The 134,799-nt window shown below is 45.0% G+C and overlaps 5 protein-coding genes across 8 annotated transcripts; 4 read left to right on the forward strand and 1 right to left on the reverse strand.

Moving 5' to 3' along the window:
- The first annotated feature begins 1,871 nt into the window (after positions 1 to 1,871).
- Positions 1,872 to 28,982, forward strand: MPP3 (MAGUK p55 scaffold protein 3). The gene is made up of 19 exons (XM_062017161.1): positions 1,872 to 1,959; positions 5,269 to 5,379; positions 6,538 to 6,656; positions 7,139 to 7,216; positions 8,500 to 8,580; positions 9,093 to 9,230; positions 10,526 to 10,607; positions 11,955 to 12,040; positions 13,393 to 13,467; positions 15,830 to 16,026; positions 17,646 to 17,710; positions 19,205 to 19,225; positions 20,541 to 20,582; positions 20,935 to 21,099; positions 22,874 to 22,954; positions 24,921 to 25,014; positions 25,586 to 25,694; positions 26,448 to 26,570; positions 27,502 to 28,982. Exons 2-19 carry the CDS (start codon positions 5,355 to 5,357, stop codon positions 27,679 to 27,681), a joined length of 1,761 nt encoding a protein of 586 aa, XP_061873145.1. The 5' UTR covers positions 1,872 to 1,959; positions 5,269 to 5,354; the 3' UTR covers positions 27,682 to 28,982.
- LOC104556008 (ras-related protein Rab-18-B) lies at positions 24,257 to 36,080 on the reverse strand. 4 transcript variants are annotated; one of them, XM_062017158.1, is made up of 7 exons: positions 35,927 to 36,080; positions 35,788 to 35,843; positions 35,612 to 35,673; positions 34,009 to 34,081; positions 32,963 to 33,081; positions 31,889 to 31,955; positions 24,257 to 31,153 (listed from the first exon to the last, which is right to left on the reverse strand). In XM_062017158.1, the coding sequence occupies exons 1-7, from the start codon at positions 35,989 to 35,991 to the stop codon at positions 30,978 to 30,980; spliced, it is 618 nt and encodes a 205-aa protein (XP_061873142.1). In that variant the 5' UTR covers positions 35,992 to 36,080; the 3' UTR covers positions 24,257 to 30,977. The 4 variants fall into 4 exon arrangements, with proteins under 4 accessions (XP_061873142.1, XP_061873141.1, XP_061873143.1 ...); XM_062017157.1 differs by having other exon boundaries at positions 35,612 to 35,843; XM_062017159.1 differs by lacking the exons at positions 32,963 to 33,081; positions 34,009 to 34,081 and having other exon boundaries at positions 35,612 to 35,843.
- A 78-nt stretch (positions 36,081 to 36,158) lies between these two features.
- Positions 36,159 to 46,780, forward strand: DUSP3 (dual specificity phosphatase 3). Its single transcript, XM_062018029.1, has 3 exons — positions 36,159 to 36,354; positions 43,183 to 43,409; positions 45,511 to 46,780. Exons 1-3 carry the CDS (start codon positions 36,233 to 36,235, stop codon positions 45,714 to 45,716), a joined length of 555 nt encoding a protein of 184 aa, XP_061874013.1. The 5' UTR covers positions 36,159 to 36,232; the 3' UTR covers positions 45,717 to 46,780.
- Positions 46,781 to 52,230: 5,450 nt separating this feature from the next.
- Positions 52,231 to 55,740, forward strand: SOST (sclerostin). The gene is made up of 2 exons (XM_062019178.1): positions 52,231 to 52,450; positions 55,319 to 55,740. Exons 1-2 carry the CDS (start codon positions 52,231 to 52,233, stop codon positions 55,738 to 55,740), a joined length of 642 nt encoding a protein of 213 aa, XP_061875162.1.
- Positions 55,741 to 90,584: 34,844 nt separating this feature from the next.
- MEOX1 (mesenchyme homeobox 1) lies at positions 90,585 to 98,667 on the forward strand. Its single transcript, XM_062018994.1, has 3 exons — positions 90,585 to 91,038; positions 97,344 to 97,516; positions 98,446 to 98,667. Exons 1-3 carry the CDS (start codon positions 90,585 to 90,587, stop codon positions 98,566 to 98,568), a joined length of 750 nt encoding a protein of 249 aa, XP_061874978.1. The 3' UTR covers positions 98,569 to 98,667.
- Positions 98,668 to 134,799: the final 36,132 nt, after the last annotated feature.

The following is a 134,799-nucleotide window of genomic DNA, read 5'->3' on the forward strand; positions in this document are numbered from 1 at the left end:
AACTGCAGCAGACTGCTGAAGTATTATTAGATGTTCTTGTAATGATTAACTTCTATTTGAAGAGGCCATCTGATTCTGTATGCATTTAGTAATATTGCTGCCATCATATCTGCAAAACCACACTGAGTAAACCCTTAAGCCATCTGCAGTGAAGAACTAACTGTAATGATGTAGAACAGATTTGCCAATGACTCGTGTGCCTGTGACTTGACTGAGGAAACTGTATTCATGGATACATTTTTCACAAATTTAGGAGTTTTCCTATGCTTTTACAGCCACAGCAGTGACTGCTGCAAATGGAAGCACTGCTATTTGTACCCTAACTCAGAAGAAGGAAAATGATCTTTTCTTTCACATTATTCTCTGTTTAGGAGAATACAGGGAAGCATTTCTCCTTTGCCTTCTATTAATGCCATTCATCACCATAATACTGCATCACTAATGAACAGCTTTGGAGAAATTATTACTTAATTGTACATTAAATTCTATAAAGCATAAAATTATCAGCAATGTTTAGTAAATACTTTGATAAATAGCCTGGTTACTCTTTCCAGAGTAATGTTCTGAGCTGCAGATTGTTTTAATCCTATGAGTTTGCTGACCAAAGTAGCAGTAGTCCTAAATTATTACTTAGTCTTGCATCTGGCTAATAGATTGTCCTGTCCTTACTGCTGAGGACTTTCAAAGGTTGAAGAGCTAGAGCAATACTCTGTGAAGTTAAAACTCATCCATTCCTAGCCCCTCTCTCTCCCAAATAATACTGTTTTCTTTTCTAGGAGCCCAGTGAATCTTCTGCCATATCACTGTGATTTTTTTGATCCTCTCTTTTTGTCTCTTCCTTGGCTATCCCATTTCACTTCACTGAATACTGCATTTTGTCTTTAACTGTAAGGCCTGGATCGCTTCTTGTGCATGCCCTGACAGCTAGCCCTATGCCATCATAGCATGGTGGGGTTGGAAGGGCCCTCCAGAGCCCATCCAGCTCAATCCCCTGCTAAAGCAGGTTCCCCTCACTCAGGGGGCACAGGAAGGTGTCCAGGTGGGTTTGGAAACCTCCTGAGAAAGAGCCTCCACACCCTCCCTGGGCAGCCTGGGCCAGGGCTCCCTCACCCTCACAGTAAAGCAGCTTTTACTTGTGTTCCAGTGGAACTGTTTGTGTTCCAGCTTATGTCCACTACCTCTTGTCCTGTTTCTGACCACTACAGAAAGAAGAAGTGCTGCTCTATCCTCCAGACATCCACCCTTTAGGTAAGGTCCCCCATTAATCTTCTCTTTTCTAGGCCTCTGAGCTTCTGCTGGCCTGGCTGCCAAACACCCCCCAGCAACATTTGTCCCCATGTATTTTTCTGCATGCTCCAATGCCATGTACCCCCTCTTGGCATGAGTCTCCCTGGTAAAAACATCCAGAGTCACTGCAGCATCCTCCAATGCCACAGCGCTGATGAGAGCTGCTAGCTAAGAGACTAGACGGCTACTCTCACTACCATCAACACTTTCAAAACAGGACTCCCCTCAGAAAACGGGGCTGTGGACTGGCTGGTGCAGAAGTCACGGACACGGCCCAGGTCCCTCAGCCCGCTCCAGAGACACCCGGGGGCCCCTTCAAGGGAAAACAGCGTCCGGCGTCGCGCCTCTGAGGTGAAACTCCGGACCGGAGCTCGCACCCCGTGGCCTGCGGTGAGCTGCAGCCCTGACTATACGCTACGGCTTCACAACGAATCCCCAGCGCTGCACGACGAGCCAGGCTGCTGCAGCCTCCTTCAAGTGGCGCGGCCGCCCGTCCGGCCACGGGCAGCTTGGGGGAGGGAGGGAAGGAGGCGGCGCATAGAGCAGCGCTAAGGGCGCATGAGCGAGACGCGCAGCGGGTTACAGGGACGGGAGCGGCGGGGAGCTGCTCTGTGGCTTGCCGGGACAGGCAGCCGGCACCGCGGGGCTCCGGGCCTGGGTCCTCATCCGCAGGTAACGGCCGCCCGGCGGTTGCGTTGCTTCCGAAACACGAGTCCGTACCTGTCAGGGCGGGGACAGGGCGACGCCATTTTGTAGCCGGGCGGGGCGGGGCCGGGCTCGGCTCGGCTCTGACGCCGACTTCGAGGCGCGGGTCCCCCGGGGTTTCCCAGGTGGGCACTGGCTGAGGCCGTGGGGCTCGGAGCCGTGACAGGCGCGAGGGGAGACCTCCGTGTGGCGGAGAGGTGCTGGCAGGACCCTGCCTCGGGTCTGGAAGGAGACGTCTCGTTGTCGGCGTGCGAGAAATCTGCCCCGGGGCATAACCTCATTTCGTACCCCGTGGCCGTGAGGAGGGTCGGCCGTGTTAGCCTTGCTGCCGGCAGAGCCGTCGCTGCCCAGGCTCGGGGGAGAGCCGTCTCTGGGGCTGGAGAGCCGTGCCCGGGGGAGCCGGTGCGCCTCGCCGTGCTCCGCCCCTCGGGTTCCCGCCAAGCCCCTGAGGGGATGCCCGGCTGAGGGGATCTGGGGTCGCCTGAGGGGATCTGGGGTCGCCTGAGGGGATGCCCGGCTGAGGGGATCTGGGGTCGCCTGAGGGGATTTGGGGTCGGCTGAAGAGATGCCTGGCTGAGGGGATCTGAGGTCGCCTGAGGGGATCTGGGGTCACCTGAGGGGATGCCTGGTTCAGGGGATCTGGGGTCACCTGAGGGGATGCCCTGGTGAGGGGATCTGGGGTGGCCTGAGGGGATGCCCGGCTGAGGGGATCTGGGGTCGCCTGAGGGGATCTGGGGTCACCTGAGGGGATGCCTGGTTCAGGGGATCTGGGGTCGCCTGAGGGGACACCCTGGTGAGGGGATCTGGGGTGGCCTGAGGGGATGCCCACCTGAGGCTGAGATTGGGGGGTTGCAGGTGTGTTGTGGGGCCTCCCATGAAGGGCCTGTCCCGGTGGTGTCGAATGGGGAACAGTGTGTGGTTTGCTTCATGTTCCCTTCAGCCATCAGAGCAATGGCTGGTTTAGTACAGAAGTACATGTACCCAGCAAAAGGCTATTTCATCCAGATTCGGACTCTTCTTGTACACAAAAGCAAAGCGAGGAGAAATCCTGTGTCATAGCTATAAGCAATGATCTTACTAACATGGAGATGCATTTTTCTGAGCTAATCACTGGGGTGATCTGGAAAGACGTTAAAGTGCAACAGCTTTCCAAAATGAGATCTACTACTTTGGCTAAAATATCTGGATTACAGGAGCTTTATGTTGTATTAGGCTATGTACCACACTGGGATTATTTTATGCCAAAGCACATTATGCTTCTGTTTAATCTCCTTTGATGCCACGTAGAGCATCAGTTTATTCGGTCCTTTCCAAATATCAACAATCCTTTTCCTCAGCAAGAAAGGTGGCTCAGGCATTATGCCTTGGGAACAGCTGGGCAAAAGATGCATGTGAAAAGTGAATTCTGGTTTAGGGTAGATGATTTTGAAGAGGGAAAGTGTGTCTGAGCCGATTCATACTGCAGTAATGGAAAGACAGATTCATAGTTTTGAGCCCCTCGTGTGAAATGTCACATGGTGGGCTTGAATTTAATACCTTGAAGCCAGCTCTGAGTGTTGACATGGAGAGTCCTGCTGACAAATTACTGGATGCAGAATGCTTTTCATTCCAATCAGTGCTGGCTAACAGGATTTTTTGCAGAGCATGGGAAATGCCTCTAGGGGAAGCTTAAGCTTCCATTTTGATTGCTGTGCCCAACTCATCAAATTCTGGTGCTCCTGAGTTTGCTGTCAGGTTTTTGAGATCTTAAGACATATATTTTTCCAGGTTCCTGTGTGGGATGATTCTTCACTAAGAGTCTGAAGAACAACTCTGGTATTCTTGGGTTCTGGTGCTAAATAAATTTGACAGTGGGAGGCACACATTGTTACAAAGACAGAGCAGGCCATTAAAGTTCCCTTTCTTGATAGGCACACATTGTTACAAAGACAAAGCAGGCCATTAAAGTTCCGTTTCTTGATAATTAGACAAGATCTAAAACTCCACCTCAAGTGAAATGAAATGGTCAAGGAATCAGTGATTGAATGAGTTGCCTATACGTTTCTTTTTGGCTTGAAGTCTTGGGGAGGAATGTGTGTGAAACCTTTCTTCCTGCAAAGCAATAGGTAATAAAAATGCTTTTGGAAGTTAAAGAAATGTGTATGTAATACAATGGAGTGTCATCCATGGATTAGAGTGAAATTTCAACCCTCAGATCACTTGCTTAAAGAACTCAGCTATGTTTTAATACCCCAGGTGGATTAATTGAGTGTAGCAGTAGAAAATACAAGGTGCAGAACACAGGTTGAGCTTAATATTTCAGTACATTGTAGAGAAACTCAGGCATCTAGAAAATGGTGGATACTAAACCAGGGGATGCTAATTTGCAACGCAGTACTGTGGTATTTTCAGGCAGCTAATCAAAGCTGAATCAGAAAACAATCCAACTTAATACCAAAGAATTACCTACAAATAGAAACACAGGGAGCATCTTTTATTGTATTCAGCAAAGAGCTGGAGTATCTCACATTTCTTTCTAATCCTTTTTGCATGCTGTTAGGGGATGTTTCTTTTTCTGCAGACGTCTGATTAATCTTATGAGCATGAACAAGATTTTGAAGGCCTTGGAACGCACAAAGTGTTTCATCTTGGACTGGTGATTAGAACCGTAGATTCAGTTTTGCAGGTTGAAATTAAATTCCTCTGGAGTCATTTGCTCCCAGTAACAAGAAAAAAAAAATCACCAATAAAAGCATCTAATGGAATTTCTGAGCTTTGGAAGTAGCCTTATTACAGCATCCTTAGTACCCATGACCGAGGTTGATGGAGTGACACGTCTACTAGCTTTTATGAGTTGCATGTAGTTGTAGCATGGTCTGCATCAGAATGCCAGGGAGTTGCAAATTCTTTTGAGGTGTGCTTTTAGGAAGCCTCAGAACATCTTGTTCTGATGACATCTTCCTGCATGCTCTATTTCTGTGCAGATGGTGTTTATTGGTGCTTTTAGACATTCATTCTGCTGACTGCTTTTAAAACTGAAATGTTTTCAGGCCTTCTGAAACTATTATGAGAACAGGATAGGGAAGAATCTGCTCTCTTCAGCATCAGCTTTGTCCAAGTTACCATAGGGTTATCATATATCTTTTGGGTTGTATCTTTTAGCAGAATAACTGCAGGACTTTGCCTGATTCAGGTTAAACACTTGATTTACTATTTTTACATGGATTTACTGTTTTTACATGATTGCCATTTTTGCTTGCATGCTTGAGCTTCAGGTATTATCTTTGCTCATTTCAGGACTGCATCTGAATCGCAGTCCAGAAAGAAGAAACAGTCCTGTTGATTTAAGTTGACCATTTCTCTCTAAGATTAAGAACAAAGCCATGCCAGTGCTTTCAGAAGACTCAGGTAACTAATCTGCATGCTTTTAATGAGACCAGTGCTTGAAATCTTGGTGTATGTGTTTTCATAACAGGAAATTAATTCAGATTGGAGTTAAAGTAGAGTTAAGATAGTTCAAGTAGTTTTTGTAGCAGTTACCTGGAAGAACACAAGAAAAGTGGAGTATAAATGGTGAAAATGAATACAGTTAGTCAGATTTCAGGAAACACTGAGTTTCCTTAGAACTCTAGAGCCCTTGAATATGTAGAATCATTTAATTTGGAACAGATTCCTGTGGACAAACTTGGGCTTCTTAGGACAACTGGCTTCTGTGCATGCTTATTAAAGATCAACCTGCTGCTGAGCTCTGCTGCTTGCTGTACCACTTCTTTTTTTTTACTGAATAAGTGTTGGTAAACTTTCTTAATATTCTTCCTTTTGACCTTAAAAAACCTGATTCTATTCAAGGTGAACCAGCTAACCAGCTTCTCCAATATGCTACTCAGGGTGAAGTCATAGAGCAGAAGTGAGTTTGAGTCTCATGGATCCAAATGCACTCAGAAGTTTATGGTGAAAATAACCAAAGGAGCACATTTTAGCTCCCCTACTCCTCCTTTTTTACCTCCTCCCCCCACACTTTTTTATCTAACAGGAAAAACCTAATGTTTGTGCACTGTAAAATTGGGATATTAATGATTTAAATACTTTTTAGAAAACTAGCCACAAGGTTTGCTTCCATTGCAGTGGAACTGCACCAGTCCTTTCCTCTTCTGGTCACACCTGACTTCTGAGAGGTGCCTCAGAGGTAGGAAGAGTGGGATAAGACTTTTAAGCAAAGGTGCTCAGAAGTAAAGCTGGTAGTTGTGCAACAGAGGAGGTAGTTCAGTAATTTTGCAGTCTGCTGTGACACTCTTAGAGCTCAAAGTTTCTTATAGAGCTGGCTGTTCTAGAAACAAGGGGCAATTAAGCATGAAGGGAGAACTTTGTTGAGTGCTAGATCTTAAGCTGTATTTGCCACTAAGAAAGGAGCTTTACAAAAGGAGTGGAAGATAAGCACAAACCTCTCTGCAAACATAATAATGACCAAGATGATACCCAAGTAAATGGAGTTGATGTTGAGTCTGCAATAGAAGACCCCCAGGAGACAGGCTATCTACAAAGCTTTTGTCTTGAATTTCAATTCAGGATTGCATGAAACTTTGGCCCTCTTGACATCTCAGCTAAGACCTGATTCAAATCATAAAGAGGAAATGGGATTCCTAAGGGATGTCTTCAGTGAAAAGAGTCTGAGCTACCTGGTGAAGGTAAAAGTTCATTTACAAACATAACATTTTTCTTTTCAGGTTACTTATTCTCTATCCCTTGGATTTATCAACCATTTACTTTGCCAAAGCATTGTTATTGTTTTGTAGAGTTCTGTACTGACCAAAGCATGTCTTTAAGCACGAACATTAAGAACTGTTATTGAAAGTGAACACATTTTGCGCAGAAAACACCCATTTCTGCCTTCATTGCCAAAGTGGAGCTACAGTGCCCTGTAGCTAAAAGCAGTGTGAACTGGCTTCATTTTTTTTCACTTGCACTGATGAAGTCTTCACAGATTTTCTGTCTTTGATGCTAGCGTGGGCAAAAAACAAACTAAAACTCTTAATAAAACTAAAAAGTAACCCCAAGAGAGGTTATTTTAAAGATATTTCTCTCCTCAAATGGAACTACATGCCAGTGTAGGTATATTTAAGAAGTTTTGCATCTCTCTGTAGTAATATACCTGAAAAATCTCTTTCAGATTCATGAGAAGCTCCGTCATTATGAAAGACAGAGTCCAACTCCTGTTCTGCATAGTGCAGCAGGATTAGTTGAAGATGTGAGTAAAAATTCTTGCCTCTTTATTTTCTTCTTCTTTAAGCCAGCTTTTCTAACAAATCAGAGCTTTGCAGTTGTGTTATGGGGTGACATAGTTCTCATCTTCCCCAGCTCTCTTTGCAATCTGTTGTTTAGTTTCACTCAAGATTGATCAAGGAAAGGAGATCTCAGAAATATCATGTCATTAAATTGCTGAGTGAAGATGGACACAGGCAGGCAGAACAGAAGGAGTTAAATCCATTGCAAACCAAGCAGCGTTGGTGGTTTGAGTTGGAAGGGACCTTGAAATATCCTCTAGTCTAACTGCCCTTCCACCCTTCATTAGATCAGGTTGCTGAGAGCCCTGTCCAACCTGATGTTGAACATTTCTAGTGGTGGGGCACTCACAGCTTCTCTGGGCAACCTGTTCCAGCATCTTACCTCGTGGTAAAAAAATTCTGCCTTCTATCCAGTATAAATGTGCTCTCTTTCAGTTTAAAACTGCTACTCCTTGTCCTGACACTGCAGGTTTTCATAAAGAGCTTTTCTCTGTCTCTCTTTTAAGCCCCTTTTATAAATTGAGAGGCAGCAATAAAGTCTCTCTGGATCCTTCTCCAGGCTAAACAAAACTCAGAGCCTCCTTTCACTGGATAAATGTTCCAGCACTCAGATCATTTTGTGGTTTTATACAGAACTGTAAGACTTCCCTATCTAGAACTCAATACAGGGAGAAGAAATCTGTCCCTTCCTTCTCCTCCCTCTTTTCTCTGCTCCCTTCCAACCAGCCTAGTGCAAAAGTGCTTCCATTATTTCTTTCATCTTTTTTTTGAAGGCTTGAGACTTGAGAGCGTATTTTGGTATCTAGGCTTTGCAGGGGAACAAGGGAACTTGTGTTGCATGTTCCACGTGAGTAATGCTACCTGATTACAGAGAGAATGAAACTCTTTTTATCCTGGTACAAGCACATGAATGTTGTTTCACGTGTCACTTAAGGTTTCCATATAGAATTTGAAATTTCAGAACTCAATCCTGAAATTACATTGTCAGAATCACTTTTTAAATGTATGTTCTGGGCTCAGGATGCTGATTCCTGATTATGTCTTCCTTTGCTGTCTCATAACAGTAAAATAGGTGAAGAAGCTTTTATTTCTTTTAGGAGTCATGCATTATTGATTTGGGTTGGTTTAATCTGCTCACACTACTTGGGAGGATGCTGCAAGTTAGCAAACACTCACCAGAAAACATTCACTTGCAAATATATGATGGTGAACTTCTGTTTTGAGGTTGTTAATCTTTATTTTAAAGGTAATAGAAGAATTGCAGACTGCACCAGTGAATAATGAAGAAAAAGAGCTACTTCAGCTGTTGTCAACACCACATCTCAGGGTAAAAGACACACCAGAGACCTCTATGAAATTCTTTTACAGAATTCCAATAGAATGTCTTGTATGGGAAATGTTACATTGTGGAGTCTCTGAGAGAAAGGAAAAACCTCTCACTAAGTAGTTGTCTTCCACTGTGATTTTCTGCACAGTGGATTGAGAAGACACAATATAGGTCTTCCTTCCATATTGCACCATGATGTCTTCCCTGCCTTAGTTTTTTCTGGGGAAACAGAAATGAAAAGGACATAATTTCTCAGCTTTTTGCTTTCCATAGCCCATCTCCATTCTTTAAGCTAATTTAGGCTGAGCTTTGTTAATTCCTGGATTTACTTGAGATATTGGCAGACCATTCCATAGTTTGTCTCATGGGTAAGGTAATTACTGAATCTCATTTTAATTTATAGTGAATGTGGGAAGGGGAAGGTTTTAAATTTGCTGTAATATTGAAAAAATGAGAACTGGCAACTGCAGTATTACCCCACTACATTACTGTTTCTTATTTCCTTTATGCAGGCAATGCTTGTAGTCCATGACACAGTGGCACAGAAGAACTTTGACCCAGTCCTTCCACCTCTGCCTGACAACTTTGATGATGATTTTGATGAGGAATCAGTGAAAATAGTTCGGCTAGTGAAAAATAAAGAACCCTTGGTACATGTAACTCATAGAATCATAGAATGGTGGGGGTTGGAAGGGACATTTAGAGCTCATTCAGTCCAACCCCTCTGCTAAAGCAGCTCCCACCTAGATCAGATCACACAGGAATGTGTCCAGGTGGGGTCTGAAGAGCTCCAAGGAAGGAGCCTCCACACCCTCCCTGGGCAGCCTGGGCCAGGGCTCCCTCACCCCAACACTCAAACAGTTTGGCCTTGTGTTTCAATGGAGCTGTTTGTGTTCCAGCTTCATCCCACCACCCCTTGTCCTGTCACGGGATACAACAAAGTGCTGCCTCAACCTCCTGACACCCACCAGTGAGATCTTGGTCAATATGAATGAGCTCCCCCCTCAGTCTCCTCTTGTCCAGCCTGAGCAGCAGCCCCAGGGCCCACAGCCTTTCCTCAGCAGGAACATGCTCCAGTGCCCTGAGCATCTTGCTGGCCCTGTGCTGGCCTCTCTGCAGCACTTCCCTGTCCCTCTGCAGCTGGGGAGCCCACAACTGGCCCCAGGACTCCAGGTGAGGCCTCAGCACATGTGGCAGAGCAGAGCAAAGGGGAGCAGAAGCTCCCTGGCCCTGCTGCTGGATCCACACTCTGCTGGATGCCCCCAGGCTGCCATTGGCTTCTTGCCCACGAGGCCACGTTGCTGCTCATGGGCAGTTGATTCTTCCCCAGCAGTGCCAGCTCTGTCTCCTGGAGCTGCTCTCCAGCAGCTCACCCCCAGCCTGTGCTGCTGCAGGGGCTTGTTCCTCCCCAGCTGCAGGACTCTTCCCTTGCCCTTGGTGATCCTCAGCAGGTTCCTCTGTGCCCAGCTCTGCAGCTGGTTGAGATCTGTCTGACTGGCAGCACAGCCTCTGGGCAATCAGCCAGTGCTCCCAGTTTGATGCCATCAGGGAATGTGCTAAGGGTACACTCTGTCCCACCTCTAGTCACAACTCAACTCTAGTCAACAAAACCCTGTAGTGCAAAAGTGGTTTTGTGGGTATAAAGATTCAAAGACACAGAGAGAAAACTTGTCCTAAGAAATTCTGTTGTGCACCCTTGAGTAACTTTTATCACCACAATAGTGTAGGTAAGTGTAAGTACTGGGAAATTTAGGAGAAAGGTGTACACCTTCCCATAATCACATGACTTAGGCATAGGTGAAAGATGAATAATGTTGAAAGTCATCAAGGAGGAGGCCAAATTTTATGGAACTAATGAATTCCACTTCAAAAAGATGCAGGAGTTTATATGTTATTTCACTGCAAGCAAATTTCATATGCTTGTTTCTTGGGGCTTTTCTTTCAGGGAGCTACCATCAGAAGAGATGAGCATACAGGAGCTGTGATTGTTGCAAGGATCATGAGAGGTGGTGCAGCTGATCGCAGTGGTAAGTATCTGAAGAAAACGGTGTGAACTTGTGTTTGTCAACTGTTTGACAGTTTACAAAATGATACATACCTAGATAACCTCTAACTAAATCTGATAGGTTTTTATTCTAAACCCAGTCCTTTGGACACAGGTGTTTAATGCATATATAGAGTATTTTGTAAAAGAAAATACTACAGCCTATCAAAATCTTCATAGGCAGCTGTTAGATGTCAGGTCTGAATTCGGATGTAGGTTTACTGCATTTAGTGGAGGGAAGTGGACGTCGTTGCAAATCACCCCAATGAGCTTCAGAGTGGTAAAGGTCACTTCTGGAATTGCCTTTGTTATTTTAAAGGGAGATTACTCAATTGACAACCAAATTTCTGGTGTCTAGTGGCAGGAGCTTTCTGTGCATAGGCTGTCGGGATCTACAAGGTTAATTCATGCAATGTTTGACCTCCCATGTTCTAGAAGGTGATCATCCAGCTTCTATTAAATAAACTGGATTATAGACTTCAAGTCTCATGCACTTGTTTTTTCATAATAAACAAGTAATACAATCCCCAAATTAATGAATTATTGTGATGAGAAAAACCCTGTTATCTGATTACAATTTACTTCTTGATTTGGTATCATTCTTCAAATTGGTGCAACCTGATTAATGCAAAATGACTAGAACATGCACTTAGCATTTCTGTATTTCATCAGGAGTCTATTAATTTCATTAGATGTGTTTTTTCTCTAAAATAGCTGCTGGCAAAAAATGACAACAGAGGTAGGAGAGATAGATCTCAGCTTTAAAAGAATTTTTACCTTTAATCTAGTATCTTGGTTTCTTCAGTGTATCAGATGATGTTTTCTGTTTGTTTTACTGAGGAATTCTTTGATGTCAGTTAATGGTATGTAACATGAGTTAAATGAACTGGAGAAACAAACCTAAAACTTGTAAGGGCTTCTTCATGGCTTGTTAAAAAAACAACTCCATATTTCTTTCTGGGACTGTATAGCATTGATCTGACCGTTAATGGCCATGTCATTCCTGCCTTTATAGTCAGAAGCAATCCTGATTCGATCATCCTCATGAGGTTTTGAATTCTTAGTGCTGATTCAAGGATAGAAGCAGTGATTTCCAGAGGATCTTGACACGTTCTCTTGTCTTCATGTTGGTCTCCTTTGAGACTGTGCTGGATGAATTAAAAATGCCATATGGAATAAGGGCAGGAGACTTCAGAAGGTACTTGGAGGAGATCCATTAAGCTAGGGAAGGGAGGAGAGGATGTACATGCTGTTACTTTAGGTCAGATGTCAGAGGAATGATGCTTTCCAGTCTGTAGACTTTAGTTTACTACATTAATTTACTTTTCAGGTCTTGTCCACGTTGGAGATGAACTAAGAGAAGTCAATGGTATCACTGTCCTTCACAAACGGCCCGAAGAAATAAGCCAGATTTTGGTCTGTACTGATTTTCATGTCAAGATCTTTTCTCTTGGCTGATTTACTAGTTCCCATAGCTGATGAAAGTTAGCCATGAGTTTAAAATATGTGAAGAGCTAAAAGATACAATCCCTGCTTAAGGCTTTTTTCTTCTCCTGGTGGGTGAATCTTTTCCTTTTGACTTCAGAAACTTCTGCAAACTGAATCGGTACCAAGTAAGATACAAATATAAAGTTGAATGTTCCTTCATGCCTTATGACAAGCAAATTGCCAAGTAAAAGTGCATTGCAAGCAGATAAGCAGTTGATTCAGAATATGGTGTGTCAGGAAGCTGAAGAAAGTCTTGGCTGCGTGTCTAATAGAGCTGTCAGGCTGTTCTTTACCAGCAACTTCTGGTAGTGACATCAACAAGTTCTTGCTTCAATCTTCTCTGACATTAATGCCCACAAATCCTGGTGGAAAGTGTTTTAGCTCTTAGACTTGTTCCTACTCCCCTCTTGTGGCTTGGCTCCTCCTTGTCTTGGTGTGGAGTGGAGTTGAATTAGGGATACAGTGATAAGAATGGCAGCACTAGAGGACTGAAGTGTCTGTCATTGGTTCCATCACTTAATCTGCATTCAGTTGAATATAATCCTGAGTAAGGAGAATAACTGCTTTTAACTTTAAAGGGGAGGATCAAAACAGTGTTTTGAAATACTGTGTAAAGTTTTTATTTGTGAAGACCCTGGGGTGTTGTTAATGTATCTCATTTTAAGCGCATGCAGTGTAATAGTTTACTATTTCCTAGTTATTGTTGTTTATTTTTTGAAGAAGAGTTAGAAACGTTTCTCCAAGCTGGTTGTCCAGGTTTTTAGTCCATGCAGAATAGCAGGCTTCTGTAGGAACAAGTTAATCTAATCCAAAATGAAGCCTCTAAAGTAGATCAGATAAACCTGTTCTATTTCCAAAGCATCCAGAAGTGCTTTTTAATTTACTATAACTAAGAATTGATATTTACTAACAAAGATTTTTAAGAGTGAAGGTAGGTGTTTACTTTGTAGGTGGTTACAGTTTGACCCTAACCAGTTAGCCACTGTGTGGGGAAAAGTTAGTGTTGTACTAAAAAGCTCACAGAAGCATTTAATGCCCTGATACAAGTTGCTTAAAAGCAAATGAAGGAATTTTAATGCAAGTCTTACTGCCTTCTAGCCAAGTACCTACCGTGAATGTCTCCATGGGGAAGACAAAGTCGTGGAGGGTTCATTGAACATCACGATAGTCTCTGTAATGAAGTTCAGTAGTGGATTAGCTTGGACTGTTAAAGTTCTAAATAGCCTGCATGTGTCTTTGTCCTGCTTTCAAAGTCAAAACCATTTTCCTCCTTTTTTCAGGCTCAATCTCAGGGATCAATAACATTAAAAATAATCCCAGCCATCAAAGAAGAAGATCGTCTGAAAGACAGCAAGGTATGCAACTTGGGGAAAAGAACTGAGGTGTATGTTTCCATATTTATGCAATCCTGGTATCTCTGTAAATGCAAGATTCCAGCTGTTTCGGTGAAGACTGTTACAGACCCATAGTTCAACTAAAAAAGGTAATGGAGCAGTTTCTTGTGACATGCAGTACCCTTTTCTTCAGGAGAATTACCTACATGGCTTCTCCATTGTGTTGCCAACATTCTTTCATAGTATTTCTGAAATCTGGCCTCCTCTCTCTGTTCAATTCATTGAAACTGGTGTTCCTCCCAGTCTCCTCTTGGCATGACAGCTCCTATCAGTCCATTATCTCTGGGCGTTTTGCCACTCACTTGAGTCAAAACAGGCCTATTTGCAAACAGCTGCATTTATCATTTGACCCCATTAGCCCCCTAGCAAACATCAACATGCCTCCCTGAGTGCTTCATTTGCCCTCCTTCATCACCAATGACTTAGTGCTCAACTAGCCACTTAAAGGATTCCTCAGTCAGCATCTATTTCTGCTTCTCTGCTCCCAGCTGCTAAATTTGGCCTTGAAGCCCTGCAAATCACTTTTCAAAGTAGTTCTACTTTGATGTGGTAAATAGTGGTAAGATACAAATTTGAAACTGAATAGTAGATTTCAGTGCCTTATAGGAACATTTATAATTCCTCAACTTTGCCAAAAATCCCGTTTCTGTTCTTTTCCTTTCATTTATTTCCCCTTCATCTCTTGCATTTTCTACTTACATAGACTGTGAGCTGTTTCTCTTGGGACTTTGAGTCTCATATTCTACAATGCAAATACACAATGACTGTCTATATTCTTGAAAGTTAACTTCTTTTTCTACAAAAGTAAGTCAAAACACAGATGCAGCTTGCTAGGTTTCGGTATTTTTGAGTACTATGAAGACTATAGATGGCCAGCAGTGTAAGCATTAGGGAAACTTTTTAAAGGTGGACTTGGGTAACTACAGGCTGGTCAGCCTCACCTCCATCCCTGGAAAGGTGATAGAACAACTTATCCTGGCTGCTGTCTCCAGGCATTTAAAGGACAGGGTGGTCATTAGGAACGGTCAGTATGGTTTTACCAAAGGAAAGTCATGTTTGACCAACCTGACAGGCTTTTCTGAAGATGTAACCAGGTGCATGGATGGTGGTAGTGCACTGGATGTGGTATGTCTGGATTTCAGTAAAGCATTTGACACCCTCTGCTACAGAATCCTCTCAGCAAAACTAGGAAGGTGTGGGCTGGATGGTCAGGGAGTGAGGTGGGTTGTGAACTGATTGAAGGGAAGAAGGCAAAGAGCTGTGATCAATGGGGCAGGGTCTGGTTGGAGGCCTGTATCCAGTGGAGTCCCTCAGCGGTTGGTGCTGGGACTGGTGCTGGTCAATCTATTAATGAATGACCTTGCTGAGGGAACAGAGGCACTGGCAGCAAGTTTGCTGATGATACTGAACTGGGGGCAGTGGCTGACACCCCAGAGGCTGTGCTGCCATTCAACCAGCCCTGCACAGGCTGCAGGCTTGGGCAGAGAGACATCCAATGACATTCAGCAAGGGCAAGTGCACAGTCTGGCATCTGGGAAAGAACAAGCCCATGTAGCAGCACAGGCTGGGGAATGAAGTGTTAGAGAGCAGGGCAGGGGAAAGGGAGCTGGGGGTGCTGGTGGGCAGCAGCATGAGCAGGAGCCAGCAACGTGGCCTCGTGGCCAAGAAGGCCAATGGCAGCCTGGGCTGGATGAGAAGGGCTGTGGGCAGGAGGTGCAGAGAGGTTCTGCTCCCCCTCTGCACTGCCCTCCTGAGCCTGCAGCTGGAAGATTGTGGCCAGTGCTGGGCCCCTCAGTTGCAGAAGGACAGGGAGCTGCTGGAGAGAGTTGAGTGCAGGGCCACAGAGATGCTGAAGGGAGTGGAGCATCTGCCTTGTGCTGAAAGGCTGAGGGAGCTGGGGCTCTGCAGCTGGGAGAAGAGGAGCCTGAGGAGTGAGCTCATTCATGTTCCAAATGCATCAAGGGTGGGTGTGAGGAGGCTGGAGCCAGGCTGTGCTCAGGGATGGGCAGTGACAGGACAAGGGGCAATGGGGACAAGCTGGAACAGAAGAGGTTCCAAAGCAACACAAAGCAGAATTTGTTCCCTGCTGAGGTGAGGGAGCACTGGCAGGGGCTGCCCAGATGGGCTGTGGAGGCTCCTTGTCTGGAGCCATCCCAACCCCAGCTGGATGAGTCCCTGTGTGCCCTGCTCTAGGTGGTGCTGCTCTGGCAGGGGGGTTGCACTGGATGAGCTTTCAAAGTCCCTTCCAACCCTTCAGATTCTGTGATTCTGTGTGAAATTCCAAGTAGGACAAGAGGAGAAGATGTGTTATTTTCTTTTGAAGGTGTTTATGAGGGCGCTTTTCTGCTATAATCCCAAAGAAGACAGAGCCATTCCTTGCCAGGAGGCTGGGCTACCATTCAAGAGACGACATGTCCTAGAAGTTGTAAGCCAAGATGACCCCACGTGGTGGCAAGCAAAACGCGTTGGAGATACCAACCTCAGAGCAGGCTTGATCCCTTCAAAACAATTCCAAGAAAGGTTTGTCAATAAAGATTACAGATTTTTTCCCACACATATAGTGTCACACTGCTTTTTGTGCTGCTTTTTTTTCCCCCACAGGCATGGAAGGTAGGATCATGACAGGGTGAATACCAGATGCTTAGAGGAAACATTCCACTTGTAGAATAAAGCTTTGCTTGGCTAGTTTGCCATTGACTTGTGCTTGCACAGAAGCAACTTGCTAAACAAACACATACAAGATGAAATGTGGAATATCTCTCAGCTTAAAGAGACACTTTCACGTGCTTCTACTTCCACAATGTAAGAGGAAATAGTTTTATTGCAACACTTTTGAATTTATGCCTGAAGTAGTAGTAAAAACGGCATATCTGATCTTTTTTCTGGCTCCTAAGGGAGTATTTTGCTTGCAGCTGGGTACCTTCTGGTGCTTGAAGCTACTCTGTTCTCACAGAGATGCTGTGTATCTTCTAAAGCAAAAATATCCCTCTTGTATTTAAAATACAGAAGTCTTCCATTTAAGAGGAAATCTCATTGAGGACACTGGTTTCATGGTGTGATATTTTACTCCATATTACTGGATGTGTTGACTTTGGACTGTAGATGTAGAAAAGGCTGAGTATCTAAAAAGTAAACAAGCCTGATTCTATTGCTGGCCTCCAAAATTTGCATAAGGTTTTTAACAGAGGACTTCACTATTTGAATTCTCCTTTGAAATGCTAAGCAAATTCTGCCTGAACAGCTGTATCCCTCTATTTTATCTTGTATTTTTCTCAGCTGTAAACTACATTTTAATGTTTGCAAGAATAGAGAAATTCTTTCAGTGTCTCTTTCCCCTGAGTAACTGTGTAAATATCTCCAAAAAGTCACCTGGGAAGAAAATGTGATTTCCTTTGCCAACAGTTGAGGGGTTTCTTGGGGACTGGATTTTTGTGCTGGGTTGTTGGGTGGGTTTTAGAGTGTGGGAGTTGGGTTTTTCTGAGCAGACTCAAGACTGGGAGATTAGAAGTTGAGCTCTGGTTTATGATTTTAAGACTTCAGAAGGTTTTACTTGGTACTCTGTTCTTACATTTTCACCCAAGCTGAGTAACTTGGTTTGTTTACTAGTAAGTGATAGAAAACTCCAAACTGATCTGGAAGGCAGTGGATCATTTCTTAGTGTCTATAGCTCTAATAATCATGTTGGACAAAAAAGTTACCTACTTTGGAGTTCTCCTTGAGGTCAGTAGTTGTAGGATGGTGGCAGACATGGATTTTACTCACCCCTAAACATTACAAAGAGAGGTTGGATTCTCAGTGGAATTAGATCAAATAGAATGAGAGTAGAATAGTTGTTGTGTTCTTAGTCTTGCAAAGAAGATTAAATGGGGAAAAGGAAATAGAAAACAGATTATATTCCTAAAAGTAACATGCTTTTGATTTCTGTGCTCTGATGGATGAAAGCCTAAAATAGTTTAGAATCTTCTCTCTAGTCACTTCCCAGTAACAATCTGGGACCATCAAAGACTTAAATCAGAGCTATCTGATATTTTTCAAGGGAAAGCACACATTCCTGAATGTCAATGTTCCAGGTATAACATGCTAGAAATTCTTTACAATTCTGAGCTTGGATGGTTAAAACAGACTTATTTTCTGTTTAGACGATTGACTTACAGAAGAACAATAGGCACTCTGCAGAATCCCAGAGCTGTGAAGAAACCATTGTGTAAGTCTCTTCTGTTCCTTCAGTGATGCCTTGGTTGATACCAGCTTCTCAGTGTTTTTCTGCTATTTCAGTAATGATGGGTTGGAATAGGTTGAGTGTAATTTGTCACTGATTGATGTGCATGCATGCAAGCTGCCACATGAGAGGGTTTGTGTTTTAAGCTTTATCCAGTGTTGCTAGTGCTTCTTGTTTTCCTCTTTTCCTACTCTCAAGAACATGAGGCCTCACACATTGTTTAGATGCTTTAACATTTGCTAGTGTTCACATTTTTTTCTATGATTTGAAACTTGAAAGCTGCAAAAATAAGGCATTTAACACTGTTTCCCACAGTGTTCTCTTAGAAAAACTGTCTGTTCTTGGCTTGGATGGGCACACACTTTTCTGGGTGAAATGCTGGTGAGATGGTCGAGTCCAAAGAGTCGTGGTCAGTGGAGTTAAATCCAGTTGGGGCTGGTCATGAGTGGTGTCCCCCAGAGCTCAGTGCTGGGGCCACTCCTGGTTAACATCTTTATCAATGATCTGGATGAGGGCATCCCGTCCACCCTTAGCAAGTTTGCAGCTGACACCAAGCTGGGTGCAAATGTGGATCTGCCTGAGAGCAGGGAAGATTTACAGAGAGATCCACACAGGCTGGATGGCTGGGCCAAGGCCAGTGCCATGAGTTTCGAGGCCAAGGGCTGGGTCCTGCCCTTGGGCCACAACAACCCCCAGCAGAGCTACAGGTTTGGGGAGGAGTGGCTGGAAAGCTGCCAGGCACACAGGGACCTGGCAATGTTGGCTGAACAGGAGCCAGCAACATGGCCAAGAAGGCCAAGGGCATCCTGGCCTGGCTCAGGAACAGAGCTGTCAGCAGGAGCAGGGAGTTGATCATTCCCTGCACTCACCTTTGCTGAGGCTGCACCTCGAATCCTGTGTCCAGTTCTGGGCCCCTCTCTACCAGAAGGACATGGAGGTGCTGCAGAGGATCCAGAGCTGGGCTACCAAGCTGGGAAAGGATTTGGAGCACATCTCAGCTGAAGAAGGGCTGAGGGATCTGGGGCTGTTGAACCTGGAGAAAGAAGGCTCAGGGGAGACCTTCTCACTCTGCAACAACCTGAAAGGCAGCTGCAGCCAGGTGGGGGTTGGTCAGTTCTTCCTGGTAATAAGCAACAGAACAAGAGGAAACGGCCTCAGGTTGTGCCAGGGGAGGTTCATACTGGATGTGAGGAGGAATTGCTTTGGTGCCAGGGCTGTCAGGCACTGGAACAGCTGCCCAGGGAGGTGCTGGAGTCCCTGTCCCTGGAGGGGTTTCAGAGCTGGGTGGATGCTGCACTGAGCGCAATGGGCTGGTGGGTGATGGGGCTGGGACAGAGGCTGCACCCCATGAGCTGAAACGGCTCTTCCAGCTGAAACCATTCTGTGATTCTAACTTTCCTTTCTGTTGCCTCTAATTTAACTCACTCATTTGCCAGTCTTTTAATATCATACCAACTCTGCCTTTCATGCTAACTCCAGATGATCAGTCTTCTGATAAAGGTAGGTACTCTCCTAACTCATATCTGTCTGAATACAACCAATGGCTTTTCTAAAGTGCTTGCTAAGCCCCCAGGCAAAGGGAATGGTAGATATAACTCGTTCCTACAGCAGTTTTTACCTCATTTATTATTTAAACTAATTTCGTTTGGATTGATGACTTAATTAATGGTTACTTCCAAATTCACTGCTGAGTCAAGAGACAAGGTTTGTGTCTTCCTTGAGAATAATATTCCAAGTATTGATATTCCATCAGCTTCATTGAAAGAACTAATCATATTCTATAATTAGCTGGCTGTGACTGGTAGACCTTATTAAAGCCTGAATGTAAAACTAGACCTTCAACAACAGAAAATAGCCCTGATCTTAGCTATGATTAACCATATATTGCTACTGATATCTTCAGTTAATGTAGGCAGAATGTTTTATGAGTACCCATTGACATTGCTCGATTACATACCTGCATGCAAGGAAAAAACCCAAAGCTCTCTGTCTGGATTGCTGCATTTTGTTAAAGGTTTAAGCTGTGTTTAATTTTGCCTGTAGCTGGCTTTGTCCCAGAACTGTACACCTCCTCTTTAAAATGTTCTGTGGCTATTGCAGGGCACAGGTGCTTACATTTTAACAAGCCAGTAGCCTTCTTTCAGGAGGTATGAGATCTTGCTGTTTGTCTTAGAACTGCAGTATAATGATTTGCAGTTAAGTCTCATGGTTCTATTTTGCATACTTTTTAGAGGCCTTGGAGGTGATCGTAGTTTGAGGAGGGGTAGGATGGCTTTTTAAACGTAGATTTACATATTATCTTACATGCATATGGAAAATGCATCATTTTTTTACCTTTTTAAGAAAGAATTAATGAGCATTAATCACTTAACTTAGTGAAAACAAAGAGCTCATATTTCAGACACCTCTGATTGTCTCTTTGCAAGCCCCAATGATACTGAAATGTCCTGAGAGACAACGTTCTTACCCAATCATACCCATTTATAAAGCCATACATGAAAAAAAAGCTCTGTGTTTGTCTTCTGTTTTACTTAGTCTGAATATTACACTTTCAGCAGAAGCACTGCTCAAATGTAATAAATACCAAAGGGCAAAAATAGTGGGAACTGTAAATGGAGAGAGGTAAAATTCTGGTGCTCAATATCGACATCAAAGACATTTTCAAGTTTAAACCACTGTCGTATCGTTTGTGTTATAAAATCATGTGCATGTAATGCAGGATGTAAAACTTCTTCTTTCCCCAATAAGCCAGACATGTCCCTCTTACTCTTTTCCCCTGTGCTCTTACCCACCCCTTCCTGTTTTCAATTTACAGAAGACTGTGACTGTGAAGGATATTTCAACGGACAGTATATAGGTGAGAAACCAAAATCTCTTTCCTCCTCAACTCTAAAACTAACCTGAAACAACAACAAACCTCTCACCCCAAATTAAAACAGAAAACCAAGCTCATTTACATTAATTACTCATACATTCATCAACCAGACGATTTGTGTATAAGGCCTAATTGGACTTTGGCATAGACAGCACTTGGCAACTGAAGGTGTTTCATGGGGGGGATTATTGTAGGTTGGATGCTTGGTTTTCTATCTGATGTCCACTGATCTATAAAAACCATGGGTGAGTAACTACTATTCAAAGACAGAGTAACTTCTAGCTGGAAGATTTAGGGAGACATGGTTTAATATCTCTTTTGTTTTCCTCTACAGCAGGTTTACGGAGGAGCTTTAGATTAAGTCGGAAAGAGAAGGAGAACAGCCTGAATGATGGAAAGCAAGCAGAGCAGACAGACGCAGCAGAGTTCCTGACCTATGAAGAAGTCACAAAGTATCAGCAGCAGCCTGGTGAACAGCAGAGGCTGGTGGTGTTGATTGGTAAGATCACAATTGATTAAAATTTCACAGAATCACAGAATCTCAGGGGCTGGAAGGAACCTTAAAAACTCATCCAGTGCAACCCCCCTGCCAGAGCAGCACCACCTAGAGCAGGGCACACAGGAACTCATCCAGCTGGGGTTGGGATGGCTCCAGACAAGGAGCCTCCACAGCCCATCTGGGCAGCCCCTGCCAGTGCTCCCTCACCTCAACAGGGAACAAATTCGTCCTTCTGTTTCTTTGGAACCTCTTCTGTTGCAGCTTGTCCCCATTGCCCCTTGTGCTGTCATTGACCATCCCTGAGCACAGCCTGGCTCCAGCCTCCTCACACCCACCCTTGATGCATTTGGAACATGAATGAGCTCAGCCCTCAGGCTCCTCTTCTCCCAGCTGCAGAGCCCCAGCTCCCTCAGCCTTTCAGCACAAGGCAGATGCTCCACTCCCTTCAGGATCTCTGTGGCCCTGCACTCAACTCTCTCCAGCAGCTCCCTGTCCTTCTGCAACTGAGGGGCCCAGCACTGGCCACAATCTTCCAGCTGCAGGCTCAGGAGGGCAGAGCAGAGGGGGAGCAGAAGCTCTCTGCACCTCCTGCCCACAGCCCTTGTCATCCAGCCCAGGCTGCCATTGGCCTTCTTGGTCACGAGGCCACGTTGCTGGCTCCTGCTCATGCTGCTGCCCACCAGCACCCCCAGCTCCCTTTCCCCTGCCCTGCTCTCTAACACTTCATTCCCCAGCCTGTGCTGCTACATGGGCTTGTTCTTTCCCAGATGCCAGACTCTGCACTTGCCCTTGCTGAATGTCATTGGATGTCTCTCTGCCCAAGCCTGCAGCCTGTGCAGGGCTGGTTGAATGGCAGCACAGCCTCTGTGGTGTCAGCCACTGCCCCCAGTTCAGTATCATCAGCAAACTTGCTGCCAGTGCCTCTGCTCCCTCAGCAAGGTCATTAGTGAATAGATTGACCAGCATTAGTCCCAGCACCGACCCCTGAGGGACTCCACTGATACAGGCCTCCAACCAGACCCTGCCCCATTGATCACAGCTCTCTGCCTTCTTCCCTTCAACTGGTTCATAGTCCAGCTCACTACCTGACCATGCAGCCCACACCTTCCTAGTCTTGCTGCCAGGATGCTGTGGGAGAGGGTGTCAAATTTATCAGTGTTATCTCCCTCTTCCCTTATGGCCTGCAACCCAGGAAGGTTTCTTTAAAGCCTTCAGTTTCTGATGGTTTTTCTTTAAAGGTTTTGTCAGAAGTTGTTCTTTTAAGTGCTATTTAAAACAAACAAGCAAACAACCAAACAAAAGCCCCCAAAACAACCAAACCCTTCTAACAGTAATGATTCAGGACTATTTATCATTTTTTATATTCCCTTTCCATTAGTTCTCACTCACACATGTGCAGATTTATGTTGTCAGAAAGGCAGGTGTTAGAATTAGTTAACAGAACTTTGTATGCAGTTTAAATTCTGGTTGCTTAACTGCTTTATGTTAAGCCAGTTTCCCAGGATGTCCTTGAAATCAAGAATATCTCATCAAACTGACTGCTAAGGTTACAGATTTTCTGACTTAGTGCCTGACAAATGTTTGTCCAACAGCTGTTCAAGGATTCCATTTGTTCCTGAAGGTGTTCTTCAAAGCAGAAGGTCATGAGGTCTCTCATGAACAAAGTTTCTTCAAGCACACTTCTGTGTCATATTGTTTGTATGGAACTTGAGAGTATTTTCTTTGCACCATTTAATTCCACACAGATACCTGTCAGTCACTTCTATTCTATTAGGTTGTTTGGGGGCCAGATTAAGTGAGCTCAAGCAGAAGGTTGTGTCAGAGAACCCACAGGAATACGGTGTTGCAGTTCCACGTGAGTCAAATCTACTGACTTTTGGATGTTGTCACTTCATTCCAGAAATCCTTTCTATGAGCATAGTCCTAGATGCATTGATGAATGATCATTGGTGTTTTGACTTTGTTTTTCTCAATGTGACATGCTGTGTTTTGTCCTTGATAACTGAATAGATACCACATAACATGGCACATACACATTCTGTCCACTCACATTCTGTTTTCTCAGTGTCCATTAAAAAAGTTGAGAAACTGACTACAGGGAGAAAAAAATAACGATTGTAATTGCGAGGGGGGAAAAACGAGTATCTTTCAGCCAAACATTCTGTGTGTTTAAAAGAGGATGATTTTTCCTCAGGCTATCATACTACCTAAAATAAAAGTAAATAGCAATAAACCAAGTCAAAATTCTTATGAGATGTTGAATTCTGTAGCATATCTAGGCTTTTCCAACAGCCAATCAAAGAATGGTGGAGTTGGAAGGGACCTTTAGAGCTCATCCAGTTCAACAACTCCCTTGCTAAAGCAGCTCCCACCTAGATCAGATCACACAGAAACGTGTCCAGGTGGGTCTTGAAGAGCTCCAAGGAAGGAGCCTCCACACCCTCCCTGGGCAGCCTGGGCCAGGGCTCCCTCACTGAAACACTGACAGAGATTTTTCATATATTTAAGCGGAACTGTTTGTGTTCCAGCTTCATCCCATCACCCCTTGTCCTGTCACTGGATATAATAGAAAATAGCATTGCCCCAACCTCCTGATGCCCACCATTTAGATCTTGGTCAATATTAGTGAGATTCCCCCCTCAGTCTCCTCTCTCCAAGCTAAACAGCCCCAGGGCCCACAGCCTTTCCTCAGCAGGAACATGCTCCAGTGCCCTGAGCATCTTGCTGGCCCTGTGCTGGCCTCTCTGCAGCACTTCCCTGTCCCTCTGCAGCTGGGGAGCCCACAACTGGCCCCAGGACTCCAGATGAGGCCTCAGCACATGTGGCAGAGCAGAGCAAAGGGGAGCAGAAGCTCCCTGGCCCTGCTGCTGGATCCACACTCTGCTGGATGCCCCCAGGCTGCCATTGGCTTCTTGCCCACGAGGCCACGTTGCTGCTCATGGGCAGTTGATTCTCCCCCAGCAGTGCCAGCTCTGTCTCCTGGAGCTGCTCTCCAGCAGGTCACCCCCAGCCTGTCCTGGGGTTGTTCCTCCCCAGGTGCAATCACAGTAATAGAGATCCTGCTGCATGGGTTTTTGTGGCTAGAGTGACACTGAAGTTTTTTGGTTGGATTATTTTCTAAAGTAAAATGACACACACACACACTCAAATCCATCAATGTTTGTATTCCCCAACAAACTATTTTTGCAATACAAAAGATGAATATTGAGGCACTGTTTCTATGTTATTGAACACTTTCAGTAACTGTCTGTCAGGCAGACATGTAGTTAGTTGGCAGTAGAACTCACATGGGTAAGTTTTACTTGAATTTAAGCAGGTACAAAAAAGAAATTAACAGACATTAGAATGATCACCAGAGCTTCTCCTCCAGTAATAACAGAAATGAGGACATCAGAGGCAAGGGACACACATAATTATATGTGGGAAAGAAGCCAGGGATGTTCTTCTTCTGAATTCAGAGGCAACATAAAAAGACTTAGTATAGTTTCCTATTTTTTTCTAAGTTTAAAGAAAATGAGAGTTCAATATTCCAACGAGTGAAGAGAATCTGTTTTCCACGGGATACACTCTACTGTTTCTACCAGGTGCAAGAAGTAATGCTTCCTAATTCTTGTGTTAGTTATGGCACACTTGGAAGCAAAAGGACTTCATATTTGGTCTTAACACTTTTTGAGCTGAATGTTTGATTTCTCTTTGATGTTACTCTGAATTTTGCTGGTGTGGGATTGTCTTGTTTGATGTTATAAAAATGTGACTAGAACTAAACAGAGAAAATGGAGTTGTTTGCAACAGCTGATCTCTCTCCTGTGTCTTGCTTCTAGACACCACCAGGTCAAGGAAAAGTCATGAGAAAGAGGGAGTAGAATACAATTTTGTTTCCAAGCAATCATTTGAGACAGATGTGCAGCAAAACAAGTGAGTTCCTTTTAAAATACTGACAAAATTGACTGGATTCCAAAAAATGTTGCCCCTAAAGCTTACATCTTATGAATGCCAAAAGTCTGGACTGTTAGCATGGACTCAGATTTAAGAAGCAGCACTTTAGAAAAAACATAAGGCTAGTAGGAGGATCAGAAGTTAGAATTTAGGCCTTCATAAGTAGTATGACTGGTCAGGAGTGGATCTAGTGAAAGTAACAGTGTTGTGGATTGTATTTGTGGATATAAAATCTTCCTGGCAGTCCATTTCCTGGCCAGCTTTGTTCTGTTTTCATGTATTAGGCTTAAACCCAATTGCATCAACTTCCAATTAATTGCAATTAACACAGCTACTTCCCCTATTTAGCATTAGTTCTGAATAGCTGTTAGTGACATGTGAGAAACAATATTGCTACTAAGCAACCAGAAGAGCAAAGTAGTCAAAAAACGCTCACAAACTACTTCCTTTCCCCTGCCCCCCTTTTCCTGTGACTTCAAGAGACAGCTGTTTTGTTTTTTCAGTTCAATATTCTTTGTGGATGGCATCTAAAAACTTATTGACTTTTTAGATTTGTGGAACATGGAGAGTACAAAGAAAACCTGTATGGTACAAGCCTGGAGGCAATTCGGTCTGTGATGGCCAAAAAGAAGGTCTGTTTGGTGGATGTGGTACCTGAAGTAAGTTCTGCAGCTTATTTTTAAGAATGCAAATTGTTTCTTACCAGGCTGCCCTAAGAACCTGATGTTGTTCACCATTTGTGGCTACTTGCACTGCAAAGGACAATGGTGCTCTTAGGTGTTGTTTCTACTAGGGGAGCAGACTGTGTAAGTGGAACGGAGCTCTTTAGAAAGCAGTCTGGTGTTAACAGTTCCTAGATCTTTAGTTGATACAGTCTAGATGATGCTTTATCACTTCTTAATGGGGGATTTTTCCCTTGCTGTAGGAGAAATGTGCATCACTGGCCTGTCCAGCTCAAATCCTAGGGAGAACACTTGAAGCATTCATGGGTTTTTCATTCTTATTCCTTTCTGTTGCCTCTGAAGCATTCACTAGTGCTGAAACCAGGGCCAGTGTACCTGCTTCTAAACCTACTGGGAGTTAATCTTTGACATTTTGATTCACCCTTTATAACTGGGCTAGGAAAAGGCTTTTAATACTACCTCAGATCTATTCCAGGTTTAATTTTTCTGGTGTTTGATCTCTTAAGCTAAGTTGTTCCTGATATTACACTGCATGTGTACAGCTAGACCATGCTTCAGAAAGCACATGTAAGCTCAACCTTTCTTTTGAAGAGCAAAAGGTTACTGTGGTCAGATAGATAGTACACAGGATTTCACAGTGTGTACTAGTGAAACTGGTTGAACCCAGCTTGAATATTGACATACAACATTACAAAAAGCCCAGTGTAACACAAAAACATCTGTTCACAGGCAGTAAAGCAGTTGAGGACTCCTGAGTTTAAGCCTTATGTTATCTTTGTGAAGCCTCTCATACCAGAAAAGAAAAAACATGTCCTAAAATCTCCCACATCAGAAGAAATCTCATCCCCCCTTGTAAGTATTCTAACTTTAATCTCCTCTCTATAGACTTGAAAGAAGTATTTTGGCTAGCATTTCTGTGATGGGGAAGAGCTGCTCTTCCATGCCAGGGAGACTCAGAATGGGGCATAAAGTTGTTCCTGTGCACATACAGGACTTTAGGATGAGATTTTTGACTCCCTTTAAAACCAGGCTATAGAAGTACCATGAAGCAAAGTGCAAACCTTCCACGTGGATCTATGTACATCACTCAAGGCTGCAGCAGAGGAAGCTGCAACTGAACTTGAGTGAACTCATAATCATTTGACATTCCTATATGAGGAACCTCATCAAATGGTCAGAGGTAGCCACCTATTCCTGATACCTCCACAGTGACACTCGCCCAGCATCTGGATGTCTTATAAGGACCAAACCTAGACCCAACTGCAAAGTGCTGATGCAGAAATACTGAAAGTGCACAGTGTTATTACTTCAGATAACCTGACATTGAATTTACACATAACAGAACTTAGTTCACTTGCTAAGTTGTCATGTAAGCCCTTAAAATTACTGAACTTGAGGACCCTGGGTCCAGCATTCCTTTTCAGCTTTTGAGGACTATGATTTCCAGCAGTGCCACTATCTTATGTCCCTCCTGGCACATTTTTTCCCCTCCACTTCCTATTACCTCATGCCTTTTTCAAACAGCCTACCAAATCCCAGCAGTAGCATATCACAGAATCATAGAATGGTAGGGGTTAGAAGGGACCTTTAGAGATCATCTAGTCCAACCCCCTCAATATACAGCTTCTTGATCTCAGACCTTACCCTTTCCTAAAGGCAGCAACTCTTGTTCCATTTCCTTTCAAAGTAATGACTTATTGTGCTATTACACTTTCAAATGCCAGTAATTATAAAGACATGCTGTGAATTTCCTACCATCTTCTTGTGTTTGTTTCATCAGCAGGATGAAGAACAGCAGGAAATTATTGACTCAGCAGCATTCATTGAAGAGCAGTATGGCCATTTAATTGACACTGTACTGGTGAAGGAAGATCTCCAGACTGCATGTAATCAGCTGAAAACTGTGTTAGAGAAACTAAACAAGGATTCATTTTGGGTGCCAGTCAACTGGGTTAGGTCATAGCTTATCATGTGTTGAAGGGAAAGACTGTACAAAAATGTCTTGTAAATACATGGATTAGAAAAGGGAAATCTGTCAAGTTCACTTCAGAACTGCTCATGTCTAGAAGGTAATACATAAAGACTGTATGAGAACAAAACAAAGTCAAAAGCTGACACTGCCTTCCTGAATCAAAGTCTTGATTAGCAGCTGCCATTGACAGGTGACTACTCAAACTAAAGAGATCAGAAAAAGACAGGAGTGACAGACTGTAAATAGTGCATTTTGTACAGTGAAGTTACACACAGGAGCCCAACACTTCCAAAGCATTTCACTAGTGCTGGGACACCAACCAGCTGGAATCAGCCTTTGGGTACATTAAGGCATCTGAACAAGGTACTTTTCAAGAACCAGTACACCTACAGAACAGGCTACTTCAGCTGTCTCTCGGAGTCTGTTACTCAAAATCTTAGCTGGCTGTCAGGCCAGCAAAACCATGTTTCCCTTCACTAGGAATCATTAGTTGCAAATCCAATTAGGCACTAAACCGGGGCCAGTTATAGGAGTTGTAGATATTTTAGTCACTGAGAGATGGGAGGGTTTTCTATGTCCACCCCACCTTTCCAAATGCCTCCAAGTTGTCTTGCACAGGTATTAAATCTGCACAGCCACAGCTTACACCCACTTCCCCAGTCTCCTCCTATTGATACAAGTGCTAAGCAACCCATGAACACACCCGTGTGACAAGCCAGCACATAAGCCAGACTTTTTTGCAGTCTACAAGAAAATTAACAGCATATGATTTAAAACAGGACTTTTATTTTCTACAAGCCATCTTTGCAAATGCCACCTGATGGAGGCATCACCTTGACACCAACATAGCAGCTCCAAAAAGGGAACTAAAAGGAGGAACCTGAAGTACCAAGTAGCTGAACTACAAAATCATCACCCTGCCAGCATTTCTAACTACCTTTGTTCCAAATCAGATAAAGGCTTCCAGAGCATTTAATGAGGTATGTCAAATCCTGAAGAAGAACACTGTTAAGAGGACTTTGTGTATATTTCAGGAGACTTGAGTAGGTGGGTGATCATAAGAAAATTCAGGGAGATTATTCTGGAAGCACCTATGCTTTAGAATTACTTGGAACATGAGTATTGTACAGTTGCATGTTAGCTGCAACTAGTTCCTGTTTCTATTTCCTGTCGTTTCTGCTCTTCAAATAACACCTTTTGGTGCACCAGTCTCCTTCCTTGCATCTTCAAAACACTATGATGTTATTCTTGTTCTACTGCATTTAGCAAATCTTAACACCACTGTATATTAAAAGCACATTATTTATATACTGGTGTCATTGAGTCTACATTAACTCTAGCCCCAGAATGTTGTGTGGGATAGTATCCATCTTTAAACATGCACCCTGGCACCTTTATTGTCCTGTCTATAGGCATTGAGGTGCTCATTCCTACAAGAGTAAGCACTTTCCACAGTGCAGTAGCTGCTCTGCTAGCCTGGTGGCCTCAGCACGTGTACATGTACAAGGACTCCTTGACATGCAGGTGGCTCATTAGCTCCCTCTGTAACTCTGCAATCCTGTCCAGCAAAGCCACTGAAAGTAACACGGCTTACTTTAATAACAGAGAAGATGACAAACTGAGTGTAATATTAAAGTAACAGCATTTCGAACTATAAGTCATTTTATCACAGTATGCAATGGGCAGGTTGATCTCACCACAGATGGATATTGCAGATCACAGGCACGTTTGGGTAATCTGCAAGGCGTAAAACATGTTTAGAAGACACAAATTTAAGTTGAAGACTATTGGGTAAGATATTATCTAATGGTAAGCAACCTTGCTTTAAGTGAATTCTATCTGACATCTTGCCACACTCCCAATTACTGGCAGTAAAGAAATTAATTTGTATGCTTAATGATCTAACAGTAAAAACATGTATTAAAAGAAGCAAGGGAATTACAGAGGGACACCTAAAGTGAAACATACTGCTAGTAAAAGTGAAATATTGAGTATGAACTACAGACAAATTTCTAGTGAGCATTTGGATTTACATTACTACTTTCAGACCTTATTCAAAAGTGAATTAAAGACTCCTTTATCCCACCTCTCTCAAAAATTACTACAAGCAACAGTACAAATTCATGAATTAATGTGGATTTTGGTTTTTCTTCCCTCCAGAGGAAGCTGCAGAGCCTCAGTGTCCCTCTTGGAGTGAAGGCCCCAACACTGAACACGGTATTCAAGTTGGTTTTCTACTCCAAAGTTCATATGAAAAGAACTTAAAAGACCAAAACCAAGGTGGAAGTGTAAAAAGCAGATGTGCTTCCACTGCTAAAAGGCATAAACTAAGATCACACATCTCCCTCAGGCTGATTTCAGCCACTTAACAGACAGAAACCAAAGCAAAAACCCAGCCCAGGTATTTCTGGTCACTTGAGCAAGAGTTACACAGGCACACTTGGCGCAGAAGCAAACAGTTCCCCAAAGACCAACTTTGCAGAGACTAAACTAGAGTAGTCCTATAGCAGACTATAGCACTCAAGACAAATTACAGTGATACTCAGCCAGGCACTCCCACTAATAAACTTGATAGCAATGAATCATCAAAACATCTTAAAAAATGGACAGGCTTTTTGTTCTGACTTGTCCATACCCTGTAATAAAAGACTCTCTTCAGATTTGGCAAATTTACAAGCACTTGAGTTTACATTTTGAATGCTTTTAATGTTTTCCTCAAATGTGATGCTTTCAGTATTGCAGGCAGACAACCAGAAGTCTTGGAGATGCAAGATCAGAGGCTAGGCTAACATCTTCTGTGACTCCAATTCACCACTGATCCTCAGTACAAAGTATGTAGGAGCAGCAAGGGGTAACCAACAGTGCACTGCACAGCAAGTGGCTTTTTTTTCCTGCCAAATGTTGATACACCTCTTCACTACAACCCTAAAAGTAAGTAATAACAACCATCTGGGGATGTGGAGGCAATTCCAACAGCTTAAAGCCATCTGAAAGAGGGAAACAATGTCACTGCTCAGGGTGATTCCTGATTGTTACCTACATTTAAGGCAATTTGGGTGTCTAAAACTCTCCAGCTTCCCAGAAGGACATCTTGGAGAGAGCAGGGGTGTGGAAGGAAAAGAGCAATTGTATTTCTCTTCATTACATTTTGCTAATCAGTTTGGGGTTTGGTTCTACACAATTGGTGGCAGGTCAAAAAAAGGCACAGACTCGTGTTTGGAAATCCTCCTGCTTGCTTTTTGATGAGAGAAATCCACTCTATTAAGGCAGAACAGCCACCTGTAGATTTAGGAAAGCACACAATATGCACCACATAAGCTTTTATCCTTCTGTGCTGAAGATTCCTTGAGCTGGACTTCCTGCTTCTCCGTGTCTTTATCCCAAAGACTTGGTGTCTGCAGCATCTTGATGACCAGTTCCTCAAAGGCTTCTTGCACTCCATCCTGTGTCTTGGCACTGGTCTCTGGTGGGAAGGAGAAGAAAAGCAGGGTAGGAAAAAAGGACTGTATTTTATTTGCAGGGACTATTCCACTTTGTAAGACACTTTTGGGACAGGGAGAAGACACATTTTTTTGGATGAGTGAATTCCCCTCTCCATTCTCCCTATTCAGTTGAATAGGATAAGCAGAAATACATCCCAGTCTGAAACATCTCCTGTTCCACAGCTTCCTATTCTTTCTGTGCTGGAGAAAAGGAAATCATTCTGTACAATCTCTACAACAGCATTATTCCATAACCAAGCTGGGAAACGAATGCAGAAGGAATTAAGATATTTTCCCCACGCCAGTTGTTGAAAAGCTTCACTTAAAAGGTGCTTTTTCTTTAAAACAAAACCAAACACACCATTTGTTCTCCATCTTTCTAGCTTCACACTGTAAATGTTGATTTTGGACTAAGAATAGAGCCTTTTAGGCAGCTGCAACAGGAACTTGGAAACCAAAAAGAGATGACTCAAGGTCTTTGCTGACACTAATCAGGAGAAGAACTCAAGCATTTGGGTTCTGAATCCAACTAGTTACCAGTGAATGTAAAACTAAAGCCTTTATCTGCGTCTACGAACTAACGCAGCAAATGGAACCTGTATTAATTAGGTACTAATTAACCTATCCACATGAAATACAACTGTACACTTCATTCCCACTTAGCAATACCAAAATAAACATGTGACTGTACAAGGTTTTGGCACAGAATTACATACCTATAAAGAGCAGGGAGTGTTTTCTAGCAAACTGAAGCCCTTCTCCTCTCTCCACTTCACGATCAGGCTGCAGAGAAGAATGAAGAATGTGACTAAAATAATTCACTTGCCACTTTTGGGGAGTCCCTAAACAGCATCACTGCAGAAGTGAAGGATTTTTTCTGAAAAGGAGTCTAGAAAACCGTGTTGGAATCAACAACTGGATTTTTCCTCACTCTACAGACTGCTAGGCAGGCTGGCAGGGGATCAAACTGAAGAGAAGCAACAGCAAATCAGCGAGAAATGAATGTGTTGCAATCTTCTGAATAAACCAGGGGCAAAATACAGGCCATAAAGTTGGGCTTCAGTAGTCAAATAGCTTAAAAGGTCCTATCAAAGGATCTGAAGATTGACACATTTGGAAGGGGTCAGAAGAGAACTTAGTTCAGGAATCCTCTTGTGAGAGTGAAACATCTCACTATGTAACAGGCATCTAAGATCTGTCAAAACACCACAGAAACACAGAGCAACCAGTAAACCTCAGTATCTTAAGAGAATCTTTCTGACCAATGTACCTGGTCAGCCTGGAGAAGACTGAGGCAGGGGGATCTCATCAACACTTGTAAGTACCTCAAGGCTGGGGTGACACTTCTTTTTGTGGTAGCCAGAGATAGGACAAAGGGTGATGGACATAAGCTGGAACACAGAAAGTTCCACTAGAACATGAGAAGAAACTACTTTGGTGCTGAGGTGAGGGAGCCCTGGCCCAGGCTGCCCAGGGAGGGTGTGGAGGCTCCTTCTCAGGAGGTTCTCAAACCCACCTGGACACGTTCCTGTGCCTCCTGAGCAAGGAGAAGCTGTTTCAGCAGGGGGCTGCCTGGCTCTAGAGGTCCCTTCCAACCCCCACCATTCTATGATTCTATTAATTCCATGTCTCCAGGAGAGTTTCCTTTAAAAACTTCCAAGACCTCTTCTAAAATGACACAATAAGTAAATTACAGAACATATCACTTCCTCACACAAAAGATATGTTAGTTTCAGCACTTCTCATATTTACACTCTATCATGACTGAGTAAAGGCATTTCTACACTGACCTTATCAATTTTATTGCCAACCAACATCGTCACAACATCACTGTTGGTAGTATACATTTCCAGCTCCTTCAGCCAGCTCTCTAGTCCTGTGAAAGTCTCTTTTCTTGTAACATCATACACTGGTAACAGAGGAAAAGGAGCTTAAAAACTCTCACCTTGAACAATGTTGACTTCATTAATCCCTGCAAACTACTGCCCTTCCCCCCTCAAAAGCAGTATTACGCAATTACAGAGAGATGCATCAACCATGTCCTCTTCCCAGAACAAGAAACACATCAAAAACGTTCACCCAAAGTCAGTGGGGATTACAGAACACAAGCATCTCTGATAGATCTGTGACTGGAAAGACTTTATCAATTGAAATCTTACACCTCTTAATAGTTCTGAATGCAAAGAACTTTTAAATGTGTACTAAATGCATGTACTGCTGCTGAGAACACAGATGGGTTGTAAAAAGTGGCTTTTGGCCACTGGTAACTTCCTAACTGCATTCAGTTCATCACTAAGGTTTAAAAAGCTGGAGGGTTGGACTAGATGATGTCTAAAGGTCCCTTCCAACCTTTACCACTCTGTGATTCTATGATCATACAATATTTTTATCCAGCAAGGTGTTCAGCCTTCACAAAGCTCCAAGAAAGAGCATCTCTTTTGCTCTCACACAGAAAGGGACCAACCATCCATTAGTAGTGCTAAAAAAACCTTGTGTCCTACTGTAACCTCATCAAGAACTTCTGGAGAAAGGAAAAGTGGAGGGAAATAAACCACCACCCCCACCAAACCCACTTTGCCTTCTTACTAGAAACCCCCCATAGTATTAATAATTACCATCATCAGTTTGCAGTGTGACATCCCAGGATTTGAAGCAGGATTATTCCCTGCCCAGTGGCTTCGTACCCTCAGCTAATGATGCAATAATGGTCTAAAAACTCTCTAATTGTTCCCCTGTTTCTCTCAGACAACTTCCTTTTGTAAGGAAGTTGCACATTTAGGTTGGGACAAAGACCAGACTTTTTGTAATCATGTTTTTCCTTCCATACATCTCCTACCTAAAACAACCCCTTGAGCTCCTCGGTAATAGCAGGGAGTCAATGTTCTATAGCGCTCGTGTCCTGCTGTGTCCTACAGAAGGGAAACAAAAACACCCACACCACAACAAAAACACCAAGACAAACAAAATGTACCCCCCCACGCCACATACACAAAATCAAATGGATTTAGAACAACAAAAAAAGAGGTGCTTTAAATTGGATTAAAATGGATTGTTTTTCCTGACCAGTATATGCGAAGCCACGGGGTGACAGAAGGAGGCAAGCAGGCAGAAACCAGCAGCAGCATCCACAGGGAATGGATGAGGAGAGGCAGAGAAGCATGGAAAGGACCTGGCTGAAGGTCAAAGCCACAAGCACAGGCACCTGTAACATGAGTGAGACCACAAGAAAGATCAATGAGACTCTTTAACACCTGAAAGGCTGTTGCTGCAAGTCAAGCAGCTGGGCTTAATCTGTTTGAACAAGGTGAGCAATAACTGGTTTTCCAGGGAGGAAAGACATTGTAGTAGTTCCCCAAATCTCCTCTGGCAGGAAAGGAGAATCCAGTTGGAACCACTTCAAGTTTGCTAAGACTCCAAGGAGGTATTTAAAACTCAATCAGTAGCTTCATTCAATTATTCCTGCAGCCTGCCACACTTTTTCTCATGAACCTTCAAATCAGCTCATCACCCCAACGTGAAATCTCAAAGCCCTCAGAACAAACAAAAAGGAGGCAAAAGAAGTTAAATATTCTTAAAGGATTTATTTATGTCTGTATTACAACAGACACAGCTACGCTGTCATGGATTTCTTAGTTCAGAAACACCTCCTTCAAACTGACAATCTGGGTCACTGTTAGTAAGGAAGTTGTGTTCCTGGACAATCACTGGTTAGAGCACTTGTGACCATCACTCTCTGCATTCTGTACATCAAGTATCAATGAAAATGAGAAGATATCTCAAGTTTTAGCATTTATATTAATACCAGCACAAAGCAATTGGTGCTTATTTTCCAATAGCGGCAATTACTTAATTCATAAGGGTGTGTCCATTCACAATTATCTATGACCAAATCTCTTCCTTTTAGGGCTCTTTCATTCCATTTAGGAGAAGAAATGTCCTTTAATATTGTAAATAATCCTGATCACACAACTGCAGTGTGATTTCCCAGCTGGAAACAGCAGCACCAGGATGTTCTGGATGAATACTTGAGTCTCTCAGTAAACTTGAGTCTCTCAGCCAATCCAACAGTTCAGGAATAAGCCTTTTATTTTTTCCCCCAAGATCTGAACCAAAATAAACCATCTGTGGACTGTTTCTGGTACTGAAGTGCTGCCGGGTCATACAGACACCACATCCCTTCCTTTCTTGCAGGGCCACTTCGTGCTCCTAAAGACAAATCTAACACTTCGCTGAGGGTTTGTGAAACCCAGTTGTGAGAGAGTAAGAAACAGCAGCTAAAAATCTCAACTAGAATTGAAGAAGCAAAAGCGTTTATCACTGCAACTACTGTTGCAGTACCGGGGCAAACGCAGGTTCTACGCCCGTTTGCATCGCGAGTACATGGCAGAGGGGTTCAGCGAAGGGAGGAGCGAAAGCTAAAGGAGAAGAAAACAACCTACCCATATGGAAAGCTGGACTGCGTGACCGTCTACCACCATCTTCTTCACTTTAAAATCAACACCTACGAGAAGGGAAGGCTTGAGCGGGCAAACGCCCACCCTCGCAGCCCCGATCCTCGCTCGCCGCCTCCTGCCACCAGCACCCGCACGGAACCGGCCCCACACTCCGCACTCACCGATGGTGGGCTTCAGGCCCGGCTGAAACGTTCCCTCAGTGAACCTCAGCAGGAGGCTGTGGGGGAATCAACACACAACTCAGCTCGCTGTGCCGAGCAACAACCCTCCCCGAACCCGCGCGGCTCGCCCAGGCAGCACCTCGACTTGCCCACGCTGCAGTCCCCAACCAGGAGCAGCCTCAGGGCCAGGCCCGCGCCGTCCATGCCCCGCGCCGCCCGGGCGGATGGCGGCGGCGCCACAGCCCCGCTACCCCCTCGGCTTCCCCTCAAGCCTCCTCCCGCCGCTCCGGCTCCGGCTCCTGCCGCCGACACACGCATGTGACGCGACTCCGCCTCCCAGGCGGCGGCCGGTGCCGGGCGGGGCGGGGCGGGAGCGGGCCCGGGCCGAGCTGCTGCGCCGAAGGGGCCCTGCGGCTGACCGCCTGGGAAGGGCCCGGGCCCGGCCATGTCCGATTACCGGATCTCGGTGGAGGAGCTCAACGACCTTCTGGCTAACGGGAGCGGCTGCTACAGCCTCCCCAGCGCGCACAGCAACGAGGTGGTGCCGCGCATCCACGTGGGGAACGCGTGAGTGCGGCGCAGCGGAGCGGGGCCGGGGCCGGGGCCGAGGCGAGGCCGGCGGGCCGCGGCTGGCGGCGCTGGGGGTGCGCCGGGCCGTGAGGCGCTGAGGGTTCGCCAGGTGGTCGCTTGGGAAGGGAGCTGTGAGGGATTGATGTCAGGGCGGGATCTGCCGTGTCTCCGGGCCCTCTCACAGACCGAGGTCTCCGAGTCGGGCGGCCAGGGGCTGCTGCTGGGACGCCACACGGCAAATGATGAGGCCCAGCTTCTCAGTGGCATCTGCTGAAATGTTCGGTCCCCAGTCAAAGTGCTAAATCGGGGCTAATACGTTGCTGAAACAAGGTTAAAACGAATTCGGTTGCTTGAGAACGAACCACACCTGCTCAGCAGGGCTGGCAGGTATTTTTCTGCTGCTCTTGCTAACAAGTGTCCGTCCACACAGAAGAGGGAGGAGAGGCAAGGTGCCATGATCTGGATGTACGTTATCACCTCTGGGTATCACCTCTTACACCTGGGTGTAAGAACCCTGTGTCAGAGGAGTGGACTAAGCTGCAACACCAAGAACAAAGTAGCATTCCAGATATTAGACCCTGGTTTAACCATGTGCAAAATGACCTAAAGGAAAGAAGACTGAGTTAACCACCTCATCCGAGATCGGTCAAATGAAGGTTTCGGCAGTCTTAAGCCCTAAAAACCCTCATCCTAATTAAGTTCATGCACTTGATGGGAGCCAGAGTGATAGAGGTATGGCTGTGATAAAGCCCTTAAATGGGGAAAGTCTTCAGAGTTCATCAACAGCACTTCTTTTCTCAGTTTGTATCTTAGTTGTATGACTTTTATTCTTTGCACCAAGATTATGATTTCACTTACCTGTTCCAATCCTGTCGTATCCTGCTGGTTCTCTTTCCCTCTTTTCTCCATCTTTATACACTTTATCTCTGAAACCCTTTTGATACAGGTGTGTAGTACACTGGATCCCTGCTTTCGAGTCTTGTAACTCCTAACAAAATACAAACCCCATAGGTTTTCATTAACTTTCTCCTAAGCCAAGCCAATGTTTATCACTGCCAGTGGATGCAGGAGATGCATGTTCAGAAACAGAACCTAAATGACTATCTCAGTGGCCAATCTGATGTCTGACAGCCACCTTCTCCTTCATATTTTTAGCAATTAACCTCGAAGAAAATAACTGAGAGCCTACAGAGGTGATTTGCACAGTAAATCACTTAGAAATAACTCTAAAACCTGCTCTGTAGGACTATCTTCGTTGTTCAGTAATTGATTTTACTGATACAATTCGTAATTGATTTTAATTGACTGGAGCACGTGTAGATGCAAGGTTGTCTAGGAACAGAGAGTGCATCTGCAAGTTGCAGGATGGAAAGTGTCAAGTGGGGAGCTTTGCCACTGAGAAGGGCATTTTAATATAGTAATTGACAACTGAAAGCATCTGGAGGCATAAGAACAGTTTCACTGTTAGCTGGACTAACAGATAACGTGCAATTCTACTGTCAGTGTTTAGAAAACAGTGCTGAAAAAATTGTGGAGGACAGCTGGAGGTCGGTTGTGGGCTGGAAAAGCTGTTTCACAGGGGGAACAAACAACCTACTTTCATTTAACCAGATTTAAATATCTTTTCCTTATCCACAGAGAGTGAAGATAATGCTGAGGTTTGGTTGAATGAATAAATATCTGTTAGGATTCATTTACTGCAGGGTGAACTTTGATCTTCTCAAACTGCAAATAATACTGATTCTTAAGAGGATTTTTTTGGGCATCAAGTGGGATTTTGATGTACTGCATTGTAAGTGGCATTTGCTGTATTAATTGTCATTCTGAAAGCATTGGAAACTCTGCAGATCTCTTCTCACACCGTTGCCAGCCACATCTTTTCTACTTTCCTCATGTGAAGATAAGGCTGAAGAGAAATCTGCATTTCAGACTTGACTCCTCTTGTGAACTGCTGGGGAAGGGAACTTCCTTTGCCCTCAGCGTCTCAGGCTTTGCCCATATGTGGGTCCAACAGCATGCAAAGCATCAATAAAGCTTTTACTGCTGTGTGCAAGGCATAACTGTATTTGGGGCCTGTGTTTGCAGTTCATCAGTTCTGCTGTAGCATCTGCACAGAGCTTGGAAGACATCTCATGCTTGAAGCTGTCTTGGTGCAGTGCATCTCTCTCGTGTTTGGTTTGGCCTTTGTTGCACAAATCTCTTCAGGGACTCTCTGAGGAGTCATTGGAAGCACTTTGCATTAGGCTGAAGGGAAGGGCAGGAAAGGCAATATAGCAGAAGAGTGAGATCATTTGATCTGACATCCAAATCCTTGCTTTAATTTGGATGGATCAAACCTTTCTGCAATACAAGGCCACATTTATGACTGCAACAAGCAGCAGAGATTTTCTGACTGAGAATTCACAGAGCACCCACCTCTGTAGAGCATTAATACAGAGGGACTGGAAATCCATGTGGCATAAAAGCACTAGAACAAGAACTCACTTAAGAAATTAAAGCATCTGAGTGAGATTCAGAAACTCCCGTTGGAAACCTTTTCGAGTATTTTTGCATAGGGATGCTGCTGTCTCTCCTTAAGAGTAATCCATCAACAACAGAGGCATTAAATTGGGTCATAGCGTGGGGTAACAACTGATCTGTCGACTGACTTCAGGTAATGGAGCCAAAGCACTAAGTCTTCCCTGCAATACACAAAAGTCAGAAGTGAATGAAAACACAGAGGTAAAAGGAGGAAATATTTTGGAAGTCATGGCTTTGTGTATTACAGTAGATAGTTCTAACCTCTCCAGATGTGAGCTGTGAAGGTGAAGAATAATGTGATATCACTAAAACCAGAATTACTACATAGGTGACAAACTAGCACAAGGATAGATTTGTCAGGCAAGAACAAAATAAGGCTTCAGGATACACTGGAAGCACAAGTCCTTCGCTGTTTCTGTGTACAAGACTTGTTGCAGTGTAACATCATCAGTGACCAGGAGAACTGGACAGAAAGCATCTTTATGAGCATTGCAGATGTCATTGAAATGGAGGGAACAGTCAGCACACTGGAGGGAAGGGGTTTTATTCAGAGTAACCACGTCTTGTCCAAACCAGTGCTTTGCCTGCAAGATGTAGGCTTGGCTTTGTGAACTACTGGTAAAGGAATCTGTGAGTTGTTTTTATTGGAAGCCTTTAAATTCAAGCCATGCCTCCAGAACAGTATTTGGTTAGGAAGTTGTGGTTCCAAATGCCCAGTCTGAGTTTTCTGCTAGCTTTAATGTGTGTGGATAACCCATGAAGCAACCCTTTACTCTTAATGCACCAGAAGTGCAGGTGTGTTGTAAGGAGTATGAAAGACATTCTCCCTCAGTTAATGTTAAATTGAGTAACTGTAAGGGAAGAAATGGTGAGGAAGCAATTTGGCATGAAAATAAGAGTGGAAATTGTGATGTGTTAATGTGCTGGCATTCATTGTTGCTGTGAAGGACTTGGTTTGTTTGCGTGCAATCCCACGTGACAATGCTTTATAGCCACATGTACCCTTAGTGTGTGGTTCTCTAAGATTTGTGATTTGTGGCTGATGAAATTGTTCATCTCTGTTCGAATTAAATACATCTCACTAGTGTTACCCACAGCACAAGGAACTCTCAGTCTTCCATACTCAGAACAGCCAAAATTGTGTTTCTTAGGGAAGGAGAAGAAGCAAGGTTAGTGTCTGTGCTGTTGGGAGGAGCTTAACATTTCAACACTAACCATGATGCAGCAGGAATGAAATGTTGAGAATGGCAGAGCCTCTGTTTGGAAAGGGAGGAACAAATGGCATCCAAATTCTCTTCTTTTTCACCTCTATGCTGTAAAACCCCATTCACTGGGAATGAGTTTGCCTCCAGAGGAGCCAGTCAACATTACCAGATTCATCCATCATTCCAGGACATGAGTTCCTATTGATCCTGACCACTGTCAGATAGATACTGACCTATATACTTAACCCATCTACTCATTCCACTAAACACAGGACCTCACAGCTGAATTAACACTTTCTGCTTTGGCTTTGCACTGTGGACTTCACATTTTTTGTTGCAAGCAGAATTCCCCAGGCACTGATATTTGTCCCCTGGCCCAGACTGATGCCTTGCCAACTGGAAAATCTGTCAGCATTTGTTTGGGTAATGAAATCTTTACAAACAATTGGCTCATTGCCTTAGTTGTTTGGCACAGATGGCAGGACATGTAGGAGCTTCATCTGCTAACGCTACAACTTACAGGGTGAACAGTCATTAGGAGAGGAAGAACATTCTAGATGGTGCCATAGCTTTGAAGTACATGAACGTTTTGAGGATTCATATAAGTATAAACCAACTCATTTTGGTATTTAACCTGTTTTTCTAGAACACTTAAGTGTGCTGTAAGCCTTAAGTCCATCGCCACTGCCTAGAAACTTGTCCAAAAAGACAGTGCACAAAGGCATATCTGGAGCTCAGCTGAAGATTAGGACTCATAGTATTTTCAATTTCTAACTTGAGCCAGAAGGACATTTTCTAAAGGATTTCTGTTTCCCCATTCAATCAGACACATAGTGAAAGCTGCCTTTGAAAAGAAAGGGATTGATATGTGTTTGGGTGTGGTAGTTCAGCCCCACCAAGTTGTTTTATCACTCCTCCTGGACAGGAGAGGGAGAAATATACTGTAAGGCTTGTGAGTTGAGGTAAGGACAGGGAGATCACTCAGCAATTAGTGTCACAGGCAAAACATACTCAGCTTGGGGAGAAAAAGGTTTGATTTATTAATGAACCATCAGAGCAGGAAGATGAGAAATAAAATTGAGTCTTAAAACACTTCCCCCACCCCTCCCTCTGCCCAGGACTCTCCTTCCCTCCCCCCCATGGCATGGAGGATGGGAGTTGGGGTCAGTTCATCACAGATGGACTTTGCTGCTGCTGCTTCTCAGGGAGAGGCCTCCTCACACTTGCCACTGCTGCACTGTGGGGTCCCTCCCACGGGAGACAGTCCCTCACCAACTGCTCCAGCGTGGCTCCTTCCCATGGGCTGCAGCTCCTCACCAACTGCTGCAGCCTGGGGCCTGCCACGGGGCAGCTCCTCACACCCTGCCCCAGCGTGGGTCATGCACGGGGAGAACAGTCCTTCAGGGACAGACTCACAGGGTCACAACTCCTGACAGCAAACCAGCTCTGGCCTGGGCTCCTCTCTGCCCACAGACACCCAGGTGCTGCCAGGAGCTGGCTCCAGGATGAGCTTCCCACGCAGTCCCAGCCTCCTTCAGGCACCCACCCGCTGCGGCGTGGGCTCCTCCACGGGCTGCCAGTGGGTCTGTGCTCCCTGGGGCCTCCCTGGGCTGCAGGGGCACAGCTGCCTCACCATGGGCTGCACCACAGGGCACAAGGGTTGCCCTCCTGCACTGACCTTGGTGCCTGTGGGGATGTTCTCACACTCTCACTCCCTGGTGCTGCTGCAGTTCAGCAGCTGCCCGGCAACTTCTTCCCCTTCTCAAATACATTAATCACAGAGCCCTTACTCTCAGTCACTAGGTTGCCAGGTCTTGGTCAGCTGTGGGTCCATCTTCCAATTGACTGGCATCAGCCCTGTCAGCTACAAGGGAAGCTTCTGGCAGCTCTTTGTTTAAAGAGAAACCACATGGTGGGATAAAACATACAGGGTGTTTTTTCTTCCCCAGGAAAGGGAGGCAACTATTGGGACTGCCATACAGAAATAATTAGAATAGAAAGTGTTTTTACAACCAAAAGAAATCAATGATCTCCTCGGGTTTAGTGGTCGTCTCGTCCTGCACATTGTATTCCAGTGCACAAGCAGAGATTTGCGTGGGATCAGTTGTGTTACCAAGCACGTGGATTGTTTGCCACGGTACAACCTGGAGCTTTTCTCAGAGCTTATGATGTTAGTAGTGGATCTAATGCATTGCCAGTTGTGGTTATCGTGTATCCTGCTCCGTTGTTCACCAGCAGGCCTGGGTGCTCTTTTTAATGATGGAAGCAGGTGATTTTGCCACAATTATTTGATGGAACCAAGGAGTTAGAAAGGGCTTAGCTGACCTAAAAGAACTGACCGCTTTCTTAAGCATCTTAAATATCAATTTGGATTCTTTTCACATTGATTTAAACTTAATACTTGTGGTGAAAACTCTTGAGTGTTTTCACCAAGTGTTTCACTCTTGAGTGTTTCACTCTCAAGACTGAATTATATCTCTATATTTCTGGGCTTGGGCCTTGACAGATTTTTGTTCATGACTTAAGGATGTTGAATAGCACAGAGACAGAGAACTACACCTCACAGGAATCTTCAGATGCAGGGATATTTACTCATAGCTACTTTCTATACTCCTGAGGCCTGAGAAGGAGCCAGTGGTGTTTCACAGTGCTTCAACTTGCCCCCTAAATGTCTGGACTGTCTGCTAGAGTAGCAAGTCCTTCTTACCTAGCCCTGTAACAGTGGTAGGTGCCATTAGAGGCTTTTAATAACTGATTATTAAATTAACCTTAGAAGTGAGTGCCCTGTGCTTTCTGTTACCTGTAGTATATTCTTACTTTGGTCTGAATTTTATCTTCAGGGTTATAATTATGCCATAGAAGGGTCTAACAGGTTAAGTTTTGTATGTGCTCCGCTCGGTTGTCAGCCCAGAAAGTAGTGCCCATGGCTGTAAATACTTCTGAGAATGTATAACCAGTGTCTTAATTCACTTCTGGGCAAGGTGTATTTACTGTCTAGTAACAGAAAGATCAAAGCTTTTGGTTATCAGCACTTTCTGGGGACATCATCAATAACATTCACCAAGTTGTAATTGTTTTCTTGACGCTTTTTATCACACAGGTTCATAGCCAAGGACATTGCGAAGCTGCAGCATCTGGGGATAACCCATGTTCTGAATGCAGCAGAGGGGAAATCATTCATGCATGTGAACACTAATGCAGAGTTCTATGAAGGCACAGGCATCAGATACCATGGCATTAAAGCTAATGACACACAAGACTTTAACCTCAGCCGCTATTTTGAGGAGGCAGCTGATTTTATTGAGAAAGCACTTTCCCAGAAGGATGGTAAGGCCAACTGAAATACCTTTTCTACCTTGTTTTCTGTGCACTGCATGCGTTCCCTAGCAACTTACTTTCCTGTTAAAAATGGTTCTTTGCTCAGATTATCATCTGAATGACCAAATCAGGAATTCATATGAGGGCTCTGCACCAAAGATAACCAAAATCCACAATAAGGCATCCTAATCATCTGTCTATACATTTAGGTCTTCAGTGCATGGCAAATGGAAGTCTGTAACGTGTGGAGGTGACTTTGAAAAGTGAAAACAGCTGCTGCATCCTATGATAGTGAATTTCTGGGAAGATGGTTTCTTCTTTTTCCTTACAAGTGGTAAATCATGTGAATATTCAGGATCTAAAAGTTGTTGTTGCAGGACACTAGAAATAAGAAATTCAAGGCAGAAGTGAGACAAGTTGCAACCTGATCTAGGTGAACCTACTTCTGCAGGGGAGTTGGACTAGATGATCTCTAAAGGTCCCTTCCAACCCCCACCATTCTATGATTCTGTGACTTCTGTGAAGTAATACCTTGCTGAAGAGCACCCACACAACCTGCTCTGTGGAGGAGTTTTTTACCCAAATGTACAGTAAGGACAGAGACTGTGGCCTTGAAGTTTTTATTACATGAAGTCATTACATTATTTTATGTGATGAGAACCTCTTTATTCCCTTGGATGGCAGGAAGGCTGGGGATGATACTTGCAACGTTGTTGATTGCCACGTGTCTCTACAGTGCTGTTCCTCAGAGAAGAAATTCTAGGGCATAGTACAGTGGGTCAGCTGGTGTTTGTTGTTGTCTGGCTGTCTCAGCATACCAGTTCTTGCTACATGTGCTTAATTTCTTTCTTGCCTCATGAGTGAACAAGAAAAAGGAGGGACCAGACCTCCTAGAAGGAGGAACCAGAACAATTCTAGTTCTTTCTCTGAAAGGGACAAAAAGGGTACTAGAGCTATGATGTGCTTTTGATAGATGGAAAGAAATTTTACCTGCAGTTCAGTGGTTGATTCATCACATGTTGTCTTTGCCACTCCTTCCTCCTCACTCTCTTCCCCTGCTGCAGCATGGCATCACATCCACAGGAGACAATCCTCCACAAACTTCTCCAGCATGGCTCTTTCCCATGGGCTGCAGTTGTATCTCTGCTCCACTGTGGCCTCTATGGCTGCAGGGACAGGGCCTCACCATGGGCTGCAGGGGAACCTCTACTCTGGCACCTGGAGCACCTCCTGCCCTCCTTCTTCACTGACCTTGGTGTCTGCAGAGTTGTTTCTCTCACATACTCTCACTCCTCTCTCCCAGCTGCTGCTGTACAGAGGCATTGCCACCATTCCCTTGGGTCTGTCCTGGAGCCAGGTGACACTGGCTCCATCAGACACAGAGGAAGCTTCTGGCATCTTCTCACAGCAGTCACCTCTGTATCCCACCCCCACTACCAAAACCTTACCACACAAACCCAGTACAACCCAACAAATATATGGAATTGGTTCCCTAATCAGCTGGAAGTGTTTTATTGGTGCTGACATAGGTGTGATCAGATGTTCCTGGTTCTTGTTGCTGCAGAGTCAGCAGTGTCATTTACTTGAGCCTTCACATGGATTCCTAAATAGCCAGAGAATTAGTCAGGGATGATCCAACAAGAAACCAGCATAAGAATTAGCAGCAATGCAGCAAAAAGGCTGGATATCTTTAAAGAGATGCAAAGTAGGACAAACACTATCACTCTGTCTTCAGCATATTTTAATCCTTGCATCATTTATTTATGCTCTTTGGTAATGCTCATTGGTACTTCAGGGGCAAGGCTTATTCCAACCCACAAAAGATTGGACAAGTGGAGTAAATAGAGTTTGATTCTAATGTCCTAGCAAATACATTTCAGTGTGAATGATACACAACCATTTTTGTCCTGCCTTATCCCCCATGACAGACTCTGTAGCTATTAACAGAGCACCAACACCTTCCTTCCAAGCTCATGACTTCTGTAACACTCCCAATTTGCGCTCCTCCAGCTGCTCAAGAACTAACACCACTTTATACCTTAGCTATTTCATGTTGCTTTTCAAACATACCTTGTAGGATAACCCAAATTCTGACCTGTTTTCCCTGCAGGACAAGTGTTTGTGCATTGCCGGGAGGGTTACAGCCGTTCTCCTACTCTGGTCATCGCCTACCTCATGCTCCGCCAGAACATGGATGTCAAGACTGCGTTGTGCACTGTGAGGCAGAAACGAGAGATTGGCCCCAATGATGGCTTTTTAAGGCAGCTTTGCCAGCTTAATGAGCAGTTAGTGAAGGAAGGCAAACTGAAGCCCTAAAACAGAACACCGTGGTATTGAAGTTTCTCAAACCACCAGAGAATGTCTTAGGTGCTTTAGATTCCCAAACCCTAACCACTGAGCTAAATCACATCACATGAGGGAGACAGGATTCCTGCTCTTGTCTAGTGAAAGTATCCTGGTTGAGCTCTTTCTAGATAGCACAAATTTGTGTCACTGTTTGGAGCTGTTGGAATCAAGAGGTGTTTTCAGAGGGGTACCTCAGTGATAACAGCTGTCCTCACACCTATTTCAGAGCTTCCTGCAGACTCTGGAACCTGTGTGGTTTGCCTTGCCATTGCATGTGATTCATATAAGCCAGAGCACCACATTTTCTGAGAGCCCTAACACCTTCCCTCACCCTGAATTGAAGTACTGTATTTTCTAAGGCTTCTTTTTCATGCACACAGGTGCCTGAAGTTTGAGTGTAGGAGCTTCAAGGAGTGGAGAGGCGAATATACAGAATGCACAGATGCACTGGCTTGTTAAATGAAGTGTTTGCAGTGTTGTGCTTCGTGTGGATTTATGCAATACACAGTGTGTGGTAGTAAAGCCATTCGGATCCCAATCTTGTTGCACACTGTTATTTCCAAGGATGTTTATACCTCTTTGCTGTTGTGATTGACATAAAATGACATTAAATGCTCTTTTATTTTTGTTTTGAAGTCATACTGGAAAAAAATGTCAAGAGAAGACGCTGAGAGGGGCAAAAAAAGACTTGAGCAAGAAATAATGTCTGTATTTGGGAGTGTTTGTACGGGATATCTGATAAAGTCTGAAGTGTCACAATACAATGGCTCCCAAGGCTTGTATTGAATTGCAGTGCCACTCTCCTTTCTTTACTATCACTGGTAATTAACACAGAATGGAATGAGCACATCTGCAGATTACTTCCAGTAGCACAGCACCAGGTGTGCTCACAAAGCAGTTTGTAGAAGTACAACCCCTGACTTCTTGGATTGCTTGCATGGTATCATTAAACAGCAACAAGCATTGTTCCATGGAATAGGAAACATTGCCAGTTCTGTTCTAATAAATGATGTCTTGATTCTGTTGGACATACAGATGGAATGAGTCCTTGTAGTGTCGGGAGAGGGAGCTTTGTTTACAGCGTGCCTGGCTGTGTGTGTAAATGTGTACTTGTGAGTTACAGCACTGTTCATAACACCAAGGGTCTCCCACTGCACACTCAGGTGAACCAACACAACCTGAGATGCACATGTTGCTTTTTAATCTATGCTTTCCTGTAGTTTTAGGCTCCAAACCTTCACACTGTTTTAAGTGCTGTTAGTAACACCTGTAAGCCCAGATCTAGTTTTGTATATTCAGTTCACTAAGCAAAAGTCACAAAGGCTTTGTTTCTGGTGGTGGGAGTGGAATGCTGTGTAGCTGGATAACGTCCTTGAAACTCAACTCAGAGATGGTGATTCAATTAAACTCCAAGGTTGAAGACCAGGCTTATTTCTGCTTCCTTGCACAGGATGGGAACTGCCAAATAGAGCAGCCTTTTCTCTTCATTTGTGTTCCTTTCATGGTGTTTCCTTTCACCTGACTACAGTCAGTCAGCATTTAGTGCTTGCTTTGAATCAGGATGGTTCAGTAATAACAAGCAGTAGTCAGATTCATTTGCTAATGATATCCCTGTTTGCTTTCTCCCATTGTATCAGTATTAAATGCATTCTTTCCTCAAAACTCCTAGTTACTAACCTCATGGGGAACAGGAATACAGGGCTGATCTTTCCTGCTGTACTGGTGTTTCGTGCCACATTCTTATTTATAAAGCACCCTTTGGGATAGGCGCAGATCTTTATGTTTGCTCTTTTATCTCACACCATGGTATTGATAATACCCATCTGCACTGCAAGAAAAAGACCCCCAAAATGGAGATTCATCTGCAAGCACTTTGTCTTTGACCTGTTAACATAGATATCAAAAACCCCACTCCATTAAAGAGCTGAGAAACCACTAGGCACTAGATTTTTGTTCCTCTCCCATGGATTGTAAGAAGGCTAATAGCTCTCAGATTAAACCCAGAATGGTTTGTTAGAACTGAAGGTGTTCTGATTTTCAAGATGTCCTTTTAATTCCCAGGACGCTGCACACTGCTAGTGGTAATTTCAGTGGTGCTGTCTCACCATGTAGCAAATCCGATGGCACAAATGTTTTGTAGTATAAGGGTGTGCTAAAGGCCTCACAGAGGGTTATGTAAACGAAAGGTTGTTGGAAAGAAGGTTGTTATAAAGGTGTTATAGCTGTAATTTGCTATAAATTGATTGTAAAACGAGCTCTAAGATGGTATATCCTATTTTAAGTTACTGGCAGATGACTCAGTAGTGAAACCATTTCTAGCTCTGCTTTTAGAGGAGGCTAAATATAGTTAGACTGTCAGGCCAGTGCTCTGTTAATGGATCATACCCTTCCTCTTTTTATCTTGCTGGTTTAAGTACTGTAATGCTGCAGATTCCTCAGCCTATTTTAGCTGACCAAGAAGAGCTCCTATCCCTCTAGTCCATAATGATCTGCTGCATACTCCTACATTTCTCTTCCTGATGGTAGAAGGAAAGATTGCACAAAATTGGGAATGAGAGAAGTGACACTGACAAAATACTGGGAGAAACAGTCCTTTTTGTTCTTCTGAAATGACTGTGTGCTTGCCCTTTGCTGTGAGATGCCCCCTCCAAGCAGCTAATTAGGGAAGATCTTTTCTAAACCAGCAAACACCACGTTTTTGGAGTTGAAACCGTGTGGTGATTAGGTGAAGTAGTGTGATCTGGGCTTACATGGGTATGTTTAGCACTGTGGCAGTCTGGAGATGGGATTGGGAGGGGGTGTCTCTGTGAAATGTGCATCTATCAAAGAAAGGTATCTGCCATGTCTAGTCCAGCACAATGAAAGAGAAGGTGATAGCTTGGGGGGTTTAAAAGTTAGAGAAAAGTGGAGGCAAGAAGTGGTCAGCATTTTATAGCAAGGAACTAAGGAGAAAGTCCAGATAGACACATTTCTATGAAGCTAAATTTGCCTTCTACTTAATGCTGAATTAAAGCTTTCTCTGCCATTGCAGAAGCACAGAAGTTTATAACGAGAAGCTTAAGATTCATAGCAAAACTAACACAATCCAAGTGCTTTCTTCAGCCTTTTGGTCCTGCAGCTGAGACTACAACGTTGAGAATACAATGGTGTATCTGTTATGCAGCTCTGAACTGTAGGAACTGCCGGAAAATAAACTCTGAGTGAATATTCCACTGTATCAGCTGCTGGAAACTGGACATTCCGTCAAGTTTTCTCAAACTTAGACTTAACAGCACCCAAATGCAGAACTAAAAGCCCCAATATGTTGTCCTGTAGTTCTGTTTTTTTGTGATGGAGCAGTGCTAGTGTGAGATGTGCTTCCTACAACATGAGTGTGCCTGGCTTACCTCTCTTGGTGATGTGAGAATGAATTAATCTCTTTTAAAAGCTCTGAAGATGAAAAGCGCTGTGTCTTAAGAACACTGCATGCTTTCTGAGTTGAAAACCAAACCTGTGTCAAATCTACCTTCCTCCTGCTGAGGAGACAGAGAGCAGAAGAAAGGATATTTGCAATGTTTGTTTTCATCATTCAGATGCTTTCACTGAGCTGTCCAGAAAAACCTCCGAAGCAGAGACCTCCAGAAAGTCCTGAAGCAGTATTTCCCCCCTTCTTGTTTCAAATCAGTTCTGCTAGTTGGCTGTAGTAGCACAGAGACACTATCTAATGGAATCTCAGTATAGCACAGAGGTTTCGTCTAAAATTACTCTCTGAGCTTTGCCAACGAGTAAAACTGAAAATAGAACAAGCCTGAGAGGGATCTTCTAAGGGATCTGTTCATGAGATTTAGTGTCCTATGAATTTCTTCTAGTCTGCAAAGAAATCTTGGAAATGAATCCTGTTGTTGCTTGGGGGTTATTTACTTTCATTCCTGTCTGCACAGGTCACTGGCTGGCTGACTCACCAGATGGAGCTGTAGGCTTGCTATTCTTCACTGGACAGTCATCATTCCATCCCTGAGCAATGCTGTTGTACAAATCTAATGTGTTCTTGTCTTACCAGTGAAAAAGGCAAGGCAGCAGAATGATCTCTCAGTGCATTTGCTGGTCTGGGAGGCAAATCCTAAGCTTCCATTTATTCTTGGCTGCTTGGAAGAGATCCCATCATAGCATGCAGACTGGTACATTAACAAGGTAGTTGTGACTCAGCAAACCTCTTATGAGACAGAGAAATGTTGCTCAGGCAAGGGTGGAAAAAGACCTGTTTGAAAGGCAAACAAGTTCTTGAACACGTCAGAAACTGAATTCCTTCACTTTAAGGCTTCAATTGCACACACATACCTTGGGGCCTGGCTAGCAAACAGTACAGCTCTTGGTCCAGGTGTGGGTGGAGGCTAAATGTCGCTTCTGACTCTTACTTTCATAGATGTATTGGTATTATTTCTCCCAGGTAAATGTTAAGACAGTTAACAGAGGGGATGAAGTACTTGGAGAAGCTACCTCAAGGAAACATTGATGGTTTATGTGATGATAAATGTGGTTCTCTGTAGTAGGCCTTAAACAATGACAGCTGTTGGAAATACTCCCTGGGCAGATGTGACATGAAGAGACATGAACAGAAACTGAGCTCTGATAGATACATGTCAATATTTTCAAAGAAGAGAAGAAAAATAGCTGGATTGTAAGGGCTGAAAGCTGAGCTTAAGACTGTTGTGCACAATTTAAAGTATAACTTAATCGTGGCAGTCAAGGAAAAAAACCCCATAACATCCAACATCTGCAAGGAAAGTGGTTCCAGAGCTTTCCAAGCTGGTCTCTGTCTTGTCTTCAGGATTCTTTTTATTTGGCAGTCATGTGGAGCCCCTGTGATGTTGCTGTTGAATAGATTTCACCTGTAGTTCTAAGCCTAAGACATATTCCTAAGTGAGAGAAGTGATGCTTGGAAAAGAAGGTTTGCAGTGGCTCTGTGTTTGGGTGTCCTGTGTTTGTGAGACCATCATTAACTGCCTTGAGTAAAGGAGGCAGTTATTAATTCTTATCCTCAGTGCTGCTGCTGGTAGGGAAAAGGGAATCAGCACATCTGAGGTAAACGATGTGACAGCAGTTAGTGTTAAACATGTCCCGGTATATTTCAGGTGCTGTTACTTCAGGGAAAGAGCATTGTATAGAGCAGATATTCTAAAGCTCAACAAATTCAGTACCACTGGTGCATCTGCTGTGTGTGCCTCTGTGTGAAATGTCCTCAGGTCACTGCTGCTGTTTGTTACTTATCACCAAGGTCACACTAAGGGACAACACACTTCCACTTGAAAGATAGTGACAGGTCAGGGGAATTGCCAGAATGGAGAGCAAGCCTTAGCTAATGAGCCTTAACACACAAGAGTCCTTTGCTTTCAGTAGCTCTGATGAGCTCAGTGTTGTGTCTAACCTTCCTAAAAGCTGTGATGCTTTATCCTGACATCATTTGCAGCCATCACCACTGTCATCTTATTTTTTGCAAGGAAGAAGAATATCACAGATGAGATTTTTGGGGATACATGTTGGGCTTGGGTGCCCTAGACAGAAAACCATCACTCCTCTCCTTTTGTTGGTTGTATCATGAATGGAAACCAGTCTGCTCAAGTTCTTGTGTTTGAAACAAGCAAATGTCCTCTATTCAGCACTTGCTCAGAGTGTCAGCAGAAGTAGTGGAATGCAATGGATTGAAAGAAAAATGCTTTCTCTGGTTTTTAGAAGGGATAATATGAGAAAGAGCACATCAAAAAGCATAATGTCCAGGCATCCTGCCTGTTTACCCTAAACAAACACATTCCAAGTAGCTATTTTTTTAAGGAAAACTAAACAAAAACTAAACAACACAACTTATCTTGGAGAGAAACTCTTTCCTCTTCCTTCCAGTACATTTCAAGATGTAGACCTCCTTGTTTTGCAAAGGAAAACATTAAAAAGCTGCCCCCCCCCCGCAATCATTTGCCTGCAGGGACTGAAAAGCATAAGTTCTGAGCAAAAGCTTCTAGATTTGGCTTAACTTTATACCAGGAGAAGGAGGGGAGAGGGGGCAGGGAAACAACAGTAGAAAGAAAAATTCTGCCAAACCTTTGGAGAATATAAACAGCCAAAGGTTCAGATGTGGAAGTAGAAGCTGATTTTCATCATACCACTGTTAGAAACAAATCTGCAAAGCTGCAGAAAGACTTGTCAGGCTGCAGTTCAGCCTGGTCTTGGCAATCCCCATTGTTGCCAGGCACAAAAATAAAGCTCATATGAGAAGGGGTTTTTTTTTTTACATAGAAGTTGCAGAATATTTGTCACTAGCCCACCCCCACACCCTCATTTTATTTCACCCTGACAAAAGCTGAGATGAATGAGTTGTTGTCTGGCCCTTCCCACTTTGTATAGTCATTGGCTGGCTTGGTTCTAAAAAGGATTTAAAAAAGGGGAATAATGTGCCTTTGCCTGGGATCTGAGACTGTCAGGGTGCTGAAAAGCTAATCTGGGAGCTGCCACCATGCAGATCTCTTGGGCTATGTGCTCTGCCTGTGTCTTCATCCAACTTGCATTTCGAGCTGTGGAAGGGTGGCAGATGTTTAAAAATGATGCTACAGAAATCATCCCAGAGATCACTGAAAACACAGAAACACCAGCAGAGCAGATCTTCATCGACAACAACACGATGAACCAGGCAAAGCACGGAGGAAGACACATACAACAAGCTCCAGAACCTAATGGTAAGGAAAACTTAACGTCATTCTTTTGGATACTTAACAGTTTGGAAATGAATGTTTGTTAGGATGTATGAAAACCTTTAGGTGTGTGGAGCTAATGCTGTGAGTACCAGGGAGTTAAATCTACTGTTGAGGAAGCCTTGATGAAAATGTTAGAAGGGATATACTGGAATTTACTGGTGAAAAAGGTGATGTATTTATTGAACAATCCTTAGGCACTACCATATCCATTCCTATTCCACCCCACTGCAGACACAGCTCCAACACATAAAGCTGGTAGGAGGTGTTGTTTCCATTTCCTCTGTGCCTAAGCACTGTGAGGAAATCCCACAGGTCATCTTCCTCTCTTTGATGGGGTGGACAGCAGAGTTCATAATAGAAGTTGTTGCTGTTTAGAAAGATGCTTGAGATCACACAGCAAAAACAAGTGGTAGGTGGAGGCTGCATTCAGGCTAGATCAGAGAAGTGTGCTGCTCACTGGGCTCTGCCAACAGCCAGATTCCAACAGCCAAAAAAGCTGCTATGAACAGTTACAGCACTCCCAGGGGCAATTCATGCCCAAAGGAATTAGAAGGGACTTTATTTTGCAGACATGGGCAACCTTGGAATCAGTTTGGCTACTTGAACAGCACTGACATACTTCATACTACATTGTCACTGCATTTGGCCAAAAGTCTTAAGAGCAGCAATGATGCAAACCACAAGCTTTGTGAGGAGATGGAAGCTGGGGAGTTAGCACCAAACAGAGAAAGGCAAACAGGGCAAACCTTGTCCTCCAGACTGACAGGTTTGGTTCCCAGAGGCACGTAGCAACAAGTCAAACTTAACCCTTTGCTCTATTGTGTGCTGCCTGTCTGAGCTGGCCTTCTCTTTTCTGGGGACAACTGGAAGGGAATTGTGTTTATCTGCTGGAGCTGTCAGTTAAGGTCTTTAAAACTAGAGCATTTAAAGGGACAAAAGAATACCCTGAAGTTATATTTTTGAGAGTTCAGCTTTATAAGGGTCTGAAATCCTTCTCACAGGCGGCTCCACCAACCACCAGGTCAATGCAGGTTGGTTTTGTTGAATACCTTCATTTTTTAAGCCTCTTACTACTCTGACATCAGTTAGGGGGAATCTGTCCCACTGATCTGTACATATTCTTTGACATGGAATGGACATTTCCTTAGAGAGTGAAGGAGACTGGACAGTTATTCAATGATCTGGCATCCTTATTTACACATCTTGAACACAAGGAGCTTTAACACAGCATTGTGACAGGGATCACTTAATGTCATTATAAAAAGGAAATCTTGCTAGTTGTGCTTTGCCAGATACAAACCTGAGCACTGAAAATCCTGTTTCTGTACTTCACAGCAAACGCAAGAATGAAAATGGCTCTACAAGTATTGTTCTGTCACTAATGAACCAGGGTCTGAATTCTCTTTGGGTGTCCTAAGGAGAGAAGCACATTGTTCATAGCAAATAAATGGGCCCAAGAGACACAGCCTTCTGTTTCTAAGCTGATCTTTCCATCACAGGTAGCATTCCTGAGATAAAACTATCCTTTGGACTAAGATAAGGTGAACATCTGCTTCTCTAGCTGAAGTTCTTTGATAAACACTTTAGAAAATCAAACAAGTCAAATTAGCCAAACACATCACTTGGCAAACAAGATGCCTCAGAAAAAAAGCTTGTTCTTACAATTGGAAAGGTTTTCTAAGTCCTTAATGCTAAAAAAAAAGCCTTGTGTTTCCTCATGTTTCATTTGCCTGGAGCTATCCACTGAAAAAAATAAGGGGGAAGGAAACCACTGTAAGGTTTCTAATTAGCCAGAAGATGCCTCAAGCTATCTGAAGGAAATGATGTGGGACATGTGGGATTGTCAGTCACGCAGAGCATTAAACTGGGGAAACCTCATAGCCTGAAGAGTGGAAATTCCTTAACACTGTTGTTAACCTGCTATTTCCCTAACCTGGAACACAATCTGCTGATTAAAAATCACCTAAGGAACACGTTCTTTAGTGCAAACTGGAGTCAACCTCTAGAGTTAAACTAGAGCAATGGGGGAAGGTTTTGCTCCCAGGTAAATGAACCCAGGAGAAACCCATCAAAATTTCCCATTAGGTAACTGCTGCTGCTGGAGTTGCACTACAGAAGCTTCACTGCCCACTTGCACAACCCCAACAAGGAATTTACTTAGTGGCAAGGGGAGGGTTTTATTCCTCAATTTGTACATTGTTTTCCAGGGGTTTTATAATTAGAGTAGCCAAGTATTCAGGAGCTGCACAAGTGAGTCTTTGGATACTCTTCTCTAAATCTGCCATTCAAGGTGTTCACCTTACATCTAGCTCAGAGTGAAATACCTGCTACAAAACCAAAACAAGTGCTTTCTCGATAGGGAAGAGTCAGTAATGATGGAATGGTGTGGGTTGGAAGGGCCTTGCAGAGCTCATCCAGCTCAACCCCCTGCTAAAGCAGATTCCCCTCAATCAGGGGGCACAGGAGCGTGTCCAGGGGTTGGACTAGATGATCTCTAAAGGTCTCTAAAGGTCCCTTCCAACCCCTACCATTCTATGATTCTAGATGGGTTTGGAAACCTCTGGAGGAGCCTCCACACCCTCCCTGGGCAGCCTGGGCCAAGGCTCCCTCACCTCAACACCAAAAGGAGTTTCTCCTCCCGTTCCAGTGGAACTTTCTGTGTTCCAGCTTGTGCCCTTTACCCCTTGTCCTGTCACTGGCCACCACACAAAAAAGTGTCACCTTCCCCTCCTGACACCCACCCTTTAGCTACCAATAAATGTTGCTGAGGTCTCCCTCTCAGTCCTCTCTTTTCTAGGCTCAACAGCCTCAGCTCTCCCAGCTTTCAATTCCCTTGTTCCTCCTTTGCAGACGCGTCCGACTTCAGCTGCAGAGAGATGCGAACGACCCGCTACTTGACCGAGGGGCCCTGCCGCAGCATCAAACCCATCAAAGAACTGATCTGCTCTGGGCAGTGTGTCCCCTCACACCTCCTCCCCAATTCCATCGGCAGAGGGAAGTGGTGGCGTCAGAACTCCCTGGACTATCGCTGCATCCCCGCTCACACTCGCACTCAACGCATCCAGATGACTTGTCCAGGGGAAGAGACTCGGACTTACAAATTCCGAGCTGTTACAGCCTGCAAATGCAAGCGCTACACTCGTTACCACAACCAGTCAGAGCTGAAGGATTTTGGCAAGGAAACCATCAGGCCTCAAAAAAACAAGAAGCCTCGTCTCTCCAGATCCAGGAGCAGCAAATCTAACCAGCACGAGTTAGAAAATGCTTATTAGAAGGGTGGCTCTGAGCGATACAGCCTAGCAGCTCTGGATACGATCCACAACATGAAAGCAGCACTCACAGGCCACACAGCACGATGTTTCTGACTGCAGTAGGTTCCAATTCCTTCTGCTAAGCTGGGTCAAAAAGCTCACCTAGTGCAAACAAAAATCAGATTATAGCAGTTATGGTCTGATAAGAGAATGAGATAAAGCCAGCTGGAGAAGTACACCTTGGAGACTGACGTGAGGTCATGTGGCTTGTACAAGTAGGAAGGTGGAGGAAAGTGAGGCTGGTACGGTGACAATCACACTTTGGTAGAAGTCATTCTCCTCACTTGACGTGAAAAGAACACTGAGACCCCTTTCCCAATTAGGGAAGCACCAGGAGAGTTCCCACTCTCTGAATGAGTTGTAGAAAGTTAGTGATAGCAGAGATTTCAACAGTGACTGAAGTGAAATTGTTGGGGGAACTAACACCCTGTCAGATGTCCTCATGCCCCTGTTGTTTCCTCTAAGCCACAACAATCTATGTCACTCACGTTCTCAGAGGTGTGACAAATCTCTGTCACAGTCTTAATGAGAAGACTGCAGGATCAACAGATTCCAAGCTGACATCTGACAACTAAATTTGGTTTAGGGAGAATGATTTGGTTTTAGGGACAGTTAGCAGATCCAAAGCTGAGATCTGCCAACTAAGAAACTGCCTTGGGTTTAGGGACAAGGATTTGTTGTAGAAACAATTCCATTCCAACTAAGCAAAGTGGAGCAGGTTGATGAAATGGATGCTCCTCTCAAACCAGATAACCTCACGGATGTTTGTCCTGTAAGCAGCTAAGGATGTGCATCATTTAACAGAAAACATACTGATTATTTATTTCCTAGGACATGACTTTAGTATCAGCTTCAACATCTCACTTTACATTTCCTATTCTGTAGAGTTTGCATTATCTGGCCACACACTTCACAGCACTAAGACTGTAACAAGCCAAGTTCTGGGAGTAAAGTGCTGGTTCTGCCTTAAAAAAGCGAGCCTCTGCTTATTTTAAAGTAATGAATTCCTCTAGAGAAACCTTTGGTATGTGCAACTTTGAGTTTGACAGCAACTTTCCTTTGCTTCTCAACATTCAGACTAACGTTTGTGCTTTTGCATTAAAGAGTATTATTAGAAAGTGAATCACTGCCGTGCTGTATCTATCCTGTAGAAGTGCTAAACCTGATATCAGAGGAACACGGTTTGGGATGAAGACAGTTCCTCACTGTTCTTATTTTCTCTGTAGAGTTTATGCTGAAATCATATAAACTACGGGAAAACGTTGATAGATCTGTGGGACCAGAACCTAGAGAGAAAAAAGCCTTGTTCCAAGAGTGTGAATTGTGTATTTATTTTTTGTTTCCTCAGAAATTATTTATGCAATGGGTTTCTTTTTTTCCTTGTAGAGAATGAGAAGTCATCCTGCTTTCAAAGTCATAGTCTCTTGGTTTTGGTTTGAAATGTGTTGTTAATAAAGTAGAAACAATGATTAATTACAGGAAGACTCGTTGATTTTCAGCTACAGTCTAAAGTGAAATCTGCTGCAAAGCCACTGAATTACCCAAGTCAGGTGCTGACTCCAGTTTCTCTCAGAGGAGAGTCTCAAGGTCCTCAAGGCAGAATTTGTTCCCTGCTGAGGTGAGGGAGCCCTGGCAGGGGCTGCCCAGATGGGCTGTGGAGACTCCTTCTCTGGAGACATCCCAAACCCAGCTGGATGAGTCCCTGTGTGCCCTGCTCTAGGTGGTGCTGCTCTGGCAGGGGGAAGGGGTGGACTAGATGATCTTTCAAGGTCCTTTCCAACCCTTAACATTCTGTGAAACTCAATCCTGGAGCTTCTTGCTCCAATGCACGATGTTTCTCATGGAAGAAGTCTTCCTGGGCAGATGTGAAGCTCAGTACTCTTTCAATATCCTCATTTCTACTTCCCCTGGAAAGAAAAACAAAATCAGCTGATTTCAGTTTCCCTCCTACTCCCAGTCCCATTTCCTGGCTCAAATGTTCACAGCCTGACAAAGCCAACAAAGAAGAGAGGTTTGGGAACTGTTGACTGAGCTTTCTTGACTGAAATCTGACTGCTTCAGATTTCTCTCACTGAAAAGCAAGGAATCCCCTCGCAAGTGCTGCCAAGCAGCAGTTAAACTTTTCAACCAGTTGATATTGTAGATCTATGCCCATTTTCATTTCTAAGGCCACATTCTTTAAGAAACAAAGACATTTTCCACTGAGGTCAGGGAAAACTGAGCTCAGCCTGCACCTAGCTTGAGGATCTTTCAATGCAGCTGTAAAAATGAATTGCTTTTGCAAGACAGCCAGCACACAGGATAACCTTCCACTACCATTATTTGATAGCCCATATAAAAACCTAATACAAACAGTTGTCATCTCTGTGGCAACATTTTCCACACTTATCTTTGACTTGATGAACTTGGCATGTGGGGCTTGATTTTTGGCAATCAGCAGCAACACCTGCAAGTGCTTCTGAAGTAAGAGAAGCAGTTCAGTTCCTCTGAAAAACTGCTCCTCAGCCTTACTGGCACCTGAAGTTGCTGGAGTAATGTTTTTAAGACATTGGCTGAGTGAAAGAGATTTACTCCACCTCATCTGAGGCTTCATGTTAGATTCCAGGCCCTTCAGAAGCAAAGGGCCTGTGTTTCAGGTGAACCACTGATAGTTTTCTCCCAGATGTTTCACCTTTAAGACATCCTTTACCAAAAAAAAAAACCCCACCCCAATCCTCCCACACAGTTCTCTCTCGAAAGTGCACAAGTTTCCTGCTCTTAAGCTGCCATTCAGAAGCATTTTTCCTGACTTACAATGCTTTTTGTGTGTTCTTTTACAAGAACACCAGGGAGGCCTGGGGCACACACACTGCTCTATTTCCTCTCAACGCCCATCCTGTTTACAGTTACTTCTCCTTCTTTTCTTCACCACAGCTTAAAAGTGGGTTAGGTGAGCAGTCTGCAGGTATGCTTAGTCTTCTAGCATCTTCCTCCTGAAACAGTCCCCTCCAACCACCTCTTTGGGGATTTATGTTATCAGGAGAGGAAGAGGAGACAGGAGCATCCTGTGGGGTCAGAAAGTGGAATGAGTCGAGGTAGGCTGCTGCATTCCCCTCCCACTGACACAGCCACGTGGGTTCTTTGGGGGTACAACATTTGAGCTTATAGATTTCTTCCTGTCTTTTCACATTCTATTTGTTTTAATCTCTAATGAAGCTGCACCTTATTTTAGCCTCACCATAGTACACAAGTTACTTACAGCTGTTAGTAAGGCTCTAAACCAAGACTGAAGTTTAGAGGGTGACTTAGTGGTCTAATAATCCATGTAGTGTTTGCTGAAAGCATTCTTTGTGATTTCACTTTGGCTGTCAGGCCAAATCTATACACTTCCAATTCTTTTCAAAGGGGAAATGACAGAGGAAATGAAAAAAGAGTGACTATGGATTGTCCTTACATCAGCAAAACATTACTGGACATAAGAAATACATGAAAGAGGGTCTTTCAGAGTAACAACTACTCCAAAGGGCCTTTGTAATGGGCAGAGATCTGCTGTAGATGCCTTTTACAGGAGCATTAAATAGTTTTGGCTTCAGGACAGAATGACCCTCAGCAAGTGCCCTGCTGGCACCAAACTGGGAGCACTGGCTGATTGCCCAGAGGCTGTGCTGCCAGGCAGCCAGATCTCAACCAGCTGCAGAGTTGGGCACAGAGGAACCTGCTGAGGGTCACCAAGGGCAAGGGCAGAGTCCTGCAGCTGGGGAGGAACAAGCCCCTGCAGCAGCACAGGCTGGGGGTGAGCTGCTGGAGAGCAGCTCCAGGAGACAGAGCTGGCACTGCTGGGGGAGAATCAACTGCCCATAAGCAGCAACGTGGGCTCGTGGGCAAGAAGCCAATGGCAGCCTGGGGGCATCCAGCAGAGTGTGGATCCAGCAGCAGGGCCAGGGAGCTTCTGCTCCCCTTTTCTCTGCTCTGCCACATGTGCTGAGGCCTCACCTGGAGTCGTGGGGCCAGTTGTGGGCTCCCCAGCTGCAGAGGGACAGGGAAGTGCTGCAGAGAGGCCAGCACAGGGCCAGCAAGATGCTCAGGGCACTGGAGCATGTTCCTGCTGAGGAAAGGCTGTGGGCCCTGGGGCTGCTCAGGCTGGACAAGAGGAGACTGAGGGGGGAGCTCATTCATAGTGACCAAGATCTCACTGGTGGGTGTCAGGAGGTTGGGGCAGCACTATTTTCTAAGGTATCTGACAACAGGACAAGGGGTGGTGGGACGAAGCTGGAACACAAACAGCTCCATTGAAACACAAGGCCAAACTGTTTGAGTGTTGGGGTGAGGGAGCCCTGGCCCAGGCTCAGGGAGGGTGTGGAGGCTCCTTCCTTGGAGCTCTTCAAACCCACCTGGACACGTTCCTGTGTGACCTGATCTAGGTGGGAGCTGCTTCTGCAGGGGGGTTGGACTGGATGAGCTCTAAAGATCCCTTCCAACCCTGTAATTCCATGATTCTGTGACTACAAACTCTTCAGGCCAAGAGTGACTCCCTTCATTGCCATTTTTACAGTAATGTAGTACAATGGTAAGGAATTTAGGTGCTAATCAACTACAAGTAGTAACAGGGCACTGTATTTACCTTCACTTGGGCTTCTCAGCAACCAAACAACTCTCATGGGTAGGCCGCAGAAAAAGTCAGGTTGCTTTTTTCAGCCATCATTTCCCCAAATCAGCTTTGAACATTCATTTGTGCCTCAGTTTTCTTTCCAGCTTATGTATATAACAAAGCACAGTGCATTCCCTGCGCTATACTCACTGACTTCACACAGTTTGCCTGTTTTTTTCTGCCCTTTCTGCTAATTTTTCTGACACAAACAACCTGCTGGATTGTTTGGCCCCAAAGATTTTGCATGAGGTTCAGCCTTTTCATTACACATTGCACCTTAGAGAACAGAACTTGAACCAGTGAGGCCTTAGGCCCAGAGAGCACCTTGTGGTGTCTTCTCCAAATGTGGTTGAGAAAGTCAGTGTTGTGAAACACAGAAGGAATAAACACGTATTTGTTTTTAGCCACATGACATCAACTTATAATTAGCTCGTTTCACTCAAATTAGTGCAGTATATGAGCACACAGAACAACTTTTCAATGGTAAACAGCCTCATGAGGCCTTGCTGTCTTTTCATTGAATTAGGAAGATGGTGCTTCTCTGTATTTTTGGATGCCAAGGTGAATTTGATTCTCACTGTCATAAACATGCTGTGCCTCAAGCCAAAAAGGAAGGTAGAAATGCTGATCATCCCCTCTCTTTTAACCATTCCTGACACTGCCTCATGAACTAGCTATTCCCTTCAACCCTAAAAGCTCTCACTGCCCTTTCCTGAGGTTATTACTGTGAAAAGAAGATAATCAGTAAAACCTATCACTAGACTCCCTGATAGAGTCCTTCTCAATCAGTAAAACCCATCACTAGACTCCCTGATAGAGTCCTTCTCAATCAGTAAAACCCATCACTAAACTCCCTGATAGAGTCCTTCTCAATCAGTAAAACCCATCACTAAACTCCCTGATAGAGTCCTTCTCAATCAGTAAACCCCATCACTAGACTCCTGATAGAGTCCTTCTCAAATCAGTAAACCCCATCACTAGACTCCTGATAGAGTCCTTCTCAATCAGTAAACCCCATCACTAGACTCCCTGATAGAGTCCTTCTCAATCAGTAAAACCCATCACTAAACTCCCTGATAGAGTCCTTCTCAATCAGTAAAACCCATCACTAGACTCCCTGATGGAATCCTCCTCTATTTTTCTTGTAGGACCCTTTTTGGTACTGCTCTAAAGCCTGCCTGGAGCCTTCCCTTCTCCAGGATGAACAACCCTGACTTTCTGAGCCCATCCTTATAGAAGAGGTGCTCCAACCCTCTGAGAACCTTTGTGGCCTCCCTCTGGACTTGCTCAAGGAGGTTTCCATCTTTCTTATACTGAGTTGAATGCAGTATTGCAGATGGGGGGATCTCATAGGAGTGGAGTAGAGGGACAGACACAATCCCTTCCCTCAACCTGCTGGCCACACTGCTTTGGATGCAGCCCAGGCCATGGGTGATTTCTGGGCTTGTGATTGCACCTTGTTGGCTCATATTCAGTTTTTCATTCACTAATGCCCCCAAATCCTTCTTGCCAGGGCTGCTCACAGTCTCCTCAGTGCCCAGCCTGTACTAATGTTTGGGATTGCCTTCACCTGGATGTAGGACCTTGCTTTGTTAAACTTCATTAAGGTCACACAGATGCACCTTTCTAGCCTGTCAAAGTCTCTCTGGATGGCATCCCTTCCCTCTAGACTATCAACCTCACCACTCAGCTTGCTGTCATTGTGAACACTTTAGTATCTAACCTCGTAATCCACCCCAGCCTTGCATCTCCCTGATGCTACCAGGGCTGACTGAGTCAAACTGATGCCATAAACATCCATTTTAGCCATCCCAGGTTAGGAAGTGTGTGATGTGAAGCCCTTTTTTAGCCACATATTGACCACTCAGATTCTAACTGATAAAGCTGAGCCCTTCATGACACTTGGGCACTAACACTTTAGATTGAATGGATGCCTTTCATGTTAATTTGTACAGCACCCAGGATGTGGAAACGTTGATCTGTGCTTGGTGTCTGTAAGGGTAACACCATCATTTTCATCTCAAAGGGAAACAGCCCCAATTCCTTGACTGAGTTACAAGTCCAAACTTCCTCCTGAAGACTCCCACATCAGCCTGCTTGTAGTGTTAACCTTCAGTCTCAAGCTTTCTTGTTCCTGGCTTTCCAGGCAATTTAAGTCTACTCTCCAACCAAGGATTAAAAGGGTATTTATTCTGTAGGTTATCAAGCCTCCAAATTCAACAGACATCTTTATCACTTCACCAACAATTTAATGCTTGTGGCATGAGGTTATTTCAATGGCTTAAGAAAACAGCCCAGCTCTGGCTAAATAAATACGTGATGTCATCCTTCATTCAGGCTATCAGATTCTTTGGTGTCAAAACTTCCCTTAGGAGAGGCTTTGGGACATAGTGGCTCCTCTGAGGCTATTTACATCTGTCAGATTCTCTAATCTCTTCTTCCTTCCTTCCTTCCTCCTGTCTATTTCCTTCCCTTTCACTAAAAAAAAGAGGGCCAGTATTTAACTCTAATGCTTCCAGCCCGAACAACATGCTTTTAGAATTGGGTGGTGGTTGGGTTTTGTTGTGTTGTGGGGTGTTTTTTTTTCATAACCAGAAATAAGGTTTAATTTCAGGTAATTACTCTCCCTTTTGGAGGACTTTGGCTATTTGCAGGGTCTTTTTTCTTTCTATCCAAATTAGCAGGAGAAGTGAGTTTTAAAAGTGATCGTTTTCTTCTAAAAATTGTTCTTCAGATTAAGGGTGGTGCCTCAGAACCAGCAACTTTGCACTCAGGGTGAAATTCTGAGTGTCTAAACACAAAAGTAGCCCAATCAGGAAATCATTACTGAAGGGACAGAGGACAGACAACTGCATAGACTTCCAAGGAAGGGAGAAAATGCATAGTTCAGTGACAGGAATGAGTGAATAGGATATCCTCTAACTGAGAAAACTGAGGAATTTATGCATCATATCCTAAACATGCCCCTTTCTTCCCATTCAAAATGCTAGAATTTAAGGATATTGGCTAGTTTTTTTATTGTTTGAGGATAATGGGAAGCTCAAAGTGGCCACCAAATGTGTGTACAACTGATTTGGAGCATAGTCTGGACATACAAGTTGCATGTGATCAATAAGAGCAAGGGCAGAGTCCTGCAGCTGGGGAGGAACAAGCCCCTGCAGCAGCACAGGCTGGGGGTGAGCTGCTGGAGAGCAGCTCCAGGAGACAGACCTGGCACTGCTGGGGGAGAATCAACTGCCCATGAGCAGCAACGTGGCCTGGTGGGCAAGAAGCCAATGGCAGCCTGGGGGCATCCAGCAGAGTGTGGATCCAGCAGCAGGGCCAGGGAGCTTCTGCTCCCCTTTGCTCTGCTCTGCCACATGTGCTGAGGCCTCATCTGGAGTCCTGGGGCCAGTTGTGGGCTCCCCAGCTGCGGAGGGACAGGGAAGTGCTGCAGAGAGGCCAGCACAGGGCCAGCAAGATGCTCAGGGCACTGGAGCATGTTCCTGCTGAGGAAAGGCTGTGGGCCCTGGGGCTGCTCAGGCTGGACAAGAGGAGACTGAGGGGGGAGCTCATTCATAGTGACCAAGATCTCACTGGTGGGTGTCAGGAGGTTGGGGCAGCACTTTTTTTGATGGCATCTGGCAACAGGACAAGGGGTGATGGGATGAAGCTTAAACACAGTTCCAGTGAAATACAAAGAGAAACTGTTTGAGTGTTGGGGTGAGGGAGCCCTGGCCCAGGCTGCCCAGGGAGGGTGTGGAGGCTCCTTCCTTGGAGCTCTTCAAGCCCCACCTGGACACGTTCCTGTGTGACCTGATCTAGGTGGGAGCTGCTTCTGCAGGGGGTTGCACTAGATGAGCTCTAAAGGTCCCTTCCAACCCCACCATTCTGTGAATCTGTGATACTGTGACATGAACAATAAACTCAGTCAGTCCACATTCAACTTACATTTAAGGTACACACCTCTCAAATATATAATTCTGTCTTGGTCAGCAGTGCCATCACCCTGTACTTACTGAAACACACCACTATTATTTTGAAGCACATGTTACATATTATGCTCAATGACTTTGAATGTACTTCTGTTTCTCTGCAGAGAGTGAAAATAGAACTTTTAAAATATCTATAGAATGCCCTGGTCTTTAGAAAACAAATTGAAGGCCCAAGAGCAGTGGAAATCATAGAATCACAGCATGGTGGGGGTTGGAATGGAGCTTCAGAGCTCATCCAGTCCAAGCCCCCTGCAGAAGCAGCTCCCACCTAGATCACACAGGAACGTGTCCAGGTGGGTTTGAAGAGCTCCAAGGAAGGAGCCTCCACACCCTCCCTGGGCAGCCTGGGCCAGGGCTCCCTCACCCCAACACTCAAACAGTTTGGCCTTGTATTTCAATGGAGCTGTTTGTGTTCCAGCTTCATCCCATCACCCCTTGTCCTGGCACTGGATACAACAGACAAAAAGTGCTGCCCCAACCTCCTGACACCCACCAGTGAGATCTTGGTCACTAGGAATGAGCTCCCCCCTCAGTCTCCTCTTGTCCAGCCTGAGCAGCCCCAGGGCCCACAGCCTTTCCTCAGCAGGAACATGCTCCAGTGCCCTGAGCATCTTGCTGGCCCTGTGCTGGCCTCTCTGCAGCACTTCCCTGTCCCTCTGCAGCTGGGGAGCCCACAACTGGCCCCAGGACTCCAGATGAGGCCTCAGCACGTGTGGCAGAGCAGAGCAAAGGGGAGCAGAAGCTCCCTGGCCCTGCTGCTGGATCCACACTCTGCTGGATGCCCCCAGGCTGCCATTGGCTTCTTGCCCACCAGGCCACGTTGCTGCTCATGGGCAGTTGATTCTCCCCCAGCAGTGCCAGCTCTGTCTCCTGGAGCTGCTCTCCAGCAGCTCACCCCCAGCCTGTGCTGCTGCAGGGGCTTGTTCCTCCCCAGCTGCAGGACTCTGCCCTTCCCTTGCTGACCCTCAGCAGGTTCCTCTGTGCCCAACACTGCAGCTGGTTGAGATCTGGCTGCCTGGCAGCACAGCCTCTGGGCAATCAGCCAGTGCTCCCAGTTTGGTGCCAGCAGGGCACTTGCTGAGGGTCCCTCTGTGCCCTCACCCAGGTGCTTGATGAAGATGTTGAGCAAGACTGGCCCCAGAACCCATCCCTGTGCAACTCCACTGGCCACAGGCCTCCAGCTCCACTCTGTGCCATTGATCACCATTGAATTGCCTCAATGGCTTGTCATTACTGTTTGCAGCCTTGGTATCTGTGTTCTCAGCACCAGCCCAAAGCCCTGGCACAGACAATGGCACAGACTAAAGCCTAACTGCCATTTAGACACTTTCTGATCACTACCATGAACCAAGAAAGGCCAGACACCAGGAATCCCAGTGCTTCACTTTTGGCTCTTGAGCATAAAGACAATTTTATAGGCAAGCACTGCAACACTCTTGAGTGTGTTGAGCAGGGTCTAAACCTGTGTGTCTCTGGTTAGCATGGTTACTCATTCTGTTTTTAAGCCACAACCCTTTCCAGTTTAAATAATTCATTGTAGAACAACAAGCTGCTGATTACAAGATGTAGTATGACCACACGCTTTCCTTCTCCTTGGCTCCACAGTTTGGAATAGTGTGAGGATGGTCAAACACTGGAAACAGGTTACCCAGAGAGGTTGTAGAGTCTCCATCCATGTAGATATTCAAAACCTGACTGGACACAGTCCTGGGCAAGCTGATGTAGCTGTCCCTGCTTGAGCGAGGTGGTTGGACTAGATGGTTTCAGGAGATCCATTCTAACCTCAATGATACTGTGTCTGTATGATGAGTTTGCCTGTGTCATGGCTGTTCTCCTTCTGTTTGGAACAAAGCTCTGACTTGTGGGACCTCCAATGCCAGTGGCTAAAACAAAGAACTTCCCTCAACACACAGGGTTAAGACCAATGACATTTGAAGACCACTTCAGTTCTTTGGGCAGTGCTTTGTATGTTCTAAACTCACGCAAACACAAAGCTTGAAGAGAGTCTCCTGGTTCATTTTAAACACTGATGCTTAAGAACAATAATTTACAGCGCTGAGAGTTTATTTACATGCAGACAAAAATCATCATGGGCTGTATCAGGAAGCAGAATTAGCTCAGTGAGCTGTTCTTATACAGCATAAAATTCAAAAGGAAAGGTAAACTAAGGCTTCATGAGGCAAGTGAGATGGTGAGAAATCATTATGCATTAGATTCTGAGCAGTATATGGACATAACTAGCTCCAAGTAGCACCAACATAGAAGGTATAGATATGAAAGGCAGAAATCAAAGTAGAAGAGAAGAAATGCATTGTAATTGTGAGGCAATGGGTTTTTTTTAAGGAGGAAAAGCAGCTGGAATATTGGCAAGTCAGCTCAGAAAAGATGAAATGGGGTGTGAGTGACTCCCCTGCCCCGAGTCCATTCTGTTTGACTGACCAAAGCCTTGAGTCCTGTGTACACTTGGTGTTTTGTATCCTAAATTACAATATCTGGCAAGAAGAAAAAAAACACCCACATTTTTGCCTTTGATCCCCAGTTAAAGCAGACTGAGAAAATCCCTTTATAATTGGTTAATAGTTCATGGGGCTAAAATTGTTGTTGTAGCATAATCTGTGGGAACAACACAGGAGAAACATTTCCTGCAGAAAGAATGCTGAGGTTTAATTACTGCACAGCACATGAGAGAGGATTTCAATTTTTAGGGCCTTGTGTTCAGGCAGTTACTAGGTAGCCAGCTTGTACTGGAATATTGATGCTTTAGTCTAATCTCTGCTGTGCCAGAGAACAGTAGAGGGGCCTCATTCTCATGATGGGGTAAGAAGGAATGCTACACATTTCTTAGGTCTTATCATCGTGTACATTGCTATGGCAGGCAGTTTAATTAATAACTGTTGACATCTTGTCATTTATCATTACCAAAAAGGGGAGGTGAGGACCCTTCCACATGCATGCTGGACAAAGAAATTAAAGTTGCCTCAACCAGTCTCAAGCTGCTGTCACTCACCGTTGTCCTTCCTGCGGTTCAAAGGCTTTTTGCATCTTATCTGGCTCTCAGGGCTGGGCAGCTATTTATATAATGGCAAAGGAAAACACATGCACATGGAAACCTCGTGGAAAATCAGCCTCAGTTATTAGTTCAGTCCCTGAGTTCGTGATAAGGTGTTTACGGCTGGATTTGAAATGGAAGAGTGTTTTGGGAGGAAAGACATGCACAGAAACGGGTCCTTGAGATAGTGGGGGAAAGGTTGCAGTCAGATGATGACATCAACCTGAGCTTTTTCACTGTCTTCAAATGTCATTGGAGCAGTATCTAAGTTTCATATCACAGAACTAAACACTAAAGTGGTTCAGGAGAAGTAAATTGTTCATCTACCGTCATTAAGAATAATCAGAGCTGCTCTGGGTACTGCACAGGACTTTGCTTCTAAGAGTCAAGCAGAAAAACTTCCTCTCTGTGAATGCTTGGGTTGTTGATAGGGTTTTATGGGAAAGATCTCTTCTAACTGAAATGAGAAGGTGGACACAGCTAGTGTGAGCAACACACTTCCAAATACAAGCCAGTTTTGGTAAATAAGAGTTAATTGTTCATCAGAGGTGCTGCTCAGGGCCACAATATGCACAGAGAAACAAAAACCCCACAGATCTTACTATTTAAGTTAAAACCCAATAAACTGAACTGTGTTTACTATGTAAAATAACCTGAACTGTGAGAAACGTTCGTTTGTGGATGCAGACAGAGCTTCCTGTGCCTGCCGAAGGCAAGGGATGGAGCACCGCTGGTTTGTTTTTTCAGGCTGACTCTGAAGGAGCTGCATCATTCTTGGCTATTGAAGGCCAGGAGGAAATGCTGGATTCCTTCAATGACTGCCAGAACCTTCCTTCCTTCTGGTTGCCCTTAGAGAATGGGATTAAGCTGTGACTCACTGAAGTACTTGTTAGAGTATGAATCACTAGCGTGATTCAGGGCACACTTTCACTCTCATCAGGAAAACAGTTGAGCAGCTTGTGGGATTATGGCAGTTTGGCCATCCTGAGTGTCCTAGTTCTGTTCCTTGGACTGCTTTCACCTGGGGAAGGAGGAGTGACCTACATGGGGGAGAGTTTGTGTAGCACTGGATATTATCTCTTGCAGACAAATTATACATTATGATTCCAGAAAGAGAGGAACACAGTCAAACAAACCCCAGCACACACACAACTGCAAACAAGAAAATCCTGCACCAAAGCCTGTGAATTTCTCATCTTTAAAATGCCAAAGGGACAAAAAGTGACAGCCATAAGAGAGACCATAGAGAAAGAGACCTTTTCACATGCCATCCTTAGGCAGAAGCCCGTGGTAGACCTAATACTTGAGGGTCAAATGGCTGAAATAACCGTGAGACCATTTGAATAATGTGATCTGGTGGTAATTCTGGCCCCTTCTGGCCACAGTAAATTGCCCTGTTTGGAAGGAGCCAAGCTGAAATAGCACGTTGTGCATGCATCAGGAAATGATCTCATAATATACGAAGCCTCAAGCCTGTAGGTGATAAGTAAGGGCCCTGAACAAATTAATCTCATCAGCTGCATTCATCTTTGGATGCTGCTCTGTGCCAGGCCACAATGTGTGGGCTGGAGTCTATTTTTTTCATTTGTCTAACTTAAACAGGTAGTTGGAATGACTATGATAAAAATGTTCTATTCTGTGCTGTCTGTGTCCTAGATTGTTCTTGCTGAAATGGGAAGAAGGATTGTGTTGTATTTTACAGCCAGGGAGGCAAGTCATCGAGTTGACATCTTGTTTTCACCAATACAGTTGGAGGTGTACAATCTGTAGATCTAATGAAGTGAATTTCTTCTTCTCCCTGCTCTTTTCCTCTTTGGTGTCAAGCATCTTTATTAATAACTGCAATTTAGTCGTGGATGATAACATTCAGGATGCACCATGGGCTCTCCTTTAATTGCATTCCTTGCTATATTATTAAGTCCTTGCACGATCAGAAATCACATCTGACTGAAATTACCCTTGTTGATAATAATAAACTGCCCATGAGCAGCAACGTGGCCTGGTGGGCAAGAAGCCAATGGCAGCCTGGGGGCATCCAGCAGAGTGTGGATCCAGCAGCAGGGCCAGGGAGCTTCTGCTCCCCTTTACTCTGCTCTGCCACATGTGCTGAGGCCTCATCTGGAGTCCTGGGGCCAGTTGTGGGCTCCCCAGCTGCAGAGGGACAGGGAAGTGCTGCAGAGAGGCCAGCACAGGGCCAGCAAGATGCTCAGGGCACTGGAGCATGTTCCTGCTGAGGAAAGGCTGTGGGCCCTGGGGCTGCTCAGGCTGGACAAGAGGAGACTGAGGGGGGAGCTCATTCACAGTGACCAAGATCTCACTGGTGGGTGTCAGGAGGTTGGGGCAGCACTTTTTGTCTGTTGTATCCAGTGCCAGGACAAGGGGTGATGGGATGAAGCTGGAACACAAACAGCTCCATTGAAACACAAGGCCAAACTGTTTGAGTGTTGGGGTGAGGGAGCCCTGGCCCAGGCTGCCCAGGGAGGGTGTGGAGGCTCCTTCCTTGGAGCTCTTTAAGACCCACCTGGACACGTTCCTGTGCTCCCTGATCTAGGTGGGAGCTGCTTCTGCAGGGGGGTTGGACTGGATGAGCTCTAAAGATCCCTTCCAACCCCTTCCTTTCCATGATTCTATGAAGTGGAAAGAGTTGCCTTAGGCTCAGGAGTGGAATTTAGGAGAAACAAAAGGAACATTAATTTACAGAGAATGACCCCACTCTTCATTTTTAAAGCACCACATTGCTTTTTCCAAAATATGACAATAAATTTGGCTGTCATACAAATGTTTTGGCAGCAGAGAGAACAAAATCTTTACATCCCTCTCTTTTTTCCCCTGACATATGCTGTGGCTCCATTGCAGACAGGAGAAAGCCAGACAAACCTGTCTTTGCCTACATTCTCTCTTTCTGTTATTAATTTTAGAGCTAGCAAAGAGGATTTAGGAGGTTTTTTTCCCCCTGTATATTTTATTTTTTCTCCAAACTAACCATTTCTAGGAATACAAGGCCAAGTTTGTGTGCAGTGTCTTTACACTCATGAACCAGTGCTCAAGACATAAAGAGACCACATGTTAGTGGGAGAAAGAAGCAGTTTACTACAATATCAGTGTCCATTCTGATGAATTCCTAATCCTTGGCAGATGATATAAATGGCAGTAACCAGAGAAGAGCACCTGGAGTATCATTTGGTTTGTTCTGCAGACAGCAGCTAACAAGAAGGCATCCCCTCATCCTGGATACACAAGAGATGTACCAGAAAGTAAGCTTCAGTTTGTTTCTGCTTTCCAGAAAGGGAAATGATTCCCTTTGGATGGAATCTAAGGCATGCAGAGGTGGGAATGCCAGCAGTGTATACAGGCAAGAACATGCTTTTTCAAACATTCCTCAACTACAGTGCCATCATCCATAATATCACACATCAGAATTACCTGCCTTGCAAACTGAAGTTCTTGGATGTGCTGAGTGCTTAAGTAGAACTAATGTCAGAGAATTTGAGTGAAATCTGGAAGGGAAAGACCCTGTGCAGTATTAACTGTGTTGGAAACCTAGGCGACTGGAAAAGATACCATTATCTATCAGAATTTATGAACCCCCCCCAACCTCCCAGGTATCTGAGGGCCTAGGACTGACTTCCTTGGTGTGAAGATGGTCTTTGGAGAAAGGTAATTCTTAGTTGTACAAACACTGATCTAAAAATGACCAGGATGTGAGAATTTATATACCAAAAGAGGTTTATTTTTGCTTGCTTTAAAGCAATTTAACACTTGGGTCCTAAGCTAGGACCAATTCTTAGTCTTCTGAAGGAAATTCAATATGTTTATGCATGTTTGGATGGCTAAATGAGTTGAAAACTGAAATGTTCAGCACTGGGAGAGGCAAAGCTCAAAAATGAAACCTGGGAAGTGACCATTCAAATGCAAACATGACAATATTTAGTCCATGATGCTCTACTGATGATATACAAAATCAACTGTACCAGAAATAACTGCACCAGAGGAGCTCCCCAAAGTAGTACATGCCCAAAGGATATTCAATTGGGATAGTTATTCCACCCATGAAAGTTAAAAGCTCTGTGGCTATTAGACCAGAGACAATGGGATTTATGCAACTCTAAGAGGAAAGAGGACAGAAGATGTCAGAAGCTGATTTATTGAGAAGCAGGTACAACAGCATGACACTTGGGAACCGTCACTGAAACAAGAGGTTGTGACTATAGGGACTGGAATTTTAATATTAGGAGAAGAAGTGTGTTTTTTATCTCTCTGGGCAAGGAATCCAATTCAGGTTTAGTTTATGCTTGCTATCCTTTCATTAACACGTTTGTCTCCTGAAAACCACTGCCTTTGTCTTGTGGCTGACTGTTGGGCATCTGCCTGTTGTCCCCTGGGGTCACTAATGTCTTGGAAATGGGGAATTCACAAAGTCTGCTTCTTCTCACAGGCTTATATTGGGAGAACACTCTATCCTATGCATTCTTCCTGCTGGGCCTGCTTCTGCAAGAGGACCTGGAAAGATGCACACCTTCATTGATGCTTGCTGAAGACACTTGCATGACAACCCAGCCAAGTTGGCTTCAGCAGAAATTCCTGTCTTCAAGCCCTAATTACTGTGCTGGCACAGCACTCTGGGTGGTTTTTCTAATTGTTTGTATTTATTTGCAAAGTCTCTACTGTCACAGGGTGCTGTGATAAATATAATTCCACTCATGGCTAATTCGATGGTTTGGAGTGGGGGGGAAGAGTGGAGAAGGGAGAGTAATTTCATGGTAAACCATAATTACTAGTACAAGTAGTACCTTAATTACCAATCCAGTCCGAGGGAGTAGCTGAGGCTCAAATCAGCCTAATTAGAATGCTACTTGTTCATTATAAAGAAGTGGTAATTGCTAATTGGATCTAGCCTACATTATTTTCAAATGGGAACCAATTGAAAATGTGAATTGCATGTCAGTTTGTGTTTAATTTTGGCCACTTCCTACTTGCATTAGGCTGTCTAGCACAGAGCTCAACATCAGCAGACACCCAACTCCTCCAAGTCTTCTCTTGCTATTAGCTTCTAGTGGCACAGGCTCCTGGCAAAACAGAGAGTTTGATAAAGCAACCTGTAAGTGCATGTGAAGCCCTTTTGGAAGTCTAATTCCAGCTATAGGATATTTGGCTCTACATGAATTGCCTGTACCTATATGGTAACTCAGCTGTCACATGACTTTTGACTTTCAGGTCGCTGTTCTTTCACCTTTTCTAATGAAACCACACTCTTCCCAAGTTAAAAATGTTATATTGTACTATTTGGGTCATTCATGGCTAAACCCCATGATTTCTGATTGATGATGAGTAAAAAGAGGAGCTGTCATGACACACAGCCAACTCCAGCTGCCTATCCAATATGGATTTAATCACAGGCACAACACAAGTATGTTTTCCACTCTTCTTCCCTACAGTTTATTGACCTAAATATCTGAGATATTCATGCAGGCCTGAAACAACACTGCAGACATAAAGAAAACATTAATGAAAGTATTACTTCTGACATTCTCCCCCTCCCTTTTTTGTCTCTCTAGGAACTCCACTAGTTGGTAATGGGAACATTACATTACATGTGCTCAGCTGATTTGAGAATTAGACCACTATAGTCATGAAAACTCAGTGAAAGATTTTTCCTTACTGTTCTATTGCTGTCTCTAAACCACCAAGAGGGAACAGAAAGTCTGTTCATTAGAGCAGGTATTGAAGCAATGCCTTTACGAGTCTCCTAAAAGCCATATGGGTAAGAAACAACTGTGGGAATTAGGATAAAGAGCACTTTTGGGCATCAACCTGAAGTCTTGTAGCTCATTTTAATGAAGAAGAGTAACATTAACTGCAACACTGACTGGCCAAAAGACAAACATCCCCTCCAAATCCCATCCAAAACGTTAGTCCTTAGTAGAGCCTGGAATCATTAATATATGAACATGTTACTCTTTACAAAAGGAAGCGTTATCTGACTTCTAAGGATATCCTAATACATGGCAAATGCAGGAGGAAAATCAAGTGCCAGGGTGTTTAACTCCCAGTTGCAGTTGTCACAGCATCATACACACTTTGGTCAATATAACATCACTAGCTCCTTTTTGCCCCATTTTTCACTTCTTTGTGCAATTTAGAGACCTTGAGAGAGAAATGGAAGAATCCCTTGGGTTTTTGAGACAAGCTTCTGTTCTCATAGCTCCTGTGCAAAGGCCTCCTTATTTGCAAGAGGGCTTAGGGCCTGGGAACCCAGCGAGGGGCAAGTGGAGGAGCTTCTCACACTCTTTCTTACCAAGCTAAAAACCACTCTTTTTTGTTGTTGTTGTTTCTATCAATCAAACCCTACATGAGGCCTCCCTTCAACTTACAGGCTCCTCACCTTTGTATTATGATCCTGCTAGTCACTGTCATGGCAACCACAGAGGCCATTCCAGCAAACTGCCTTGGCGATTAGAATGAGGCCTGTGGACTGGGAATCCCAGCTCTGGAGTTAACAGCCCTGTGGAGGGGCCAAGGGTGAGGAAGGAGTCAGTGCAGTGGGAACTTTGCATCATAACTACCAGTAAATTTTCATATAAGTAAAGAAAAAACAGCCTGGAAAGGTTTCCTCAAAGATGGATCTGGGTACAGAGAGCCCTTCTGGCTGCAGCTAATAGGGGAGACTGCACAAAGATGTTTGTGGCCTTCACCACATTCCTCTGTTTGCCTATGAAGGCACAGAACAGTTCCAGGGAAACAAACATTGTCATCCCAGAAAGCTCACACACCTTACAGGGAGTTTATTCTCATTTAGGCCTCTATCAAACTGTTCCCGATGCTATAAGAGATAGCTGCCCATTGATTTCTTGCATCACCTTTTCATTACCCAAACTTGTATTTACTCGTTTTTCTCTGATGAAACAACTGTAAAGGAACTGATGAAGCAGCCCAGTCCCCTACAGAAAAGCTCATTTTATCCTTTGGAACACATTAACTGCATTTTCTTCTCGTTTGCTTAGAGAACTCACTGCCATCAGGAAGCGACTGTCCATAATGTCTCATTTTGATGTTTTGCAGTGTTAGGACTGATCAAAGTCTCCCAAAAGCTTTACAGCTTCTGATACTGACACATCTATATAAGATATTAAACTTGGAGCCTTTTAGCAGCACTCAGCTTATCTGGGGCAAATGCTGTAAGAATGAAAATCAACACAGTTCTACTCTGAGCTTTTAAAAGCTTTTCCTTTTATTGCTTGTTTAATCGTTTTGTCTTACAGAAGGGTGTTTCTCAAGTCCCACATTCACTTCCTTAGGTGATCACATTGCTGCTTCTCTCTCTTTAATGGAGAAACAGGATTCTGTGCGTTCACGTGCCTCAGCACCTCAGGCTTGATTTCTAGTTTATAAACACTCCTGCTACTAAGAATTCTGCCACAGATGCCAAGAGCCTTTGCTTTCTTGTGACATGCGAACACTGGCTAACTGATGGGATTGATGTGTAGGTGTTGAGCTTGAGCTGGCAGTGAGCACTGCACAATGGCTGTTGATTGACCTGTACAAGAGGGGTTGGATGGTCACAACACAGTTCCACACATGGACTCTATCACCTGCCTTGTCAGAGGAGGAACGTTTGAAGTAGTAGCCAAGGGCAGTGGTGAAACTTTAAACCCCTGGATGTGGTTGGTTTCACCTTCCCAGATGAGGGCTAAAGCTTCCAATTCTGGAAACTTTATCTGGAAATAAATATTTGTTCAGCCTGAGGTGGATTCTTCCCTCTGTCAAATTGAATTCCCTTAGTGCCTGATCACAACACATTCTCCCTTGGTTATTACTTGTTCTGGCCTATCTTCTGCAAATGCTTAGTAGCCTGGCTCTAATGTCACATCGAGATGATCAGGGGACTGGAGCATCTTTCTTATGAGGAAAGGCTGCAGGACCTGGGACTGTTAAGCCTAGAGAAGAGAAAGCCGAGGGAGGTACCTCATTAACACGTAAAAGTACTTCAAAGGTGGATGTCAAGGGGATGGGGTGGCACTTTTTTCTGTTGTCTCAAGTGATAGGACAAGGGGTAACGAACATAAGCTGGAACACAAACAGTTCCACTTACTTTGGTGTTGAGATGAGGGAGCTCTGGCGCAGGCTGCCCAGGGAAGGTGTTGAATCTCCTTCTCTGGAGCTTTCCAAACCTGCTTGGACACATTTCTGTGCCCCCTGATTGAGGGCAACGTTCTTTAGCAGGCAGTTGGGCTGGATGAGCTCTGGAGGGCCCTTCCCACCTCCACCATTCTGTGACTCTGTAACACAGATTTTTCCATCCTAAACTATTCTGTAGCATCCTTATCTATGCAATTCTGCTTCTTCAGCATGTCAGACCCTGCATGAGTGGAAAATGTGTGTGTGTGTGTGTTAACAAATTTCACCTCGATTTCCCTCATCTTCACATTTACATTGTTTTGGGGCATCCACTAGAAACATTTCATGCTCTATTTTTTTGGTGATACACAGAAGTAAAAAGAGCAAGACATGTAGTAGTGAAGAAAACATGATAAAAATCACTTTTTTTTTGTCTCCATAAACCATAACTGTCACATCCTGAGTCACAGCAGGAACCGTGGTGCCTCTCTGTCTTCGAGCAATGAACCACAGGAGTGACAGTCGCGGTCACCTTCTAGCAAAGGATTTTGTTCCTCAGGCCCATTTCTCCCACAATAGCAACAGGCCAATGACAAGAAAAAAATAGCTTCTTCTCTTACTCCCAGACAACAATCTGGCAAACACACTTATAATTTGCTGAAGGGGCCTGGAGTGTGTGTTAAGCCATAAACATAAAATGAAACCAATTTAGGATAGAGCCACGAGGGAAAGGTTGTAACAAGGGAAAAAGGAGCATGAGTTCAGAAAATCTGTGGAGAGCCTTATCCCTGGACTTAATGACCACACAGGACTCATGAAGTCCAAAAGTACACCAGCTCCTGAGCTTGGACAAGTTTTCCTGTTGCAAAAACAAGTCTTCACACTTCTCTTTTGAGTAATTCAGAATAATAGTCATAGAAACAGAATAGTTATGGTTGGAAAAGGCCTTTAAGATCTTCGAGTGCAAAAGCATCCAAACCTCACACTGCCAAGCCCTTCACTAAAGTAAACAATATCCCTCAGCACCTCATCCATGTGTCTTTTAAATACCTCTAGGGATGATGACTCCAGCATCTCCCCGAGCAGCTCTATCTTGTCCTATCTGAAGCCATGGTTTCCCTCATCCTTTGCCATTAGCTGTAGTGTAGGGTGCCTGGATTTGTTTGCTCTTGCTAACTGGACACATAAGGATTGGCCTTTCCTAAAGGAATTGGATCCAGCTGGGAATGTAACAACTGTTTGATATGCTTAGATGTGGACATCTTTCATGCAAAGGAGTTCTTCCTTCCCTCTCAGCTTGGAAGCAGGTTCCTTGGCTCTCAACAGCAGCAGCAAGCAAATCTTGCCAGTAGGTCTATGGAACAGTCAGTGTAAACCCAGCAAAATGCTGACATCTAGCCTAAAGTGGGCTACAACAATTCAGTGATGAGTTTAAAAGTGCAAAGCAAAAGAATAATGGAGCTTCTCAATAAAACACCTGCAAGCTCCACCTGGATGAGTTCCTGTGTGCCCTACTCTAGGTGGTGCTGCTCTGGCAGGGGGGTTGCACTGGATGAGCTTTAAAAGTCCTTCCCAGCCCTTAAGATTCTGTGATATTGTGATCCTTTAACTCTATTCTAATTATTTATTAAGTAACAGGAGGGGAGGGGGAAGGCAGCTTCTTTTTAAGCCTTTAAAACATTAAAAAGTGCTTTTTTTTTAAACCTTAGGGCCAACTTGACAGAAATAAGGCTCATTTTGCCAAGAATTACAGGTCGATATCTCCACCTCGTGGCGTGAGGTGGAAGTATCTGTAGGAAGCAAAATGCTCTTCATAAATGCTCTTTTCTGCAAAGGCAACGCATTAAATTCAGCTTCGTAAATTCTTTTCCAAGGCAAATCGTGTTTGTCAGCACAAAGGCAGGGAGGAATGAGAATGGAAGATAAAAACTGACTGCATACATACATGTGTGATGGTGGAACGTAGAACATGAGCGTGCTGCACTCAGTTACCCTCCCTGTATGCAGCATGAATAGCTTTTGATGCCAGGTTTAAAGCATTCTTATCTTTTAACCGCTTCATTTGGTTTTTAAAAGAAGAGTTTAGGACAGTTCTGTGCAATTTAATACAGAAAATAAGGCCTAAACTCTCAAAGTTTTCCTCAAATCACTTGAGTCACAGTATTTAGAGGTATAACCTCTGCAATTCATAACCATATTCTGGAACAGCCCACAATCATCTAAGAATTAGCTTATATACCCAGGTCTTGTCCACCCTGCTCCATCCCTTTTATTGTTTCCAGTTGGTAAGCTCCCAGTTAGTAATAGAAACTCTTGTTTGGCAAATTCACCTGCCTGATTTAGAAATGATTGCCTGATTTTTGTAACTTTAATTGTTCTGATAAAGTGATGATTCATTAAAAGAAAGGAAAATGAGTCAAAGATCAGAATGGCTCCGTTTTCTCAGGCTACTGAGCAAGCACCCACCGTGTGCTAAAGGCATACACATGCTTTGACCTAGAGGATAGCTAAGACCAGGGTTTCCAGAACACTTTGTAGTTTTACACTCTCTTGATTAGTTATTGAGCAGTGGGAGGCTTTAGATTACACCCAGTCTCCAGGTGTATTAGTAACCATGGCATTTTGGTTCCACTTGCATTGATGAGATGGTGATTTGCAAATGCTACTTGAAAGCAGATGATGTATAATAAATCATCAGAAATACCTTTTTCTCAGTCTTTACTTTCTTTCAAAGCATGTTTTTGTCACATAAGACAATACACTGTAGAAGGGTATCACAATATCTCCTTATTTCCCACCTGACACTCTAAAAACATGAAAAGCAAACCAGCCTCTTAATTTATTCAAAACAAGAGAAAAAAGGAAACTAACTTCCTCTGAATTTCACAGAATCAACGAATCTGAAGGGCTGGAAGGGACTTTGAAAACTCATCCAGTGCAGCCCCCCTACCAGAGCAGCACCACCTAGAGCAGGGCACACAGGGACTCATCCAGCTGGGGTTGGGATGGCTCCAGACAAGGAGCCTCCACAGCCCATCTGGGCAGCCCCTGCCAGTGCTCCCTCACCTCAGTAGGGAACAAATTCTGCCTTGTGTTGCTTTGGAGCCTCTTCTGTTGCAGCTTGTCCCCATTGCCCCTTGTCCTGTCATTGGCCATCCCTGAGCACAGCCTGGCTCCAGCCTCCTCACACCCACCCTTGATGCATTTGGAACATGAATGAGCTCACCCCTCAGGCTCCTCTTCTCCCAGCTGCAGAGCCCCAGCTCCCTCAGCCTTTCAGCACAAGGCAGATGCTCCACTCCCTTCAGCATCTCTGTGGCCCTGCACTCAACTCTCTCCAGCAGCTCCCTGTCCTTCTGCAACTGAGGGGCCCAGCACTGGCCACAATCTTCCAGCTGCAGGCTCAGCAGGGCAGAGCAGAGGGGGAGCAGAACCTCTCTGCACCTCCTGCCCACAGCCCTTCTCATCCAGCCCAGGCTGCCATTGGCCTTCTTGGCCACGAGGCCACGTTGCTGGCTCCTGCTCATGCTGCTGCCCACCAGCACCCCCAGCTCCCTTTCCCCTGCCCTGCTCTCTAACACTTCATTCCCCAGCCTGTGCTGCTACATGGGCTTGTTCTTTCCCAGATGCCAGACTGTGCACTTGCCCTTGCTGAATGTCATTGGATGTCTCTCTGCCCAAGCCTACAGCCTGTGCAGGGCTGGTTGGATGGCAGCACAGCCTCTGGGGTGTCAGCCACTGCCTCCAGTTCAGTATCATCAGCAAACTTGCTGCCAGTGCCTCTGTTCCCTCAGCAAGGTCATTCATGAATAGATTGACCAGCACCAGTCCCAGCACCGACCCCTGAGGGACTGCACTGGACACAGGCCTCCAACCAGACCCTGCCCCATTGATCCCAACTCTCTGCCTTCTTCCCTTCAACCAGTTCACAACCCACCTCACTCCCTGATCCTTGAGCCCACAGACTCTCAGTTTTGCTGTGAGGATGCTGTAGCAGAGGGTGTGAAATGCTTTACTGAAATGCAGATAAACCATATCCAGTGCACTACCACCATCCATGCACCTGGTTACATCTTCAGAAAAGCCTGTCAGGTTGGTCAAACATGATTCCCCTTTGGTAAAACCATACTGACCGTTCCTAATGATCATCTTGTCCTTTAAATGCCTGGAGACAGCACCCAGGATAAGTCATTCCATCACCTTTCCAGGGATGGAGGTGAGGCTGACCAGTCTGTAGTTACCTGGCTCCTCCTTTAACCTCTTGGAGGATAAATTATCAGGTGATAAACAAGGAAAATATAGTTCAAGGCTTTGACTACAGAAGAAAAATAACGAGGAAGACCAGCACCAAAGCTCTGCTCCCACTCAGGATCTGCACTCATCAGGGGCTTTGGGCTCATTGCATCTGCTGGAGCCCTGATCAATCTGAATTTGCTTTTCATGGGCTACATCATTTACAACATCTCCCAAAACAGTGGAAGTGGTGTGCAGTGAAATAGATGGAAGCCACAGTTACACTGCATTTACAAAGGCTACCAGTAGAGAGAGATGCTCCCCCACTAACAATGAAATCCTTTGGAGGAGAAATTCTAGCGAGAAGAGTTTAAATTGAGCAGCAATAGGTCCTGGTCGGTGTGAAACAACACAACAGCTGTAATGTGTTCGATGATGTCTGCAGAATTACTTAGTAGAACGACAAAGGGTAACTAACTGAACTTTCCCTCCTATGTAGGATGGCAGAGGACGTCTTTAATACCTTTAAATAACTTTGGTTTAATTGCATTTAGTTCAGCTAGCTCCAGGGAAAGAAATCTCACAGCACAATGATGAAAGCAGCAGCAAAAGATGGTCTCAAGAGAAGCAGTGCAGAAGTCTGAGCACTGAAGGAACTCAAAAGCTCATCACTTGTCAGATGAGCCTCTAAATTGAGTACCCTGCACTCTGTCCCTCCTCAAAATGCGTGAAAGTGTAAGTGTAGGTTTGTTAAAATCACCACAAAATAAAGAGGGTTTGCAAAGGTTGAGTGTTCTGTTCCTCTCTCTCCCCCTGGGAATGCCATGGTTCCTGGATCTTTCATGTGGTCTGATGAAAACAACAGATGAGTCCTGCAATCGGCCAAAAGCTGAGCTAATTTTATATTTCTCCAAATATCTGCCCCTCAACCTCTTTTAACTGTTCCTTTGCTGATCCAAATATATATACACATCTATATATTCTTGATTTAATAGAAAGCTTCTGGTGCCTTGGATCTTGTTCAGGACATTCAGCTCTTCATGAAACAGCCACAACAGCATGCACAATGTAAAGACAGGTCTCATTATGTTGAACAAAGTTGATTTATCAAAGGTTTTTGGCAAACAGTCTTTCCTGTCTCGAGGATTAATGTTGTAGCTGAGACACTGCTTGCTTTTATGACCTTTCAAGGAAAGGATATTCCTCATCTTTCCATGGCACTGGGCCTTAAATCCAGAACAAGAAAAAAAAAACCCTGAAAGAGGAGAGACAAGCAAAGAATACAGAAGCTGATGTCTAGACTTGCAAGCAGAGATCTTTGCTCCTGTAGCACACATGTGCTGAAACAACTGAGCACACGTTGCCTCCTGTAATCACTAAACCTCAAGGCATGGATATATATTTCTTTTCATTCATATCCATTTCTTAATAGTAGAGAGAAAGCAAAATGATCTAGGCGGGAGCTGCTTCTGCAAAATGATCGAGGTGGGAGCTGCTCCTGCAGGGGGGTTGGACTGGATGAGCTCTAAAGGTCCCTTCCAACCCCACCATCCTGTGACTCTGATTCCAGACAGTGGTGGGTTATTTTCCTTTCAATATTTCTACCAACTTGAAGTGGGCCACCTCTTTGTTGTGCTTTTTTTGCTTCTGCTGCTCTCTGTCCTAAGATAAATTATGGTGTAAGTGTCTCTGAACATATCTTGATGTTTCCTGTACCTGAAGCAGTATTTTTTCACTACTGTGAAGCCATCAAATTTAATTAATACCGGAAATATTGACTTAGTGCTAAGAGAAACATTAGCATTAAATTAGAAATCCTTGTGGTAGTGATGCCAGATCCCCATCTGCAGAGCAAGGCAGACACTGAGGCTCAGCAAAAGTATCAGCTGAGGCTGAGGAAGGGAAAAAAAGGCAGTAGTAGTTCTGCTCAGTGGTTTGGTTGTACAGCTCTTGCCAACTAATGAAGGCTGTTACCAGCACACTCTGATCTTATAGAGAATCAGACTGCTACAGCCACAGAGATGCCTTCAGAAATTGAGGGGAAAACCTGAAGGAAGTGAAAAATTCAAGCAGCAGAAGGAGGATAGAACTTGAAGACTGAAAGAAAAGAAAGGATAGATGAAGTGAAACAAAGCAGTAGGGGATGAGGAGACACAAATGGTGTAAAACACCCAAGGAGTGAGCATTCACTTCTTTAATCTGTAAGAAAACTAAGGAGAGAGGTTGACAGATGTGAGAATGTACAAATCATAGAATCACAGAATGGTGGGGGTTGGAAGGGACCTTTAGAGCTCATCCAGTCCAACCCCCCTGCAGAAGCAGCTCCCACCTAGATCAGGGAGCACAGGAACGTGTCCAAGTGGGGCTTGAGGAGCTCCAAGGAAGGAGCCTCCACACCCTCCCTGGGCAGCCTGGGCCAGGGCTCCCTCACCCCAACACTCAAACAGTTTGGCCTTGTGTTTAAATGGAACTGTTGGTGTTCCAGCTTCATCCCATCACCCCTTGTCCTGTTACTAGCTACTATAGAAAAAAGGGATGTCCCAACCTCCTGACGCCCACAAATGCTTCTAGAGAAAAGGAAAGGGCAAATCAAACAATCAGAAAGCCACTTCAGTCTATTTGGAAGTGTGAAGGTTACAAGAATGTTACCAGGAGAATGTCAGCTTTGGTTTGCAAATAACTCACGACATCAAAGAGTAAATAAGGAGCAAATACAATCCTTCAGTTTGTGCTTCAGCTGCTGTGGATACGAAGAAACAGGAAAGTGTGTGTTCTGGGCAATTTATATCCATCTAGTTTTATTGAGACTCTGTCAATCGTAGAATCATGGAGTGGTGGGGGTTGGAAGGGACCTTTAGAGATCATTGAGTCAGCCAGATGACGTGGCAGCAGTTCTAACCTGGCACAGCAGGCCTGTACATTGAATAGAGTTGCATCTGATTCTGTGGTAAGATTAATTAATGTATCAGAAGCAAGTGATCACCTTGACTCTGTGTTCTTGGTTGTTAGGTTGCCTGTATCTCTCAAAAATGCAGCTACTAGGAGATTAATAGGCTCAAGAAATGAATGTTCCCAATTTGCTTACAAAGCCATTTCTTTTATATGATTTCATAGTCTTAAACCATCATCCATCTGAGATTTAACCCCTCATCCAGATTTTAACCCATCTCAGATTTGAACCCATCGTCCATCCACCGCTTTTAACCCATCATCAACCATCTCAGATACTGTGCTGAGCTAAGAAAGTATTAATTCCATGGGCATTCCCTTAAAATTACCTTTGAGTGCAAAAGAAGAGTGGTATGTGCCAAACAAATTGCCTCAAAACTCAAGAAATGAGCCAGAAGCCTGGCTTAAGCTACTTGGAATTTTGCAGCTGAAGCATAGAAAGCATTTTACAATGAAAACATGGTCAAAACCAGACAATGGTATTGTGATTTTTTACACAGTGTACCTTACTTTTGGTAAAACCCTTCAGGACTAAAAGCATTAATTACTCATATAACCTAAGAGAATCATTATACAACTTGAGACTCAGAAGCTCGTTGGTTGGCACCTTCTCCCCAGTGTTATTTCTATGACATGATGTGTCATTTCTGCTTGAAGACTCACAGAATCTTAAGGGTTGGAAGGGACTTTGAAAACTCACCCAGTGCAACCCCCTGCCAGAGCAGCACCACCTAGAGCAGGGCACACAGGGACTCATCCAGCTGGGGTTGGGATGGCTCCAGACAAGGAGCCTCCACAGCCCATCTGGGCAGCCCCTGCCAGTGCTCCCTCACCTCAACAGGGAACAAATTCTGCCTTGTGTTGCTTTGGAATCTCTTCTGTTGCAGCTTATTCCCATTGCCCCTTGTCCTGTCATTGGCCATCCCTGAGCACAGCCTGGCTCCAGCCTCCTCACACCCACCCTCGATGCATTTGGAACATGAATGAGCTCACCCCTCAGGCTCCTCTTCTCCCAGCTGCAGAGCCCCAGCTCCCTCAGCCTTTCAGCACAAGGCAGATGCTCCACTCCCTTCAGCATCTCTGTGGCCCTGCACTCAACTCTCTCCAGCAGCTCCCTGTCCTTCTGCAACTGAGGGGCCCAGCACTGGCCACAATCTTCCAGCTGCAGGCTCAGGAGGGCAGAGCAGAGGGGGAGCAGAAGCTCTCTGCACCTCCTGCCCACAGCCCTTCTCATCCAGCCCAGGCTGCCATTGGCCTTCTTGGCCACGAGGCCACGTTGCTGGCTCCTGCTCATGCTGCTGCCCACAGCACCCCCAGCTCCCTTTCCCCTGCCCTGCTCTCTAACACTTCATTCCCCAGCCTGTGCTGCTACATGGGCTTGTTCTTTCCCAGATGCCAGACTCTGCACTTGCCCTTGCTGAATGTCATTGGATGTCTCTCTGCCCAAGCCTGCAGCCTGTGCAGGGCTGGCTGAATGGCAGCACAGCCTCTGGGGTGTCAGCCACTGCCCCCAGTTCAGTATCATCAGCAAACTTGCTGCCAGTGCCTCTGCTCCCTCAGCAAAGTCATTCATGAATAGATTGACCAGCACCAGTCCCAGCACCGACCCCTGAGGGACTGCACTGGACACAGGCCTCCAACCAGACCCTGCCCAAGACTCCCAGCTTTGTTCTTAGAAATTTAGGAGAAGAGAGAAAAACGTATCATACAGCCACATCATCAGTGTTGCAAAACATCTTCTTGTTGTTTTAAGAAGGAATGCAGACTTTCCCCCCTCTGCATTTCCTCCCCTAAATTGTCAAGAACCTACTCCTGATTTCCTGCAAATCCAGGCCTTTTAAAATGCACTAATTTGTCAGCAAAATGCAAGTTAATGTTTCCTGACAATTTGTCCAATATCTAATGTCTTTTGACATAGCTCTTTAACCACATGGCTCTTTAACTTTCAGAGCTAGGAGACCATTTTTCCCTTTCTAGGTACACTGCCTCTATTAGTCTAAGCTTTGTGCTTTTTCCTGTTCTTTTATTCCTTTGGAATGGCTGAGAAAACTATTAAAATGACTTATAGACCCAAAGAGCCCATCTCTGGGCTTGGCATTTCCTTCCTTGCTCTGCTGTTTTAGCCTCCTTCTTTCCTTCTCACAGCTGCTTGCTCTCTCTGTCCTTCACACACTCCTCTCCAGTCCTCACCTCTACGCTGGGTCATGTTCAGATTCGGTAAAGCAGTGCCTAATTCTCCTCTCTCTCTCTCCTGCTTCACCCTTCACTATCCATATATTTACTAGCTCACCTACCAGGCATTTTTCCTATCCATATAGACCATAGTTTATTCATCCCACTAGGTTTATGCACTATTTAGCATGAGAATAGAGAAATCCTTATCCCCAATACCTGTAAAGAGTCACAACAAAACGTGACATCAAGTTTGAAGCACGTGCAGTGTCCTGCAAAACCAGCTGCTTGGATTATTACTCACACAGATCTATCTGTATCAGACATTAAACTCTGCTGCTGTCTGTAGTGTCACCCAGAGCTTCACATGCAGTGTGGATATATCCTTATACACCACAGTACCTATTTAGGGGTACAAAGTGAGGAACAGATAGAGAACTCAGGAGTCCTGCTTCCTATAATTCAACTATAGTTATAGGTCACTTTCAAATCTTGTTGTTAAGAAGTAAAGCCTCCCTCAGTGAATTGCTTGATGTGTCTATGCCTTATTTAACCCCTCTCTAAGTTTCACTGGGCAATTGTTTCCAGAAGTGAAAATGAGCTTTAAGGTATACAGTCCTACTGAGTTCTTTGAGCTCCTTGTATATAAAATAACCTTCAAAACGGGAATGACCTGAAATGTGTGAGCAGACCCTTAGGGAGACTTACTCCATCCCTGACTCAATGAGGTGCTGCAAATCCCTGCTGCAGCTCTGCTTCCTACCATGAGATGTAGCTGATGAAACTCACTACAGCTGAGACCTTTCTGCAGTGTATGCTAAAACCATTCTTGCAAAAAAACCCCCAAGTCTTTCTGAAGAGATCCTTTCTAGAGAGCTCATGTTCACTACAGTGGAAAAGACAATAATGCTGGAGAGGCTGAACTGTCTTCACAAGTGCATGTGCAGTTAAAAGAGACTTAAGATTCAGTTTCAGTGCCTTCAGCTCTCCAGACAGAAAAGCATTGTTGCTAAATCCTGAATCCTAGCCCATGGGAGTCGCTATTATCCTCCTGACTTTGGAGTTGATGATCTTAAAGGTCTTTTCCAACACAAATGGTTTGATGGCTTCACCAGGTGAAAGCTTAACCAAGCAGATGTAGGAGATGCAACTTAGTTCTGCCTCGGGTTATACTGGCTTGGCCTTTACTCAGCTGTGAAAATGAACTACAGTCTCTGACTATGACTTCATTTCTTCAGCCTCTGGAAAGATCTCTGTTTCTTCCAGGCAAGAATAAGGTAAATATCTGTGAAACCTGTCTGCAAAATGCCCCTGAAAATAGGTTTCAGAGATGTTGTGCATTATGATCCATTCTTGCAATACTGATACACGTCAAAGATGCCCAAAGATGAAGCAAACCCAGTGCTAGCTCCAATCTTTTAATTACACTTGCCATCTTCCCTCTTCCCTGCTTGTGTCTCGATGCCAACACGTTATTTTCATTGCACAGGCTCACAGAAGCAGAGCAAACATGGAATTGCCAAATCACCAATCCTGTATCTGAGAGGAGCAGCTCAGCAAACAGTCAACCACGTTTTTTCCCTCATCTTGAAGTGACTTTCTTGTGGCAGAAGATGACTTCCTAATGGAATATTGAACTGTCTCCAGGAGCATGTACCATGCCAAGGAGTGTAATCTTGTATCAGTATCAGTGCACTCATCTTTGGGTCTTTGCTGACACAGCAGTTCCAGGCAGCTGTATAATTCTTTGCCATCTCTGTTTCTGAGTGTCTTGCTGCAATAGCTTTTAGTCTAACATCATATTCATTCTTTAGGGAAATGCTGCTATTCAACAGATATGCAACATTTGGGAGCATTTGCAAGGGTGGGTCCTAGGTACAGGGGAGCAATATATTCCCTTGGAAACTGAGATTTGTACTCCTGCAGTGCTGAAGTCTCCTTCATAAATCATCCTACCTTCTTTAGCTGAGAGAACCTACCCAACAGTCTCAGCTTGGTGCTAGTGGACATTCATTCCTAGTGCTGCAACTTGGAGGGAAGTCAAAGCACCAGAAACAAGAGGTGATTGATTAAGAGGAAAGATTGAAAGTCTAAAAGACACCTGTGTGGTGTTTAAGATGGCTTAATGTAGATACCACAACATTTGAAAACTTGCTTGGATAGTTGCTTTTCATCTTCACAGGGCCAACAGGTTGTTCCTCAGAAGAACGAGAGTCAGAAGAAGTGAAAACTGAGTTCAGACACTTGGAAAAAGGGAAGAATTGAAAGGGAAAGTGGAAGGCTGAAACTGTGTCAGTTACTCAGGTCTGGCCAATACGGTAGAAAATGGCATTGGCACAGGTTGCCCAGAGAAATGGTAACTGCCCCATCCCTGGGAGCATTTGAGGGCAGGTTGGACAACATGGCCTCATGAAAGATGTCCCTGCCTGTGGCAGATGGGTTGGAACTGGAACTTTTTCCATCTTTCACTTCTGCAATTAAGCAGCAGCTTCTTGAATTTAGTATTGACCATTGGCAGCTTTGTTTTATCAGCGTGAAGATGGGTAATGAAGCAATAACAGGCTTCTTCCCTGTATAAGGAATTCCCCAGCCTTGATCCAGCACCTACATGGAGGAAAACTTCCCCAGTTACTCCAGTTGCACAAGTGCCAGGTCACAGCATGGCATTGTTCAGGATTTATTAAAAGAACAAAGTTTAGAGAGCACTATTTTTTAATGAATCATAGAATGTTAGGGGTTAGAAGGGACTTTGAGAGATCACCTAGTCCACCCCCTCTAAGCTTGAAGCAAAGCTTAATGTGCCTTTGCCTCACAATCAGAGTAAAATCTGTAACCTAAGTCATCATTTTGGATTTCAGGTGCAAAAATATCAGACACAATTGTACTGAGTCAGGTGCAGCAAAAGCAGAACCAGCACAAGCATGAAGGTGATTTGGAAGAGGTCTGTACTAAAGTGGAATAAGATGGTTCAAGTCTGTCTTTACTGAGAATGAGAAGTGTCTTGCCATTAAGAAAAAAAAACAGAGGTGAAGAAAGAGCACAACTTTTCTCCTTCATGAAGTTATGCAAATGACTGTACAAGATCTCAGGCTGAGCCAGAGGATTGAGCCAGAGCTCAGAGGCGTCTCAGTCAGTGAGATGGCTGAGAAATGTTTTCCTGGGGGAGGCATGGTGTGAACAGATAGAAAGCTCAAAAAGAAGCCCCCACTTTCTGCCCTTCAGCTTGTTGGGGAGGCATTCATTACAAAATCTAATCTCCACCCGTGCAGGTTTCTTTGCTGCCCAACACAGTGCTTGACTGAAGAGATGTTGACTTTATGGAGGTTAAAGGTGGCTGCCATAACCAACAAATGGGATTTAGCAAGTGGGGAGGGTTGTTGTTCTTTCTTCTTTCAGGAATGAAGTGTCAGGAAGATGCAGAGGTCAAACAGGCCCCCGTGGAGCAGCTGAATGACAGCACCAGATGCAGAAGGTGCTGGAGCAATGCAAGACCTGAGGCTTCTCACATTTGGGAAGGCTATGCCATCCCCTTTTCCCACATCTGATGTTAGGAGGAATAACAGTGAGAGCTCCATTGGGAAAACAAGGTCCAAGCAGTTTAACTTGGAATGCAAAGTGGTGTGCAGGAATTGAGCCATTCCCTGCAGACAGACCTCTGCTTGGACCTTGTGGAGATTCCTGACTGGGAGCCTAAAGCTGCTCCTGGATGAAGAGAATACTAACAGACAGTCCTTCCCTTCTGTCCCCACAAGTATATGTGCAAGGGCATAAATGTTTGCACAATCAACCAGGTCATTGTGCAGACTGAAAGTAGGACTGGGAAACAACAGAGTTAGTCTTGAATTCATGCAGCCCCTTAATAACCTGTGTGGCTGAAGTGAGTGGGTGTGATGTGGACACACAAACGGAATGTAAATGGAACATTTTGCATTGGCAAAAAGTTCTGGGCCCTGATTCTGCCAGTGCCTGGAACGTTTGCAGCATTCATGAAGTCAATAAAGCCTGGCCTTTCAGAATAAGAGCAGACCAAGGGTTTTTCCTCCTGTCAGTGAGTAGGAAACAGGGTTAAATGTTAATTCTCTAACACAACACAGCAGCAGATTTAAATCTTTAGGAGAGTTCTTCCTGTAGAATGAATTAGGCATCAGATATTTAGTATTTTTGCCCAAAAGTCACGATTCATGTCACAAAACAGAGCCTGATGTTCTCGTTCAGAAAGATCTGACCTAGACCCACTTAATTTCCTGGAACAGATCAAGATCTGAACACCAACAGATACATCAGGAGAAGCACATCTTTCCCTTTCTTTCCCCTTGAAATGTTACAATTCTGAATCATATAGAAGCCAGATGAAAGTATCACTTAAACCCTTGTGAAAGAATGAAGGCTGACTGTCTATCTGCTGAAACCCTGTGCCCAGGAGAGAGCACAAACCTCAGCACAAACAGTGGGAGGTGGGAAAAGGGCTCCCACAACACATGGCGAGGCCTGAGGGAAGCGTTGGAAATGGTTGCAAGCAGGTTATGGAAACATGGGAACACACACACATATATTGTCAATAAAAACAACCTCGAGAGATGTTACAGCAAGCGTAGCAGAGCAGAGTTTGAGGCATTCCCAGCTGCCACGCTTCTGTGGAAAGCGGATTGGGAACAGATTCCCTGTTAACGTCTTTTCAACTGTGATGGCTCTAGGGTCTAAGAATCTGCTTTCTGTTAGGGAAAAACTATAAAACTTTCAACAAAAGATGAAAACCATGTCTGCCAGTGGTGTAAAAGCAGGAGATTTCCTTGCAGGAAGGAGTGGCATATTGAAAATTCCCTGGAAAGTAGAACAGAGAAAGAATGAACAGCCACTGGCAGCAAACTCCAGCTCTCAGCAGATACAAAGCTAACAAACCATCCAAACAAAAGCCACCCAAAACCTTGCATGTGTTCACAAGCCAGCTTTATTACTTTTTTAAGCTTAGGATTGGGCCTTAAATGATGTATATATAATCAGGGGAAGTCCTTTCTGACTTTCATTTCCCACTTCAGTTCTTGAGATTCGGTGTTTGTCTGTGTTAGGGCTTTTTCCAGATTGAAAGCTTGGGGAGTTTTGTTAACAGTGCAATAAAAATAACTTCATAATGTTACAGGGAAACATTAAAGCCTTTTTTTTTTTTCCTCTGTGTGTGTGTGTGCTGCTCTTTCCCTCTTAAAAAAAAATACAGACATTGTTTCTTTAAAAGGCTCCATCTGCAAATCCCATTAGATGTGCATATAAGGTTTCGGATGATTAATAGTTGCCTGCTTTGCTTTGGTTGGAGGGACTGAGTTGTATGCACCTTAACCCCTCCCCTCTCTCACATTTCACTTCACAAACTTGTCACTCTTTCCCCAGCACAGTATTTAAAAAGTGTTTCCCTCATGTCCAGCCCTTCACAAGGAAGCGAGAGTCAGGCCTTGGGAAGCAATTCAGGGAATAGATCTGGTGATTGTTTTCCGGTTGGGACAATGAAGACGTTGAGAAGAGTTCCCAAACTAACAAAACTGCAACAGCATCAAACCCACAGACAAACTGTTGTTTAGAGAGGAAATCTGCCTTGTAAAATTGGTGAGATTTCCCCCTCTGCTCCTCTTCTGATTTCAAAGCCTGAGCTTGTAACCGGTGACGAACGCTGGAGTGTGGACAGGACTGGAAGCCAATGGATCCCACCAGCAGCAGCAGCTGCATGCGTGGTCCCCAACCTCCCACCTCACTCTGGGGATGCCTGAGGAGCACCCATGGGGAAGTCAGCACAGCTACAGGGCTGAGCCACTACCCACCAGCACCCTTCTCCTTCCATCAGAAGGCAGATTTCGTCACTTACTCCGATTTCTCAACCTCCTGCCTGGTGACTGCTCCCCATAGCTTCCCACGTGAAGAACGGGCATTTGTGGAGCAACACCCTTATTTCCAACACTCTGACTGGCATTTTGCAGCAACTGAGGCCAGAAGAAGACTAAATCCAGGACTGGCTTTGGGCTCTGGGGAGTCAGAAGGCAGCAGCCCAAATCTAGTGAGCTCAGCAGAGGGTATGAATGAAGATGATGAAGTACCAGTAAACACTACCCACGAGACAGAGAAAAAGTCATCCAAAAGGAAAAAGGAAAACTCAGGTAGGTGATATGAAATCAGGGTTGTGGGGGCTATAGAGTGAGAGAGCAGCTGAAATAACAGCAACTAAGAAATAAAGCTGATGAGGAAAGCACTTGCTGATTCTTGAGTGGGGAAACAACACTGAAACTAAAGCAGCTTCTTCTTTGATGACCTGGTGTTTGCATTTCACTCCTGCGGGCTTTCTTTACTGAACCATGCATTTTTACATCACAATGCACAGTTTGCTGTAGCTAAACAGGAATCACATGGCATGTAGACACTGAGCTGAAAGGCTTGGGCTGTGGAGTTATATGTTGCAGACCTGTATTTGTCCAAACGTAAGAGATCAGCAGTCAAAGAGCCAAGATCCTGCATCTTGAGCTGCCTGTGCAACTGGGAAGTGTTACACTAGGATTTGGACATCTCAGTTGATGGTAAAAAGTACAAGATGCAAACTCTCCCTTTAGATATAAACTCAACATCCAACAGAGCAGAACAAGTGGATAGTTTTCATTATGTCATCCTGGTGAGCAAAACACATTCTTCCTGCAGTGCAATAACCAATGATTTCATAGCTATGGAACCTGTGGTTTGCTACCATCTCAAATGCAGATGTGTGAAAGAGGCATTACATTGTTTTCTTCCTAAGGAAGCTGTTGAAAGTGAAGCTGCTCACGTGCACTCATTCGCTCTAGTGTTCATCTCCAAGCTACAGTGTGCTTTTGCCACTATAGCTATGAAGTGGAGAATGCTTTCTAATGTCCCTGAACAGAGTGACAAAAAGGTTCATGTATTTGTTTTTAGGTTTTATGGGTGGGCTACAGAGAAGCCACCTCTAATATCTCCATTTTGCAATGTAAACAGCAAGCCTGTATTCCTGCCCTCTCTGTCACATCATTAGCCCCAATCTCTGCTCTTTTACAGTCTGAATGGGCTGTCAAGGAACACATAAAATAATACTCCAATCCCCTTTTTGTGCTCAGAATCTACTTTGCTCCCCTCAGTTACTTGTTTTTTTCCTTTGGAAACTCAGCTTTGTACAATTTATGTTTGTTTTCTATTGAAAAAAAATCTTGTTTGGGGCAAAAGTTTCCCTCCCTAAACCATGAGATACAGAGAAGTGAAAAACGCTTTATGAAGCATTTGCTATTCAGAAGTGAACAGCAGATTTCAGTATACTGGGATTAGAGGGATATCCTTAAAGAGACTGATTCCAAAGCTCATTTCGCTGGTTGAAAGAGAAGACAAATATTCCTCCTCTTCTCTGTTACCAGCACCCCTTGACATTTTCCTTTCATACTTGCTGCTGTACCATCCACTTTCCCTTACAGCAGAGCTGTAAGCAATGACATCACTGAAAGTTATGGTGTTTGCTCCCTTCTAGTTGGTGCCTGTAAAAGTTGTTACCCTAGAAAATGCAGAATAATGAAAACATCCCAAAAGGGATTCCACTGCATTTCACTTCACTTCACTTTGATACCTGACAGCACATAGAATGATTGGATATCTTCCCTGCAAGCTTTTCCTTCCTTCTAGCCCCAGACAAAATAAAACAAATCAAGGCCAAGTCTGTGAGTAATTTTACTGTGATTTCCTTCACTTTTACAGCAGTTCCTGAAATGCAGCTGGACATGCCACATACTGACTGTTTATTCTATGTGGAACATAAGTCTTTTCTCTCCTCTTGAGAATTTTCCCTGACTCCTTTAGAAAAAATCTAACTACCCTTCTCTTCAGAGATTGGGCCAGTAAAGAAAAACACGTTGAAATCACTTGAAGACAAAACAAAGTCAATCCTTTGCTTTTAGTTAGTGCTTTATCCACCACAGTTTTACCTGAACTGCAATGTAGATACAGAATTAGAATCATAGAACCACAGCATGGTGGGGTTTGGAAGGGACCTTTAGAGCTCATCCAGCCCAAACCCCCTGCAGAAGCAGCTCCCACCTAGATCAGGTCACACAGGAACGTGTCCAGGTGGGGCTTGAAGCCCTCCAAGGAAGGAGAAGACAATTATCATGATCTGTACCCGTGAATGCAAACCCCTTTGGTTCTTGGGAAGACCAAAAAAGAGTCTTTTAAAAGGTGCTCAGTCTGGAAAAGCTGATTTCTTTGAAGCACAGCTGTATGAAAAGAGCATTTAAAGGATGGTTTTGTTATGGCAATAACCACAGTGGCATCTGCTACAAGCACCTGTGGACAAAACATGCTCACACCCTTCTCCTCCTTTCTCCACACTTGAGTGATTTAGATGCCATGTTCAGTCTTGACTTCACAAGCTCCCCAAATGACCTGAAGAGAGAAGTTGAACCTGGTGTTAGCTTTCACAGCTGCCTCTGCTGTCCATCCACAAGCTACAACCATTAACATTTGCACATAAAATGTCAATAAAGTTCCTGAGCTACCCTAAATCACACTTTTACACCCTTGAAGCCCCCCAGATCTCTGACAGTAGTTACATAACACATCATAGGATTCAGACAGCTTTATTTTATGTGAATGGGACCCATATAGAATGATAGTGAGGTTGCAATAGAAAGGAGAAGGTGATAATAAGGTGTAATGGTTTGGCCCTGAACAGCATTGCACATACAATGTCCTTGACTGAGGAATTCTGGAAAGCTTTGTATTAAAGTGTAGAGCTGATCTGGATTCCTGCTGCTGACCTTTCTCAGTCTTGCCACTAACTGTTAAAGGGGATTTTCTAAGCTCACAGTTCCCATTTACAGGCATAGTGGCACAAAAAGCAAGAGGTAAGAGTAGATAGCAGCAGATAACCCAAGAAGGACTAAAAAGCAAAGTATAGGCAAGTCCCTGGTGGGTGTATAGTGCTCTAGGAACAGAACACTGTGTGTCAAAGCACTCTGTGTGCACTCTCTGTGGAGCATTATTCCATGAGGTGCACATTGTAGTGCAATTGTAGTGTAGAGTAACTACTGGGTACTTTCTCATCAGCTGCCAAATGAATCTACTAATTCTGAGGTCACCTTCCTTGGCCAATGTTCCTGATAGCTTTCAGAATTTTATGTTCCTCAACAGCAAAATCTGTCAGTGTCTCACTTGATTTAACCACTTGGAATATAGATATGCCTTCAAAGTCTTTAGCATGGGGGGAAAAACAAGTCACATTGTGCAGATGCTTTGTGTTCTCATTTGACTTTCTTCTAGTGAGGGACAACTTGCAGGCAGTTTGCAGAGGTAACAAACACCATGGGGCATTGATCTGGGCTGTGGATCAGCACAAACATCTAAGAAGCAAGTAGGATCCTCCACATACAGGCATTAATGAGCCCATACTTCTGTGCCTAAGCTGCTCTTTCAGCAACACAAGTATCCTCTGTAGTGCCAAAACCCTGTCTCTGCACTGTGCAGGATCCTTATGCCTTCCTTCAAAGCATTGGTTAGTGGAGAGTGTTAGCAGACCAGTTTATAGAGTCACAGAATGGTGGGGGTAGGAAGGGACTTGTAGAGCTCATCCAGCCCAAACCCCTGCAGAAGCAGCTCCCACCTAGATCAGGTCACACAGGAACGTGTCCAGGTGGGGCTTGAAGAGCTCCAAGGAAGGAGCCTCCACACCCTCCCTGGGCAGCCTGGGCCAGGGCTCCTTCACCTCACAGTAAAAGAGTCTCTGCCTTACATTTAAATGGAACTGTTTGTGTTCCAGCTTCATCCCATCACCCCTTGTCCTTGTCCCAATCCAGTGAGGTACAGTATTACCCCATGAGACCTGATTCTGGTTAGGTCACACAGCCTGTAAGCATAAACAAAGCCAACTTCTGGTCACCAGCTCCAGATGCTGAACTTGGCCCATTGTTTTCAGGAAATGTGTTTCCTCTTCATAGACACATCTATGTGTTGGTATCTGACACAGATTTGGGCTTGGGAACTTGCACCATTTTGGGTTTCCACACATATTTTGCTGCAGCCCTGGGGAAAAGTAGCCGATCACAGCAGAGTTAAAAATGATCCTGAGACTCCTGAGCAGCTGATTTGTTTATTTACTTTAATGGCAGTAGAGAAGGAACATTTTTTCCAAGCAGATTTGTTCTTTCACACAACATTTGCTACTTTTCACGTTCTATTGTCAAAACTCCCAAGGCAGCTGAGCCCAAAATTTCACTTTTGGAAGATCACAAAACCTTCAGCTATGAATAACCAGATGTCTCTTTACAACACCACGTGGCACTTAGCCTGGATGACAGGATCCAAGCTACACATCCTGCTGTGTTCCCAGAAATATTTTGCTGCTTGAAATGATTTGGGTTAGGGGGTTTGTTTTGAGATGAAGACCAGCAAAACTGCCCCTTAGGTAGAATGTCCTTGGCATGGGGTTAAGTGGTGAGCTCAAGTACATATTCAGGTTGCATGAGCTACTTCTGTCTCAGATTAATTTGAGAGAGGTGGCTTTGGTTCCTGGGATGTGTTATTGGCATTGTAGAGCTGCTTCACCCCTCCACACATTTGCTGAGGGAGCAGGGGGGGAAGCCCTTGAGAACAAGGTTCCCAGAAGCTGGTGCCAAAGCTCCCTGCAGGGAATTCACACTTAAAATCCCAATTCCTAACCACTTCCCTTAAAATCCACACTTGTTAGCCCTTGGGAAACATGTAGTGGTGTGCTTGTTCAGTAAGAGAAGAGAATGAAGGGGATTGTCTAACTATGGGCCAAAGCATGGAGAGAAACTTCTGGGCTTTTATTTTCATCTTCTCTGTGACTTTGAGGATTTTTGAAGTGTGAGTAGCAAGAACAATGGTGATGCAAACAAGACTAATGCCCTTGGAATGTAAAACTGCAGCATCTAATACACTGGTCCCTGTGCACATTCTCACTCATAGGAGCTGTGTTTGATTTCTCTCCTTCTGATGGACAGAGCTAAGATCAGATCAATTCTGAAGCCTATTATCCACTCCTCAGATTTTCCCAGCTTTATAACCAAAGGGATATCTAGGAGATAATGCTGTGTGTCATGCTTATTGCTATCATTTTGGTAGATCATTTCTATGTAGGAATATTATGCAAGGACACAAGGAACTTTCATTGCACAGTGGTTACATGTAAATAAGTAATTAATCCTCAACATAAAAATCAATTCAGGGAATCTAACCAACAGAGGGAACAAAGAAGATAAGATGGGAAGGGAAAAGACAGGGGTTAAAAAAAAGGTTGCCCCAGTCACAACCCAAGCCAGTTTGTGTTTGAATTTTAGCTTAATTGGTGCAACACCCCTTGGACTATGGCTTGAAATATGACTCTTGACCACATTGCAGCCAAAGGCACAAAGAGCAAAGGAAATTTTTCAGAGCCAGTGATGCACACAGACATCAGATCTCCTTGTAGTTTGTATTTAGCAAGGATTAGAAGCAGTTTATAGCCTGGAGTTATGGTGCCAGTTCAAAGGATGCTGGTTCTCTGGCATTGCTTGTCCATATTCTTATGTGACTTGATCTAGTTTGACCTGCTTCTGCAGGGAGGTTGGACTGGATGATCTCTAAAAGTCCCTTCCAACCCCTACCATTCTATGATTCTATAATATGCTGGCTTGGGGGATGCTCACTAAGTGACTTCACCTAAATGCCTTGGCTCTGCTGCCAGGTGCTCGGCAGACCAAGGAAGAGCGATAAGAAATGCAAGTCAAGATGTGGGGAAGGAAATTTTCAATGCCATTGATAGCAAGGCATGAGCTTTCTTTCCACAGCTCCTCATTTCTCACCTTGCAGACCTTGGCCTATGCTCCTATAGTTTTGACAACATGACCCATGAGCTACCCCACCTTTGTCTCCTGAACCCAAGACTGACAACACTCTCAAGCAGAGTATAACACAAGTTTGAACTTCCACTGAGCACTCTGATTTATGGCTTATAACAGACCTCTGCAATCTGGGGCTTCTGGGGCTGTTTGGTCTAGAAAACAGGAGATTGAGGGGGGATCTTATTAGTATTTGTAAGTACCTCAATGGTGGGTGTCAGGAAGGTGGGGCAGAACTTTTTTTGATGGTACCTAGCAACAGGACAAGGGGTGATGGGATGAAACTGGAACACAAACAGTTCCATTTAAACATAAGAAAAAATTATCTCAGTGCTGAGGTGAGGGAGCCCTGGCCCAGGCTGCCAAGGGAGGGTGTGGAGGCTCCTTCTTGGAGGGCTTCAAGACCCAGTTGGACATGTTCCTGTGTGACCTGATCTAGGTGGGAGCTGCTTCTGCAGGGGGGTTGGACTGGATGAGCTCTGCAGATCCCTTCTAACCCCACCATTCTGTGATTCTATGATCCACATGTTCACTCAGCCCAAACGTAGCTGCCAAATACACAACCTGTGCTTGCCTCTTAGAGAACCAGAGCTCCAGCAACAAAGCAGAACCAAGCAGCAAGTCCCGGAAGGAAAGGACAGCGTTCACAAAGGAGCAGCTGCGGGAGCTGGAAGCTGAATTTGCTCACCATAACTACTTGACAAGGCTCAGGAGATATGAGATTGCTGTGAACCTGGATCTCACCGAGAGACAAGTACTTCCTGAATCCCTGCTTCCCCAGCTTCTTTTTCCTCCCCCAACAACTTCTCCCTAAAGCTAAAAAACACCCAGCTATGTTACTCGAGGGTTTACTTTTGCAGTGGCACAGAGGTATCTTCATACAAAGCCACCACATTCTTTTAAGCCACACTTGTTGCCAAGTAGTTAGTAAATGGAATGATGTTTCTCAAAACTAAAGCCACCTCTGTGAGTAAGTGCTATCTGCTGAGCTGCTGTTTACCATCACTCAGTACGTACTGATATGTCAAGGCTTCCAGATGGAATACGGATATCGCCTTAGACTGCACTTACTAGGGGATTTTAGAATGATATGTTTGATATATGCTTTCTTCCTGGCTCAGGGAGCAGTTTAAGGTCAAAAGGAAAGGGAAAAAAAGCAGAGTTTTGTGGAGAGAGAGAGATTTCTGTACCCTCATTGTGATCTCAAACAAGGTTTCCCTCTCAAAACTCGGGGAACAATAAAGGAATTGTTCAATTAAATGAAGCCAATGACAATTCCTGAAGCATTAGATTGGATGGACTAGATGTTAAAAGGTATTAGATGCATTTTGCCCATTGGATTGACATGCTTGGTTGACATAAAGGCAGGTTCTAGACAAAACACTTGTACTACAAGTTTGCAGGTCCCAGAGAAACGTCTACCTAGAATAGAATCATGGAATGGTAGGGGTTGGAAGGAACCTTTGGAGATCATCTACTCCAACCCCTCTGCAGAAGCAGGTCCATAATTTAGAAAGAGTGGTTTCTGCCTTTGTTAGAGAGATGGATTACTTAAACTTGTGGTGTTCCTTCCACTTTTTCTCCTAGAATTCCCCAGAACACCCCTCTGTTGATAGGATGCATAGGTCTGATGATACAGCTCAGATTGAGGCAGTAAGTAACCATTTCCTTTTCATCACCCAGGTCAAAGTATGGTTTCAAAACAGAAGGATGAAGTGGAAACGTGTTAAAGGAGGGCAACCAGTATCCCCACATGAACATGACACAGAAGATGTGGACTCTGCTGCCTCCCCCAGCTCTGACTAGTTCTTGCAGCAATGGGAGAGGAGCATGGAGAAAAGAATCAACGAGAAAGTGGATGCAACACTGCTCTGGGTCAGCTGCACCATGAGATGATTCTGCTTGTGAAACCTGTAGCTTTGAGTCTTTAAAAGGTGTATGATGCTCTAGGTTACAGAGTTAAAGAATATGGGGATAAAAAGCTCAAGGAGGGGATGATTTAATGAATTAGTGAGTTAATTTAACGCTCTTTGTCTTGCTACCACATATGTGTCTTCAGAATAAAAGCTACCAGGCACCAAATATAAAACAGGAACAATGTTATCTATGCTCTCAAACACTCAGAAAATAGTTTGGCAGTCAGCAAGTGATAATTCTTATGTATTCTTATCCAACCTTTCCCTGGGCACATCTACCCATTCTGCATTTGGGCCTGACAAAGCACATTTTCCTTGTGCCTTACTTTAAGAGAAAGAAATGCTTTGATAGTCACTAATATTTTTCTTGTCCTCTGAACACCTGTATGGCTCACAAACCCCAAATTGGAGACCAAAGCTCTACACACAGAGTTCTGCTTACCAGTTTCAGAAGAGATGGCTCTCACATCGGCAGTTGAAGAGGACAAGTGCCTTTTGGATGGGAACAATTTGCAGGAGGAGATTTCTTCCAAGTTTACTGTAAAGCCTGAAATTAAATCATTAGATTTCAATCTGAAATATCTTTTTCAAAGCACTCACCACCAAACATCACAGCAGATACAGCAGAGACAAAGTCCTTAATGCATGAGCTATCTCTATTTTGTTTTCAACTTCTAAATCTATTCAACTGAAGGGAAACTTCTCTTTAGTGCTTTGTTTTCTTTGGATTTATGGAACCTCTCTGGAAAAACGTGGTAGGGGTTTTTGTGAAGTCAGGATCAACAGGAAAAGCCAAAACCAACGTTATTTGGATGAGTTCCTGTGGGATCTACTCTAGGTGGTCCTGCTCTGGCAAGGGGGTTAGACTGGATGAGCTTTCAAGGTCCCTTCCAACCCTTAAGAGTCTGTGATTAGGAGTCATTTAACTGAGTTTATTGTCTGCAAAATCTGGTGTCATTTTTCATTGAAAACAAAACTTTCCTCCAAATAAACATGTACATGTAGATATTTAAATGACACAAAGCCAACTGTTAGTCTTGGTGTTGTGTGTGGATTTACACTACTGTCTTCTAAATCAATATTTGAATTTGTGCCATTTACAGTTCAGTGAACAACGGAGTCCTTTTTGCAAAATTAAATAGGTTGTTTTGGGTGAATTATTTGAGGGGTGTTTTAGTGTTTGCAACTGATCAAATATTTCATACAAAGGAATAGAACCACAGAGCCATAGAATCACAGAATGGTGGGGTTTGGAAGGGACCTTTAGAGCTCATCCAGTCCAACCCCCCTGCACAAGCAGCTCCCACCTAGATCAGGGAGCACAGGAACGTGTCCAGGTGGGGCTTGAAGAGCTCCAAGGAAGGAGCCTCCACACCCTCCCTGGGCAGCCTGGGCCAGGGCTCCCTCACTGAAACAGTAAAAGAGTCTCTGCCTTATGTTTAAATGGAACTGTTTATGTTCCAGCTTCATCCCATCACCCCTTGTCCTGTTCCTAGATACCATAAAAAAAGGATGCCCCAACCTCCTGACGCCCATCATTTAGATCTTGGCCAATATTAATGAGATCCCACTCATCCAGCCTGAGCAGGCCAAGGGCCCACAGCCTTTCCTCAGCAGGAACATGCTCCAGTGCCCTGAGCATCTTGCTGGCCCTGTGCTGGCCTCTCTGCAGCACTTCCCTGGCCCTCTGCAGCTGGGGAGCCCACAACTGGCCCCAGGACTCCAGATGAGGCCTCAGCACATGTGGCAGAGCAGAGCAAAGGGGAGCAGAAGCTCCCTGGCCCTGCTGCTGGATCCACACTCTGCTGGATGCCCCCAGGCTGCCATTGGCTTCTTGCCCACGAGGCCACGTTGCTGCTCATGGGCAGTTGATTCTCCCCCAGCAGTGCCAGCTCTGTCTCCTGGAGCTGCTCTCCAGCAGCTCACCCCCAGCCTGTGCTGCTGCAGGGGCTTGTTCCTCCCCAGCTGCAGGACTCTGCCCTTGCCCTTGGTGAGCCTCAGCAGGTTCCTCTGTGCCCAACTCTGCAGCTGGTTGAGATCTGGCTGCCTGGCAGCACAGCCTCTGGGCAATCAGCCAGTGCTCCCAGTTTGGTGCCAGCAGGGCACTTGCTGAGGGTCCCTCTGTGCCCTCACCCAGGTGGCTGATGAAGATGTTGAAAATAGTATCTGTGCTTTTCAAAACAGGTAAACATTTTGTGTCTTGAATCACCTTTTCCTTTGTCAGAGTTTCAGGACACCAAGAATCTTTACCACCAATCTTTAAAGCCACTAAAGGTGCCACAGCCAACTGCTCATACTTCTCACATAAATAATACATGAGAGGAGCTTTCCAACAGAGAATCCTAAACTGCTGTGGCACCACTTGAAGTCTTAAGAACACTTCCACTTGGAAATTACCTCCTCTTTCAGCCAAAACTTGTGGTTAATCAAATTAGGAAGCTTTAGGAAACTAGAATGTCTATTTCCACTTCTTTTGTCTTTTTACTTAATCTACTAATGCCATATTTTAAACAGACTTTTACAGTAGCACATCACTTAATGACTACTGAGAACACTGAAACTTCAGCTTCAATATTTGGAAGGTAACCATTCCTTGCAGCTTTCTTCCTTTCAGCTTACTCTGATGCCTCGTTATGAGGGTTTAATGTGGACTGCAGATATGCTGGGTATAAAGTTGCATATCCAGATGATAAGTTTATGAAGTTATCTGTGGTTATTCTACTTGTAAAAATACCTCAAAATAGATAAATATCCACATTTTGTTGTTGTTGTTGTTGGAATAGTGATGCTGTATTCTTTCTAAAGACCTGATTGTTGTGTCTATTAAGAAAAAACACGTTACATTCATTATTTAACACTTCCAAACACTGACAGCTAAAAAAACCCCAGTTTAAACTATCTACAGGTGAAAAATCAATTAAAAACACATTATTCTTATTTAAAGTATATTATTCAACAATAAAGCAACTTAAGTGAAAAGGTAGACAAGGCATTTTGCATCTCAAACCCAAACCCAGTAGGTGGAATGGAGAGAGTCTCTCATGAAAGAAAGAGTCATTAAGTCTATTAGATATTTGATAAGCTAAAGATTCTCTCAGTCTTCCATAGTGATAACAAAACATCCTTATTGATGTTTATGCACATGGAAAGAAGGGCTTTGTTTTGCAGGACATTGCTTACCAGACAGAGAGACAAGGTGCTTTGGAGCCTCTGCAGCAACAGCAGCTGCTGCCACTTGCCAAGCAGCAGGATAAGGGATCCAGCTGGGTTTACTGGGAGGCTTCTCACACCTTTAAAAAGGGAGAAAAAAGAGGAGGGGGAAGGAAAAAGGGGGAAAAAAAGGGGGAGAAAAAAGAGGGAAAATAAAGGGAGAAAAGGATGAATCAGAGAAAAATGAAGGAAAGAAGAAAGGAAAAAGGAAACTCCCCCCTCAAAGCTGCATTGTTGATGTTTCACAGGGCCTCTGCACAAACTGTGCTCTATGATCAAAGTACAGATGCAAATGTATGTAAACCACAGAGGGATCTTCCCATTCCTTCTCAGACCAGCCAGGCAGCCATTCAGCCCTGAAGAGCCCACCTATCTCATCCTAAGCACAAACGAATGCTGAATGTAATGGCTGTTGACAAATAATCGATTGAAATCATGAGGTGTGTGTCGTCTCTCTGAGCTAGAGCCACCCACATCTCTTCAGATCTTTCTGGGAAGGAAACTCTCCCCACAGTTTCCTCCCAGGAGATTTCTGTGGGAAGGGTGAGATATTTCAATGGGAGATCCAAAGTCGTGGCTGGATCCCAGTCACTCCAGCAGCAAAAGCTGAGACGTGATGACAGAGCATTATTATTTCAACATTATATAATGTCAACAAACTTGACATTAATAAGGGGTTAATAACCTCACTATTCAGGCTACATAAAACTAGTTGGCTTAAACATTACCTAGGCAGAGATGAGAAGCAGCTCCACTTTACTGTGGCTTTTAGAGCAGAAAATGCTCTTCTTCAACCTTGGTGTCTTCTGATTAAGCATCTGACTAAATTTACTAGTTCAACCCTTGGCAAACACTGAAGAAAGTTGTTTTATGAAAAGCTCTGGTGCTAACTCAGGCATCCTACCCTCATCTCCAGGCTCACAATGCACCGTGGGGCAGGAGTTATTTGTTCCTCATTTCCTTGTAAGCTCTTAAGCCAATTATACACTGTACATCACTTCACTGCCTCCTCTCCATTGTGGTGAGAAAAGTTTGCAAGCTGCAGAAGCAGCTTATTTTGTGATGAAAACTTTGGGGCTCTTGGGTACCAACACAAAGCAACAAAATCAGCTCCTCACCCAGAAAGAAGGTTAATAAATCTTCCCTTTCAAGGGAGCTGTCAGCAGTGTTGTATTACATCCTAATTCACTTAAAAACTAACCAAGGGGATTTCAGTCCAGACCCATAATTACAGCTCCTTAAACAGTCCTTCCCCTGGCTTTTGACAAACAAGGTAAGAGTCACCTGTGAGATCATTGGGCAGGACTTTCTACATGAAAACATCTGCTTATTCTAAGCCTTCAGTGTTTTGTGAAGGAGCATTTCACTCCTGACATCAAAGCATTTGACCCCTGAACCTCTGGTGCCAAGAGTCTTTCAGGCAAAGTCTGTTGTCTGGGGGCAAAATCTCTGACCTGCAATTATTGTTTGTTTGGTAGATATACACATCAGGCTTTCTTCTCCTCCCAGAATGGAAGCAAAGTACCTGGGGATGTTTGACAATGCTTCCCATGCCTGATTCTCAACCATCACCCACATACAATGCATTTCTTCCAGAGGAAGCACGTGTAGGCAGAGAAGCAAGACTTTCTACCCACAGAAGGTCAGTACAAATGGCCCACAGGGAAGGGGGATATCTGTGTAAACACAAAAATACATGTTGGAGCCCTTTAGATCTGTGCTGCCTCTTCTAAATACAGGAAATGATAGATTTTTATGGATGTTTTATCTACCTAGCCAGATGCCAACGGACCATAGAGCCCGATTTGTTTGACACAGATTCTGCTCTTCTGTTGTTAGGCCCCAATTTCTCTGCATCTTTCTACAGTATTAACCTAGGGGTTTCTTTTTCCAGTCAAAGGAGCTACTTGGACAACTAAAACCAACCCAAAGGTGACTAAGAAAGCATGTCCTCAAGCTTATGTACACTTGATGAAGTCTTAGATCCACAACCCCACTTAGAAAAGCTTTAGATGGCCCATAACTTAACAGAATCATGGATTTTTGGTGTCAACTACAGCATCATCACCCCATCACCACCCCTTCCAGCTAAACCAGCTCACTAGAGACCAGAAGACTTAGCAGCAACAGGGTGATTTTAGAAGATGATGCTACCAAGAGTTCCCAATCTAGTTTTCTAGCTGTTGTCCAAGAACACCACTGCATGGGGATGTCTGAGATGAGCTCTCCAGCTCATGTGTGAAGAAGTATTTACTCGTTTAGGGGTTTTTAATGATGTCTTATATGACGTGGTGTGAAGGACACAGATCATAGAATCACAGAATGGTGCGGTTGGAAGGGACCTTTAGAGCTCATCCAGTCCAACCCCCCTGCAGAAGCAGGTTCACCTAAACAACCTTTATTGTTCAGCTGTGAAAAAACAAGCACTTGGAGGGTTGATAAGACCAGCATGAAAACTTTTGCAGGGTTTGTCATTTAATAGTATAGTGATTTCATAGCTGTGCATGGATTCAGCTACACTGAGTTAAATGGTACTAGCTTCACATTTCATTATTTCATTAATACTGGTGATTACTGTTGCAAACTTGACTTCATGGTGTATAGTGTCATCTCTATGAGACAATTGTAATATGTCCAAAATAACTTTTGACCTAAAAACATCACCAAATAAAGAAAACTAACCAGGACATTTAAAAACAAGAGCTTTTCTAATTTGTTGTATCTTTTCCAAGCCTCTTCATTCATTCAGGTATTGGAATTACCAGAAATATAGCTCTTGAATGAGTATCATCTGCCTCTAGGCAGCAGCAAGAGACCTTCTCCCAAGTTTAACCTGGCCATAAAATTACTGACTTTAAGTCTTGTCCTTGCAATGTAGTTACAAGCTTGGAGTGTTTCCTTTCTATCTTGACAGAGCATTGAACCATGGGTTCATCTATCTGTACCCTAGTTGTGGTGGTTGGTTTTTTTAAGTTTATAGTCTCAAAGTACAAAATTCAACCCTCTTTTTCAAGGGAGTTTGTCAAGAGTGAACAACAGAGAATTATGTCTTTTGCTAGAGGGGAGATCTTATTAACATTTACCAATATCTAAATGGGGGGTGGCAGGAGGTTGGGACATCCCTTTTTTCTGTCATATCCAGTGAGAGGACAAGGGGTGATGGGACAAAGCTGGAACACAAAAAATTCCACTTAAACATAAGACAAAACTATTTCACTGTGAGGGTGACAGAGCAGTGGAACAGGCTGCCCAGGGAGAGTGTGGAGACTCGTTCCTTGGAGGTCTTCAAGACCCTCATGGACGTGTTCACCTAATCACCTAAACAAATACTGTGGGTATATTCCTTTCTGAACAGATCATAGCTTTATAGGAGCTGTGTGGCTCTCTTGTTTCAGCAGGTCCATGACTAGCCTAAGGAACAGGTTAGTGCTTTGAAGGATTTCATGTCACCATGCTTTACCATTTAGGGCAGAGTAAATTATTCTCTGCCAATACAGGGTTAGGGTTAATGAGTTTTGGCATTTTCCCTCATTATTATTAATTGTTACTGACTGATCACAAACATCTCGTGGCTTTTTAAAACAACAGTGAGTGTATCACCTCAGATCCCTTTATAGTGGCTTCTAGCCCTTGTCCTGACACTGGATACAACACAAAAAAGTGCTGCCCCAACCTCCTGACACCCACCATTTAGATCTTGGTAAATATTAATGAGCTCCTCCCTCAGTCTCCTCTTGTCCAGCCTGAGCAGCCCCAGGGCCCACAGCCTTTCCTCAGCAGGAACATGCTCCAGTGCCCTGAGCATCTTGCTGGCCCTGTGCTGGCCTCTCTGCAGCACTTCCCTGGCCCTCTGCAGCTGGGGAGCCCACAACTGGCCCCAGGACTCCAGATGAGGCCTCAGCACATGTGGCAGAGCAGAGCAAAGGGGAGCAGAAGCTCCCTGGCCCTGCTGCTGGATCCACACTCTGCTGGATGCCCCCAGGCTGCCATTGGCTTCTTGCCCACGAGCCCACGTTGCTGCTCATGGGCAGTTGATTCTCCCCCAGCAGTGCCAGGTCTGTCTCCTGGAGCTGCTCTCCAGCAGCTCACCCCCAGCCTGTGCTGCTGCAGGGGCTTGTTCCTCCCCAGCTGCAGGACTCTGCCCTTGCCCTTGCTGACCCTCAGCAGGTTCCTCTGTGCCCAACTCTGCAGCTGGTTGAGATCTGGCTGCCTGGCAGCACAGCCTCTGGGCAATCAGTCAGTGCTCCCAGTTTGGTGCCAGCAGGGCACTTGCTGAGGGTCCCTCTGTGCCCTCAACCAGGTGCTTGATGAAGATGTTGAGCAAGACTGTCCCCAGAACCCATCCCTGTGCAACTCCACTGGCCACAGGCCTCCAGCTCCATCCTGTGCCATTGATCACCCCCCTCTGGGCTCTGTCATTCAGCAGCTCTGCATCCACCTCACCTCCACTCATCCCAGTCACACTGCCTGATTAAGATGTTGTGGAGGACAGTGTTAAAAGCCTTTCTGAAGTCAAAGTAGGTGCCATCTGCTGCCCTCCTCTCATCTAGAAATGGCTGCTATGACTAATGTGGTCATCATAACTCAGAAACTGGCACTCTGATGGGGAATTTCCTTCCACTTTGTGGTGTTAATAGGATCACAGAATGGTTTGGGTAGAAAGGGACATTTAAAGGTACCCAGTCCAGCCCTTCTGCCATGAGCAGGGACATCTTCCACTAGATCAGGTTACTCAGAGCCCCATTCAATCTGACCCTGAACGTTTTCAGGGATGGGGCTGCCACAGCCTCTCTGAGCAACTTGTTCCAGTGTTTCACCATCCTCATAGTAAAGAATTTCTTCTTCATATCTGAGCTAAACATACCTTATTTTAGTTTTAAACTGTTGCCCCTTGTCCTGTCACTACAGGCCCCAGAAAAAGTAGCTCCTGCTGCTGCAAATCTTTGTCTCTCTGAGAAGGAGCCCTTCTTCGTCAGGATTACAAGCTGGTGAAAGGCCTAAGGAATGGATACTTACTCACAACTGCACTTTACACTGAGCCTTGTAATAAAAGGGATCCAATAAAAACACGACACTTCCTTTTTCATGAGGAATTACTTCAGTGGATATGACTGTATTTCATTACAGAGACAGCAAAGCAAAAAATTAGAAGCAACAGCTCTGTTTCCCTTCAAACACTTGTTAAAGCTGTAGCATATCCTTGCTAATGTTTTCTTAAACCACCTGCTTGTCCTTTTCCCTGACAGTGTAAGAGGCAAAGACTGGGGTGTGGGAGAGTTGTGTATCCCAAGGGTAAAACTCTTTGAGAACTGGCTGGCTCCTATTGTCTGTGGGATTTGCTCAAGCAGAGCCACTGTTCTTTTGTCCAAAGACATTTGTGATCCTTCTGAGGGAGATAATTACCCCTTTCCAACTGTGCATGAGTCTAAACCAGTTAGTCACACAACTAGAAGTTCATTAGCTGCCTTTCCTGAGCCGCTTTTCCTGTGACAGTTTTCTCCCACGTGGTAGGAACGTGATGGTAGAAGATGGTGGCCAGTGCCTCTCTCTGTCATGTAATCTATCTAGTACTGGCATTAAGAAGGGGGGAAAGAAACAAACTGGTGAATTTTGTGGCAATGAATCCTCAAACCTGCACAACCTGAGGGCTGAGCAGACAATCCATAGTCCCTTTGTAGCCATGGGTGTTGCAGTGACTACAACGCTACGAGGGTCACAATTTGACACTAGAGCTTCTAGGCATCTCCTGCTCTAAAGCCATTCTCAATAACAAGTTTGCATCCTGGGTCTAGTTTAATATTTTAAGATAGCTGCTCTGTTATAGTTTTCAAGCAGACTGGAGTTATCTGAGGATGGAGTTCAGTTTCAATCTGTGATATGTCAGCTCCGGCTATGAGTTTCCTCCTGCTGATTAACTGCAATTTAGACACTAATCTGATTTAGTCTGCCTGAAGCTGTAAGTAGAGGATGAAAGTGTATGAGTTCACATGCAAATTCAGTCACACAAAACTAAATGGTCATGAGAGGACCCCGCAACCCTTCCAGTTGGCTTGATACAAGGAATCACCGAATCTTAAGGGCTGGAAGGGACCTGGGAAGCTCACCCAGTGCAACCCCCATACCAGAGCAGCACCACCTAGAGCAGGGCACACAGGAACTCATCCAGCTGGGTTGGAATGTCTCCAGAGAAGGAGCCTCCACAGCCCATCTGGGCAGCCCCTGCCAGTGCTCCCTCACCTCAACAGGGAACAAATTCTTCCTTGTATTTCTTTGGAATCTCTTCTGTTCCAGCTTGTCCCCATTGCCCCTTGTCCTGTCATTGGCCATCCCTGAGGAAACACCAATCATTTCAAAGACGAACAGATAAATGTGGCATTATGTATTTGGGATTGATCAGTGGAAGGGTAAATATGACTACTGTAGTTCTACTATTAGGGCAGTGTGCCTTCTAGGAAATACATGTTGGTGCAGCTCCTTATAGCAGACCAGTGAGAAGAAGGTGATAAGCTCAATACACCTAGTATGGATGTGCAGAATAGAATACAAGGCACCTTTTTGAAGCTATAATAATTATATCACACTCACAAAAACAAGCCAGGATGGGGACAACAGGGCAGTGCAGACCTTGGCAAACCTCAGAGAATTCTAAGGCAGTCTCAGGAATTTATGGCAAGTCTTATTTTCCAGAAGCATCTGATAAGTCTCTACCTTGAAAAAAGAAGCTCTCAGAGATTTACCAAAGGAAATCTTTAAACAGACCAAAAGGGCATCCAGAAAATGGACAAGGTTAGTGTTTTGGGTGCACCTCTCAAATTTCCTATAAAGTTACACTTGGCTGCTTGCTCTCTTGTTTGACCTATAAAAAGTCTCTAATAAATCCTCAGGCAGTTTCTCTTGCAGAGGAAATGAGAGAGGTTGTAGGGTCCTCACCCAGCCAGCTGTTCACATTTGGGTGGCAGGCAGATGAACTTTAAGAGGTCCTCTGTCTCTTTTGACATTATAAACAAAGATAAGCAGTAAGGGTGAGCATTGCTAGGTACACAACCTGCATAATCAGCTTCAGCCAACCCCCAAATTGTGAGTTCTGAAAATGAGCAAAAGGAGTTCACACCTCTTCCCCCAGGCTACTTTGTCACATTCCCAAGAACTCCTTACTCTGCTAGTCACAAAACAAATGCAATTAAAACAATGCCAACTATGAAGGGAACATGTGCAAAAAACCCTTTTTCTTCTAAACTAATGATCTGGAGAAGCAATTTGTCAGAAAAAGTGAACAAGCCCATGTAGCAGCACAGGCTGGGGAATGAAGTGTTAGAGAGCAGGGCAGGGAAAAGGGAGCTGGGGGTGCTGGTGGGCAGCAGCATGAGCAGGAGCCAGCAACGTGGCCTCGTGGCCAAGAAGGCCAATGGCAGCCTGGGCTGGATGAGAAGGGCTGTGGGCAGGAGGTGCAGAGAGCTTCTGCTCCCCCTCTGCTCTGCCCTCCTGAGCCTGCAGCTGGAAGGTTGTGGCCAGTGCTGGGCCCCTCAGTGGCAGAAGGACAGGGAGCTGCTGGAGAGAGTTGAGTGCAGGGCCACAGAGATGCTGAAGGGAGTGGAGCATCTGCCTTGTGCTGAAAGGCTGAGGGAGCTGGGGCTCTGCAGCTGGGAGAAGAGGAGCCTGAGGGCTGAGCTCATTCATGTTCCAAATGCATCAAGGGTGGGTGTGAGGAGGCTGGAGCCAGGCTGTGCTCAGGGATGGCCAATGACAGGACAAGGGGCAATGGGGACAAGCTGCAACAGAAGAGGTTCAAAGCAACACAAGGCAGAGTTTGTTCCCTGTTGAGGTGAGGGAGCACTGGCAGGGGCTGCCCAGATGGGCTGTGGAGGCTCCTTGTCTGGAGCCATCCCAACCCCAGCTGGATGAGTCCCTGTGTGACCCACTCTAGGTGGTGCTGCTCTGGCAGGGGGGTTGCACTGGATGATATCTTGAGGTCCCTTCCAGCCCTTGAGATTCAGTGATTCAGTGAAGTAAAATGCAAAGATGCACAGCAAAAGCACAATAGATTTACACATCGAGAGAGTGGGGAAAAGACATGAGTATGTGATGACTTCTAGAATAAAAATCAATTTAACCTAACCAAAAAAACCCACCCAAAATCCATATTTCACCAAAAAAAACCCCACCCCAGCTTATTAATAATTACTTTGAATTTATTAGATAAAAGCAATCAGGTTTTCATTTCAGCTCTTCCTTATGATATTTCTTTTCTACAGAAACAACTTTGCACCTCCCAGTTTCAGCTGTTTGGAACCTAAAGAACTCATTTGAAAATGAAAAAGGAACATATTTCATCAAAGATTTACACAAATCTAGGGAAGCTACCTGCAGGAACCTTCCAGTGGTCTGGCCTCTCTTTGTTATTCAGTGTTACTCTTTGTGCTGGCACTTACTGGTATGGTAAAGTGGGTCTCTAGAGATGAACCATCAGTGGTAGCCCAAGCTCCTGTGACAGGAAGGGCTGAAAAGACAACCTTGTTTACTGAGCAATGAGACAAGAGTCCCACACAAGACATGGCTGTGCTCTGTCCAACTTTATTTCAGTGTCCATTTTAGCCAAGACATCATCTGAATCTTTAGTTGGAGGGAGTCACAGTCTCAGCTGGTTTCTGCATAACCCTTCTCATCAAGCTGGGTGGTTAGTGTTGGCTAGAAGGGTGCCAGCTTCAACAAAAGACACAGCTTATGGTTATGCCACATTGACTGACACATGTAAGCACTGCCAGAAGAGCTATGTCTTAATTTTCAGCTTCAGTGACAAACATGATGTAGCCAACAATGCATGTGCACCTTCTAGAGGAAGCCACCACTGTTCCTTGATTAAATGTGCAATATTAGGAGATAATTCGAATTAGAAGCTGTCTCTTTCCATCTCCTCATGTCTTTCTGGGTCTAGGGGAATAATAGAATCAGAGAACTATAGAATGGTGGAGGTTGGAAGGGACCTTTAGAGCTCATCCAGTGCAACCCCGCTGCAGAAGCAGGTGCCACCTAGATCGGGTCACACAGGAACGTGTCCAGGTGGAGCTTGAATGACACCAAACGTTAATGTCTGCTGCTCTGCTGTAGAAGCAACTGTCTCTGTTGATGTAAGGTGGAAAAAAAACACCCCAGGCTGCCATTTTTTCCTTTTTCACTGGATGCACCTTATCATATGGCTAGAAAAGCCTAATGTTTTGTTAAGGAGTGCAAAGGTTAACACACACCAGATGGCAGAGAAACTTCTTTCTGTGAAAGCTGCAGAAGTGTTCAGCTGAAAAGACATCAGGCTGGAAACCTGGGGGAGAATGATGAGAGGTTTCTCAGCTCTTTACACACACAAAAAAAAGAAGCCTGGTCTGGATGCCAACCATTGGAAATCATATTGCCTTTTAAAGCTGTCTTTAAAACCTTCATGCCATGTCTCTTGGAGCAAGGTGTTGTCCTATGGGCAGGCTGAGGATTCACGTGTGTGTGACATACAAAGCCCTCACTTGCATGCAGCACTGCTCCAGCTGCTGAGGTCACACACAGCCATTTCAGCTCTGCAAAAAGAACAGTGGAAATTGTGTGCTCATGTTTAGCAACAGCTACATTTTTTTAGGGAGAGTGAGTCATTACTACTGATACAAAAGCAGTGGAGTTGGAGGTGACCCCTTCTAGCCAAGAACTCCTATGCTTCCATCATTCAATAATCTTTCACATCCCAGCCACTGTGAAATGATCAATTCCTTCCCATTCCAGATGAAACGGGTCTGGGGGCACACAGATACCATCCTGCTCCCTGCTTGGCCCACATCCCAGCTGGCATACAGGTCCTGCACCCAGAGCAGGGTGCCTGATAGCTACTGAAAGGGCACTTTTTTCCCCTCCAGCTCTCTTCCAACCTCCCACCTTCTCATGAGCTAATGAGGAGAACCTTTAATTTCCCCACATATCCAGTCCTCCTGACTGGGGGTACACGGTGTGACTAACAAACCAAAGCCTTCAGTTCACACTGGCTGGAAAACAAGAGAACCTTTTTAGGAAACACTTCACAGCCAGAGATTTTGACAGGGTCATATTCTACGTGAGCAAAGCATAAAACACCCTCCTTCCAGTAGAATTTCCTATGCAGGGAGACAAACACACATAGCAGATGAGGGCAGCTTACAGAGCAGACACACAATTCTTCAATTACTCCCCCTCCTTTCTTCCCCCTGCCTCTAGCAGTGCTTATATTAAGTTTCATCAGCCACTATCTCATAGTTTGGGTAATTCCCTTCCCATGAGGAAAATGTACAGCCCCCTTCAAGAAACAGTATATGTCTGAGTTAGTGGCTGGACTCTGAATACTGAATCCAATGCAGCACTTCCAGGCAGATAGACAGGAAATCCATTTTCTTCTAGTGATTACAGTAGAAGGGCTTCTGTCTGACTGGAACTTGCCCAGTGTGGCTGTAAAATGATCTCAGCATGAGGATATCACCTTTCAGGTTGTATTTGTGAATTATGATGGGGCAGTTTCCACTGTAGTACTGGGTATGGGCAGGTGGCTGCAGAGCTCCACAGCTTCTTCTCCCCACCCTCCTCACACACACAATGCCACATTGTTTTCTACATGAAGGAAGGATTGAGATACAGGACTGGACTTTCCCCCTCCCTTATTTCCTCCCTCTACACTCTAATTTCTTATTTTCCTTCTAAAAAAATCTCTTTTACATAAGGGTAAGCAGCTGGTTGTCTGGGAGCTCCTCTGGGAACAGATTGCAAAGAGATAATAGGAGTGAGTAACAGAGAGGATGGTGACTTCATACCATGGAGGTTTGAGTCATGTTTTTCTCTTTCCATTTTAAAGAAAATAGTTTTCAGACCTCCCTCAACCATGCACAGGGTGCCTGGGTTTGGAGCAGGAAGCAGACATGTGAATGAATTGACACTCACACTTTCTTACAGCCTTTAAGTTTGTATGCAATGAAAGATTCTGATGCCCCACACTTATCCCCATGATAATCTGTCACACAGAATTCCACATGCAGAGTATTTCCTACACCTGGGAATTTATCACCAGGTCCACTTTAGCCCAGCAATGCTACGGTGAAGTCGATGATGGGAGAGACACCAGAACAGGGATTGTGTCCTCCTTTCAGACCTTACAGTTTTACACTTTTATCTACATTCATTCTTTATTTCTATCAGAAAAATCTATCAGATCTGATTTCATTGCTCCATCCACTTCCCTTAGCTACAGAGAGGGAAGAGTTGGGTTTAAGGGTTTATGAAGAGCAGGTCCCGTTTAACAAACCTGATCTTCTACAACACGGTGACCCACTTGCTGGATGAAGGAAAGGCTGTGGGTGTTGTCTACCTTGACTTTATTAGGCACTTGACACTGTTTCCCACAATGTTCTCTTAGAGAAACTGTCTGTTCTTGATTTGGATGGGCACACACTTTTCTGGGTGAAATGCTGGTGAGATGGTCGAGTCCAAAGAGTCGTGGTCAGTGGAGTTAAATCCAGTTGGGGCTGGTCATGAGTGGTGTCCCCCAGAGCTCAGTGCTGGGGCCACTCCTGGTTAACTTCTTTATCAATTATATGGATGAGGGCATCCAGGGCACCCTTAGCAAGTTTGCAGCTGACACCAAGCTGGGTGCAAATGTGGATCTGCCTGAGAGCAGGGAAGATTTACAGAGAGATCCACACAGGCTGGATGGCTGGGCCAAGGCCAGTGCCATGAGCTGGGTCCTGCCCTTGGGCCACAACAACCCCCAGCAGAGCTACAGGCTTGGGGAGGAGTGGCTGGAAAGCTGCCAGGCACACAGGGACCTGCCAGTGTGGGCTGAACAGGAGCCAGCAACATGGCCAAGAAGGCCAAGGGCATCCTGGCCTGCCTCAGGAACAGAGTTGTCAGCAGGAGCACGGAGCTGATCATTCCCTGCACTCGCCTTTGCTGAGGCTGCACCTCGAATCCTGTGTCTAGTTCTGGGCCCCTCTCTACCAGAAGGACATGGAGGTGCTGGAGAGGATCCAGAGCTGGGGTACCAAGCTGGGAAAGGATTTGGAGCATGTCTCAGATGAAGAAGGGCTGAGGGATCTGGGGCTGCTGAGTCTGGAGAAAAGAAGGCTCAGGGGAGACCTTCTCACTCTGCAACAACCTGAAAGGAAGCTGCAGCCAGGTGGGGGTTGGTCAGTTCTCCCTGGAGCAATAGAACAAGAAGAAACAGCCTCAAGTTGTGCCAGGGGAGGTTGAGGCTGGATGTGAGGAGGAATTGCTTTGGTGCCAGGGCTGTCAGGCACTGGAACAGCTGCCCAGGGAGCTGCTGGAGTCCCCGTCCCTGGAGGGGTTTCAGAGCTGGGTGGATGCTGCACTGAGCGCAATGGGCTGGTGGGTGATGGGGCTGGGACAGAGGCTGCACCCCATGAGCTGAAACGGCTCTTCCAGCTGAAACCATTCTATGGTTCTACAAGAAGACAGACCTTTGGTCCCAGTGTCAGGGTCACTAAGAAATCTGACAAAGAAAAAGAAGTGTCACTCTGCATGATCATTAATTCACAATTGTTTCTGTCTGATGTTAATTGAAAAGGAGATTCTGGAAAAGAAGCATAGCTGAAGAAGCTCTTGAATTCAGTGTTTTGAGGCTTCTTACTCAGATCAAGTTCTGCTTGCACCCAGTGTTGGCCCTACTCTTCTTTCCTTCAGTGTGACTTAACTGCTCCTTTATCTTCCTGCAACAACACTAGCTCAGATACTCCTTCATGACAGATTTCTCATCAATGTATTCTTTCTATATGCTTCACATCAGGTTTTAGATATGTTATAGGATCAATCTGATACACGAGAAGGAGAGAAGGACAAGAGTGACTTTGTCTGCTGGCTGCAAAAGAGGAACTTCTTTCCTGACTGAACAGTAACTGCTCATCATCTCTGCCAGAAAGAGCAGAGCAGAGCAAAGGCAGATGTGTGCAGCTCTAGGAAATGTCTGGAAGGGTTCAAAAAGGGGAAAAAGTGATGTCAGACACCACAGTGGAGGTGAAGGAAAAGAATCTCCACAAAGGGCTTTTGCAAATAGAAAGCAAAAGGAGAGGATTCCAAAATATACTCTTTGCCATAGGACTGTTTTAGCTTAAACATTTCCAGCATATGTTGGATTATATATATGTATCCAATATTCTGTTCTATGCACTCTGCCAAGAAAATGACACCAAGTGTAAAATAAGGCTTCTCATTTCAAACAACTAGCAGTATGGACTGGTGTCAGGCTCCCTGCTGCCTTCAAGTGGCCTTAGCAACAAGGAAAGAAAGAAAGAAATAGAAATAAATAGAATAAAGTTCTTTAAAGTGTCACCTTAAAAAAGAAATCTGTTAAAAAGGGAACAAAATCATGAGATAAGAAGTTGTCTGTCTCAGGGAAACATTTTAGGCACATCTCTCCCTTGTTTATTTGCAGAAGAGAGCACAGGCAATTAGGGTATCTTCGACCTTACACAGTGTAAGGGTTTGTGGCATTCCTGACTGCACTGAAGACATGTTTATATTGTTAGGTTCCACTATGAAACTGTTTAATATCCTGTGAAGGCTCAGAGTCCTTTGCACATTCCAGACAGGAAGTCTTTAATGCACATACTGAGAAGCCATTCCCAACCATTCCAACATCAGTAAGCACGAAAAAAAGGTCTTTCCATTGCAATGATTAAACTCTTCTTGTCCTTTTGCAAGATTTGTTAAAGAACACACCTCCTAGCTCTAGCAGAGTTGTTCACAAAGTCCAAGAGAGTCAAACAAACTCAAGGGAAAGCACTCTGAGTCATTTACCCTTTGCACTCTGTAAGCACCATGAGATATTAAAGATCAGAGCCACACAGGGTTCAGCTCAGAGCAGGCCTTGTCTCAAAGGCATTTCATGATTGAAAATAGGTAAGTATCAAGAAGAAAACAAAAATAGTCCTATGTACTTTCTGTAACAGTAAAGTGAGGACTTGATCAATGCTGGAAGAGCACCAGTAAGGAAACTGGGATGTCTGGAGCCCTTGTCTGGGAGCAATTGGATGAGTGGAGGTGAGGTGGATGCAGAGCTGCTGAATGACAGAGCCCAGAGGGGGGTGATCAATGGCACAGGATGGAGCTGGAGGCCTGTGGCCAGTGGAGTTGCACAGGGATGGGTTCTGGGGCCAGTCTTGCTCAACATCTTCATCAGCCACCTGGGTGAGGGCACAGAGGGACCCTCAGCAAGTGCCCTGCTGGCACCAAACTGGGAGCACTGGCTGATTGCCCAGAGGCTGTGCTGCCAGGCAGCCAGATCTCAACCAGCTGCAGAGTTGGGCACAGAGGAACCTGCTGAGGGTCACCAAGGGCAAGGGCAGAGTCCTGCAGCTGGGGAGGAACAAGCCCCTGCAGCAGCACAGGCTGGGGGTGAGCTGCTGGAGAGCAGCTCCAGGAGACAGAGCTGGCACTGCTGGGGGAGAATCAACTGCCCATGAGCAGCAACGTGGCCTCGTGGGCAAGAAGCCAATGGCAGCCTGGGGGCATCCAGCAGAGTGTGGATCCAGCAGCAGGGCCAGGGAGCTTCTGCTCCCCTTTGCTCTGCTCTGCCACATGTGCTGAGGCCTCATCTGGAGTCCTGGGGCCAGTTGTGGGCTCCCCAGCTGCAGAGGGCCAGGGAAGTGCTGCAGAGAGGCCAGCACAGGGCCAGCAAGATGCTCAGGGCACTGGAGCATGTTCCTGCTGAGGAAAGGCTGTGGGCCCTGGGGCTGCTCAGGCTGGACAAGAGGAGCCTGAGGGGGGAGCTCATTCATAGTGACCAAGATCTAAATGGTGGGTGTCAGGAGGTTGGGGCAGCACTTTTTGTCTGTTGTATCTAGTGACAGGACAAGGGGTGATGGGATGAAGCTGGAACACAAACAGCTCCATTGAAACACAAGGCCAGACTGTTTCAGTGTTGGGGTGAGGGAGCCCTGGCCCAGGCTGCCCAGGGAGGGTGTGGAGGCTCCTTCCTTGGAGCTCTTCAAGCCCCACCTGGACACGTTCCTGTGCTCCCTGATCTAGGTGGGAGCTGCTTCTGCAGGGGGGTTGGACTGGATGAGCCCTAAAGGTCCCTTCCAGCCCCACCATCCTGTGATTCTGTGATTCTATGGCAGTACTGTTCTTATCCTGACGTTATTATAAGGAATAACTCTGTTCATGTTGAGAGATCAGAGTCTGGCCCACTGCATCTCATTACTGCTTTACATAATAATTACTTTTGTATTTCTTTTCTTTTTTCCTTGCGCGAATTTCTCAGCCAATAACAAGTTGAGAGAGTAGCTGGAGAGGAAGTTTTGCCTGACAATTTCTAGGGCAAATATTCTGAGGCCAGTCCAAAACTTGTCCTTTGGAGACCAGCCCCTGGATGTTGAGAAAGAGTTAGAAGAGTTTCAGGGGAATCTAGAGAGCCTGGAATACTGGGTAATCATCAGTGGCATGAAATTTAACAAGAACAAATGCTGGAGTCTACACCTGAGAGGACAAATTGCATCCTGGGTATCATCAATAATCAAACAGTATAACTAGGTCAGCAAAAAGGTGATTATCCCCCTGTATTTAGTGTTGGCCTGATGGGCACCTGTAGTGGTTTTGCCTGAGCCAGGTTTTGGTAGTGGGGAGGCTACATGGATGGCTTCTTCAAACAAAGAGCTGCCAGAAGCTTCCCCTGCAGCTGCCAGGGCTGATGCCAGGGCTAAGCTGGACCCCACAGCTGACCCAGGCTTGGCCAATTAGTGGTGGAACCAACACCTCTGTGATTAATGTGTTGGAGAAGAAGTTGCTGGGCAGTTGCTGAACTGCAGTAGCACCAGGGAGTGAGAGTGTGAGAACATCCCCACAGGCACCAAGGTCAGTGGAGAAGAAGGGGGAGGATGGTGCTTAGACCCTTGTGCCCTGTAGTGCAGCCCATGGTGAGGCAGCTGTGCCCCTGCAGCCCAGGGAGGCCCCAGGGAGCACAGACCCACTGGCAGCCCGTGGAGGAGCCCACGCCGCAGCGGGTGGGTGCCTGAAGGAGGCTGGGACTGCGTGGGAAGCTCATCCTGGAGCCAGCTCCTGGCAGCACCTGGGTGTCTGTGGGCAGAGAGGAGCCCAGGCCAGAGCTGGTTTGCTGTCAGGACTTGGGACCCTGTGAGTCTGTCCCTGAAGGACTGTTCTCCCCGTGCATGACCCACGCTGGGGCAGGGTGTGAGGAGCTGCCCCGTGGCAGGCCCCAGGCTGCAGCAGTTGGTGAGGAGCTGCAGCCCGTGGGAAGGAGCCACGCTGGAGCAGTTGGTGAGGGACTGTCTCCCGTGGGAGGGACCCCACAGTGCAGCAGTGGCAAGTGTGAGGAGGCCTCTCCCTGAGAAGCAGCAGCAGCAAAGTCCATCTGTGATGAACTGACTGTAACCTGAATGGAAGGAAGGAGAGTCCTGGGCAGAGGGAGGGGTGGGGGGAGGTGTTTTAAGACTCAGTTTTATTTCTCATCTCCCTGATCTTATTGTTTCTTTAATAAATCAAACCTTTTTCTCCCCAAGCTGAGTCTGTTTTGCCAGTGACGGTAGTTGCTGAGTGATCTCTCTGTCCTCATCTCAACTCACAAGCCCTTTGTTATATCTCTCTCTCTCCTGTCCAGTGTAGGAGGGGGAGTGATTTTACGACTTGGTGGGCACCTGGCTAAACCACTACAGTAACCTTGCTGCTCTCTTCAGCTTCCTGAGGAAGGACATGGAGAGGGAGGTTGCTGAGCTCTCCTCCCTGGGATCCAGGGTCAATATACCAAGGAATAGTTCAGTGTTGCATCTGGGAAGGTTCAGATTTTATATCAGGCAGCATTTCTTTACCAAGAGAGTGGACAAACCTTGGAAGAGCTTTCCTAGAGAGGTGGTTGCTGCCCTGTGCTTGTCAGCGTTTAAAAGACATTTGATAATGTGCTTTAACTTTAGGTCAGCCCTGAAGTGGTCAGGCAGTTGGATGAAGTGATGGTTGTAAGTCCCTCTCTACTGAACTCTTCTGGTTTAAACTGCTTCACCATCTCTTACATATGTGAGGCATATAACTCACCATTTGGAAAACAACACAAGTTGATAATGTTGGATTTGGAACCTGTGTGCAACTTCAAATATGCAGCTTGGCTTGAATTTTCACTTTCCTTCACAGTTGCTAGGGCCAGCTTCACTGCCATTATTTTTAGGAGAAAAAAAATGGGCTCTTTTTTTTCTTTTTACAGCCTTCCTTCTCTCTGCTGTAATTTCATTGTGTCTTTGCCAGAATGAAGGTGAGATGATGCCAAGAAAAAGGATGAGCTCATTGCATTTAATAGTTTGCGGTTTCACAAATAAAAACTACGTTACTCTATTGAGAAGTAGGCAACAGCACACCACAGGGTTAAAGGCAGGTAAGTTTTCCTGGAAACAAAAGGACAACTCTTTATTCTTCATGTGTGAAGCTGGCTGCTAATGTTGAGAGTACATTGCTTGAAATACCAAGTCACCCACACCACCACTTGCCAGACTGGCACTGATGGCTGCATTCGTCTGCCATACAGCAGCTTTTGAGAGAGTAGTAGTTGAGACTCACTGAGTGCTGGCAGCTCTGACTTGGTTTCATGACATTTGGTCCAGGTTTCTATAATATGACATCAAGCCATTGCTGAAATCAGGGAAAGTATATGGCAAATGGGTGTCAGGAGGCTGGAGCCAGGCTGTTCTCAGTGATGTCCAATGATAGGACAAGGGGAAACGGGCACAAGCTGGAACAGAAGAGGTTCCAAACGAACACAAGGAAGAATTTCTTCCCTATTGAGGTGAGGGAGCACTGGTAGGGGCTGCCCAGATGGGCTGTGGAGGCTCCTTGTCTGGAGCCATCCCAAACCCAGCTGGATGAGTCCCTGTGTGCCCTGCTCTAGGTGGTGCTGCTCTGGCAGGGGGGCTGCACTGGATGAGCTTTCCAGGTCCCTTCTAACACTTAAGATCCTGTGATTATGTATTTTAAAATGCACCTGCATACTTTATACACAGATTAAGCTTTAGATTTTAAAGTCTGGTGATGAGTATAAACACTGAAGTGCTTGAGATGCATCCACCTTTGTTGCACGCTACTGGCAGCAGTGCAAGCTGCTTTTCTCTTGCCTCAAGGTATCCATCGGGCTTTTAGGTGCAGAACTCCAGAATGCAGATCCTGAGTGTGTTCCTTAGAAGATCTGAGACTTTGCCAGAAGTTATCCAGGCACAACAGGGAAAAAGTGAACTGGGTGCCTGCCTTGATTCTTTGCGAGGTACTGGAATGAATGTTTAAGTTCATGCTGCTGCTCAGCTCAACTCCTTCTCTTGTCTCTGAGAATTTCCTGCTTGTGGTCACTTATGTCTTCTCTTACACATGCTAAACATTCTCTTTAAGACTGGTTGTTCCCACACCAGCAGGAGTGAAGGCAAATTCAAGTGATTGGTGTTCACAGAGAAGATACATGTTCAGACTGCTAATTTCCAGCTCCCTATGCAGCAGTGAGGAAACAGTCATCACTGCTGTGTGCCCAGAACTGTGGCAGAAAGCACAATTATCTCTTCACACAGCCTGAAATTTCTCTAGTTTTTGGACTTGCCTCTAAACAAATCACCAATCCAAACTGTGAGTTTGATATTTCTGCTCTGGTTCCACTTTGCAAAGGCCCATTCTGCAAAGGCTTTATTTTAACTATGCTTTGCAATGTCTGTGTCATAACCAACAGTATATTAATCCAGGATTTTTGTGGTCTGCTCAATCTAGGATAAAATTCATCTGTGAGGCAGCAATATCAGAATTGTGGAGCTTCAGAGAGTCACAGGCAGTACAGACATGTCCTTAGCTCGATATTTCCTCAAGGGGGCTTGTACTCATCTGAGTGATGGCCAATGATAGGACAAGGGGCAATGGGGACAAGCTGGAACAGAAGAGGTTCCAAAGCAACACAAGGAAGAATTTGTTCCCTGTTGAGGTGAGGGAGCACTGGCAGGGGCTGCCCAGATGGGCTGTGGAGGCTCCTTGTCTGGAGCCATCCCAACCCCAGCTGGATGAGTCCCTGTGTGCCCTGCTCTAGGTGGTGCTGCTCTGGCAGGGGGGTTGCACTGGGTGAGCTTTTGAGGTCCCTTCCAACCCTTGGGATCCTGTGATTCTGTGCAGATGTAATTCAGTTCTGCACCTCTATCTGCATCCTATCACATGGGCTTTTTAAAGGAGAAGGGATGTAGGGTATCTAGGAAATATCTCCTGCTGGTAGTCTTTAGAGAACTGACCGCTCTTCCATAGGGATTATTCACCACTACTGTATTGTTACTGCCTTTCTATGACTTCATATTAAATGAACAAGATAAATGTTATTGGTAAACCAGCATAGTGAAAACAGTGAATTATAAGAAAGAGCCATTTAGATTTTCCTGTTCAAATCCAAGGTATTAAACCCCGGGCTGTGGAATGATGGATTCAGCACCCTTTCCACACCTTACTGATTTCTGGATCACACTGAGCTCAAAAAGGCCTTGTTATAGGAACAATGAACCCTCCTCAATGATGCTGTACTAGTTCAGAAGTTCTCAAGGTGGAGGATCTATCAACTATCACCTCTCAAGCAGTGCACTTTCTAAGAAAGCCAGAGACTCAGCCTCTTCTTCGATAGGGAAAGACAGTTCAGACGCCTATAATGTACATCTGACCTCGTGATGTGTTTGACTGGTTGGCTGGATTTTTGCACACGGACTTGGACAGGTACAACTAAATCATTTGATGCAAGATCAGTAGACATAGGTGTCAAAGATTGCCTCATTCTCTACGTGACCAAAATGTAAAGAAAACTTGAGGGTATATCCTGTATCCTTATGAAAATCCTTTAACTATGCTGCCAAGTACCACATGGGCCCTATTTGGAAAGTAATAGGAAGATATGACCCATTCCATCTCCTCCACTATTCCTGCAGCATAACTGGATCACAGAGTCCCCTGTGACTTTCCCAGTGGTGTCTGCTCCAATGTCTCACTGACACAGAATGACCTAATTTGTTATGGCTGGTAAGAACTGAGAGGAATGAAATCCAGGGTCTGTAGTTAATTGGGGTCAGGTTGAGCTGATTTATGATCTGAGGAATGTACTCACTCTTGACACTATCATATGAACAACAGTATCAACCGGGCTCAGAAACCTTTGGAATCAAATTAAACTTGGGATCCTCAAGAAAATGAGGAATAACATAGGTAAGACTTGAGGGAGAAGGTAGAGTAGTGTGCAGATGAGGCTGCATTTGATCTACAAAGTCAGGCACTTTCTCTTCCCACACTGTCAATCAATTAACCTTCAAGCCCTGATTTATCATTATTCAGAGGAGAGGTGTTGCCAGGAATGGATCTAGGCCAAGAAAATCTCATCTGTCTGGAATCTGACACAAAAAAAATCAAGAAGGAGGAAAAATCAAAGAGGTTTGGAACTTTCAGAGGAAGGTGGGGTTTGTCCTAGTTACAGTGTCTCTGTGTTCACTCAGCCAGCTCATGTTGGCATGTTAGGCTCGCTGAAAAATAGTGCCAAATGGTTTTCCATCCCTTAAGAACCTTGAGCTTGATCCCAAGTCATCAGGCTGTGCAGTGTAACCCATGACCCTAAACAGCAGGAGCCTGCAGTGGGTTCCCCTGTGCCTTTTGCTATATATCTTAAATCAACATCTTTCTTTTCTCTGTGGGCTTTAGGAAGAGATTACAGAGGTGGAGTTAGGCTATTTTCAAGTCCAAGGCACTTCAACACACTTGTGTGTACTGCTGTTCCTAAAAGGCCAGAAAGGAAGCAGACATCTCCTGACAGAGTGTTTGTTACCGAGTCCTAAGCACTGTACACATCCTGAGGAATTAGCTTTGTTCCTTCTTCATTGTTTTGGTTTAGTTCTTTGATCTCCTTTTATTGGTGTTCACACAAAAGTCAATGGAAAAAATCTGTGGAGATGTAGTGGTTTAGCCTGGGTCATGGTTTTTGGTAGCAGGGGGAGATACGGGGGTGGCTTCTTCAAACAAAGAGCTGCCAGAAGCTTCCCCTGGAGCTCACAGGGGTAGGGCCAGTCAATTCTAAGCTGGACCTGCAGCTGACCCAGGCCTGGTCAGTTAGTGATGGAACCAAAACCTCTGTGATTAATGTGTTGGAGAAGGGGAAGAAGTTGCCGGGCAGTTGCTGAACTGCAGCAGCACCAGGGAGTGAGAGTGTGTGAACAACAATCTCCATGACACTAAGGTCATTGCAGAAGTGGGAGCAGGGTACTTAGGCACTGAAAGAGATTCCCCAGTGCCCTGTAGTGCAGCCCACGGTGAGGCAGCTGTGTCCCTGCAGCCCAGGGAGGCCCCAGGGAGCACAGACCCACTGGCAGCCCGTGGAGGAGCCCACGCCGCAGCGGGTGGGTGCCTGAAGGAGGCTGGGACTGCGTGGGAAGCTCATCCTGGAGCCAGCTCCTGGCAGCACCTGGGTGTCTGTGGGCAGAGAGGAGCCCAGGCCAGAGCTGGTTTGCTGTCAGGACTTGGGACCCTGTGAGTCTGTCCCTGAAGGACTGTTCTCCCCGTGCATGACCCACGCTGGGGCAGGGTGTGAGGAGCTGCCCCGTGGCAGGCCCCAGGCTGCAGCAGTTGGTGAGGAGCTGCAGCCCGTGGGAAGGAGCCACGCTGGAGCAGTTGGTGAGGGACTATCTCCCGTGGGAGGGACCCCACAGTGCAGCAGTGGGAAGTGTGAGGAGGCCTCTCCCTGAGAAGTAGCAGCAGCAAAGTCCATCTGTAACAAACTGACCCCAACTCCCATCCTCCATGCCATGGGGAGGAGGGAAGGAGAGTCCTGGGCAGAGGGAGGGGTGGGGGGAGGTGTTTTAAGACTCAGTTTTATTTCTCATCTCCCTGCTCTTATTGTTCCTTTAATAAATCAAACCTTTTTCTCCCCAAGCTGAGTCTGTTTTGCCCGTGATGCTAATTGCTGAGTGATCTCTCCGTCCTTAACTCACAAGCCCTTTGTTATATTTCTCTCTCCTGTCCAGTGTAGGAAGGGGAGTGACTTTATGACTTGGTGGACGCCTGGCTAAACCACCACAACTGCAGAATATGGAACTGAGCATTCATATTGCTTTAGCCATCATATTGACCAAGATACAGAACAGCACCTTTCATAGGTTTCCGAGCTTTGTGTTTAATAATCTTAGCCTCAGCTCAAAGGATTTGATATCCATTTAGGGAAATAAATTCACCATGATTCTGGAGCTACAATGTGCAGAGGAGCACCTTGAACTGAACAAGGATAGCAGGGGGTCACAGGCAAATCCAGACCGCTTAGAAGGCTGGCCTACCCTACCTGAAAGTCAGCAACACAGCTGAATTCATTGGTTTGGAACTCATTCAAGAGAAAAAGACTGAAAATGAAGTAGACTTCTTTCAGTGTGCCCAGTTTTTATCTATGCTACCACCTCTCTGTCTATGAAATGGAAAGATTCCCTTGGTACATAAGTCCTTTCATGGGAAAATTGGGTCCGAAGGTACTAATTTAATTAGTAGCAGACAAATCCTTTGTATTCTGCTAATGTCTATCAAAATACACAGAGGAAAGGAAGGAGAGAAAGAAAAGATGCTGTAAGCCCAGCAGTGGAGGTTGTAAGAACCCTGTCTATGATCCTGTGCTTCTTACTGAACCCAATCTTGCTTACACATACCTTCTGCTGGCTAAGTGGAGAGAGCATTAACCATTCACTTTCCTGTGCCCAAAGGGAGTTTTTGCATACCATTCCACAAGGATATGAGCCTCAAACATAGAAAGCTTCTTAAAGAAATGAATTGTCACTATGGAGGGATGGAAAATGCTGTAAAAGGGCAGAGATGACTGATAATGCAAAAACCAGCCCACAGTGAATCATGTCAGAGACTTCATCCACTGGCAGATGCTGAAAGAGTGGAAGAGCACGAGCCTGAATCTTCCCCTGCCCCAAATGGAAGCCCAGAGAGCTCCTGTTCCAGCACAAGGAAAGCTAGGAATGTGATTTTGTCTTTATAAATCTTCCTGATTCCTTCTCATCTGCAAGGTTGTCTGTGGATGAAGAGTGTGGCAATAACTACATTTGGCAGTGTTCTTTTCTACCTGCAGTTTAACTCCCAAGCCAAGCAGACTGGAATAACATGGGGTATTTATTCAGCTGTGCCTCACTTGTGGATCCTGGGGAGAAAAGATATGTTCTGGTCTCATTAATCACTTCATTCTTGGCTGGAGTAAACAGGAGAAGCCATGGGGGGTTGTCTTTGCTCAGGAGGTTCTGTGATGTGTAGGGGTTTCCTGAAAGAGACACCACTGAAAGAACACAAAGTTCCTTCACTGGAAAGGGGGGGGAGTAAGATGAGCTGGGGTGACTACAGATGATAAAAGAGATGCATAACAGGATTAAGCAATTGTCCCAACATCTTTCTGTCCCTCTCAACAGGTCAAACAGCATCTTGACTGGTAAACCCTGTGCTGCACCCAAGGTGAGAAGTGTTTCTTGCCATACAGACATTGGCAGGATCAGCTACTCCCTGCTCCTGTCCAGTTTGTGTCAGAGGAGCAGGAGTATACACCCAGGCTGCAAAAGCTTCTGGGGTCCAGGAGTTTGAGCATGGATGGTTTTAATTTCCTGCTCTAAAGTGTGTATCTTCCTTCCAGCATCTCTTTCCTTGAAAGCCTTTGACATACTGAAACAAAGACACTTTTTGGAGTCTCGTTTTTCAGTTCAGACCTCTGCAGATGCCATAAGGAGGGAACCAAGACATCTTTGTGCCTCAGCTGCTGTGTTGAATGACTGAGATGTGTCAGTACTGGGTTGATCAGGGCATCTGCAGCCCTGAGAGAGGCAGATGAGACAAGTTGGATCAGTGTTTCATGGGAACCCCTACACCTGACCATTTCAGTTGGAAGCCTCTTGAAGTATTTTTCCTTTGTTCAAGTCCACAAAAGGATTAAACACCAAGGGAGAAGCAAACCCTTGGGTGATGGGGAAGTATATATGGAGTGACAGCTCAAGGCCACCCAGCACTCTGCTGCCTGACTAATACTCAACACATGGCTTTACCAGACCTTGTACTCTCCAAAACTTCAGTAGATTTCAAAAGGGGTCTTATAACCTGACCAGATAGCAAAGTGCCCCAAGAAGTATCTGACCAGCACATCATCAGGGATTTACACTGAAAATTCTGATGAACAGAAGTAATTGGCAAGTGCTTTAAAGCATTGGTTGGGAAATGTACAGGGTTTTGTCTTTTTGTGAGCTGTGGTGGTTTAGCCAGGTGTCCACCAAGTCATAAAATCACTCCATGTCCTAAAATGGACAGGAGAGAGAGAAATATAACAAAGGGTTTGTGAGTTGAGATGAGGACAGGGAGATCACTCAGCAATTAGCGTCACGGGCAAAACAGACTCAGCTTGGGGAGAAAAAGGTTTGATTTCTTACAGGAACAATAAGAGCAGGGAGATGAGAAATAAAATCAAGTCTTAAAACACCTCCCCCCACCCCTCCCTCTGCCCAGGACTCTCCTTCCCTCCCCCAGCAGCACAGGGGATGGAGGACAGGGGTTGGGTTGGTTCACCACAGATGGACTTTGCTGCTGCTGCTTCTCAGGGGGAGGCCTCCTCACACTTGCCACTGCTGCACTGTGGGGTCCCTCCCATGGGAGACAGTCCCTCACCAACTGCTCCAGCGTGGCTCCTTCCCACGGGCTGCAGCTCCTCACCAACTGCTGCAGCCTGGGGCCTGCCACGGGGCAGCTCCTCACACCCTGCCCCAGCGTGGGTCATGCACGGGGAGAACAGTCCTTCAGGGACAGACTCACAGGGTCCCAAGTCCTGACAGCAAACCAGCTCTGGCCTGGGCTCCTCTCTGCCCACAGACACCCAGGTGCTGCCAGGAGCTGGCTCCAGGATGAGCTTCCCACGCAGTCCCAGCCTCCTTCAGGCACCCACCCGCTGCGGCGTGGGCTCCTCCACGGGCTGCCAGTGGGTCTGTGCTCCCTGGGGCCTCCCTGGGCTGCAGGGGCACAGCTGCCTCACCATGGGCTGCACCACAGGGCACAAGGGTCTAAGCTCCCTCCTCCCCCTCCTTCTGCACTGACCTTGGTGTCTGCAGAGATGTTCTCACACTCTCACTCCCTGGTGCTGCTGCAGTTCAGCAACTGCCCAGAAACTTCTTCCCCTTCTCCAACACATTAATCACAAAGGTGTTGGTTCCATCACTAACTGGCCAAGCCTGGGTCAGCTGTGGGGTCCAGCTTAGAAGTGACTGGCCCTAACCCTGTGAGCTCCAGGGGAAGCTTCTGGCAGCTCTTTGTTTGAAGAAGCCACCCCTGTATGTCCCCCTGCTACCAAAAACCTGACCCAGGCTAAACCACTACATGAGCAAATCCTGAAATGTTCCTACCCCATAATTATAAGGAAAAAAAATGGAGGTTTGTTTCAAAAACTGGGATTATCATATTTAACTTTGGGCTACTAAAAAAGAGTAATTTAAATTCAGCTCAGAGCTGAGGATTTGTTGCACTTTTGCTGTCCTTTATACCAAGGAGAAAGTAGAGTGGATCTGGGCAGGCAAGCAAAAAGAAGACACTATTTACTCCTTATCCTGTCTGAAAATGGCTTTTTAATAGAGAATTTAAAATGAATATCACATAAAATACATACCTTGTGTGTATATTTGGAGGTTTTCATTACACCACAGAGCAGTTTGTCTGGCAAAGAAGCAGCATGAACCCCACCTCCTCAGGGGCTTCATTCAGAAAACACGTTGTGCTGGAAATGGATGACTCATTTCTTCCTCTCACTAAACACCAAGTTCTCTCTGGCAAGCCTACTTGGCCAAACCCCAGGACTAAGCAGTTTATAAAGAAAACAAGGGGGAAAAAAAAAATCTGATTAAAGTAGGATCTTCTTTTTAGACTTGCAAAATCTGGGGTGTTACTGTAATGGTAACTACAGGAAGAGAAAAAAAACCTCTACTCCTGCAGCTCTATGACCTTTCAGTCCCAAAGCAGCTCCTTTAGAAAACAAGTTTTCTCCTATTGTAACTCTATAGATTTTTCTTAGTGTTTTTAAAAGGGCCTGGCCATGTTTTTCACCCCATCTCCTGGTATTTACAAGCTTTTCTCTGCCCACACTTACCCACTTTTTCTGCTTACATGTAATAAAAAAGTCATAGAGGCAGCGAGTGAAGAGAAAAGCAAAAGGGGTTTAAGTGTCCCAGGGGACAGATTTGACCTATTGCTTCCAATACATTTAAAACTGACCACGTGGAAACAGATTTGACTGATACTTTCTGCTTCCACACGGGTACTCTCAGCTTCTTTACTGTCATCCGTGGGCAAGAATGAAGCCTGTATTGATTGATCAAGACCTAGCTCTTGGATAACTAATTTTCCTAGATAGCTGGCTTAGTTTGTATCACTCAATTTCTCTTTGTTTCCCCATAATGAATGAGGATGGCAGATGGTTTAAGCACTTTGTACAAATATTTTACAAGTTAATTGAGCCAAATTAAGCTCAACTGGTGTTTAACACACAGCATAATCAGAATGATTAGATTTTCAGGAGGACTGTGTTAATAGCTTCTTTCAAGATGCTTTCCCCAGTTTTGTTGGGATTTAATTATGTTCCCATGTCTGCTGGATCCCTGTTTAGTTTCTGCCTAACAGAACAATTTCCTGACAAGAGGCAGTAGCAAGGCAGAAACTCTGCTTTTTGTCTTTTAGCCTTACCAATCCATCAATAGTGTCTCAAGCTAGACAACAGAAAGCTGTTTTTGGGATCAAAAGAAGAATCCTATGAGAAATGGGTGTGTTTTTTCTCCCCTTCTTTTTTTGTTGAGTGGGTTATTTTGAACTTGGGTGCCAGAAAAAACCTTCATAGTGCACTCTTGGGTGGTTTAATCCCAGCAGCGCTCAGCAGCTTGTTCCCTCCTCTTTCAGCTTCTGTAGGATGGGGAGGAGGAAAAGAAAGGAAAACAAACCTTATAGGTTGAGAAAAGAACAATGTAATAAGTAAAAGAAAAGGGAATACTGATAAGAAGAACAAAAAGTAATAACACTAGAAACAAAACCCAAGGAAAGACAAGTGATATTCAGTGCAATTGCTTCCCATCCACTGATCAGTGTCCCACCAGCAATCCCTTTCCCCTCTAGCTCCCTCCAGTTTCTATACTGGTCATGACACCCCATGATATGGAATAACCCTTTGGCTAGTTGTCCTGGCCATGCTCCCTCACAGTTCCTTGTGCCCCCCACCCCTCCCCAGCCCACTTGCTGGCAGGGCAATGAGAAGCAGAAAAAGCCTTGATAAGCAAAACATCCCTGAGTTACCAACAGTCAACATAAAACCAGCACACAGCCCTGTAGCAGCCACTAGTTCCATTTAAACACAAGGCCAAACTGTTTCAGTGTTGGGGTGAGGGAGCCCTGGCCCAGGCTGCCCAGGGAGGGTGTGGAGGCTCCTTCCTTGGAGGGCTTCAAGCACCACCTGGACACGTTCCTGTGCTCCCTGATCTAGGTGGGAGCTGCTTCTGCAGGGGGTTGCACTGGATGAGCTCTAAAGGTCTCTTCCAACTCCTACTATTCTATGATTCTATGATTAGGAAGAAAATTAACTCTATCCCAGCCAAACCCCCCCCCCCCCCCAAATCCATCAGATTTCTCCTTGACGCAGGATGCCGTGATGGTTACAGCAGCTTCTGATCCACTTCTTTGCCACAGAACCCAACCCTAAGTGACGACTCCAGCAAGTGCCGTGAATGGGGCTGATCGGCAGAGGAAGAAACCGCTTCAACGTCTCCTTCAGTGGCCCAGTGACCCCCGTTATTCGCCCAGTTCCCCCCTCCGCATCCCCATCCCGGCCCACGCGCTCCCTCTGCCGGCAAACCCGGGCAGTGACTTCGGAGGCGCGGCAGCACACGAAGGGTTAAAAACCCGTCTGCTGGGACTTTTTGTGGCTTCTTTCCAAAAAAGGTTTCCGTTAACACCAAAGGTCTCCTTCTAGCTCACTCCCTTTAATAGATTTTTCCCATTGACTTCTGGCTTTATAGACTATCATTTCCTTTGCTGCTGGGGAGCGATTTTCTGGGTCACTGATCCAAAGGACTTAAAAGGGATTTCATTGATTAGCTTTTTATTGGTGGTTCCTTCAGCTGTAATGAGAGAAGTTGCTAGGACCTGCTAACAGCCTGCTTGTCTTGCTTTGGAACCTTGGGTCTGTACATCTACAAGTGGTGGCTGAGTTCCTCACTCGAGGAATTAGCAGCCCAGTCACTTCCTCATCACCACACTTGCTGTTGTGCTTTTTCATTTCAGTGCAGTGTGTGGCAGAATGGTGCTGACAAAAATGTTGCTTGTGGCATCTTATTCCTCTGTGTTTCTCTCTGCTGAGCCCTGTGCTCACACAAATATCCTGCAGCTGAAGAGCTGCAAAAGGCCAGCATCACAAGAGCAGATAAAGCCAAGCCACTGGTTTCAAAATAAAACCAAGCAGGGTGCTTAAGGGTAGAATTTTCCTTTCCTTTCCTTTCCTTTCCTTTCCTTTCCTTTCCTTTCCTTTCCTTTCCTTTCCTTTCCTTTCCTTTCCTTTCCTTTCCTTTCCTTTCCTTTCCTTTCCTTTCCTTTCCTTTCCTTTCCTTTCCTTTCCTTTCCTTTCCTTTCCTTTCCTTTCCTTTCCTTTCCTTTCCTTTCCTTTCCTTTCCTCTCCTCTCCTCTCCTCTCCTCTCCTCTCCTCTCCTCTCCTCCCCTCCCCTCCCCTCCCCTCCCCTCCCCTCCCCCTTCCCTCTCCTAACCCTAACCCAACCCTAACCCAACCCTAACCCTAACCCTTCTCTTTCCTTTCCCTTTCCTTCCCTTTTTCTCCCTCCTTTCCTTTTCTTTTTCTCTCTCCCTTCCCTACCTTTCTCTCTCAAGTGAAAACTGAGGAGTAGAGCCAAGAAAGGAAGCAGAGCTTGCAGAGCTGGCTACACTGAGGGGCACTTCCCTCATACCTGTGACTTCTAATGCTTCATACTGCTGCCTTCTATGAAAGAAAGGCTGGGAGTCTTAAAGTCATGTCTGTTAGAAGCAATGGCCCATGCATATCTTTCACCTGCATGTGCCTTCCAGTGGCTTTATTTCAAGTGGTAACATGCAGGTATTTAGGGAGAAGTTGCTGGGATTTCTGCAATTAGAGCAATGAAGGTGTCAAACTGTATTGTAAGGAAGTGGTTACTATTACTATAATGACTATAACCTTCCTTGCAACAGAACTAAACCAAATCCTTTCCACTTTCTGGTCAACTTCAGTACTCTGCAAGCACTAATTAATGATGCCTCTCCAATGCTCTTTAAGTAAAAGAAATACCTCCTCTCTCTGCAGATAAGAAACTAAGGCACGGAAGTTGAGAGCTCTCACCCAAATCCAGATAGTGATGGAGCTGCAAGCAGGACTCCTTCCAGACAGTCCCTACTCCAGTGCTCCTCCCAGCCTCAGAAACAAACTGGGTGAGATGCCTGGGTACACACACGTCCCTGATCTGCTCCACACATACCTGATTTAAGGTTCGGTTTTGTTTCTGAGCTCCATGAAGGTGCAGGACAGGACCACTATGAAGGTACAAGCCATTTTCATGAGGCTGAAGAGGTGGTACTATATAAAATTGATGAGTACCAGTAAGCACAAAGTTGTCTTCAAAGATTTTAACAAACTGATTCTTCAGAGCAACACTACAAATCATTTGCAACGTGCTACTGCTGGCTTAATATCCTTTCCTCTAATACAGCTGCCTCCCTGGCCAGAAGCTACATGCTTCTCCTTGTGCTAAAGTGTAACGGGCTTATGTTAAAGGATATAATTTCCTTCAAGCTTCTTTCAGAAAACATCTGACTAACAGCCTAGGACGGTTTGCAGGTTCACAGGTGCTGTCAGAAAGGAACTGGAGGCCTGTGACAGGGCTAGTACAAAGCTGCATGGCTCTCTTGCCAGTGCTAGTAGAGCAACCTCTGTGTTTCTCCCATCTCTGGGATCGAATTCTGGAGCATTTCTGCTTCCTACATCATTGTCATGAGGAGAGCTAAATGTAATCTTGCAGCATCAGGCCTTGGAAGCTGAAGAGAACACGGAATTTCTCTGTACTTCATGTCTCTTTGCATGATAGAGGGAAAAGAACTTGAGGGTCACAGACTACTGCTCACTCATTTCCCTACAAGTCACATCCCTTTCTCCGCACTTCATCTCCATCCATCCTGAGCAGAGACTTCTCTATTTGCTCTCACAACTGTCATGGTACATTACTGCCATATGACCATCAATTAACTGCTCACTCTGTCACAATAAAGAAGCCACCCAACCTTATATAACTCTTTTTAATTGTTTTCTTACATTATAACATTTTGCTAAACTTCTTCTGCCATAACTTACATCATTTAATTTCTCAAAGTGCTAATAATTTAATTGCTTCCTTCCTGCAGACAAAGTGCCTGAACTGCCTTCTCTCATTCAGAATGTTATAAAAAGTAGCTGGCATGAATACCTAAAAGGGGGCATTTTATTCACTTATAGAAAACTGCTTTCTCCAGAGACTCTGTGTTGTGTCTCAGAGAGTGACAAGGGTTCAAGAAACCTTCTCAGCCCCTTCCTTGCATGCTGGGACTACCTTCTCTATACAAAATCACCCAAAGATGAAAAGCATGGCCAGTTTCACAGGCAAAGTTCTATAGGTTAGTGAAAATCTCCTGTCACATCTCACTTAAACAGCATCTCCAAATGAAAACACAACATTCAAACTATAAATAACTCCAAAATAATCTTTGCCGTCTCCACGTTCAGGGTTGAGAAAGAGAACTTACCAGCATATTGTGCATTTCAAACTTGGATCAATAACCTGTGGCTGAAATTTAGTCTCCTGTAAACTTCTTCCAGTTACATCTACCCTCTTTCTAGGAGTGTGTATTGATTGTGCCAGATCTGACGTGGGGCTTCCTCAGGCACAGCCTCTCTTTGCTTCACTCGTTGTCTCAAATGCAGTTAGGATGGGGCCACTGCCAAACTGTGAAAAGGGACTTGGGAGTTCTGGCAGACAAACAGCTCAATATGAGTGAGGAGTGAGGGCTGCCGTGGCAAAGAAACCAACAGGATACTGGAGTTCATCAATAAACATATCCCCAGCAGAGATAAAGAAGTCATTCTGCCACTGTCCTCAGCACTTGTCAGGGCACACCTGGAATGTGTGCCTCACTATGTAAAAAAGATGTGGACAGGGTCCAGAGAGGGGCCACAACAATGATGCAAGGCTGGGGAAAGGCTGTTAGAAGTGGGTTTATTCTTCCTTGGGGAAAGAAGGCTTAGGGAAGACCTTATAACCCTGCTCCAGTATTTAAAGGATGGCGACAGAGAAGATGGAGACACTCTTTTTACAAGAGGCTGTTGCAATGATAGGCTACAACAGAGCTGTGACTGAGGTGACTTTCAGACCTTTCAAGTCAAAGTGCGGGCTACTATCGTGTCCTATAGGAGAAAAGTAACTAGAAATGCAGAGAAGATGTTTTCCCCTAGTGAAATAACCAGCAAGAGAATCTGAATATGTAATAGCCATATGTTGGCTTGTTCATTAAAACATGATCAGGGACACTCCCTCTAGGAACATTCTTGAAATGCTGCTTCCTTCAGTTGGCAGTCTCTTGCATTTTGCTTCTCTATAGCATAAGAAACTGGCTTGATGTTTCCTGCAACATGCCAAACAGAAAGAGACAGAACAGCAGTGATTGAGAGAAGATGATTAAGAGCAGCTTGAGAATTAGCTTCTTCTCCCTAGTCTCATCTCGGCATGCTGGCATTAACAAGGTTGGGTTGGAACTGCAGGTGTTTCCAGTGTCAGGATTTCTGTGTTTTCTCAGTATTGCAGCACCTGACTAGGCAAAATGTGGCTGATATCAACAGGCAATGACTGCACTCAACATATTCATGATATTCCTGTCCAAGGAACAACAGGGTGTTGAAGAGAGGCTGATTTCATGGCTGATGGTAAGAAACCTGAGCTCTTCAGCCAGCTGTTTCCTTATTATTTTTATGAAACTGAAAGTCTATTCACGTTCCATTCTACAATACAGAGAGGATTTTTTCAACTTTCAGTTTGTCACTTTCTAAGACATTTGCCCTTCGTTCCTGTTTCAGTCAGGATCTATCACTAGGAGCTTTATATTGCACTAACTATGGCTGGTGTGAACTGGTGTGGACTGCCAGGGATGCATCTGAAACTCAGGACTGGGTTTTCTCAAACCAATACAATAGGTGAAGGGTTACATTGTGGGGTTGAACACAGGAGGAGGATTAGACACAGAACTCTATAGGCCCAGGGAGGAAACATCTCAGCAATATAGATTACAATGCTGGAATAAATCTATTGCTAATACTTCATCAGCAAGAATCAGTCCTGCACTGGTTTGTACATGACTTCTGATCTCCCAACACACTCTGTCATAGAATCATAAAATGGTAGGGTTGGAAGGGACCTTTAGAGCTCATCCAGTGCAACCCCCCTGCAGAAGCAGCTCCCACCTAGATCAGGGAGCACAGGAACGTGTCCAGGAGGATCCTGAAGAGCTCCAAGGAAGGAGCCTCCACACCCTCCCTGGGCAGCCTGGGCCAGGGCTCCCTCATCTCAGCACTGAAACAGTTTGGCCTTGTGTTGAAATTGAACTGTTTGTGTTCCAGTTTCATTCCATCACCCCTTGTCCTGTCATCAGATATTATCCAAAAAAAGTGCTGCCCCAACCTCCTGACACCCACCATTTAGATCTTGGTCACTATCAATAAGTTCCCCCCTCAGTCTCCTCTTGTCCAGCCTGAGCAGCCCCAGGGCCCACAGCCTTTCCTCAGCAGGAACATGCTCCAGTGCCCTGAGCATCTTGCTGGCCCTGTGCTGGCCTC

The sequence above is a fragment of the Colius striatus genome, chromosome Z (genome assembly GCF_028858725.1).
Source record: "Colius striatus isolate bColStr4 chromosome Z, bColStr4.1.hap1, whole genome shotgun sequence".
In the NCBI taxonomy this organism is placed as follows: domain Eukaryota; kingdom Metazoa; phylum Chordata; class Aves; order Coliiformes; family Coliidae; genus Colius; species Colius striatus.

Excerpts from the sequence above, each read along its gene's own strand:
- MPP3 (XM_062017161.1), top strand. The coding sequence starts at position 5,355 with ATGCCAGTGCTTTCAGAAGACTCAG. Across the intron at positions 17,711-19,204 it reads AGCTGTGAAGAAACCATTGT|ATGATCAGTCTTCTGATAAA; the intron begins GTAAGTCTCTTC and ends TGCTAACTCCAG. Across the intron at positions 19,226-20,540 it reads TGATCAGTCTTCTGATAAAG|AAGACTGTGACTGTGAAGGA; the intron begins GTAGGTACTCTC and ends TTCAATTTACAG.
- DUSP3 (XM_062018029.1), top strand. The coding sequence starts at position 36,233 with ATGTCCGATTACCGGATCTCGGTGGAGGAGCTCAACGACCTTCTGGCT. Across the intron at positions 36,355-43,182 it reads CGCATCCACGTGGGGAACGC|GTTCATAGCCAAGGACATTG; the intron begins GTGAGTGCGGCG and ends TTTATCACACAG. Across the intron at positions 43,410-45,510 it reads AGCACTTTCCCAGAAGGATG|GACAAGTGTTTGTGCATTGC; the intron begins GTAAGGCCAACT and ends TTTTCCCTGCAG.
- MEOX1 (XM_062018994.1), top strand. The coding sequence starts at position 90,585 with ATGGATCCCACCAGCAGCAGCAGCTGCATGCGTGGTCCCCAACCTCCC. Across the intron at positions 91,039-97,343 it reads AAGGAAAAAGGAAAACTCAG|AGAACCAGAGCTCCAGCAAC; the intron begins GTAGGTGATATG and ends CTTGCCTCTTAG. Across the intron at positions 97,517-98,445 it reads TGGATCTCACCGAGAGACAA|GTCAAAGTATGGTTTCAAAA; the intron begins GTACTTCCTGAA and ends TTCATCACCCAG.
- SOST (XM_062019178.1), top strand. The coding sequence starts at position 52,231 with ATGCAGATCTCTTGGGCTATGTGCTCTGCCTGTGTCTTCATCCAACTT. Across the intron at positions 52,451-55,318 it reads ACAAGCTCCAGAACCTAATG|ACGCGTCCGACTTCAGCTGC; the intron begins GTAAGGAAAACT and ends CCTCCTTTGCAG.
- LOC104556008 (XM_062017157.1), bottom strand. The coding sequence starts at position 35,991 with ATGGACGGCGCGGGCCTGGCCCTGAGGCTGCTCCTGGTTGGGGACTGC. Across the intron at positions 31,956-32,962 it reads TTGGCAATAAAATTGATAAG|CCTGATCGTGAAGTGGAGAG; the intron begins GTCAGTGTAGAA and ends TCTTCTCTGCAG. Across the intron at positions 31,154-31,888 it reads ACACTCCCTGCTCTTTATAG|AGACCAGTGCCAAGACACAG; the intron begins GTATGTAATTCT and ends CCTTCCCACCAG.